General features: G+C 36.5%; 12 protein-coding genes, 1 long non-coding RNA gene and 1 pseudogene across 25 annotated transcripts; 8 read left to right on the top strand and 6 right to left on the bottom strand.

Annotated features, from left to right (window-relative positions):
- Positions 1-983: 983 nt before the first annotated feature.
- Positions 984-2,924, top strand: mRpS18C (mitochondrial ribosomal protein S18C). Its single transcript, XM_046617558.2, has 4 exons — positions 984-1,128; positions 1,220-1,308; positions 1,436-1,646; positions 2,725-2,924. Exons 1-4 carry the CDS (start codon positions 1,056-1,058, stop codon positions 2,814-2,816), a joined length of 465 nt encoding a protein of 154 aa, XP_046473514.1. The 5' UTR covers positions 984-1,055; the 3' UTR covers positions 2,817-2,924.
- LOC124214851 (uncharacterized) lies at positions 2,907-5,066 on the bottom strand. 4 transcript variants are annotated; one of them, XM_046617556.2, is made up of 4 exons: positions 4,593-5,066; positions 4,275-4,512; positions 3,719-3,920; positions 2,907-3,241 (listed from the first exon to the last, which is right to left on the bottom strand). In XM_046617556.2, the coding sequence occupies exons 2-4, from the start codon at positions 4,430-4,432 to the stop codon at positions 3,050-3,052; spliced, it is 552 nt and encodes a 183-aa protein (XP_046473512.1). In that variant the 5' UTR covers positions 4,433-4,512; positions 4,593-5,066; the 3' UTR covers positions 2,907-3,049. The 4 variants fall into 4 exon arrangements, with proteins under 4 accessions (XP_046473512.1, XP_046473511.1, XP_068990516.1 ...); XM_046617555.2 differs by having other exon boundaries at positions 4,275-4,452; XM_069134415.1 differs by having other exon boundaries at positions 4,620-5,066.
- A 5,591-nt stretch (positions 5,067-10,657) lies between these two features.
- Positions 10,658-15,920, top strand: LOC124214846 (solute carrier family 25 member 16). 2 transcript variants are annotated; one of them, XM_046617549.2, is made up of 7 exons: positions 10,658-11,006; positions 11,564-11,656; positions 11,794-11,927; positions 12,398-12,583; positions 12,950-13,106; positions 13,255-13,396; positions 13,586-15,920. In XM_046617549.2, exons 1-7 carry the CDS (start codon positions 10,940-10,942, stop codon positions 13,758-13,760), a joined length of 954 nt encoding a protein of 317 aa, XP_046473505.1. In that variant the 5' UTR covers positions 10,658-10,939; the 3' UTR covers positions 13,761-15,920. The 2 variants fall into 2 exon arrangements, with proteins under 2 accessions (XP_046473505.1, XP_046473506.1); XM_046617550.2 differs by lacking the exon at positions 10,658-11,006 and adding an exon at positions 11,081-11,129.
- mts (protein phosphatase 2 catalytic subunit mts) lies at positions 15,737-23,697 on the bottom strand. The gene is made up of 6 exons (XM_046617551.2): positions 23,423-23,697; positions 20,174-20,383; positions 19,402-19,665; positions 19,132-19,304; positions 18,293-18,400; positions 15,737-17,994 (listed from the first exon to the last, which is right to left on the bottom strand). The coding sequence occupies exons 1-6, from the start codon at positions 23,528-23,530 to the stop codon at positions 17,922-17,924; spliced, it is 936 nt and encodes a 311-aa protein (XP_046473507.1). The 5' UTR covers positions 23,531-23,697; the 3' UTR covers positions 15,737-17,921.
- LOC138190703 (uncharacterized) lies at positions 22,795-23,561 on the top strand. Its single transcript, XR_011176758.1, has 2 exons — positions 22,795-23,146; positions 23,296-23,561. It is a non-coding gene; the product is annotated as an uncharacterized lncRNA (long non-coding RNA).
- Positions 23,698-26,692: 2,995 nt separating the features above from the next.
- Rack1 (Receptor of activated protein kinase C 1) lies at positions 26,693-29,408 on the top strand. The gene is made up of 5 exons (XM_046617547.2): positions 26,693-26,898; positions 27,313-27,521; positions 27,955-28,161; positions 28,706-28,816; positions 29,040-29,408. The coding sequence occupies exons 1-5, from the start codon at positions 26,790-26,792 to the stop codon at positions 29,355-29,357; spliced, it is 954 nt and encodes a 317-aa protein (XP_046473503.1). The 5' UTR covers positions 26,693-26,789; the 3' UTR covers positions 29,358-29,408.
- A 543-nt stretch (positions 29,409-29,951) lies between these two features.
- On the bottom strand, positions 29,952-32,041 carry LOC124214848 (NFU1 iron-sulfur cluster scaffold homolog, mitochondrial). Its single transcript, XM_046617552.2, has 4 exons — positions 31,706-32,041; positions 31,024-31,442; positions 30,825-30,928; positions 29,952-30,728 (listed from the first exon to the last, which is right to left on the bottom strand). Exons 1-4 carry the CDS (start codon positions 31,774-31,776, stop codon positions 30,504-30,506), a joined length of 819 nt encoding a protein of 272 aa, XP_046473508.1. The 5' UTR covers positions 31,777-32,041; the 3' UTR covers positions 29,952-30,503.
- On the top strand, positions 31,893-38,510 carry LOC124214844 (uncharacterized). Of its 3 annotated transcripts, none has more exons than XM_046617544.2 (10): positions 31,893-32,118; positions 32,432-32,775; positions 32,870-33,083; positions 33,658-33,817; positions 34,041-34,153; positions 34,288-34,419; positions 34,635-34,842; positions 34,938-35,082; positions 35,237-35,351; positions 35,619-38,510. In XM_046617544.2, the coding sequence occupies exons 2-10, from the start codon at positions 32,756-32,758 to the stop codon at positions 35,772-35,774; spliced, it is 1,263 nt and encodes a 420-aa protein (XP_046473500.1). In that variant the 5' UTR covers positions 31,893-32,118; positions 32,432-32,755; the 3' UTR covers positions 35,775-38,510. The 3 variants fall into 3 exon arrangements, with proteins under 3 accessions (XP_046473500.1, XP_046473501.1, XP_046473502.1); XM_046617545.2 differs by having other exon boundaries at positions 31,893-32,200; XM_046617546.2 differs by having other exon boundaries at positions 31,893-32,768.
- Positions 38,511-43,865: 5,355 nt separating this feature from the next.
- LOC124214555 (transmembrane protein 53) lies at positions 43,866-47,561 on the bottom strand. The gene is made up of 5 exons (XM_046616944.2): positions 47,215-47,561; positions 46,323-46,530; positions 46,101-46,253; positions 45,406-45,531; positions 43,866-45,280 (listed from the first exon to the last, which is right to left on the bottom strand). Exons 1-5 carry the CDS (start codon positions 47,430-47,432, stop codon positions 45,017-45,019), a joined length of 969 nt encoding a protein of 322 aa, XP_046472900.1. The 5' UTR covers positions 47,433-47,561; the 3' UTR covers positions 43,866-45,016.
- A 10,815-nt stretch (positions 47,562-58,376) lies between these two features.
- On the top strand, positions 58,377-64,381 carry LOC124213773 (thioredoxin-2). The gene is made up of 4 exons (XM_046615397.2): positions 58,377-58,566; positions 63,512-63,628; positions 63,727-63,840; positions 63,959-64,381. The coding sequence occupies exons 1-4, from the start codon at positions 58,543-58,545 to the stop codon at positions 64,019-64,021; spliced, it is 318 nt and encodes a 105-aa protein (XP_046471353.1). The 5' UTR covers positions 58,377-58,542; the 3' UTR covers positions 64,022-64,381.
- On the bottom strand, positions 63,958-74,777 carry RpI1 (RNA polymerase I subunit RpI1). Of its 4 annotated transcripts, none has more exons than XM_046615393.1 (13): positions 74,666-74,777; positions 72,637-72,824; positions 71,890-72,460; positions 71,241-71,586; positions 70,787-71,151; positions 69,968-70,326; positions 69,769-69,883; positions 69,322-69,685; positions 69,082-69,240; positions 66,576-68,609; positions 66,346-66,501; positions 65,646-65,949; positions 63,958-65,311 (listed from the first exon to the last, which is right to left on the bottom strand). In XM_046615393.1, exons 2-13 carry the CDS (start codon positions 72,818-72,820, stop codon positions 65,193-65,195), a joined length of 5,076 nt encoding a protein of 1,691 aa, XP_046471349.1. In that variant the 5' UTR covers positions 72,821-72,824; positions 74,666-74,777; the 3' UTR covers positions 63,958-65,192. The 4 variants fall into 4 exon arrangements, with proteins under 4 accessions (XP_046471349.1, XP_046471347.1, XP_046471345.1 ...); XM_046615391.2 differs by lacking the exon at positions 74,666-74,777 and adding an exon at positions 73,983-74,071; XM_046615389.2 differs by lacking the exon at positions 74,666-74,777 and adding an exon at positions 73,505-73,673.
- Positions 74,039-76,601, top strand: LOC124213772 (uncharacterized). 4 transcript variants are annotated; one of them, XM_046615396.2, is made up of 6 exons: positions 74,039-74,413; positions 74,498-74,922; positions 75,020-75,101; positions 75,318-75,560; positions 75,628-75,803; positions 76,346-76,601. In XM_046615396.2, the coding sequence occupies exons 2-6, from the start codon at positions 74,790-74,792 to the stop codon at positions 76,354-76,356; spliced, it is 645 nt and encodes a 214-aa protein (XP_046471352.1). In that variant the 5' UTR covers positions 74,039-74,413; positions 74,498-74,789; the 3' UTR covers positions 76,357-76,601. The 4 variants fall into 4 exon arrangements, 3 of the variants coding, with proteins under 3 accessions (XP_046471352.1, XP_068990172.1, XP_068990173.1); XM_069134071.1 differs by having other exon boundaries at positions 74,058-74,413; positions 76,007-76,589; XM_069134072.1 differs by lacking the exons at positions 74,039-74,413; positions 74,498-74,922 and having other exon boundaries at positions 74,929-75,101; positions 76,007-76,589.
- Positions 76,602-87,831: 11,230 nt separating this feature from the next.
- LOC138190519 (uncharacterized) lies at positions 87,832-88,746 on the top strand. The gene has a single exon (XM_069134028.1). It carries the CDS (start codon positions 87,832-87,834, stop codon positions 88,744-88,746), a length of 915 nt encoding a protein of 304 aa, XP_068990129.1.
- Positions 88,747-102,046: 13,300 nt separating this feature from the next.
- Positions 102,047-110,215, bottom strand: LOC124213521 (uncharacterized; annotated as a pseudogene).
- Between the last annotated feature and the right edge of the window lie 11,681 nt (positions 110,216-121,896).

Genomic DNA, 121,896 nt, shown 5'->3' with positions numbered 1-121,896 from the left:
CCTCGCATTATTGAAAAATCGGGTGTCAATGATGAATTTCAAACTAGTGGAAAAATTATGTTGCAAAGACACAAAAAATGTTCGGAAAGCATAATTCAGATTGATTGAATGACTAATTATGAACCCTAACGGCATATCAATCATCTAAAATCTCTAGTTTTATGCATACATCGATGGTTGGAAGTGTTTTATAACATTAAATCTCAAATCCGCTGATTTATTTGGAGATTTATTTTTATTTTCACTCGTAGATGTGTGATTCGTAGTATTGTATAACTGGGCATTCGCTTATTTTCACACACACGAGTGTGCGTCCGTGGGTGTGCGGCCGGCAGCGTGTACCGTGGCAACAATACCGAGGTCAGCGCCCGAGAAGGGGTACAGCAGGGAGAGAGGGGAGGTGCCGATATTTAATTTGTAAACGAATAATAATAATTCACCCAGCGAACAAAACAGCGATTTCCGTGGCGGCAAATCCAGATGAAATGGTGCACTCTGATTGGCCTAGCGCTATCGCTTGTAATTCAAAAACTATGCGTCGGACGAGCTTCCGGTAAAGAAATTCTCGCTTGGATTTCAGTCAGGTATCACAGTGGGTATCACGCTGGCTGGTCGGTATCCCCCAATTTAGGGACATCCTGTATAGCCGGGTATGTCGATTTCTTAGTAGAGAATATCCAATAAAAAGCCGAGGTTATGTTTCTATGTATCACTTTAAATCATTTTTTAGATCTGCAACAATGAACGACGGCAGAAAAAAAAGGAAGGTTTTCGATAATGATGAAACCCTTTTCTTATTGGAGTCGATTATTCCGATATCTATCGATATTTAAGTACAGCGTGTAGACGCAACAAAGTATATGGTTTCGCATGTATACATTATACAGAAAATACGACGGAGGAGTGAGAGAAAATGACCCGTTATAATCTATCTCCCTCGCTCTACACCTGGTTGGCCAGCCTCGTGTTGATCTAGATTGCACACAGTTTATGTCCGGCCATGAGCGCCTCTTGCTATTCCTCCGCAAGATTTGTGAAAATTTGTTAAATGTTATATGTTTTTTTGTAAACATCAAACACACAAAATGTCTAGTTACGTCCTAACAAGAAGTTTCGTTGGTGCGGCAAGTACGTTGTTTAAATGTTGGACAGAAAATATTTACTTTTGAGAATATTTGTTAATAGAATATAACCTACACACAGAAATTTTATTTTATAGAAAAAATATTGTGGCGTACTTTGCATCGACCGATACACGAAGCTGCTGAAAGTCATCAGATTTCAAACGAGGAAATACAGGCAGATCTTGTAAGTTGTCTCAATCACTATCTTCGTATTCAATGTACCCTAATATTTTGTTCAGTTTAGAAAAATTAGAGATCAGAAAAAACAAGAACAAATTTTTTTTGTATACTAACATGGTCTCTTTTTATAGCCAGTGCAGTTGGAAAAAAATCCGTATGAGAAGCCGCGAGTCAAATGCATTTTGTGCAAATACAATATAGAGCCAGATTATAAAAACGTAAGACTGCTTTCCCAGTTCCAGAGCCGTTACACAGGACGAATTTATGGACGCCACATAACTGGCTTGTGCAAGAGTAAACAGGCAAAAGTTGAACATGAGATTCTAAAAGCACAAAATGCTGGTTAGTACCATATATTGAAATACCTCATATCATTATGCAAGATTATTAGCGTCTTAAATGCTGAGGATTAAATAGTTTGTCTTTCTCAGATCCCTCAAAAACCAAATTCCAATTTTTCTAGATTTTCTGATATAAAAATTAAACATGAACTGTAAAATATATCAAAAACTATTAAGTTCCAAAATGTTGAAATCTAATACTCCCATTTATTCGTATTGTTCATACTAATGAAAATTGACAAAAGCATGATACAGATCGTGATATAACACTTGGCAAAGGATATATATTCCCTAATGTTTCAGAGTTCTCCAGAATTAGTTTAGCTTGAATAACCACCTTGCATTATACGAGACTGAAGTTAGTAACATTAACATAACGAATCATCAGGGAGAAATTCATTATTGTGCAATTTTAGAATGACTTTTAAGAAGCTAGCTTTTCCAAATATAAATATGTTTTGTTTATTATGATTTGCTAAACTTCAGACACTCCTAAAGGTTTGAAGCAATGATTTTTCCTAAACATGCATCGTTACAGTAACCTTACTTACTTCAACCTGTTTGAATTATTAAAAACCCAATCGATTACTTGTGTATGGTAATATCCTTCCACATAAAATTCTTTTTTGTAACTATGTCAACAGTTCCTATGGAAATGAACATATTTTGGTGGGCCAGATCGCACAGACATATCTCAAAAGATGGTACAGCAAGTGTATACAGAGCTCTATACACAATTCGTAGCATCTTTTGAGATATGTCCGTTCTAAATTAGCTGGCGAAATACATTCTATCTATCCAGCCCGCCAAAATACGTCTTTTTCTGTAGGACGCATTGATGTATTCAGCAACATAGGCTCAAGTCTATTATTTTGATTAGCAATGCCTTATTTTTGCAATAATTTGATTAATATGTTGATGGCTAGCTTGACATTATATACTGTTAATGAATATATCATAGTAATTTATATTAAGGGTACTTTGTGGTCCATCTCTGGTTGAATTACATATCATCTATTTCGATTATCTCTCCAATTTTACTTCAGTCAATGAATATAATTCTATACGTTAAAATATAGGTTTCATGGCTTACTACTTCAAGGATGTGACGTACGTGAAAGACCCCCAGCTCTTTGATCCGGATCATCCATTTAGGCCCCATAATTATTGAGTAATACTTGACTTAACTTTAAGAAACTGATGAACAAAGTTTGTCAGTTTGTACGAAAATATGTAAATAAATAATGTTTTTGTAGCACAATATGCTGCTGCACAAGAACTCAATACAGTCGACAGATTAAATTAATGATATATAGTTGGTTATCGCTTGAATATATTGTTCACAAATGTTCTCATCCTGACCATTTTATGGATACAAAGAATCTCAACAATCAATGTCTGTCTTTACACCACAAAGTCGCAATCTTCAACTGAATATTGTACCAATTTTGGCGGAATCCCTAACTGCGCCAAAAGCTCTGGCATGCTTACAGCAGTTCCGCTGTGGCAGCTAATATCTTTCTGGAATTGCATAAGCGCTTCTTGACACCCTCGCAGCCATCTTTCCGTAAGATCATTTAAATCATGTGCCTCGTGCTAAAAACAAAATATGCTTTTATGTCTGTACACATATTATTTACCTAATTCAATTAATTATACTTCGGAATATGTACTTCAAGTTTGGATCATTTCAAAAAAGTAACCAAACGAATTGCCTTAGAAATGAAAGGATATAATAAACTTGCAACTATTACAATATTACGTTATTCAAATTATTTGGTAATGTGACTTATTCCAGATAAGCTTTCTTTCAAATAGTGAAAATTTCTAAAATTCCAAGACATATTTTTAGAATCGCAAACACGGACAAATTTTTTTTGGTTCTATTAGCTACAGTTGACCTTTTGCAACTAGTATAGTATATGTGTACAGTGTCTGCTTGTCTGCGATTAAACCAACCCAAAGAATTAAGAATATCAACGGGGAAACACTTGAATACTGCCAAAGACAGCATGAAAATCTTTTTCAATAGTATCTCTTTTTCAACAAAGTAATAGGATTCCAAAATCTGACCTTTTTTTTGTACAACAACTGACGTTTCACACTTTCTAATTGTTGTTTCTTTACGCAGATTCTATCTTTGATTTGTTTAAGATCATCCTCAGTAATCGATCTTTCTTTGTCGCATTCTGATGGTGCGTATTCATTTTCTAAGCAAATTTTTTTGCCCATTAAACACGGCTGATGACTAGTCCTCTTCTTTGGGGTCCATGAACTTGAATTGTAATAATGAAAATGTTTTAAATTAGGGTTGACAGTGACAGGGTTGACAGTGACAGGTAACCACAATGTTAACTCTTAAATGTCATACAGATCTAAATTTGAAGAAATTGTATTTTAAAAATAAGATACGTATGTACGCATCACAAAGATACACGTATACCATGAACTGTGTTATCCAATTATATGATATTAATTATCGGAATTTTTATCATTACTATTATATGAAACAGTTGAAAAGATGAAATTTGTCAATTGATCCAAATTACATTTATGCATTTAGAAAGTTGCAATTCAAGTGCAACATTCAATGATTATTTGCGATGTATAACATCGACAAAAAACTTACGGAGAAGATCTAACGTTTGAAACCTTGACACGCTTTCCGTTGAGATTGACTTTATCACATGGGCTGAGAATAGTATGAAAGGGTGATCGAAAGGGTCGATTCGCAGCCGTGCTATTTCTCAACGGAGAAGGCGTATTTAATCCGTGCCGCCTGTCCATAATAACTAATCGTTACTTTCCTACAAATCACATTAATTAAGAGTAATAAAATATTGTCTTCCCCTTCTATAGTAAACCCACTGCAACAATAAAAACAACAAATTGCAATAAGACTTCACAAACTAGACAGTCAAGACAATACATCGGCAAGTCTATATACCGAATTCCGTTCGATTTCGCAGCTGACTGTTTTTTGTATGTTGCCCGTGATCCACGATGTGACAATAATGATCAAAACACTTCTACCACGTGGGAAGTAGGTTTGTGCGAATTGCGTGCATGTGCCTGCACGTGTCGAAATTTCAAGCGTGATACTTTTTAATCTTTATTCTTCGTAGTTCGTGGATCAAGAAAAGTGTGCGAGGCCGTTGCGAGGCGCACTCGGTTCGAAATACATTCCGAAATACAAGGCTGACTTGGTAACGTCAACAAAACTAAACACCAGGGAAATCATCATTATTGCGCAATTTTATAATGACTTGCAAGGAGTCGTCTTTTGAAAATGAGAGTATGTTTTGTTTATCATGGTTTACTAAGTTACAAACACTCCTAAAAGTGAGAAGTGAGCGATTTTCCCACTGATCTCTATATACGCGATTTTCCCTAATATACATCGTTACAGTAACCGTCGACTGAAGGCATATAAAGACTGATAGTCTTATGGGACTTTTCGTAATGGAAAATGGACGAGATAAATTCTTCGTCAAGCAGCGCCCTCTGCGTTCTTCCTCACATGCGCAACTCAAGTCGGCAAGCGGTCGGTACGTAGAGGCGACAAGAACTGATGTTACCATCGCTCACCGCGTGTACCCAGATAATACAGAGTCGAATATTATTATGCCTATGGAATGACGAACGGAAGCAGACTGAAATTTTCATATAACTCCGTGTGAACGCCGTATGCTTTTCAATTACGCAAATTCATTTGGGCCAAATTCAGCAACGTCAATATAACTCCATCGGATCGACAAAAATAATACTATCTAAATAGATTTGCAATAAACGTGCACCTGGTTTACTGTTAACAGAGCTCGAAACCTTTTCTTGATGCAAAGAATGGAAGATGTAGTCGAAAAAGTTAATCAAAGGATGAAGATATACAGTTGATCCTGTATGCACCGTATGTAATTTCTGTGCATATGTTTAATACTTAACTCGTACCGTTAGCCGAAGATAATAATATGCATCTTGAGTCAACACTCATATCTTCATTTCTAAAAAAGATGCAGTTGACGTGTAAAAATAATTTCTGACCTGACGTTAAATTTCCGTGGTTTTTAAAAAATACAGTTTGCTTGCAGCGAAAAACCTAGACCTATTTACACGAAAATACTACTTGGAGATATTTTTTGGAAATTAGGTAAGACTCGATTGTTACTAATGTTTGAGTCCATGCTGTAACAAACCGCGATAAATCTCAGAGAACCGTTTTCACAAAAGTGATTTTAAAAAAATTTGAGGACGATCAAGGTTCCTCTTTTCAACTTCTACTCACATTACCTGGTTAAATTGCGACTCTGTCCGCTAACCCCCTAACATAAGATTGTTCAGAAAATTATTATCAAGTGGCTCAGAATATAACTACTCATATCTGTCCGCTTCATTATACATCTATGGCAATGCCCGCGTTGATTGTGAGGAATTTCGAGTTTAGGAATACGTATTCCCGACAAAATCGATACTATTTTATCCGAAATTTCAGCATTTTTCCGGTAACTCCTAATAATGATATTACCCACAGGACCCAATTGTGTAATAATACAATATATAGGATATCAGAAACTAACGACTGATATCACCTAGAAATAGATTTTTCGGATTCTTTATAATCAATTTCTCATCAATTATCTACGATATCTCGGTCAAGAAAAATACAGATGAAAGGTTTTGCAGACTTAGGTTATAGAAGAAGAATTTCACGAAGTGAAGAGGAGACAATGGTATAACGTTAATGAGTTACATTATATATGTTAAAATTACAAGATACTTGTTAGGAATTCATGTAATCATCCAAGAAATATGCATCGTTAATGAGTTATTGGAACGGCATCGGGTTCCGGTGGTGGACTGATTGTCCGTTTTGGAGAAATATGTAGGTCCGTTAAATTCCAAGCGATACTCTTCCTGCGAAGATCACCATCCAACGATGCCTGTACTAGTCTTTGGAATTAGTGACGAAGCAGCCAACTTATGCATAGACCGTTCAGATATTGATGCATCATTTGTTTCGCGTTTTACGAATTTATCGTCTGAAAGTCCGACCTTCCGTTCTGTCGAAAGTAATATGATTTTATGTGTTTAATGTGACAAAAAATTTCGTAAAGTGAAAATTTGAGCAATAGGTAAATGCCAAATGGATAGCAGCCAGAAGTTGGAGAACACTGTCGCTTTGAGCGAATAAACATTTTTTCATCTCAAAAACCAGTTCAAATTCACTAGTGGTCAACAAGAGCAAGAAAATAATTCCGCTCATTGATCATACTTTTTTTCAAAACTATAAGAGAGCAACTGACAGAATTAGTAAATGATTGGGAACCCAGGAGAGATTGGAAGCGTTGATTAAAGAATATAGACAGTTGCCCTTATAAGCTTTGGTGTGACAACCGAAAATCGTCGTGCGCTTGCGCTCCTTGAGATGTTCCAATGCCAGAGTGGAGAACTTATTGCAGAACATCAGAGAGTCACCGATTTCGACATGATGCTGGCTGCATTAACCTTCCGAGTAACACAGTCTTCGCAATGGTAAGCCCAAGCCAGCACTTAGCCTGTGTGTACACTTACCGACTTGTCGGCGATACAAGAAATTAATAATGAGAATAAATTTCGTCCAAAATTTGTAGCAAAACAGTGATTTAATTAAAGTATAGGTACCCAAGAAAAGAATGTACACATAGTTCATAAATAACAATAGATCAGATTTAATAATGATACAGAGACCTAAAAGTATATGTGTATATGCGGTCCATGTACGATATTAACATATATGATCCATTTACGATTAATACGTGATGCATACTATAAATTTTATAATTTTCCAGGAGACAAACTGGATTATCTACAAGAATACGGCTATAATATGAAAATTGAAGAATTATTCATTTCGAAATGGGATTCTATTCGACACGCGCTCGATGTATTCCATAACATTAACATTCAAAATAATCCCAACAACTTTTCATTTGCTCTCTTGATCTTGAATTTTCGTAGACATAGAATCGAAACGCTGTTTTAGCTAGTCGCAAGCGAAGTATCTACGCTGGGTAAAGAAGCACAATTGTTTTTCGAAAAATGGTCGTACGGAAAAAAATTCAGACTAACTGTAACAGATCACGGATGCGCTAATTTTTATCAGGATGAAATGGGATGCTCCGTATATGAGACAGTATTTAACGTAGTGTCCTGATTTAACGGCCTAAAAAAGTGATTGTCGGTGATTTTTTTTTTGATCGGGAGGGAAAGAACGAAACTTCTTAAAACTTCGAGTGTATTTTAACACACATTTGAAAAGTACGAGCAAAAATTTATATCATCCAACTGTCTCAGAACGGCAGCGTTGTTAGCTGACCCTGAACTGAAGAATATATCTTTAGTCAACGGCTGGCTATCGAAGGGCCTAGCCGATTGAGTTTGGAATCGGCAGGAATGATAAAGTGCGTATTTCTTGTCTGAAATCTAAAAACTAAAATCATCGTACATCGTAGATAGTATTAAAGTTCGAAACCAAATTTTGCATGTTCGGATGTTCGGATGTTCAGAAAATGATGTCACCCAAAATTTTTTTTCTCTTGACGTCATCGATTTATAGTAATCGTCGATGATCAAAATCAGCTAGCCGAATTCCTCAGTCCAGAAACAACCGCGCAGTAGAGAGGACGTACGAGAATCGCGCTCCGCAGATTTCGAGTACCGGGTTCTTTACCTCCTGGTTCCTGCGCTTCAGGTCCGTTACCTGGTGAAACTCGACTTCCAGGACAAGCGCTCCGTGGTTTTGGCTGTCCAGGTCCTTGACCTGGTGACTTTTGACTTTCCGGACTAATTTTCAAGTTTACAAGTTTGATTTTTGAGAACGTGGGTTTTGTATAATCAAACCAATATGCATGCTTCAGATAACATTTTGAATCCGAAAAAAAACCGAACGACCAGGATCAACAAATTGCAATTGGTGAATAGTAGGCATAGTATACACAGGAATACATGACAATAACGTCGTTCAATTAGAGCTAAAATTGCTGTGCGTTGTGTTTAAAATCTGCTAGCACTTAGCTGATTGTTTTATGGTATTTTTTTACGAAATTCGTTGTCATAAAATCACGATACGTTATACTTACATGCATGTGTAAACGTGATTTGTAGCATTACATAGAAAAAATCTTACGGGCAGATTCGGTTTCGATCACATGCACAAAGACAGTGTTCGTTTCGTTTTAAACCTAGTTATTTTTAATTCATGTACCATATTATTATCGGCGCACCAAAATAACCCAAACAACCGTGATATCATATCAACCCTTTCGGCCCGATCGGTGACCATAGTCACTCAACGCCCGACGCTCGCTCTGAACGAGCGGTGACTATAGTCACCCAACGCCTGACGCTCGCTCTGTGCATCAAAACATTTCATCCACCGCACCGTTTCATCACACGTGGCTTGAGGAGAAATGCTGCATCCCCGACCAGAAAAAAAAGCACTTCAATGTCTGTCCCAGGGAAGAAATTTGACGGAAGAACTTGTGGAGATTTTTCTGCCAGGCGTTTTCCATCTCTGAAATCATAAAAATACCACCATCGCTTTGCGATTCTTCCACTCCAATATCGATGATGGTGAAATTGTAGTTAGCATCGCAAACAGCCAGCGGATGATATTGAACGTTTTTTTGTAATTGAAAAAATAAATACTTTGATACGCTTCCGGAGCATAGATTCGAAAATGCTTCCCATCGATGGCTCCACACAGTGCGGAAATGCCATTGGTTCCAAAAGCCACTCGCAATATTTCGCCAATTTTCTTCGGACAACTGTGGTACCAAGTAGAATGGCTTCAACACCGTAATCAAAACTCGAGTAGTTTTGCTCAATATACATGATATGCTACTTTGGCCACACCGGTAAGCGAAACTTAGCGTATCCTGGCTGTCTGTAGCGGCAAGAAATCTGAAAGGCAGTTCGTTTTTTTTTCATGTTTATGTACAAATGCCCAGCAAAACGCAAATTGAACATTAAATAATTATCTCGTACCACTGGCATTTTGATATCACGAGCAATGTCACGAGTAAAACAAAACGTCACTCATGACCACTGTCATTTAAAACACCTGCGCCGTCGCAACTTTTTGAAAATCCCGCTTCACTACTGCCATACTATTCTAGTTCCATTCCGTTCCTTTCCGTTACGTATCATTACGTTCCGTGCCATTAAGTTCATAGTGCTCCGGGCTTGATAACTCCTATACCTATATAACTCCTATACCTATATAAGAAGAAAATTCCTATACCGAAGCTCCCTGCTTCAGCCCTTGCCTAGTTTCAAAAAGCCCCATTCAACTGGCTGTTTTTAGTAATTATTAGGCAATGCAAGAAAGCTAATGTTTTCAGCGTGATATCGAGCATTTCAAATCACCCAAAAACCCTCCAGAAGGGTATGTAACAATAATCAGATGATGCTATAGTCAGTGTTAAGCGACATCGATGAATGTCACTCATTTGGATAATATTATCAGGTAAAACTCGCAACTGGCGCACTTTCATATGCAAAGCTGACTACAATTAATGTCTAACAACATTTGGTCTTACAAAACATTAATATGAGAAAATATATTTCTGTAATTCTATTGCGACTTGTTTCTGGAATAAGTTTTCTATCGTTATTCTCGTATGAAACAAAAACGTTCGCTAATATTTTAGCTCGGCACTGTACATAATTTGGCTTTGAAAATAAGTAATATCTTACTCAGTCGGTAACTACCGACTATAGCATATTCTTTCAATTTGACTCGTTTGGAGAGCTAGTTCCACCACCTGATACACGATAAACACGAGTTCTTTTCACTCGCCCCTCTCTTCCTTCCTGCACTTGCCATACGTCATATATCTCCATGATTGGAACTCGTAATATCTAGATAATGCTAAATCAAGGAGTGGGGTCATCTTTCATACGCAACGTTCAACCCATGCGTTCAACTCAAATGGGTTCAACATACTGCTTCCTGCTGGAAAATATTATATGCTTGTCGCGCGGCAAGGGGGGGGGGGGCTGTTCGTGTGGTTAACGGTGTGTTTGCCTAAATAGATGAATACGCGGCACACGTAGCCGTGTGCGTGGAGAAAACTCGAATACCGAAGCCTGCTACTTGACATTTCTCGTCCGCACGAGTAACACTTACCCGCTTTCTAAACATTCCAACATACGTTACAGCAAGTTCATGTACATACATTCAATTTTTTTTTATTTATATTTTAAGAAGTAGTAAATCTGTTCGGTTGCCGGCAAGCGAACAGGAAACAAGGGACAATGTCTTTTGCAACAAAAAGTGAGAAAAAGAACGCCGAGTTCGTTTTTAAAAGCCTTGTTTCCGGCGGTAAGTCCTTGCAACTGTCAGATATTGACTGATGAATATTTGAAAATACATCGTACGTAACTGAATAATCATCATACGAACTTCAGTCTAGAACGTTACAAATGATTATCGTGTATAATCTTTGTACGTATGTAATAATCATCTTGAGGATCACTACTTGTCTGTAGTAGCAGTCTTGTTTTTAAATTTACAATTTATTTGCCAACAGTAGATTTCTACAGCAAAATGGATTTTTTTTAACGTAAAAAAATAAACAGTCTGTTGGGGTTCTTGAGATCTCCACAGTTGCATCTTTGTATCATAACTTTGGTTCAGAATTTCTAAGAAAATTTGCATTATAATTCAAAAAATCCTTCCAAAGAGAGAATATGTATACCTATGTATTTCCACAATATTTGACTCAGCCCCTTTCGAAACTAACTTGATGTGAACTTAAATTAATATGTATCATGTCAGCTTTGCTGATCATGACAAAGATTGATGTTACACTGAATTTTGTATTTTCACAATTTGCTTTTTTTCCACATTGCTCTTTATGTAATTTTTCAAGTCCACAGGTGTCGCAGGTATGTGTTCGAAAACTGCGGTTGCACCATTAGACAGAATAAAAATATTGTTACAAGCACACAGTCAACATTACAAGCATTTAGGTAAAGTATTCGCCAAGTTCAATTACAGAGAATCGATTTTGTGTAACAAAGTACTTATATGTCAAATATTTAACGATAAAATAACAATTCCCTATGTGTATTACGTTTCAAAAAAAATTAGAAACTTTGTTTGGCAGGCGTTTTTGCTGGACTAAAAGAAATAGTTCAACGTGAGGCTTTTTTTGCCTTATATAAAGGAAATGGTGCACAAATGGTCAGAATTTTTCCTTATGCTGCAACACAATTTACTGCCTTTGAGATATACAAAAAGGTAATGTCTAATATAAATCTATGAATTCTCGACAATTTTTTTTACATCCCATTGTAATTTTCACTGTCCAGTACCTATTATTTTCATCTGCATAAAGTGAAATGATGTATGAAATGTTGAAAATAACCAGGTTTGCAAATAAAATTTCTTTGAATAAAACCTCATACATTCTATACATTCCATTTAATTGGAAAAAAGGTTGTTGAATTAAGTAGGAAAAGATTCTTTGAAAAAAAATATTTTCACTTTCGGATTTTTTACCATTTTCGAACAAACTATTTGAAGAGCATGGTTAAATTAGTTGGAAAGAAATGAAACAAAATTCTTTAAAAAAAAATTGAGGAAAATGCTGCAGTGAACTCTGTAACAAATCTTTATCAATATTCTTCACAATATATGACATTTGAAACGAACGAAATAAACGTTTGAATTATGTAACATGATGCGCACGGAATAACAACTCTTGACAGTATTTAGGAGGATTACTGGGTAGTCGCACCCAATTAGATAAATTCCTGGCTGGTTCAGGAGCTGGAGTAACCGCTGTAACTTTGACGTATCCACTCGATACCATAAGAGCACGTTTGGCATTTCAAGTCACCGGAGAACATGTTTACACTGGAATAGCACATACGGCTGCTAGTATTTTCAAGCAGGTAATGAGGAGACTTCTACATTAATTAGTTTACAAGATAGGTGGCAAAAAATCAGTTTTCTTTACAGAAGAGGTCTAAGATTTTCGCAATTCTTCACCATTGTAAAGTTCTAGTTGCTATGTCTATCATTCCAAACTGCCGTTAGTAGAATAAAAGTTGAATGTCTTAATTACGATCTAAATTGATGCTTCGATGCATCAAAGTTTGTCGAGGTTTTTTTAAAAAAAAGAAGTGTGCAGCTTAATTTTTCCCAAGTGTCCCTATAAATTACAGTACTTTAATTTTGATGACAAGGAAATATGTTTAAGTTCAAGTTTTTCAATGAACTTCTAATCTGCATGCAACTATAAATAAATTTAATTTTAGGAAGGTGGAATCAAAGCCTTATACAGAGGATTTATGCCTACAATATGCGGAATGGTTCCATACGCAGGCTTGTCATTCTACTCTTTCGAAAAGTTCAAGTTCTTCTGTATGAAGTACGCACCAAATTATTTGTGCAACAAATGCAACAGAAATACTGGTAAATGTTTCATTTCAAGGTCTCAAACTATTGAATTCCTCTGTCTTCATTAATCAATATAATTCCATTGTTCCATAATTATTGATTTCCTATACAAATTTGCACAAGTTTATGCAAAATTAATGCAATCATTTTCTCATTATTAAAGGTGGATTAGTCCTAACATTGCCAGCCAAGCTGCTGTGTGGTGGCTTTGCAGGGGCAGTTGCTCAAAGTGTTTCCTATCCCTTAGATGTAACTAGACGGCGAATGCAATTAGCTATGATGAATCCGGCTACCCATAAATTTGGGTAAATATATTTTATAATCGATACAATGAGAGTTTTCAAAGATAAAGTTAGCAAAAAAAATCAAACAGTGGCGTATAAAACATTACCAATTGATAATATACACGAACAAATATTATATTTAAGAAAAATAAAAATTGCGATCTATGTGATATCGTATGTACTTAGTAGGTTATTTACATTTTATTGCAGGTCGGGAATGGTTGCAACAATGAAGCTTATTTACCTAGAAAATGGGATCATCAAAGGACTTTACCGTGGAATGAGTATAAACTATCTTAGAGCTGTCCCCATGGTAGCTGTAAGTTTTGCCACGTATGAATTAATGAAGCAATTGCTCGATCTAGATACAGGTATGAAATTATAAATAAAAAGTGTTAATTAGGGAGACTGTAGAATAACTGATTATTGTTGTTGAAGTATATTTTTATATTCTGTATATTACAAAAATGGATGATACATCTGTGAATAAGTACATCCACGAAGAGTAGACCGATATAAATGAATGTTAATGTGAAAAGCACAATCGTTGACGTAAATTTACTGATTTGCTTACAAAAAGAATGATACAGCAAAATGAATAATATCTAAAGAGTCACGTGCGTGAAATGTATCAAATCTAGATTTATGGGTCTGAAAAGATTGTTGATGAATGTGAATATAGTAATAGGAAGCAAAAACTTACTGAACGAAAATATTCAAGCTCTCTTTTCATGTGACAACTTTTCTGATATGTCAGACTAAATTTTTTCAACTACATTATTCAATAAGGTTTTACGTAACTATCAAGTCAGTAATGCTGCACAAGTAATGGGGTTTTACGACTAAGATTCCACAGTTGTGATTTGGGCAATATTATGAGCGAATTGTTATTTGAGTTGTAACTCAATAACAAAACGTTACTTCAACATTGCCAGAATAAATAATGTACCTGTTTAGTTATGCAGGAATTCTATGCTAAGATGAATTTGACAGCAATGAAAATGGGCATTAATTGTTGTCAAGTTAAATAAATAATCATACATTACCTAAATCGCAAATTGACGATTTTTCTGTAAGCGTTAGAATTAAATCTTTATAGAATAATGGATTAGTATTAATGAAGGAACATATGCTGCTTGACCTTATGTCAAACGTCTGTCAAGCGGGTGTTTCAATATGTCAATAATTTATTGAAATAGGATTATAAGTAAGATACAAAATCGAATTCCCAAGTTCTTGCCCAACCTGAAGAGGTGAATAATCATGACAAATTTCGAGGTCTTGTTCCACTTGTTATTGTACTTATCATGTGGAATTGCCACAATAATAAAACTGACTCAGATATTGCTGAATTATTATACCATAGACGAAGATAAAAATTATACAAACATCTATTTGATGTATCCAAATTCATGTTGAAAAAAAAAATTTTAAAAACGGTTGGTAATTACAAAAATTAGTATGTAGATAAATTATTGTATGCTATTTGTATTTGCCGATCACTTATATTATACGGAATCTTTTTTATTCATATACATGTATATATTCTTTTCGATCCCTTTTCATTCCTCTTCTACTTATTGCCGGAGACTGAAAATATGTGTATAAATATAAAATTTTTCGAGTGCAACATCTATGCATTTTACGAGAGCCATATGTAACGAAAAACAAAAAAATTGTGAATTTTTCACGTAAATACCTAAATCTATTGTAAAATTTCACCAGCTATGCCACTTTGCTAATAGGTTATATAAATATAATAAAAAATAAATCGAATCTTTTGAACGGCTACGTCAGTACAAAAAGTAATTATAGTTGACAAGGGATTGTGATATTATAAGAGACTCCATTCATTTTGTACGCTTTTTTTATTCATTTCCTAAATTAAGAATAAACATGTAAAGATTAATGAGAATGAAAAGTAAAAATGTGAAGGATGACACGCTAACATCAGGTCCAAATACAAGTTTCAAATTTTCATCATATCGATAGCGCGTAACAGTCAGGTATTAGTATAGCTACAAGTATGTGTGGCATTTTTAGTATGCCCGAAAATAATTAGGAGCGGAGGTTGTTGTTTCACTTCTTAGTTAAGCGAATAAGATGAAAATATTACTTGAAAGTGTGAATAAGTGAAAATTACTACGTAGAGAAAAGCTGATTTTCAGCAGGTTGACACTATTCGCGAAATTTCGCACGATTACTAGAACTATGTATCGGTAGTGCCAACAGCATGCTTCTCTCAAGTGCAGTCAGCTAAAATTCCTGAAATTACTTCAGTTCTTATGCCATTTACTTACATTAAGTTGCAAGTATGTTTACAACAAAAAACTGTTATAATGATTAATTCAATCAACACCGTTCAAATACTGTTGGCAACTAGTTAGCAGCGACTTCCTTTTATTTTGAATTATTTTTTTTTTTTTCTGAAAGAAAAGCTAGGCTTCGGAAGCCGTAAACAAGCGATGATTTTCACCAAGCACGTTCATGTAGTCAATTAGTCACTTTGCAAATGCATCTTGTGCAAATATCTGTAGCATACTTATCCGTTGGTCAAAAAGCAGAGTTTATTAAAGGAAGATGGAGAGAAAAAATATAAAAAAATTCACGTGCACTTGTCGCGATACTTTAGACGTTGTACTAAGTTGTTTACAGAGATGTATGCAGATTAAGAGATCGAATCATTGTTCAACTTTACAAGTACACTGTATGTTATCTAATTGGGAAGTGAGTGAAAAATGTATCTACTGACTCGTATTCCAAGTAGATTTCAAAACCATTTTAAATTCAATAAAAATTCATACTCTCAGCGTCTGTGTAAATCCCTTAATAATATTGCTAGCAGTACCCTTCATGTAGTAATTTTAGCAAAAAATGTATGATTGATGAAAAATGAAGAATACAGTGTCGTCTAGCAGCCACAATTCGTTCTTATCGTACATACGTACTTATATGTATATGCCATTTTGCTAATCATTTGATGATACTATTGGATTCTAACATCTACTATTTCATTCAACTGCAAATAACTGTTGTATTATTATCATTTATTGAATGTGTTTTGAATATAAAACGAGAAAAAAAATGCTTATTCTGATGTACAGAGAATTGAGTTATTGGACTCAGGTCTTAACGGGGCATGAGAAGAATCGTGTGCTACGTCTCATCTCTTGCTCTTGGTTGAACTATTTACCAAATGTCTTGACAAATGACTAAAAAGTGCGTATTCTAAAGACTTCACGTTTACTTGATCATTGTATAATAATAATAATAATTATAATATGAAAGCCACCACTCTAGGAGCACTACTATAATAATTAATTATGAAGTTATGTATACTTGCAATTTGCACGCTTATGCCTACGAATGAATATATCTGCGTGTGTTTTCTTTCAAAGTTGTGTGTGATTCACCGATAAATTTCGTCAAACCGTACAGATTTTTGTCAAATAATCTGGTGTGGCTCGTAGCTGGCGCGTACATACTTTTATTATGTGGCATGTGGCTGTGTTTTAATTGATCGACGGTTAACACGATACATACCTAGCTATTTATTCAATTCTTTGACTATGTTTTCAATTATCAATTAATCAATTAATTTATCAGACATCGGAAAAGCATCGTTTCATTTGATATCATTAGTAAAAATTTCAGCGTCAACTATCTCGAATATAACGTGCCACCTGTCAATTATAACAAGGATGGCCAATACGTGCGTTTACATGCTTTATGTACACACACACACACACGTCTCTCCCACTTTCAACTTATCTTTTCGTTTCCTATTTCTATGTATAGATATTTGTTACACACCAGTCGTGACCTTGCTGGTCACCAAATACGAACAATCGTTTTTATTTATTTAGCATTAATGTGCCAGTTTCTAAATTTAAGTCAGATAGTTGTATATTCGGTGATTTGCCTGATTTATACAAGTTGCACGAATCTGTTGTAATTATTATCAGAGTGCGTATATAACATTTCTAACAACCGGCATAGAAACTGGCTACGAATTGCTTTATAATAAAATTACCCCCGTTTTCTTTTCACGTGCGTTTTGAGGATTTGTTTTTGTTTATTACAGTTTATTTCATACGTTTCTTGTCCATTTATTTTCATTTATATATAGTAAAAATACAAGCGTTACATATTGAACTTGTAAAACCGAATGTATTTATAGCTAGGTGAATCGATTTGAGATGTGTAGGATTTGTTTATTATTTAGTTATTTACTTATTTTTCTTTTTATTCATTCTTTTTTTTCTTTTCAGCTCGCATTTCGTAAGTGTGAGATACTTTGAAAAGACTGTAACATAGGTAATACGCGACATTATACATGGCATGTAAGGTTTGCTCCAAAAGCCCTACAGTCACACCGATCTTCCTATTATAAAGTTATGTTAGGGTTCTTGGCATATTTATAAAGCCAAATCCATTCTGTTCTCCTACCTTAACAACTACCTCCAGTTTGTCGTGAATTATTTCCTGCTCTATCTTTTCCATTCCTTTTTGTGTTTGGCTGTTTTTTTCTTTTTTTATAATTTCTTTAGAGGAAGTAGTCTGGCGTCCGCCTAGTAACGTGCGGCTCACCGCGTCTCGGTGCTGGATCAAACTGAAGGCTGTAACAAAGAAATTTATATTTTATTACATATTCTTTTTGCATTTCCAATATGTCAAGAGTTTACTCTTGAAGCTATCGACCCCAACTGCAAAATAAATTCTCCAGATTTTTCCATAACTTTCAATGAGAAAGTTTCTTCTTGTTATTGAAATGCTGGTAAACCTTGTATACAAGCCAATTCAATTTTTTTTAGAATCTTCCAACTAGTATGGCAACCGTAAAAAAAGTGATAATATTTTCATTCTAGAAATAAATTCTTTTACAGCAGTGTTACTTTACATAACTCTTATACTCACAATGAATATTTCAATGCATCATCCAGTTCCATAATCGCCGCTTGATTTCCGCAGCGATAGCAATAGTTGGGCGCCGAAAAAATAGTCACAACATTACGATCGTGACACCTGGAAGAAAAATTTTATAGATTATTAAATAATCACAAATTGGTTAGTAGAAATAACAAAAGTGATATTCAACAATCAGAGAAACATCTTATCAACTAAAGCAGGGTTCGTATATTTTTTGGAAATTGAAATCCCCTGACTTTTACAGGTATTCCAGCCTGAAAATCGAAATTTTCCAGCAACCTTCAAAAAATATGCCGCCGATTGCTGACAATTTTTTTTTACATTCAAACTAATACCTTCAATATTACCTAGTAACTATGTTTATCTAATAACTCTATCAATTTACACACAACAGCCGGCGAGTTTTCATAAGAAGCAAACGAAAGAAAGTTTGGTACTAAGTAATGTATGTACAATGTATAGTGATGCAAGAAAAAAAAATTTTGAGTGCAACTTTCTTTTTCTTAAGTACGATACTACTTTGTATAACAACAAGTTCATTTCTTCGACAGACTCAAAATTCCAGTGATATTTTGAAAACTCCCTGACTTTTCCCTGCTGTAAGAAATTCCCCGAGTTTTTTCGGTTTTCCCTGTGCATACGAACCCTGGAAAAATATGTGATGTATATTCATACAGTTCAGTTATTATTTAAGAATGAATTTTTTTATTGAAAGTTTCCCAACCGATGAACTGCTCTCAATTTATTATTCCATGTATAATTTGTCGAATTGCTAATGTGGTTAATGTGGAGACAGAACTTATTGTTAGCTACAAAAGGAAACTCACCAATTATATCCTTCCATTACCAGCTGATGAGCTCGCGATACAAGAGTTAGACCATTAGAGTGATTGAACGTCTCAGAAATGTCTTGGCCAAAGGTGTATCCTGCTCCACGAGGCGAGATACCCCATCCTCCTCTGTCATCGGGGTCTGACCAGAGTAGATCGCACATTGGACCCTGGAAATCATGATTTTTTTTCCATTTTTTATTACCAGAATTTGATACTGTTGTTATTATAAAAAGGCTCCAAATGGAACAGTATATCAGTACAAACCTCATGCGGAACTTCTTGAAGACGATCCAATGCTCTGATGTGATCGAGAGTATCGATGGAAGGTGATAACCCTCCATGAAGACAGAATATCTGACCATCGACCAATGCGGTGAGTGGCAGATAGTCAAACAGATCGGTAAAGAATTTCCATACATTCGCATTTCCATACTTGCGCAGACACTCGTCATAAAATCCGTAAACCTGTGTAATCTGTCTAGACTCGTGATTACCACGCAAAATCGTTATTCTTTCTCGATACCTCACCTGTTAAATGGTTTACACAATCTTGGAATTATTACTTTTCTTTTTACCATAATCACAACACAATAACAATTATAATCACAAAGATTAATCGAACAGTTTTTAAACTTTGATGTTACCTTGAAGTTACCAGATTTTCACTTCTTTAGTCTTAAGAAAGATTACTAGTGTATAAATCTCAAAAAAAAAAATCTGGCTACTTTTTAATATTGAAGTATCAAAATACTCTTTTCTGCATTTTTTACCAAGGCTTATTGCTAATTACAACTAAGCGCAAACAGAAAATATCTTCTCAAATAAATTGTTGAAGTGATTCGTTACTGTTTAACAATTTCACCTTAAATTCACACTGCTTGGATCAAAGTGCTCATGATGGAAATACTGAGTGTTGTTTGTTTTACTATGTTTTCTTTCTTTATCATATAGTTTTATGATCGAAACTGCACTCCACCATTCATTATTATGCATGTATTTCTCAAACTCGTCTAATGAATGTCTGGTGATCTCGTACCTTGAGCGCAACAAGGAGAGTAACGGTCTCAACAGAATAATATCCACGATCGACGTAATCCCCCATGAAGAGATAATTTGTATCAGGTGATTTGCCACCTATTCGGAACAGCTCCATCAGGTCGTGAAACTGTCCGTGAACATCTCCGCATACCGTCACAGGACATTTTACCTCCTGAACATTCGACTCCTTGGCCAATATTTCTTTTGCCTGAAAATTAAAAAACAGACTCAAATTATTCTCCAATGTTTACATGCTTGCATAGTCATTATTATAAACACGCTTCATTATGTCATGACTCGAGTATGTTTTAATAATATAACGTAAACTCTGGATGATAGATTTTGAATTTGCAAGAGAAAAAAAAATGTATACAAAACTGCTCCAAGTTTGAAAATACAACAGGCGAGTGGAAGTTTTCAATTTTCCCCCTTATTATGTGGAGTCTATCAATGTTCACTTCGAATAGTACATATAAAATTTCTGACTGATTTTTTTTCTGGAGTTTAAAAACAAATACTCCTGCGATAATAAAAAACTGCTGACATTGTAGAAATACTGCAACGACGGCCAAGTTGACATTATTACAAGATGCCGATCTATCACTAGCTGATCATTAACATAAAAATGTTTTAAATTCCAAAGTTCCAACAAGTTTGTTTTTGTAGCTTACGCCTATGCTTACAGTGCTGCTATAAAAAGCATAAACAGTATAGAACAACTTGCGAAGCAGCTCACATTACCGATCGAGTTTAATAATCTTCAGCCAAATAAACCCTCAAATAAGTAAGGTTTGATGTGAAACTATACTTTCAAAATTCGAGACATATTTCTACACAATATTTGGTGGAATTATTAAAAAGGCCAACAATTATTAATTGCAAAAAGTGGGAAATCACACAGTTTTACCCATGTTGTAGTTTTCTCTTAATGAAAAATTCAAATTTTATCTAACAAAGAGAGGCGTTTTTATGACCAACCAAAGCTCAGGAACTTATCATTTTACTGTTTTAACGAAACTGTTGGTTGGTTATGTTTATACACCAATCATCGTCACGAAAATGTAGTATCTTTAGAAACTAATATCAACATGATTAGATCTGGATATTTTCTCTAATTCTCAAAGTTTATTATATATTATATACCAGTCCACTGAATTCCAAGTAAAACTTGTTTTGGATGATCGTAAAACATACGTTAAATCCGGTTCTGGAATTGAACCGAGTTATAACTAAAGAGTTGAGCGATGAGAAAAATTTCTTTCTGTCATAATAGTTGAGTAACTTCTTCAAATTATCTCAACACTGCATTCTGGGCATTTGATAATCTGTTAAATACCTATCACTACAGAATTCGAAGTTATCAAAGTGGTTCAGCAAGGCCATACAACTTGTTTACTTATTTCGTGTTTGCAGGAAAAGATTCTTCATTTCACAAGATCAATTTTTAATGTACAAAGAATGATAAGGTGAAAGTTTGTAACGTTCAGATCATGATCCATTTTCCAGGAAAAATCATCATGTCACAACTTTAGATTTGTCTGAAATATAGTGAATTAAATAAATATTTTTAAAAAAAAGTAGAGATATTTTTGAAACTTCTAGCAAGAACATTGAAATTTTATAAAACTTGTCGGAGCTAGCTGAAAAGTTCGCTGGCATGATAAAAAAATGTGAACAAATCTGAATTGACCATCATTGGCATTAAATTCTTTTTAAATTTTAGGGTCATGATGTAATATTTTTCAGCATTAACTCTGTTGAATGCTGTTTGTTCTACGAACCTTAATACTATAAAATAGTTCTAATAAACCTTGAACTTGATACGAAAAACATGTTACTTAATTATGAAACAAGGTATTCAATAAGATTTGTTTCTGAAAGTTAAAAGATTTTCCTGAAATTTATAAGGACTCTAGAATGAGGATTATTAATTACATAAGACCATTTTCAACAGGTAACGATTACAAATGATTTCTATCATTCTTGTCTAATAAGAATTCTTTGATTATTCAGACTTTCGAACTAATAACCTACTGTCCCTGAGTGTTTACGAGTACAAAATTAACTAATGACTATTAGGGTTGACAAATATCGGAATTTTTCCGCAGTTAGACAATAAGAAACAGTGGAATATCTGAATTTTGTAACACAGTAAGTATCCCATGAATTTGGAAAAGGAATAATACAAATAATTGTTATTTTATTTGCTATAAAGTCTTTCGTCCTCAAGTACGTAATAATATTATTCAAAACGGCCCAATCGGTATTTAAATGATCACAGTGGAGCGTACTATGGATTTGACCTAAAATAATTGTATCCAAGGTATCAAATATCTTCTGAGCACAGCATGGGAAAACGTCAAAGTATTCGCATTTATTTTGACTGTGGTCAGCTGTGAGCAGAAGGGTTTCACAGATACCGACCTTTGAAAGATTATGTAGAATAAAATATTAGTAACAAGCGTTGATGAAATTGTATTGCAGGAATGTTCTTCGTAGATCAGCTATTCCAGAGAAAATATTGCCCGACGTACGAAATACCGAATATGTAATCCTCTACTGCTAATCTACTAATGCTAAAAATAAGTTAAACTATTGGAAGCGTGAAACGAAGTTGAATTCATTACTATTTGTTTAAAATTTATCGCGACATCGCAGAATGACGTAGCTCGATGTGTTGTTCGACAAACGAAAGATAAAAAGTGTAATAAAAAATCGTCAGTACATAAAATATACATAGAGAAATAATAAAATCGTTTAAAACAAAATTACTCGTTATTACAGTGTGCGGAATATAACATGTGATTTACAGGGCAAATGAGCAGCGAGTAAGAGGAAAAAATTCGCGGTGTGGAAGTAAATCCGATTCCGTGTAAAACAAACGGCGGCGTGGTTAATCGTTGGATAATTTTATCCGCCGTGTATTCGAGCTCGGCGAACGGGGGACGTTGGTCGTTAGCCGTAATTCAAGGTGAGTGACTATCAATTTTCGATGACATATCGGCCAATCGTATACGCCTAAGAAGACGTGGGACGATCGGTGATAGAAAGGATTTGGTGTGAAATGTATGGAGAAGCGAGGGTTGTGTACCGAATAAAATGCTGGATAAGGTTTTTTAGCCGGGAGCCGATGTCGAGGCGCGATAGGCGTGGATAGAGATGCAGATTGTCGGCAGGGAGGAAAGAAGTTAGGAAAGTCAACGAGGAAATGAAGGAACTTGGGGTGAAAAATCTCCGGCCAGCTCACCTTTTCGCATAAAGTTTTAACTTGACTTTCTGTCAGTTGTTTGCACTCGTTCAACTGTTCGATCCATTGGTCAAGCTCTTTCAGAGACGTCACTGCCTTCTCCTCCATCGTTTGGATCTAAGCAATGTTCAATACCCGGTTGACACTTAGCACATGTAACGCAACGGGAAACTATCTTATCAATAAACTAAATCCATTCGATTTCGCTCCGGTATTATTTCAACACAAATATCTCAATCAACCACACACTCACAAAATGGCCGACAAATAGTGATGATCGGGTGACGTCACGTTTAAATTCTTCCGCTCGGCATCGCTCGCCGAGATTCGGTTTGGATCGACTAGGCTGTCTCGCTCTGGCCAATCGTAAAGCATTTTTATTTCGGCCCGCCAATTGGATTCAAAGTATACTCTTGTGGCGAAACTTTGCAGTAAGTGTCACGATCATTTCTTTTGCCCTTAATTATTGTAATTAAATCGAGTGAAGTACCGATATCCGTTAACTTATGATCAGAGTCTATGAAAATTAATGAAACTACTTTTCATTTTGGTCTGTCAGCTATTGGCGGAGCTTCAACTCTGCAACGGTTCGATGGGGTGTGTCGTTTAGATACTATTATGACTACTTGTCGCGGGAGAATTTGAAATCAATTTTGACACGATATGGAATTGGACTACGAAACTGCTTCCTCGAAAATATTTAACACGTTCTCTAATGAATTACAACTGAATTTCCATCTGGTAACCTGTGTATATGATTGTATATAATTTCCTAGAAAATTATTCATTTGGTTATACACTTACCTGTAAACATGTGATGCCGGCTCGCGTCTGCATATGCTGATCGCAGTTGGTGTTGCCTCAATTGGGTATTTGCATGATTTTTATATTTCTTAACTTTTGATGTTTTTCGATTCTATAAATTTTTTTAGAATTTTTGAAAAAAAAATATTTTGTTTTTGTTTATAAATATTTAAATAATTTAACAAATAAAAGTGGTCCTAAATCACATAAAAGTCACGTGACATAAAACGGAATGTGATTGGTTTGACGTCATTGTGCTGCTACTAGCGCGTTTATTTGAATCCACAAAGAGTAATGTACAATATTTTCTAGCGCTAAAAAAATTTGAAGTAAGTTTTTTAAACTTTAAGTTTGATACATTGTATAATTAATGTCAGACTTCGGTGAAAATAATTAAAATAGAAATCAATTTTTGTGTGGTGTTTTTTTTTTTTAACTCACACGGATAATTGTGTGGAGGTTATGATCACGTCAATGTTATTATACTAAGAATGTTAAGCAAGCATTAGTTTGAGTATTTTTACAAGTTGGTACTATACACCAACAAAAATCGTTTTTTAATGACATATTAAATAATTTAATAACTTTAGTTTATAATAAACAGCACTATCAGACGTTCTTTTCATCAATCACAACACAGAGCAACAGCTGATTACACGTACGGCGTGCTTACAGGAGAACTTGGCGCTAAAAATTTCAAAAAAATTCAGCATTGTGACGTCACATACGCGAGATGGAGCTACTTATTCATTTAAATATTGCCTTTTTTTTATTTATTAAATTATTTAAATACTTATAAACAAAAACAAAATATTTTTTTTTCAAAAATTCTAAAAAAATTTATAGAATCGAAAAACATCAAAAGTTAAGAAATATAAAAATCATGCAAATACCCAATTGGTATTTTTACGTTTTTCGTAATTGAATTTAAATTTTAAGACAGTTATGTTCGATAAAACGCCACCGTCACAATTGCTTGCCCGTAGTCATAATATGGTTACTTAATGTCACGATGAACTGTACAAGTTTCAAATAATGCTACGCTTGATCTTGCCTGGGTAGCGCAGTACAAAATTTAAAAAAGTTTGATCATACTTACAGCTAAACGATTCAGAAATTTGCTTTATTTTTACATATGTATAAAACGGCTATATAAATGTTTTGACCATATAAATGTAATGTCTCATTTATTTAACATGAACAACTCTAAGAATTAAAAATTATACAGTCATATTGAATTGCAGAATTGGATATGTAGGATCGAGGATCTATGGAATGCCTACATTGCGGTACATTTTTTTCATTATTTTTTCTTATAACTCTTCATCAGTTGATTCCGTTCATCCAGAAATCATTGGCATTCTTTGACTACTTCACGAGCAATTAAAAAAAATCTGAATTGATGGCGATTGTAATCAAAGTTGGATAGATAGTTCAACAGAACATACGTTATCATAGAGAATAAAAATATCTGTTCCGAAGTTGCTACAAGCGATTATCCAATAAATGAAAAAATATTGAAAGGTATTAAAACAGATTCATATTGATGTCTACCAATCCGAAATTTTTAAAAAAACGTATTGCCTATTGAAGAAATCAATGCGAATCGACCTGTGCAAATGTTTGGAATCTTTCTTCATGGATTGACGAGGTTTGAAAAAAGAAAGAAACCAATAGAAAATTATAAAGCGCTAATCTTCGTAATCATCTTCATTTGAGGTAAATTTCAATTTGCATGTAAAATGGAATAGAAATGGATTGGCCTATGGAATTTGTATATCACATGATGGGTAAAATTAAAATTCCGTTACAATCCAATCTGAAAGAAATGGCAACAAACTAAATTGATTGATGAATTTTCAAAATAATAGTAATCGGTTTTCTTGTAAAACTCTGATTGGTTAACGTCAAAACGAACCTGTACGTTTTATTTTTCTCTCGTGTGCTAGGCGGTTTTCTTTTTTTCTGCAGTAATTATTTCGAATTAGTGGCAAGGCGATTAGTTACAGATACCGTAAAAAATTCTGAAAACCACAAATATCTTGTCCGCCAGGTATTATAGAAGCAATACGTGGGTTTATCAACCAGTTTACCGAGGCTGTAAATACCTATCCGATAAATAACCATCAGAACTGTTATTCGAACGACCAAGTTGTAAATCTCATCATGCAGTAGTGAATATTTTCAAGAATTTTCGGCTGCAGATATATTGATTACCGCAACATGGGGGAACATAAAAATTGACATCCCATGTGGAAGATTTCAGTGTAAACTCGTGAATAAACTGATTTTATTTTGGTACAGAAAGAGTTGAGATATTTGATCATCTTGTGTGTAAATATAGCTAGACAATGGAAATACGTAATAGCTAGACAATGAGTTTAATGAAAGGGCGGCTTAATTTCCCCCTCCACAGACTCCCTTCCCGCTAACTTGAGGATGCCGCGTGGTTTTGCTGCTCGTATATCCTGTTTGCCTTTTCTGTTCAACGCCGCGTTGGAGGCGGTCAGTGATATCGAATCCAAGTGATCCGTTCATCAAGGAACGTTGAAAGTACGGTAAAATGTCGGAAACTTTGCAACTCAGAGGGACCCTTCGGGGCCACAATGGATGGGTTACCCAAATTGCAACCAACCCGAAATATCCTGATATGATTCTGTCGTCTTCACGCGGTAAGTCTTGACTGCCATAATGTATCATGCCGACAATATTCTAACATCTGAGATCGTCACGCTGCAAAAACAACGTGTTAATCGTGCGACATTCCCACCTCTCTTCTATTATTATCTTTGCTTACAAATTAATTTTGCAGATTATTTAATGCAACACAAATAAATACCTGCTACTTAAGATTATTGGCTCCTGAAAAGTGTCTTCGTATGTCTTTATTTGTTGGAGTTCCACCTTTTGATGTTGTTCAGTCCGTATGTGTATGATTAAATTGCTACTTTTCATGCCTGGTGTATGTTTAGATGATTATCATGTGTGGACATCCGAATATAACTTGTCCTTAGAAAGTTTGCCACTTTAACATAGGTACAGTGGAAGTATATTTCAAATAAAATTGTATGACATCAATTTCACAGACAAAACTTTGATCGTATGGAAGTTAACACGTGATGATGCCAATTATGGTATACCACAAAAGCGTCTTTATGGTCACTCGCATTTTATCAGTGATGTCGTGCTTTCATCTGACGGTAACTACGCTTTGTCTGGATCATGGGACAAGACTCTGCGTCTTTGGGATTTGGCTGCGGGTCGCACAACCAGGAGGTTTGAAGACCATACCAAGGTGTGACTAAACCCAAATCCATCTCGAGAGGGGAACAAATATTGTGAAAAATGTACAAACCACTGAAGCTTTTTTTTTCATATTTTTTTTTTTATTACTTATGCTATGGCCGAAGAATCTTCGAGAAACAGGAATATACTGAAGCTTTTTTGTATATATTTTTTTTCATTCTTTGGTATTTAGAAGAGGTGGGATGATGTAGCTATATCTCTGCGCTGTGAGTACTAGTTGTAATTTTGAAATTGTCGATTCTGATGCGACTTGGAAAAAAGTGGATTTTAGAAAGATTTTTTTTTATTATTTTCCATCACATCTATTGTGTAGAATTTTGTGTACTGCAAACTGTATGTACATTGATTCTGAACGTAATTTTCAATCGGTTCTATCATACTTCATTTGGAACTAAATATTGGAATCTTACTTCATTCAACAGGATGTCCTCAGCGTCGCATTCTCTGTAGACAATCGGCAAATTGTTTCTGGATCTCGAGACAAGACTATCAAGTTGTGGAACACACTTGCCGAATGTAAATACACCATTCAAGATGATGGTCACAGTGATTGGGTCAGCTGCGTTCGATTCTCTCCTAACCACTCCAATCCCATCATTGTTTCTGCTGGATGGGATCGCGTTGTTAAGGTAACTATGAATTCCAACTACGACTTTTCTGCAGCAAAAATATTTCTGTTTGCAATTTTTAATTTGATAATATGAAATTCAATTGCTTCATTCAAAGTACAGCAAAGGCTCTAACTATTATTTTCTTTCCAGTCATGTCTTGTGAAATTTGCAATTCAAGTACATTATGTCGTATATTATTTTTGCATGTAATTGAGAATTTTCAATGCATCCACAGACCAAAATATTGATCAGAGTAATGTAAAATTATCGACGATAATGAGGCATTTTTTTTAAAAATTCATAGACATGGTTTGCAAATAATTTGAACAATTTTTAGTGATTTTCATTGTTGGAAAAGTTTGATAATATTTTGGTCAAAGCATTTTTATCTTGTACTTACAAATTATTGAAAATTTAAGATATTCTAAATGATGTAAATCTTTGAAAAACATGAATTCTGTGAGTGTTAGCGGATATGGGACTGATTAATTGTTCCAAAGTAAAACATTTCAAATTGTTATGCAATTTTCCCTTACAATATTTCCCTTGTTATCATACACAGGTCTGGAACTTGACGAACTGTCGTCTAAAGATCAACCATAATGGGCACACTGGGTACCTTAACACAGTAACTGTCTCTCCAGATGGTTCCCTCTGTGCTTCCGGTGGCAAGGTAAAAATTTATAATATTTACTTATATTTGATTATTCATTCTACACTACATCTTTTCTTTTTTAATCCATTTTTACCAATAAAATATGATGCAAACAACTAAATTCATGATATCCATGAGTGTTTACGGATATGGGACTGACTAAATATAAACCAATCTCTTACTGACTTTCACTATTTCCGGGATTATCACTAATACTCTTATTTGCTTACCTTTCTCATAGGATTGCAAAGCAATGCTGTGGGATTTGAATGATGGAAAGCACTTGCATACGCTGGACCACAATGACATCATCACCGCCTTATGCTTCAGCCCGAACCGTTATTGGCTCTGTGCCGCATTCGGGCCATCGATCAAGATCTGGGATCTTGAAAGCAAGGAAATGGTCGAGGAACTGAAACCCGAAGTTGTGTCTGCCACCAGCAAGGCTGAGCCCGCTCAGTGTCTTTCTTTGGCTTGGTCCACGGACGGACAAACGCTGTTTGCCGGTTACTCGGACAACACCATTCGCGTTTGGCAGGTGTCTGTGTCCAGTCGATAAATGCTTTGTACTATACTATACTGAATAAAGGAGCTGAGAAATTTTATCAAATTTTATTCATTTGATTAATTCCAAGCCTAGTCGCCAATGCCCATTATAGGATGGCCACACACCTGGAAAACCTGGAATTGCCAGTGAAATTTGATTTCCCTAATTGAAAAGTTTGAAAATATTAATATTCTTAAATTTGAATTAGAAATGATTTTGTGAAGTGACAAATTTACTTCTTTCGTAAAGAAAAAGTTGGTTCAAACTGATCTGTTTTATATTATGGTAGTTAGTGGTCCTATACATTGTCGTTTTCATCGATATCATTGCGTTTATACTTCTAACTGAACTATCATTATAACCCTCCTCCTTGTCTTTACTTGAAGGTAAGAAATTTTTTTTTCAATTCGAATTGAATTTGAACAAAATGTGAAATTTTGACTGAAATTTTTTCATTCAATTTATTTCCTAAAAATTTGTCGTCCTGTGTCATTTTTAGTCAGGACAAAACACTCCGATAGTTTGGCAAGTATTTACCAGATTTTTATGTGTTAAGATTAGATAAGACAAATATCGTCAGGCATAGAGATGAATTAAACGAAATAACTCGTTTCAGTCTTTTAATGAATTTCAACAAATATTAAACTACATAAATTCATACCTCGGTCTAATCTACTATTGTCTGCTGTTTACAGAGCATTGAAGAAATAAAACAAAAATTGAACTGGTCACTACAGTTTCTATGCGAGTAAGTAGAGGTTTTATGAAAAAAATTTCCTGCTTGCATGAAGGTATTATAAACGTAATCTGGTGATATTCCCTGATTTCCGTAAAAATGATAATTGCTAATATTAAATTACAAATATACTTTAGCATTGATAACATCACACAGTAACTCCTTCAACCTGTTGTATCTGCTTAAACTTTGTTTTAAATGAAGAACAAAAAAATATACCAGCATTATTTTTCCCTCAACTACTGAAATATGAAATAAAAACATTTAACGAAACTTCCCCATTATCACAACATATTTCAACGAATAAAAACTATTCTATTTACAAATAGCTGTTACATTTAGATATGAATATCAGTATTAAGTATATTACAAGATGCTATTCATTCTAAAAATCAATAGAAGTAATTTCAAGATCTTTTGCTCTAGTGTTCGTTACTGGTCTTGCTTGTCTGAATCTTTGTCTCTAATTTCTCAAATTCTTCCTTCGCTGCTCGATCTGATTCATCTTCGACTTGTTCGACACCCTGAACTTCAGGAATATAAAATTGCATCATATTTTGCACACCGTTTTTCAATGTCACTACGGAACTGGGGCAGCTGGTACAAGAACCTTGCATTTTTAGCTTTACTATCCCATCTACGAAACCCTGTGGCAATAAAAAGTATTTTGTAACTTCAAATTGAAAACAGTTGATGTTTGAAGTAGAAAGAAATGTTTTATATCCAATACTTCATTTACGTACCATGTACACAATGTCTCCTCCATCTTCTTGGACTGTGGGCCTGATTCTTGTGTCAAGAAGTTCTTTTATCATTTGAACAGTTTCATCGTCATCATCCTGAATCTCTAATTCAGAAACGTCAATGAATTACAATTAGGAATAGAAAACAATTGAGAGTAATTGTTATAAAAGATCACATGAAATTGTCCAATTCATTTACTTGTATCTAGCGATGGCTGTGCTTCAGTAAGAACAGGCAATCCGCTAGCAAAAAAATCCATTATAGTAGCAAATACTTCTGGCTTTATGAGCTTCCAATCGACGTCTTCGTCAACTTTAGTTACAGTGATAAAATCAGACCCAAAAAATATCGACTTCACTCCTTCAATTCTGAAAAGCATCTTTGCCAATGGCGAACAATATGCATCTGATCCTGTAGGAAAATCCATTGTTTGTCCTGGTTCGAGGACGGCAACTCCAGGTAGAAACTTCAAACTATTGGGATTTGGCGTGTCTTGAGTTTGTATAAACATATTGCGTTTATGCAATTCGTTGAATCTAGTGGTTGACTGCCAAAGGAAAGGCCTTTGCATGTAAGATTTGCTACAGTTGTGAAGACGCTTAGCATTGTTGATAGTCCTGCCATAAAAGGAGATATTTTTGAAGGGCGTTCCATACACGTATTAGAAAATTTGACTCCATGTACTAGTGATACGACAGTTTACAAAAAAAATTACACAAAATATTGCGAATTATAAGGAAAGAGAGAAAGGAAAATCTAAAGTTGCTCAACGTTTCGTAGAGTAACAAATTGTACAGGAATATCTCACGGTTACCGTACGTTAGATTAGGTTATAAACACACGTTAATTTCATCAGTAAATAACAATTTGTAATTCATACCGTAAACTTTGTCGTGCAAAAATTGACCCACAGTTTATCGAACGACTGAGAACTGTTGTTTTTGCGAACATTTTATTCCTCAGAGTTATTCTTTACTTTTGCGTATTGCAATGTCGTACTGTCAAAATCATCTGTAATTTTTTAAGACCACCGTAACAAAGCGATATGATACGTTAGTTCCGTTGGATCAAATGATTATTCGCCAGGTGGATTGATCTTTGCGGTCGAAATTCATGGAGATTTAAAAAGTGTTTCTCAAATATACGGCAAATAAATTATTCCTTCGGCGAAAAGCTTTGACGTGAAACAAGGTCCGACAATTTTAGATTCTCATTACAGAGGACAACATTGTCTTTGATCATCTTCGTCAGAAGGATTCAAACAAAGCAAAATGTCCGCTGTTACAGTCAACGGTGGGTATTTGAAATTAAAGGAGCATCTGATTAAAAACGATGGAATAACGATTTTGTTTGTCCCATTTGGTGGAATTATGTGGTAATTGTGATCTTAATAAAAAAAAATAAATAAAATCAGACCACGGTTAAAATCAATGACGACAGTGATGACGACCCTGACTTATTTTTCCAGTGTCTATCTGACTCACAACGAAACTTTTTACTTTCAAAAAAGCCGGCATAAGGCCAATTTACTATTCGTTTTCTGAACATTGACTGCGAATAATATAACATTTGTACAACGAATTATATCATTGATGAATTTTTGCAGATACTTTACTGTGCGTTATGTGGTTTGAAATCCAATTGACACGTCAATTGGATCCAGGATTTATATTACGTTACACGTCCATCAAACGTGTCAACGGTGTCAACATGATAATGAATTATTAACAGTTATACTTGACGTCTTTTCAATATTTTTCGACGACGATAAGGAGTGTTAACATTTTTTCTACGCACAACCGGTTATTCTCATTCTTTTTTATTCATCTCTCATTCATCATTTGACAAAATCGTATTTTACTCGCGTGGCCAACTCCAGCTACCCGCAATGTTTCTTTTTATGATATATATGAAAATGAAATATCGCTGAATGCAACGCAAAGGTTTGAGGTTAAATTATCTTTACTGAAAATAATAACAAATAAAGGGTTCTAACCTGAAAGTACCCACAATGTCTTACTCTGAAAACAAACACTTCACACAGTGATCAACGAGAATCATACAACATGCCGCGGCTAGCTATGCTCCCCAGGACTTCCAGAATCGTTGCATTATGTTCCGCTGCAAATTTCATCAATGCAGCTGACAGGGTAATCATGCCGATTGCCATCGTTCCTATGACCGACCAGTACAGATGGAATCTTCATTGGCAAGGCTGGATCTTGTCGGCGTTTGCATTTGGCTATTTCACAAGCCAGGTAAATCTTGACGATTTCTCTCTTATTACTTCCACTCTATCGAGCCACAGCAATCCTTAATGCTGCGATAAAATTATTCTCAAAATCCTGTTCATAATAGATACTCAAGCGCTTCATGTGTCTTCTTTGAATGGTCTTTAAATTATCCTAGTCACTTTACAAATTCAAGGAATTTCTATTGCTATTGAAACTTCTACCTAGTATCAGCAATGTTTCAAGTGGTCAGATTTCCAGAAAAAAAACAACTTAGGCTAGAGCATTTTATAATTATGGTACAAAGTTTGATCTTTATATGATATGTCGAACAATTAGCACGAATATTGTGAAATTCATATACCTAACGTTACATCTTTTTTCAATAATTGAAAAAACTCCCCAAGCATATTTTTCGGATTCCTTATACAGCTGCAGAAGCACTTAAAAATATTAAATTACGTTTCTCGGAGAAATATTACTTTCTTGAAATAACTCCCGATATGCAATATCATATAATTAAGTGGGTACAAAAAACAATTTCGATCAAGTTCGTTTTCTGTATATGTAATAAACATGATGTAGCTTGTGATGTTTTTAGGTTATCGGAGCAAGTACGGCTAATCGATTTGGTTGTAAAACTGTTTTGATGTCGGCAGTTTTGCTATGGTCAATTAGCACGGTCATCACACCTCTATTGGCCCATTCGATACCCATGCTCATCATATGTCGAGTTATTCTTGGACTCGGAGAAGGTTTAGGTATGTTGACTGTGCTCTACTTATTGCCATTTAGTATAAAAGTAAGCGGTATAATTAATAACGCAGCAGAAAGCATTAAAATATTCCAATCGAAAGTATTTTTACAACCAAGAAGAAAAGATTTGACAATGTGTAAAAATGCAAATCAAAATATAATGGAAAATGAAGTTCTCCAAACATGACAATTATTACTTATTTCTTGGCTGTTGGAATTATTTTTCAGGTCTTCCAGTTATATTTCACCTGTTTGCTCATAACGTACCAGTTGAGGAGAGATCGCGTGCATTTGGGTATCTTGTAGCTGCGGGATCCGTTGGCCAAGTGGTAGCGTCGGTTGTAAGTCAGAATATGATAACTCCAATTTTTAACTGAAAACAATTAAATCGTCGTCAAATTTAAAGATTATTTAAATTGTTTGTTATAAAATTATTATATAAAATTGATTAAACTTTGCCTGTTAATTTTTATAGATTTGTCCGCACATGTCCTGGCCAAACGGATTTTACTTGTTTGGGAGCCTCGGAATCCTTTGGACTTTATTGTGGATGTTACTTTATAGAGAGTCAAACACTCAAGACGAAATACCATTGTTTTTACCCAAAGTATGCAGACCTTTATTTCAAATAACTCTTAATTGTAGTTCGTTAATTGTTTTATCTGGGCAATTTACATTTCGGATTATACTCAGTTAAAACCCTGAAGCTGGCAAAATTTCGAAGTATCACTTACAATAAGTAAGGTACACTGTGTTACGCCGGAAATATGCTACCACTTTAAAACTAGCTAAATACGTTCTAATATTTTTTCAAATACTCAGGTGGCTCAAAATCGAAATATGCACTGGACAGAACTGATAACTCACTGGCCTCTTTGGGCATTGTATATAGCTCATTTTGCAATGAATTGGAGCAACTACATAATCATGCAATGGTTACCGACTTATTTGGCACGAAATTTATCTGCCTACAAGGAAAGCATCAGTTTAACAGCTTTGCCGTACATTGTAAACTCGCTTGTCGGTATTGGTAAGCCATTTATTTGATACGTTGCAATGAAAATTCTATCTTTGAATTAAAATCTAACAATCTGATAATCCAATAATATACTTTTCATTTTGTAGTTGCTGGTCACAGTGCGGATAATTTGATTCAAAAAAGGTGGTCAGTCTTATCTGTAAGGAGATTGATGACTAGCATCGGCTTAATCGGTCCAGGGGCATTTTTGCTCGCCTTTTGCGCCGTTGACAACTTACTTGCAGCTGTGATGTAAGCTTGAATTAAACCGATATTATATCAAGATGTATTGAAATTTTTTTAAATCCATTGAATGGAACAATGAATCTTTCACTTTTTCCTATACTTGCTTTCATATTTCGTATTTCTAACAATGTATGATTTCAAACTTGCGCACTTTATACAGATTTGTGTCAATTTCGATGGGACTTTGCGCTTGCAATTCGGCAGGTCATCTCAGCAATCACGCCGATGTAGCTCCTAATCATGCTGGCATAACTTTTGCTATATCAAACACAATAGTAAGTAAAAAATAATTTACTTTTTTTTCTTGATAATAATGTACAATGAATAATTATCATATTTAATACGTACAGTAGGCACTCATCGATTATTCATTTGGCAAATAAAAATGCAGTGATTCATCCTTGCACATGTAAGAAAGTATTTAGATCCAAAACTTTTGTTCACCAACAAAGATAATTATTACCAACTACCAGGACTTGGTATTGAATATAAACAAAAAATCAATTATAGAATGGAAATATTAACATATTTATTTATTGCAGGCTACCATACCTGGAATTCTCTGTGGTCCATTGACTGCCGAATTAGTGACAGCCTCGCAGGGTCGATGGATGCCAGTCTTCGTTCTGGCAGCTGCAGTGAATTTTACTGGTGCGATAATTTATCACACACATAGTTCTGCGCTCCAAGTGTTATAAGTACTTGGATCGTTGTATGTGGGAAAATGTGATGAATGTGATACGAGGTATGACGATAAACAATACAATTGAGTGACGATAAACCAAGGGTGTTGCAAAAACGTAAATATTATTGTATAAAATCGAAGTATTTTATCACCTTCAGGCATACCAAGGTATGTATAGATTTAATCTTAGATCAAAATTACATAAATTTATGACTTGAGATGAGAATTCGTACGATTATTACCAATTATTTCCATACGTACACGAATGTTATTACTATTTTTTTCAATTATTATTCTGAATAAAAGCATATATACTTTACGTAAATACATATATTAAGATTTTCAATCGATATGCAAAGAAATGGGTTTAAGTGCAAAAAAATTCATTTTACAAGCACTGCTGCGGCTGGCCTATATTACTTCACAAACGTTATCTAATATTTTAGAGAATCTTCTTTTATAGTCTTTTTCCGTGCTTGAAGCTTTCGTGCGATTGTTTTTCTGCTTTTCATGCTTTTCATTGTTTATATTAACACCATTCTGTACGGGACATCATTCCATGCCAATTCGACCAAATTTTGACCTCTTCATTTGTAATGTGGTTAAATTTTTTTTAGATGATTGTAGCATTTCTAAAATAAAATTTTTGTGTTCTCATATGCAACTGTTTTTAAATTATGAACACTCAAATTTTTCTCAATTTCAACTTTTTTTCACAACGCTCAAAATATTTTTTATTTTTATGTCGCCTAAGGCAACTGCGTCATTTCCAAATCACCAAAGATGGATACTTTTATATTACAAGGACGTCTCCAGATATTTAAATTGAATGGAAGGTGAAATTGACTATTAATACAATTTTTGTAAATTCGATGACAAATAGTATAAAAATTATCTTTTACTTCTACGTGATTTTAACATACTTACCATAGAGTTTGACTGAAACACAGAATTTTTTTAATATTTGTAAAACATGTATTTTTGTAGCTTAAACATTATCAGTGTCCTGAGAATAATAGAAAAAAGAGATTCCATCATGGGTCCAATCATAATATAGTTGGTTCAAAACATCAGATTTTGTTGTTTTGTTTTGTTCAAAAATTGCCAAAATGGTGGAAATAAAAAAAATTTGAGTATCATTACTCTAAAATGGTAAATTAAAAAATAAAGTTTAAAAGTTCTATTATCAGATGAAAAATTTTCAATTGCGTTAATCAAAACTGCTGAAGTTAAAACCTAGTCAAGCTTTCACGGAATGCCCAATTTATGTATGTAAGTAACACAATTCGATGATTACACAGCAGTATTATTGAAACTGAAAGCATTTACCAAAACAGCCTTCGACACCATGCAATCTGAAAATGTAATGATTTGCTCCTGATCTTATTCGTGGCTTTATCTACTGGGTTTAATAAAAACGCTCCGTAACCGTTAACGGTATATTCTGTGTAATACTCTCAAAATACTTACTAAAACATCTACAATTTTTTTGGTGGTTACGCACTTTGCAAGTCTCACAATGTGTTTCAAAACTTCGGATGTCTTCGTTGACTAGCATTTGCGAATGCATTATCTTGTTTTCATTGATTTACTCACAAACGAAATTATTTCATCTTCACCTTCATATTTCATCTTAACTAACACACTTTCGCCGTGTATTTGAATCAAACTGGCTTACACTTTTTCTAAATTTTCAGTCGTCAAGGGACTGAAATAAACCTCCATTGGCGATTAAAAAAAAAAAAAAAAATAAACAAAAAATGACAATTGTGACAGGTTTTGTGGCTTAAACTTTCTTTTGTACGTTTTTCACTGTCTCTGTACTGTGAGCCTAAGCAAATCATAGTATGTGATCTTATGCATAGTGTAGGAGATTATTCGGACTTTGAAAATTTTTTATAGTACAAAAATAGACTTTCAGAAAGTAAGAATAATGATAGTAGTAATTATAATAGTACTAATAATATCAATAATATAAGTTTTTATAGTCAGTATTTTGTAAATTTTCTTGTGTAAAGTGTTATTTAATTGGCGTAGATTTTAGCCCAGTTCACTAATTAGCAAATACATACCAAAAGGGACTGAAATGGGACTTGTATATTATGTAAACAACTATACTGTATATAAATTATGATTACCATTTAATCTTATAACATTAGATATTTTTGGGCAATGTACACTCATAAGGGGATGCTATGATGCCTGGGTCACCAATTCGATCTATCTTTAGTACACATTTAGGTCATGACCAGGAGTATAACAGGTGCAAGTAGGAAGGCACGCATCTTAACCGTTTCCGAGAAATAATAATTAAATTAATTGTCAATTAATTAATAATCAAAATAGAAAATTAAAATTAGTAATCAAAATTTCAGTGCATTCATCTGTATTCTACGTAGAGCTCTACGTCAGTTACAAAGTAGGGCTCTTTCCATCGTGCCACGTGGTCGGTAGCTTTTCGTTAATGTAGAATGTACATGAACGGAGCGAAATTTTGATGATGAAGTTTAATTTTCTATTATAATTGTTAATTATTTGACAGTTAATTTCATTATTATTTCTCGGAAAGGGTTAAGAAGCATGTCTTAGTACTTGCACCTATTATACTGCTGGTCATGACCTACACGTGTACAAAAGGTGGATCGAATCGGTGACTCATGCATTATACCGTCCCTAGTCAGATTTTCTTCGGCACCATCTCAAATTGTATACTTATATTGCATTAACTAAAGATATATACTTCGATCAACGTATATTGTGAAAAAATATCTATTATTCAGTTTGTAAGTATTCGCATGGTTTTTTTTTTTTTACACGAAGAATTGTGTTTTGCATAGATTATTATTTTGTTCCTAACGAAAAGGTCGTCCAGGATAAGTAAATAAAAAAAGAGACATATATTCACTGCTCCATAACAAGTTTCAATGGAAGCCAAAGTTTATTACTTATCATGTACATTATAGTGAAATTCAAAAAAAAAATTTACCATCATTAACGGCAATTTCATGTTTTATTCATTTTAAGCCATCAAAAATTATTTTTATAGTAACTGCTGGTTAAAAGAGATTCGGATATTTTGTATGCGCTCACAAAATGCTGCTATAATTTGTACAATATACTTTATTGTTACGCAGTTGCTAGTGAAGGTTTTGAATGATTGAAATTGTTCAATCAAATCAAATTTACGTTAATTAAAAGTGGTATGCTTATTTATTTTCATCCGTATTTAATTGAAAGAGGTAAATAGATTCGTATCGGAGTACAGAATAATTTTTTTCTCATCTAGCGAGCTCTGCCATTTGACAAATTTGGTAGACCATTTACCAAACTTGGTAAAATCGCCTGTAATCGAGGATTCTTTAATATCTCGTTTTGGACTGCTAAGAACTTTTGAACAAACGACTGTTTTTTGATGTTGACTAATTTTTTCTTATCCTTCCTGTTTTCGGCCAATTTTTTATCTATTATTACATGCAATTTTTCACAACTGTTATAAAACTTCAATTTATCCATATCCTTCAAAGGTTTTTCCTTGTTTTTTGTGGAACAATTACGAACGGTATTTGCCACGGTACGCTGTATCTTTTGCATCAGCCATTTGTCACTATTATTTTCAACACCGAATATGAATTTTTTACCAGAATTTAGAGGGTTCCTAAAATTTACAGAATCTTGATACCATTGTGTCGGATGCAATGATAACTCTTTGCTTAGAAACTTTGACTTGCGGATCTGATAGCATGAGTACTTTGGTATCTGTCTTTCTAGTGCATTCAAACCGATTTCAATAAAAGGATTGTTATATTTGACTGCAATTTTATCATTTTGATTTGTGTTGCTACTTTGTTCAACAGTAGATAACTGTTTTCGATCTTTGCTTATCATCTCTGAGTTGCGTATCGGCATTTCTGTATTATTTACTACCTCATTGCTGTTACATCGAGCGTTGTTCATATTCTCATTACATTTTGCTGACATTATCTCTTCTGGCAATTCTTCTTTCATCTTAACTGTTTTTCTACCATTTGGAAACGAGTTTAGAGTTTCGGCAATCAACAACTGCCTTGAGTTTTCACATTTTTCTGGATTCATACGAACATTTATGAATTGTTCATATCTCTCCTCGTCTATGTGGAACCCAGTGTCGTAAATATTCAATTTTTCTAACATATCAGCTACAGCCTCAGAAGTTGGACATGATACTGTCTTCTGGTTATTATCGCTCCTATCCTTATCTGAGATTAAACCGCACTTATCCAAATACTTCTCTGCTTCGGATTTTATTGCTGTAGTTCTATCGTTCTTGGAATTGGTCATCGTTTTCTTACCTTTGTTTTTATTTTCATTTCCTGTACCCGAGTAGTATGTTTTTTCAAAATTAGTATGACATATTTTAAGAATATCATTCTCCGTATTTATGCTGCGCATACATTTTAGTGATGCATTTTGAATCAAACTATTATCTTTTCTTTCAAAAAAAGTTGGTTTCAACATTTTCTGGTCCTTCATGGTTTTCTTGCTTGGATTTAATACTGAATCTGAAAACAGAGTTTCAGTTTCTTTATCGAATTTACTTCCAAATCTCGATTTCAATGTCTTACTTGTTGCTTTGTGTGGAAGATAACCAGCCTTTTTATTTCTTTCATTGGACATTTTTTCTAACGTTTGATAGAGTTTCTTCGTATGCTGATCGTTGTTGGCATTCTTTGGTTGATTCCAGTTTCTCGTTTGCTTCAGTAAATGCCAATTAGATTTAACATTCGCTATTTCTCCGTTGACATTGGCAATTGGCAATTCTGGAAAAGAAAAAAAAGCACTTTTCTAACAGTAAGTCTAATGGAAACTGTTTTTAAAAAATTGCTCGTTGTTGAAAATTGTCGGATAAATTTTTAACGATTAAATGGAAAGTGTCAAAGATTTTTTCAAAGTAAGATTTCTTTTAAAAAAACAATAAGATTTCGTAAAATTGACTGGTTCGCAGTCGAGCTACAAGAATTTTATTTTTACATCTCTTTCTAATCAACCAAAAAGAAAATATAGTGAAGCTCAATTAGTTTCTTCAATTTTAAACAAAAAATTTGTATTGCATTTGTTTAAAAAAAGATAGAACCGCATATGGTATTCACCAATTCAAACGGATTGAAATTATTGCAGGATTTCAATTGAAGAAAATTGATGAACCTGAAAATTGTTCGATGTTTTAACTTATAATTAGTGCAAATTCCGGTTTGCTCATCAGGAATGAATTAGAAATAGCTAGTTCAGATGTTTCTTTTGCAGGCTGCATGATTCAAATTTCATTTCAACTATTTCGAATTTGATTGATTTTCCATATCATTTTTATGTCAACAAAGAAATTCACCTCATTAATTATAATTTTTATAGATTCACCCTTACTATTATTGATTACATTCTTCTGCAGTTGAGTTTTTTTCGAACTTGAGTTCTTCTTTCGGGGAATATTGGGTAGTACTGCCATGCTACCATGTAAATTTTTGACTGGCGAACAATCAACATTGTCAGTTCCCAGTTTGGTATAACTTAATTTTGGCAAAAGTGTTACGGACTTCGGTGATTTGTGGCAATGCACCTTTTTTCCATCCGTTAGTTTATACTTTCGCAATCCTAAATAAGACGTAAATCTTTATTATTATTATTTTATTCTCATTTTCCCATGTTTAACATCAAATGACATTGTTACTCACTGTTATCCGTATTAGATAATACTGGACTAATGTTAGTAGCAGTATTCAGTTCTCTTCTTCCTTGAATCGATGGTACACAATGAGTTTTACTATTTTGTAAACTAGTTGCGTCCAGAGCTCCAAACTCGAAGATAAAGTTGTTCGTTGCCATTGTCCTCTCAGCTATAAACTTGATTGATGGTAAACGTTTTTCCAATTTCAGGAAACTCGAGTTTGACTATTTTGTGGTGAAAGCATTTTCACATTTTGAGATGAATGTGGTAAATGGTAATTTTCAATGTCTAATTATTTGAAGCTATTTTTCTAATTGTTTACAACAGAATCGCACCTAATTTGAAACTTCAGAGTCGAGGTTCGAAAGTACATTGTACATTAATAAGAAACCAATGAATCTAATTAACATGAAAACTAATTATTACTAATTTTTTGTGTTTTTGAACGGATCTTTTCAAACCTTGGTATTTCGTAGAAAATTTTCGCTGAAGCTATTGGCGTTCAACAATTTTTCTCCTTCTGGATAGTTTGTTTCTACAGAAGCTGCCTTCTGAATATTGTGCAACGCAATAACTGCAGCAGATATTCTTTTCTTGTCTACTCTTTCTAGACGAGTTCTAAATACATCAATCTTTCATTTCATTTGCAAATCGTCTCATCCTAATTTTCATTAACATCATCAATGGTTACCTGTTATACACGTAGACGTTTATATACTCTGTCACCACTTCTTCCGGATCAGCAAAGTGCCTGAAGTTGAAAAGTGACCTGTCTCCATTATTTGAGTACGATTGACATGATGGCGCGGTGGAATTTGCTGCGCTATTACATTGACTTTGCCTGAAAAATCAGCCGATTAACTGCAATCCGTTATCGGAACTGTTTGCTATGTAAACTGGATAAATCTAATCCAAACGTAGCCCATTTTTTTATTTTACATATTAAACTCAAGTATTAATTTATTCTGCGTCTTACTAATAGCACAAAAAATTCCGATATTTTGAATAACTAACGCCTTCTGCTTGTCTTGCTCCAACGGATCTTCAATATTTTTCTTTAGCTGTTCCGGTGCTCTAACGAAGAAGGATAGCTCCTCGTTGCGTTTGATATTAGTTTTGAAACAAGCTGTTCGAGGTTTCTTTTTATGCTTATGAAGATCGGTAAAACAGTTCGATGATCGGGAATGTATCTTAGTATCCGTAAAGCTGGAAAATCCTCTGGAAATCTTTGACTCTGTAGCCTTCAGAATTCGGTTATCGTCTTGATGATCACCGCAGCACCAATTTACTAATGATCTGTTAAAACCCATGCACAACCAGTTACGGTATAAACTTTCAACTTGATGCTACTGCTGAGATAATAATAAATTTTTTTCGTCTGTCCATTTACTGTTCAGTGATATAAATGAAAATTGTTGAATCATTTTAATTGAGGTTTGACATTACTTAGAAAATTGGCATGCGTTGCGCAGGTTCACAAAACTGTGACTAGTGCAAAGTTTAGGTCGTTGTACCAAGTCATCAACGTTTTTGTATTTTTTTATCTTATCATCTGCCATCAACTTGCGAATTGATCATTTTATTTATTTCTCTTCATCCTATCCATTGACGAGTTTTTTTTTTTTTTGTTTCTCATTCAACCAGAAGCTTGCTGATTAACTTTTCATATTTCCCAGTCCTACTTGTATCTGTGTTCGTGATTATGAGGTAGGATATACTCCTCATAATGAGAAAACAGAATATGTAGGCTGCAAAGTCAGATATTCAACGTCGTGTTGGCCTTGGTTAATTATTCAATATTAACAGATTTGTGTTATGTTAAAGCTCGCACGTATTGTCAATTTTATTCCTGCACTGATTGTTCGGGTGTTATTATATTTCTTAGGAATATCGTGATATTGTTATAACACGTGTGATACATGGGTCATAAGAAATAATCTATGGTCTAAACATTTTCAAAAATGATTACCGGAAGTCGCTAGAGTTGATGAAGATGATTATTCTTCTAATTGAAGAAGTCTACATACACTTGAATGAATTTTGTAGATATTGATGTAGAAATTGTAAAAAAAAAATCCGATTGAATATTTATGACCAGATAAATTAATACATATTTCACGTGATACTTGGGCAAGATTATTGTATCTTTGGGTTATTGTTGATGAAAATGGATGAACCCGTTGATGTTGGAGAAATAGTATTTGACGAGTGAAATATTTGTATGCCCTAGTTGAGTAAGACTATATGGAACTTTTTAGTTCTGCTATCATTCTCAAAACTTAGTATGAGAACTCGCGAAGCACGCGGGCCTGATTCTAGTTTTGTAAAAAAGGAGGATAAACACTAAAAAAATGGAAATTAGGAAATGCATTTTGAAGGCATTTATCAGTCTTTATTTATAAAACTAATCAAGAGATTAAAACATATTTTTGTGGACGCTTTAACAATTATTTATTTAACATGAAATGAATACAAATCATTAGATCACTTTATCATTTCACAAACACATCCCAATTTTTAGCGAAAGAGAGAAACAGTAGAATACTAATTACATTAATAATTATCTATCGAAGAGGATGCCAAGGCCAGCTTGATCCTCATAATTTAACAAATTATATAGTTCAAAATTTTCATCACCAAATTAGTGTCGATTACATAGCAGAAAGTGGTATCAACACTATGCTAAGAAATTAAAGTTATAAATTTATTTCTATCTAGTCAACTTATAGAGCGCTGAATATATTTAAAGTTGCGTATCGTAGCTATATTTATCCTAATCAGTTATTAACAAAGCTGATAGAAATGATCAGCTGGTTCTTCATAATTCGTCATCGAAGTGATTGTAATTCCTATGTTTTTTACATCATAATAATTTAGATTGTTTCACATGTGTTTTAGACCCCTGAAATTAATTATACTATTACATTCAATTCACTATTAATACTCAATAATTTTTTACCACGTACTAAAAATCTGTAGTTTTCCTCTACATTTGATCCATTTACCTAATCTTACTCGGTTTTCTTTCCCATTTGTCATAGGTAGCATAACAATTTCACTAAAAGTGTTAGTTTGAATATTCGTCTCCTATGTTTTATTCACTGAATTTTTGTTCGTCATTTTCATTGAAAATTGCAATTATGATTTCCAGCTTTTAGACACGTATCTTCATGTCCCTTTACATGATAATTTTTGACAAATTTCATTTCACTCGGATTTTCATACTTTCATTAAATTCAAGCGTTTCATGCACCTGAGTATCACAAACTAACAAGGATTATCGATATTATGCTTTCACACAAAGTTTAAAAGATCATTTACAAATCGTCGCTTCTAGCATTTGAAATAAATCATGTAGAGCAGTTTCAAGATTCAAATTCTTTGTACACTCATCATCAATATAATATTCTAACAATAAGTGAAAGCGTTATAATGTGCACAAGTTTTTCAGATACAGTTACCTGAAAAATATTATCATATCTATAACATACGATTATTGATGTTTACTTGGTATTAATGTTGCCGATCATTTTGCTACCCTGGTAAAATATCTCACTTTACATCAATGGTTTCGAGGCCTCACTTGGAAGTACGACTCTTTTTGTTAGTCGTGGCCTTTCGGCAGGCTCTCTATGGTGGCTAGCTTCTTTCAGATCTGACGAGTTATCGGGTATCAAACACTCGTGAATGAAGGTACAGACAATGTTGATATAGACCTCCCGATAAGCAGCGTAATGTTTGACGTGAGGCGAGTCTGTGAATCTGACCATTTGTACTCGGACTCCTCTGGCAGCGCGCCGACTGGCAAATTTTTCTACATCCTGTTCAAGTAAAATGCAACACATTTTTAAAGTGACAGAAGTCATGAACTTTGAAAATCATTTTTTGAAATAAAAAGTAGAGTAAAATTTCTGCGTCGAGGCAGTTCTCAGATAAAGTCACATACTTTGGCTGGTATGAGGTCGTCAGTATTGGAATAAAGAAACAGTTGTGGCCAAGAGTGCGTTTCTTCAGCAAGTGCTATGGGATTCGTCGGGATTGGGCAACCTTCCTTCAAAGATTGTGCGATGACCTGCAACAGCGTGGTGATGAAATGAGAATTTTGTTATGGGAAAGAACGTTTTGAGACGATATTAAGAAGATTAATCTTTCATAATCCATTGCGTAGTGATAAAAAAGACTTCTCTGAGAATAAAAGTGAAGACTAGAGTTAGATTTGGATATAGTGAAAATTGAAAAGATCTAATGTGCTCGTTCATGCCCTGTCCCATTGAAGATGTTACAGCCTAATATTCATCGTTAGTTCAGAATGATGTTACAGTCTGTGCAATAAAACACACGATCTTCTTGAAATTGGTATTGTATAGAATTTCACAGTATTATTTAGTAGAACACCGTATCACTAAAATCATTAAAAACATTGTAGGCCATTAATTTTTAACATTCTTGTCAATTGATTTTCGTCATTCATGTAACAAAATTTGAGTGAATTTCAAAGCCCTAGAACAATATATTTTCGAATATCATCAAACTATACAGAATTCCATTATGTCTCACGTTATTTTAAATGGATTTCAGAAGTAGTGTTTCTTCAATAGAATAAAAACATATACTACTCTATGAAATATCATCTGTGCATACTTCGAAAAGCCACAAGATTGAAAGGAAGATTGTGATGACGAAGGACATCGGTATGTTAGTAAAGGGATGTCCGCCAAGAATGGCACTGATTGCCCGAAACAAGGAGCTTATTCTTCGTTCGCCCGGTGCACTATCGAATATCACACCTTTCACCTGAGACAATGAGAATAAAAATTTACGAGATTTTCATACAACTGTGACGTAGCTACAATGCTTATTTACCTTCAATGGTGTTTCCAGCTGCTGCATAGCGAAGCTGACATGTTGGTAAAGAAATGCACCCCCATTACTGAACACATGGAAGAAGATTGGATGCTCGTGTAAATTCATATCCGCAATGACTTGGACGAGCCTTCTCCCTATATCCCTCATTCGATAACGCTTCCAGAACAAACATTCCACCGGTGCGGTATACCTAAGGGTTACGCAGCTGAAAAATGATGAATTACACAATTACTATAATCTGTTACTGCCAATTCACAGATTTAACAGAATAATCGTTTCAGATGTCATTGCACACACTTATGTTTAAATTTTATCATTAAACTACTACTGTTACGATGTAATATGGCTACAATCTTACAATTGAATGTATAAAAAATGCTATCGGTTATACCTGATTAAATGTTATTCTGTTTAGACGAGGTCGCTCTGAACATACATCTAAGGGCACGATCAGATCACTATGTTCATCTAGTTGTAATTTTGAATTATCTATATCTATGTTGATGGCTTAGGAGATAATGATATTATCTTTCTGAGGTACTCGCTAAGACCACTTTTGTGACGCATAAAAATTCTAAAATTTGAAATTGACATTGAGTTTCGTTTCACTTGTCAAACGCATGTCATTGTATAGATTTAGCAATAGAGATTTTGATGATACAATAATTGATCGGATAAAAATGGAAACAATTATTTTTTTCTCAATTTATTACCGAGAGTAGATTGTAGCTAGTTTGTTTCTCATTTAATCTACATTTTATTATAGCGACTATAGATGTCTTTAAATTCTAACCGTTACTAGTACTGCCCCCAGTCTTAATAAGTCTGATGCAGTATCATCAAATACATAAAAAAAATTAACCTTTTGTATTGTGTTACGAAGATGTACCTTTTTTCTTCGTAAATCGCGCTGTATTTAGCGAGATATTTGTCCTGGCAGCCGGCCCATCCTAAGAGGATGACCACTGGTAATTTGTCTTCGTCGTATACGAATACAAATTCCTCATGAGGCTCTGCGGTAGTGTTTCCGGATGAAGGGTCCTTCGGAGCCGGTGGATAAGGTGTTGGGAATTTAATATAATACTCGAGATCATCCTGTTCAGACATCGTGGGTATAATACCTCACAGCCCGGAATCCCCAGGAATCCGTTTTAAAACGGAAGTGATGGACGCTGTAGGTACGCGTGTAAAATATTCTGAGTTTGCGTTGTGGGAACCTAGTCGTTGTATTCGGGAGATGTCGGGGAAATCAATATAACGAAGCTTACGTGGGTCAGAAATAATAGTAGGGCTTGAATACCCAGAAACGGCGCCAATATGACTACGCACTACGACTTCAAACGGTGCAGAAAATTATCATTCAAATCGTCGTCATCGTCCAGTAACTTATGTTGCACGTCGATTTTGAATTTAAAAAACTAGAATGCTGATGTACAACTTATTCGTGTATTTTCGACTGCTTCGAAATATTATACTGACGTGTTTTTATATGTACGTCGGTAAAAGTACACTATTCATTTAATTTAGCTATCGGAAGTTGGATTCGCGATTTGACAATTGATCTCTTCGATATTACCGCCGTGGTTCATTGCTAATTGTTACGAATAGATTATATACCCACAGAGGTATGCGTTATATACCGTATCATGCACTCGTTTTGTATACATACATATACCTATAATGTATACTAATATGAAATTCATGCTAAATATAACACGAATAACCATACTACGTCAAATTTTACCATCTGGTATATACTTATGTATACATATTACGTACAAATAGCAGTGGATATTTTCTCTGGGTCAATGGGTCGAATGGGACGGTATAAGTGACAAAGCTATATTGTCGAATGAAAATTTTTGTCCTTGATTAGTGCAAAAGTTTTTACGGATTGCAGATGAAATAACAGCGGGAATCTAATATATTATTTGCAACATTTTTCCCGACTTACATAAGTTAGACACTGTGTTGAGAAAAGCTGTTACATGTTAAAGAAAGATCAGCTATGACGTTACGTTACTCTGCCGTACCGGGAGATTCCCATACACGAGTTTTCAGTATTATATGTTCAAATTTTTGAAACAAATGATGTAAACAATTATAACTAAGGGTTTTCAAGCATGAATTGACCCCCACACACATTCAAATATCGGCCAGAGACATCCGTAGGGTAAACAGAGAGTAAAAAAAAATGATTAGTAGTGATTAAGAACGACGAAAAGTTTGAAGAAATGCAAGCTGTTACAGACATTTGCAAGTCTTTGGAAATCATTATTGTGCATATTGTAATTCAACGGGTGTGTCATGATAGTGAAGAAAAAAAATTAATGTCGAGTTATTGAGAAACAGGAGCAGCATTACGATAATACTGTTGAAGAAAACTGGGAACAGGGTTATCGTACTTTTCCCTGTCGAATTGAAATAACATGTTTATAGCATTTTCAACTTCAGCTCGTGATCTAATTTTACTACAATCTCTCAATTTCTTCGCTACTCATTGAAAATATATGGCACAATCGTTTTTTCGTCACGGATGATGCTTTAAAACTTTGAAAGCCTCTTCCAGTTCCGCATCGTCCTTCCTATCAGACGCTGTATTGCGTTATGCTCTGGGGGAGCTGCAGCAGTCATCAATTTTTGTTCATCTACTGCCGATTATTTGTGATTAATCCCCTCCAACAAATACATTCGGCTCAACATCCAAATTTGGTTTTAAGAAATTTGGTCAGAATCAATTTCTTACTTTTCGTTACCCTTTTGAATGTTTTTATTTTTATATTTTCGTTCATATACCGTCGATTCGAACGGAGTGGCTCGCAGTTTCAGAAAAGTACGTTATATATTACTTTGAGCGAAAATGTGATAGGCGACGAAGCCATTCTCCGGTACATACCGAAAAAGCTCAGTTGAAAGAATTTTCAACTGGTAATAATGAAACGATTTAGCTACTTCCACTTCGTAACATGTCTCGAAATAAACACTAAGCGGTCAAAGAATTCGAGACAAGATCAGGAAGCATTTTTATTATAACAATGGAGCTTTGGTATGAAAAGATGAATATACCAGACTTAAAAATCAATGTCTAGTAAATAACGTTTTTGTATTTATCATAATTTAATTGCGCTTCATCATTATCCAATAAATAATGCATTCTCCTTATTTTATTTTCATGGTAAGTTTTCTTTTCTGAGAAACGAGTCATCATTGATCTTTCACCTCGAGAGTAAGCTCATTTAAAGGCGATATGTTGAGCTCTATTTCGAATTTTTTCAGTAAAAACTTTGCAATCATTGCTATTAACTTTACCTATATTCATTTACAAGTGTAGATAGACAGTTTAATCAAATTATAAGTGACTTCGTTACAATGCAATGTTAATTACTCATTGTAGCGGTGGTTTGACGCCATATAACGCTATCTGGTGATCTATTCTGATCAAACAATTAGGTATAATGATAAACTTAACGATTTTCTAGGAATCCATCGCGAGCCACTCCTCGCAATCGCACCCTTTCTATAGTATTCAATATAATGAATATAACGCAAATTCTGTGCAAGAGGACTTTCATATTAATTAAGATATGGAAATTCGAAGACAATTCCATACGTACAACTGTAACCAGGTTAATTCAACAATGATTTAGTTGCAACGGTTATACTTTATCCTTTTTTGAAAGAACCTTTGTAGTTATGCACTGCAACAAATTGGTTGGAAACTGTTTTTATTTAATAATAAAATAGTGAATATGAATAGTAGTTTGTACTGGAGTTTAATAATGATAGGTAATATCAAACTTATCAGGTATGAATACAATAAAATCAGTAGTAGTATAATCATATTGATAGTATTTTCTAGTAATAGTAGTCAAATGTTCTGTATATAGAAGAATAGTCTTTGAATACTAATTTGTGCTGAAGCTTGATTATAGATAATATAAACCTTATCAATTAGGTCCGAGTACAATGAAATTAGTAACAGGGTAATCATGTTAGTAGTATTTTATAGTCATGATACTCAAATGTTTAGTTGAAGAACAATTTCACGATGCTGTTGACTGAATCGCGATTATCTGAAACTATAAGATCATGACATCATAACAACGAAGATTTTGAATTAAAATAATAGATTAATGTTATAATTCACTTAAGGAAGGAAGTGAAATGTCCTTCCTTCCAATTCGATGCAACGGTTCGCACGGCGAATCAAGTTTCGTCGCGCATTCTCCAACATTTCGGGCTTCACTGTTTTAATCGCTTCCTCAATCTTGGTTTGCAATTCTTCAGCCGTCTGTATGGTGTCATCGTAAATGTGGTTATTCAGGTGAACCCAGAGAAAATAATCTACTGGATTCAAATCCGGGGACCTCATTGGCCATCCCACGGTACCGCCGTAACCGATCCATCCGCCGGGGAATTTTTTATGCAAGAGGGCTCGCACCCGTTTCGTCTGATGTGCCGGGGAGTCGTCATGCTGAAACCACATCGCTTTGCGAACGGACAGCGGTAGATCTTCGAGATGTTCGTGCAGCTGGTCAGAAAGGAAAGACTCGTAGTTCTCATCGTCTAGTTCGTCCTCCAACACAACTGGGCCTATCTGAAAGCCAATTGATTGAAGTATTATTTTATACCGAATATACATAATTGGCGGAATTTACATAATCTTGAAAGTAAGAATCGCGTGATTCTCTTCTGTTTTTCTTTCAGTCACGTTTTTCAACTCAATATTTTCGTCTGAATTTTGTTATTCGGAGGTTTTTTGGGTCACTGATTACGAATCTGAAGTCAGAATATGATAATTTCGATATCCAATATGGCGGATGTAAGATCGAAAAAACTATCAAAATTCGATGATTCTGGAAGACAATTGTCACTCGGGGGGTTTTGAGGTTATACGAAGAAACAGAGATCATTTGAAGTTGTAAATAAATTGTGATAAGGCTAGAGAATGGAAATTTTTGAGGTGGGACGCTGAGCATCCCACTGCGACTGTAAGGGTTAAAATGTATCAGTAGTTGAACCCTATATTTCTAGCATCACGTTGAGAATTTGGAATCACCCACGAACAGTTAAACCAAATAAGCTAATTGTACTCGGTTGATTTTTTCTTCAATGAAAATTAAAGAGAAAATGCATTTCAAGTTCATACCAGAACATCGCCAATGATCCCTGCCCATAGCCGTTTCACTCCAACCGGAACCCTCGGAAGCACAGGTTCGTTAGGGTAAATGTTGTGAGCATGGTAGCTGCTTGGGCCCCTCCGGTCAAAGTCGCATTCGCTCGTAAAAAAAATATTTTTCGTAAAATTTGGGTCCGCTTTGTGCTGGCGCACCAACCAACGGCAGAAATTGCGACGCCGCGGGTAGTCTCCAGGGACAAGCGCCCTTTCCATTCGAATGTATTCATTCGTGCTGATAATCTGCTCGCCCGGTTTAGCGAATCGCCTCGATCTTGTAATGATACCTTCCGTCCCGTCGCAAGGTGGAACCGTCTTCCCAGTCTTCAACGCTCGCGTTGTCAAAGCCGTAATATCGTCGGCATCAGGATGACGCCGCTTTGGATACCGGGCAGCGTATTCTTCGGCGGCACGGACTGCGTCTCGTCCAGCTGCTCCGTAACATATTAACATGTCGCAATAATCGTTTCTTGAATATTCCATATTGATGATCAATTAGACTACGTGAAGGCGTCCGTGAATCACGGGCAACCAGAAATAATAGGTAAAATGCAACGCAAGATACTGAGCACACGAGGAAGCGACGCGCGACGTTTCACTGTTCAGTAAACAAAACATAATCGTCGATAATCGATTGCGATGATCGAGTTCTCATTGTATGTCGTATTTTGATTCCCCGTGATTTGTTTATAACCTCGAGCGTGCATTGTGCCGGCGATGCGGTGCTTCTTATAAATATAATACTGCAAAAACCGTACCGAGACACAATTGAATATATGTAAAGCTTACACATCATGCACAATACATGCGACGATTTCTCACCGCAAAAATTTCCCGGATTTATCATGTTTCGTTACTTGATCATTTTTTATAAGAACTTTTATATCGGAGTCAGAAAGTGACGTCACAGCAGAAGTAACATTCCTACTCTTAATTAAGCTATTTTATATTCTGGCAATTACAGTAGCCATAGCTAAGAGACTTTCCAAGATTTGATCTAAGCAAGTAATGGGAAGTGAAATGATGTATCATAGCACTATTTTCATGAAATATTCAAGTAATTAAACTACGATTTACATTTACAGGACTGTTATCTTTCACGCTATATTGTTTAAAATGTTATCAGGTGTCTCATTTATTACATGGGAAGACAGAATTCAATACCCAGTTACCACGGTTTTCGGGATCAACGTTATGTGAAGACGTCGACCGTAGACGTCTGATAAAGTTCTAACTCACACGTATGAAAAACGTTTTTTTTTTTTACGTCTTTCGATCAACGTTATTTTTATAAAAGTCGGTATGACGCTATAAATTAGACGTATTGTTACAACGTTTTTTTGCCAAAGTCGATTCGACCTTGAATCTGAAAATCGTTTAAAATAGCACCAGAAAATATATTCCTACGGAATTAGTGCAGGTGATTCAATTATAGCAACACATTTTCTGGAATAATTGTTACGTAATATAATTCTTTATTAACTTACCGTTTCTCTGCCTTCAGAGCAAAAAAAATATTTATTGTAATCGCCCCGAAAGTTAAAAGTTGAGATATCACTATAGATCTCGACGTTTCAAGATCTAGAGAATCACCTCCGACCATTTTCTGCTGGAAATCTGTATGTACGTATGTATGTATGAATGTGTGTGATCAATTTTTTATCCGAAGATATCTCCGGAACGAGTTATCGGATTTCAGCAATTTTGGTCTCAATTGACGTGGCTTTTTCAAACTTAGAACAGATTAGTATTTGGCTTTGATTGGTTCAGTACTGTTTGAATCATTTAAATAACAACATTCCAAAAATAGAATAAAGATGATGATACTTTGAGATTGGATTCGAATGAAAATTGGTAACGTAAGGTTTTTGGGGTTGTTGATCACGAATCTAAAATTAGATTCGTGAAATACAAAATGGAGAATCTGACATTGTAGAAAAAAAATCTGAAAACATTCGGATTTTGTTAGTAATTAGTAGCTGGAGGATTTTTGGGTTACCGATAACGAATCCAAGGTCAGATTTCAAAAATTGATGTCACAGTGGATCCATTGCATTGGTTCAAAATAAAATCGTAATATTTTCATGTAACATGGTATCCGAGGGCCTTTCAATCTCTAATCACGGATTTGAATTTGTAGTTTGAAATTCGAATTTGATATCAATATTTTTTTGCTTTGTGAACATGGAACCTACGCTGTGAAAACCGGTAGTTCGAAGGCTGGCTTACGTTCAGTCTAAAGCCGCACGTTTTTTTTTTTTTATTTTAATATTTGTGTTCGACATTGCATGTATAAAATTGCTGTGATTATAGTTTATACTGTCACATCAACGATGTGTAGACTTTGATAATAGGAAGAAATTTTCTTGACTGTGGTTCAGTGATATAGGAAGGATAAAAAATCTTACTTATCCTTCCTATATTTGATAATAAGTATCGCAAGTCCTTTCATTTCATTACATAGTTTATTGGATCGTTGCATGATAGAATACAAACAAGTCACTCTGTATGATGATCTCAGTTACAGTTATCTATAGATATGTTTGGTGTGCATCTTTCGGTGGGCGTTTTGTGCAATTCTGACACGGCTTCGTCGCGTGTTCAGTAACCTTTGTGGATATCATACTGTTAATATTACCAAATGCATATTCTGACGTGTACCCCTCTACTACACGATGCTATTACGTATATTACGTGAGTGATTTTGAACAAATCAAATGACCTCAGACGTAAAGAATCTTTTATTATGCATGTAACAATGATAAGGGAAAACTACAAATCATTTTTACGTTTCAGACACAAAATTTTTCATTTACTGTCGAGTAAACTTTGCAATAAATGTAAAATTTATTCTTTTGTATCTGTGTAATCTGTGGATATAATTGTTATATATTGAGAACAATACACAAACTTTAATCTGATTTCTGCACTACCTCCGTCAACGACTCGACTACTTTTTAGTTTTTGAGTACTAGTGCGTTAAAGTCGACTTTTACGCACTAGTGCTTTAATAAAAACTACAAAGTAGTCGAGTCGTTGACGGAAGTAGCACAGAAAATAGTATTTGTGGCATGTGCGCATATACACCGAGAAAAGAAGTTATCGAACCAAACAACTAACTTTGTTGATCTACAGTTTATTTGGTTCGAAAGATTTCTCACTCAGAACAACTACTTTTTAGTTGAAACAAAAATATTGATGCATTGATTTGAATGCTATATATATGCTTTCGAGTTTAATGTATTTCAACCAATTACATATTTATTACATTGAATTAAACTAAAAATTGCGGAACGACAACTTTGCTTGAATCAACAAACCTTATTTACTTCGTGAAAGAATAGTACTTTCACCGCTGAACACATCGATTCAAAAGTATCGAGAGATTAGAAACAATAATCCCACGCTTACTGATATATTAACGTTATTGCCAGATAGTATATTTGACTCAATGTAATATCTGTCCGACATAATCAATGATAACTAGAATCAAAGAAATGTACAATATGTTGAAACAAAAATTTGTTTCACAAGACAAGTTTTAATATTCATTTAAGAATATTATTTTGTTCATCAAGTTATATATATAGCAACTTCAAATAAAAAAAATCATTCAAGTAAATGAGGATATGTTTGAGTGGAACCAAGAAAGAGTTCTTGAGTTGCTATATGTACCACATTTAATTCAAGTTATCGACTAATACAATGAAATATAACTTTTCTCAGTTTGAAACAATCACATGTAGTTGAAATCTGCAAATATATACTTTAAATTGATTTCAAGAACTCTCGATACTTGCATACGCGCTCGAAACTAATGAATCATTGTTTCTACGAAATTAACATTATTTCACTGAAATAAAATTTTTGTTGAGTTGATAGTCTTCTGATTCTTTGTGTGCATGTTTCGTGTTTTTCAACCGAAATGATAAATTCATTCGAAGTGGTACCAATTTCGGTCAGTAGTCAGCAAGCTGTCCCGCTTGATAAGTAGCTTCAAAGTTTTTCATATACCCGAATCCTTCGCATTACGAATCTGCCAACCATATGTGATGCGATCTATCGGGCTATGGTTTTGATCCAATCATGTTTTCCAAACACTACTTAACTTTGGAGTGACGCTACTACAACTTGTTTGGTGGCAGTCAATGACAATAGTATATCGTATGAAGAAAATTTTTTTATTCATGTCACCCAGCAGCTAATTAACACTACATTTACATATATATCCTAGAGCACTGCATTACGTGTTCGCAGAACTGGTATAACACTCAAATACTGAAGGAATCATTGAATCAATTAAATATATTATTAATCCAAATATGGGGTTAGTCGTTGTGATTTCAGTTTTTTCTATACGATGCCACTTCTTCTTTGAACGGAAGAATATCCCATTGGTCCTTGTAAACATCATTTGAGTAGAGCATGCAGCACTTGGACAAAAATATCAAACCTAAAGAGGAACTCTGTGCGTTATGTCGCTTAATCTCTACTTAATTCATTTAAATTATTTTTTATTGATTCTAAATACGTATTTTTTAAATTAAAAACTACATGAATTGTGTCGCTTTGAATAAATGTGCTCTAAGTACTTTACAAACTCATGCATTATCTGTATCAATTAATATTTATTAAATCCAATAACGTTTTTTTTTAGTCTATGGATTTCTTGACTCGTATGAGTTTCGCACTTGCCTTTGGCTTGTGCGGAACTTGACACTCTTCAAAGAATCTCTATTTATGCGCACTTGCCACGAAAATAACTAATTTAGTTCAGTTGCGTTCACGCGCGATTCCTTTTAATTCTGACCGTCGGAATTTTCTAGAGGAAGAAATAAAATTAGCCTCGGCGACCTTCAACATAGTACTCGCCCCAGCTTATTCCTGACCCGCTGAAACATTTAAGGGCGGGGTCAGAATCGACCGTATTGTACGTCTCTGATGTACAATACACACCTATTTGGAATAGGTAGGAATATATGTATAATGCTCGGTCTTGGTATCGCAATCGCATGGCTGACTGGTGGGTTCCTAAATCTGTGATGATGCCGAGTTTAAACCGTGGCGGCTAGACATGATGCGTCAGAATGACGTGTCTAGTATCTCTCACGCAATAATCGTAATCGAACATGTCGTCATGGTGTGCAATAGAAAAAATCAACATTAAATACAATAGCTGGATGCTCACATAGTTCCAAGAGGGATGATATTGTTTTATAAACAAGTGAATTTTTACAAAAGTGCACAACATGAAAAACATCCGCGTTCGAAAGTATACGGCAATAAAATTTATCAAAGGATGGAATAATTGCTAAATTAATTCATATTTTATTAACAATATGGTTATACTGTTGTCTAATCAGCCTTATGCTTGCGATATTCGATATCGTTTTTCCACTGTACCCAAGCTAGGTAATCGTATGCGGTGCGATCATTGATGAATGTTATAACGTTGTCATTCTTACACATAAACACATTACATGAAGAACGCACGCATGAACATTATTTTTCGCATACACGCACATTCGTATGCTTCTGAAACCGGAACCTTACTATACACGTCTTACAATTAAGTCATACTTGTAGATAGCTCTATATAGCGCTGGCGGTGGGTATCCTTGAGACTTCCCACCATGCTTGAGGCTGCGGTCTCATGACGAGAAATGAGCATAACGTGGTCAAATTATACAGCCAATCATTTACAGTCTTTTACACTGAGGAATAATTGGCAATTGGTTACTATTCATTCCTTTGCATGATACAACGAATCCTCACAAACAAAAGCTTCCGAGTTACCGAAAATGTGAGAGTCAAAAAAAAATTTATTTTCCCAATATGTGTTTTCTCCTTATTTTCAGGAATCTTGCAATGCAATTAGAGAAACTAATAAATATGTTCTATTGCTAATTCGTTTATCAGAAACATCGACATATTCAAATTCTTGATCAATTACGGGGGTATAACTGTGGAGATTTTGTGATGCGTAAGATATCAAAGTCCAAAAGTTTATATAAATTTATGTAAATGAGAAATATTTCTTTTGAATGATACTTGTAAAAAATTTTAATGATATAAAGTAACGGTATTTTCAAGATCATACATGCTGTGTACGTGAGGAACAATTATTAACAATTCCTGTATGATACAAAAAATAACTAGCAGTCTTAGCTGAATTCGAAGAATGTTTGAAGGAATAGAAAAATTCGACAATACTTTCGTCGCGCGACAAAAATTCAACAATACTTTCGTCGCGCGACAAAAATTCAACAATGTGAAATTCAAAATTTCTGAACAATATCGCAGAGCAATCACACAAAATGCTCTGTTCCAAGTTCACAATAATCCGGAAAGATCGATCCATTCCAGATTCTATGGCAAAGAATTATACAAATCCTAAGAAATGAAAATATTGCATTATTATTCGGAAATTCTTTTATTCTTTTCAGTTTGATTGTTCCATCTTTCCTGTAGATGTACAGTCTGCATTATTCGGAATTCTAAGTTCCGAATAATCGGTTAACTTGAAGGGAAATTTTTTCCGGAAGATATTGCAACAATTCGGTCCCTCGGTCATTATATGATTCACAATGACGTTCCCGCTTCCACATATGAAAAATAATAATCAAACGAAAGTGTATTGAGAGTGTGAAGGAAAGGCACTGCAGGTTCAATCCCAAATAATGAAGCCGGAAGTGACACCGTATGAAATAGTGATCAGGAATCGCTGAATGTTTCACGAATGTATTGTACATCGATTTTGTACTGATAACAATCCATTTATCGGTTCGGGTTTCTTCGGGAATTTCCGGAGCCACCTTCCACTACCACGTCGTATCCGCGACAGTGGCGTCACCGATACTGTGGCGGTATTCGTCGTTTGATCATTGGTCTCCACTCCCCAAGTTTTGCGTTCACTTTTTAACTGGGCAGTTCAGGTACAGCCTTCCAGTGCTTGTATATCGCGAGTTAGTACGAAGTTACCAAATCGAGTGACCGCATCGCGAAGTACGCCGCAGGAAAGCAACTCGTTCATCGTTAAAAATGGTTCTCCAAATTACTAGCTCGGTAAGTCCACTCCCTTTAACAATAAGTCAAAAATCGGAAGAACGCGAGAGAGTGAGAAACAAAATGAATACAAGTGACATGTTGAACGAGAACACTAACCAGATGAACAAGTTTAACCTAAAGATTATTACGCTGGTGAAGAAATAGGCGGGCGGATAACCTTGATAAGAAATAGAGAAGGAAATAATTGCTGCGTGGCGTGTTAGTTGTAGCTGGCAGAGTGACCGATGGACGTATGTCTTATTCCCGAAGTTAACCAAGTCCAGGGTTATAACCGTTATATCTTTAAGACTGTGCCGATTTGTAAAGAATATCACACTCGGTTGAACGCGTTCGTAGAGTGTGCTCTCAGTGCACACAGGTAGAAACTTTAAAGCCTAAGTACGCATTAGTACAGCACGTTTACACATCCGAATTGTTTATCTGTTGATAATTGACCAACTATCTGAGCGATATCATTTGATAAAATGTCGGCACTCCTCTTCGCACTATTGCCTCATCAGGCTCACATACAACTTCGGCATTTTTGCCGCCTCTTTTATCCTTCTCTTCGACTTTCGCTCCTCGAGCGAAATAATTACGAATCCGAGAAATGTGATTCTCATTATGCAACACTATGCTCGGACACTCGTTTTTGTCTTAGAGTACGTAGTTTATGCAGTACACTCTACGCAATCTGCAATTCGTCGGCGTAAGTACATGTAGGTTTATCGACTATGTAGTACGCAATGCTCGATGCAATGTGCCGGAAATACTTTATTGATAACCGGCAAACAACCGTCGCTGCGATTACGAATGAAAACCGGCGTGATTCTCTATTTAACTGAACTGGATGCGTCGCTGATTTATCATGTTGAAGTTGGTAACGTTATCGTAACGATTTATGCGATTCATGCGAAGGAAAAACCGTCATAAAACAAAACATAATCATACTTCATGACATTGTAAAAATAAGAAAATAGTGATTTTTTCCCTAATGTTTCCTTAGGAACTTCAACCTTGTGATAATCTTGATTTTTACGAACATAATCTAGCTCTTCGATGATATAACTTGGAATGTAGGTAGATTAGGAGTCATATTCGCTTACGTAACAAATGACGATGAAAATAAATTCAAATACTTTCTTTATCACCGCAATGACGAAATCTATGTTAGATATATGTGCAGACGGATTGCAAAAAAGCGGAAAGACGATTGTGTGCGTTAGCTAATTTTCGCCCAGATATACTATTGTAACTATTTGCTATTTACCGAATTTTCGATATTTCGGTATCGGTATTGACAGAAGGTTCCCATACCGATACATTTCGAGCAAGGAGATGCCGAAAAAAATTCGGTATACCGAAATACCGCGCACCCCTAATTGTAACATGAATTGGCTCACGGATTTGTTTGGTTCTTTACTTTTCTCGTGACCCGGTGATTTGATGCACCTTTTAAGGACGTGCCCTTTAGTCGATTTCGACGTTGTCGTATATATCTCCAAATATCGAAGTCCACGTGTTTCAAACGCGAAAAAGAGCTTAACAGCCCAATTCTATACACCATTCTGAACAAAAACACTCGAATACATTTCACAATACAAATGGCACGGGTTTTACAAAATCGAAGAAATCGTAGAAATCATACCATTCCTTTATTTTTATGTTAAATGAAAATATTTTAGAATGGTTTTATTCAGAACTGTATGTAGAATGGGGCTGTTATGCCCTTTTTCGCGTTTGAGATACGTGGATTTGGATAATTTGAGATGTATACGATAATGTCGAAATAGACTAGGGAACTTCCTTAATTAAGGAGATGTAGGAGTTAAGAAACAACGATTGAAACGATTACAGCGTCACCGTATTCTGTTACACCGATTTTGTATCCATATTCTACATACAGTAAGTATCGAACATCTCTTAATTAATAGCGGGCACATCTTTATAACAGATGTTCTTAAAAAAATTTCCAGCAAAATGTAATAGTAATAGAACGGAAATTCTTCCGAATAGCAGATGTTGTCATCAGCGGACAATACTTTCATCCCCAAATAGGTTTCCGCTATCAGGAAGTTTCACTGTTTAATTCGTGTTTTAAATCATGGTTTAAAAATGTACTCAAAAATAAAAAGACCTATTGAATTTACGGCAACAAATCCTTTCTCCGTGTAGTATACGATGGAAACGTAATAATTACTTGATATTCTCCGCCTGTCTTACGGATCATGTCAATCGGTTATTTTGGGCAAGGAAAGTTGAATTGTATAAATACTTTGTTCACGAAAAATTGCATTTTCTTGACTACGTGGTAATATAATCTGTATCTCATGGAATACAATTCAATACTATTCATATTACGTCAGGTAAGGAGAATGTACTGCGGGGAACTAAATGTTTTCGACACCGCAAGAATGACTTGTTGGAATAGCGTTAATCAAAGTACAGGTCAACGAGATAGTTTGTTGTCATCTGTTTGAGCTATATATAGAGCATGCGTGTAAAATGTTATATACATCTCAATTAAGAGTAATACATTCCGCGGTCTATTGAATCTTTTTCACAAACTACGACACTTCGCGCAATTCACAAAACCATGACCGCGCTATATTCCTTGGGGGGGGGGGGGGGGGGGGGGTATATATATATGTGTGTGATGTAATTCGGTTGGCATAATCGTCAAATATCTTGATAAGGATTTGGAGCAGTTTTGCCAAATTTTCGAGTATGAAATTTGCCAGATCTCTTGGAGATGTTGTACAATTTTATCTGAAATTTTGAAGAGACTTATTACATTTTAGCGAAACCTTACAAGAGTACGCAACAAAATCTTGTACAGTTTACCGAAATTTTTTAAATCTACGAATAGAATTGTTTCATTGAAACTCAGTAACATTTTGCACAGTTTCGTGATATCGTATCCTATTGAAGGTTGGCTGAAAGTTTTATCGAATTTTACGTTATCTTAAAAAATTACATGAAATCTGACTTCGTATCACGTAATCTTGTCATGTATTCAGGTAATATCCAAACTTGAGATAAAGTTTGAAAAATCATATGAACTTTCAGTAATCCTGCAATCGAATGAAATTTTATGATGGTCTACGCAATTGGTCCAAGTTTTAATGTGTAACACTAGGAAGGTCGACCCCTTCGATTTTGATCTAGTTCATATATGTTGTTGTTGTGCACCAGAAACTGAGAGACTCATATATTTTTTTATCTGCTAATAAACGGTTTAGAGGGATACAAACAACTCCCAAAGATGGGCACCTAACGGGGTGATTTTTGATGCGCTTGATGGATTTGAATGAAACCAGCGGTGAAATGTTTTATTAAGGAATCGAAACATTTCAGCATTGGTTTCATTTAAATCCATCAAACGCATCAAGAAATCACACCCATTGGGTGCCCAATTTTTCTAACGTGTCCATGACTTGCAATAACGATGTTTAGTTTTCAAAAGTCTGCAATTCTGATTATTCAAACCTGTTAATATTACAAAACATTTTTGAGAACATAGATAAACAATATTTGATTGATGAATAAGGACATCACTAAGGCAATTGTCAATTGTTGGACTTTAAACACATTAGCAAGTGTCTAGTATCTAAAAAAGAACGATAACACATACTTTTTATTTGTATTGCCAGACAGAAGTATCTGGGTTGTCAAAACTATGACATGAAATCAATCGATTCTAATGACTGTGAGATACTGTTATATATTTATGTGCGATAGAATTTAGCAGGTACTGAAAAGTTGAGAGGTATAAACTATTTATAGGTTTTGTACACTAAGCCGTGGTTTTAGAGTCTGACAAAATGAATGTATTACATGCACAATTATATTACTGATAAAACTGGAATAATTTGTGAGAGGAAATTCAATACCTATACATACCTATTTATACAAATTGAGACGCCACGTTATACCCTCATAAATTATTCCAGAACTCTGGCATAATAAATTGTTTCGTGCAGAAGCGTGTTTTCACGTAATATACTAAGTCTAAATTACCTGGAATATTTATACTAAACATGTCATTTTTTGCCATTTAGTAACAAAATCGATATTATGATTGAGCTATCTTCAACGTTCTATAATACTATTAATAGGACTACAAACCTTGATTAACATACCCCACGACAGAGTAGGACTTGGCCTTGTTTTTCCTGGTTGCCGTGACAACATTTTGTACATATAAAAATTTCCTTGAAGAGAAACAATGGTCATGTTAGTTCTTCACTGTTGAATCAGCATATTGTCAAAGGTGAATTCTATGACCCATAGTTGATATACCACAATATTTAGTACGCAATTCATTTAATTGTCGTCTTCTGAGCTCATCTTACTTTCCCAATTTTTTTAATACACTCGACTTGCATTCTTTAGTTGAAATTAACTGGCAGTTTTATTAGGATTATGTATTAATATTCGCTTGCACGTTTGTATACACGTGTTTAAAGTCCGCACAATTAGCTAATTTAATGTTTGTACGACTTTGCCTGCTTAAATTAATTACAACTTGGGATAAAGGAACATTTGAAAAACAGTGGTTTACTTTCGTCGAGTACAATTGTTTCGAGAAATTTATCATGTTGAAGTTAGTAACCTTATCCTAATGATTCATGCTAAGGAAAAACCACCATTTCGCAATTTTGTTATTGTTTTCAATTCAACGAATCATAATAAAACATAACAGACTCATATTTCAATATCTTAGTGCCTTCAAAGTCATTGTAAAAATAAGAAAAGAGTGATTTTTTCCTCAATGTTTCGTTTCTATAACATTATTAACTTCAACCTCGTGAAATTGAATATTGTTCACGTGTTAATATAGTATAGCGAGACGACTCTTTACAGTTCAGTTATCGTGGTGTTCTGTTCATGAAAATAATTCATTTCTTATCGAGCACTTTTTTCTTAATAAACTAAATCAATTTCTCTGCTCTATTTTTAGGCTGATCTCAAGGCCAAATTGAGTGAGGCTGGAAATACGCTGGTCGTCATAGATTTCTTTGCTACTTGGTGCGGACCATGCAAAATGATTGCACCAAAGCTCGAGGAATTGTCCAAGGTAAAAACAAAATGCTAATTGCAGATGGACATTGAATTTTTATACAATTCCATTTCAATGTGAACTTGTGCAAATTTATTTTCCTGTTTCCTCTCCAGGAACTCAATGACGTTATCATCCTCAAAGTTGATGTCGACGAGTGCGAGGATATTGCCTTCGAGTATGAAATATCCAGCATGCCCACCTTCGTTTTTATAAAAAATTCTGCTGTGGTAAGAAGTTTCTCACATTATTTTTTTCTACTCTGAATATTTTCTACTTCCGTTTGCGCCGCAAATTATATGCTGCGTGAAATATTTGTTAATTAAATATCGCAAATTATTGTTTCAGCTGGAGTCATTTGCCGGTGCTAATTTTGACAAACTAAAAAACACCATTCAGAAACACAAGTGAAAATCTGTGAAAAGAAATCTATTCCATTATTTTTAATTGTAAACAATGCTAAACACAAATAATTACATACATATATATGTATACGTATGAGTATATACAAATATATATATGTATATATATATATATATACGTATGTATATGTATATAGAAATCAGAAATTGAAATATTCCGCTCATTTTTAAGCTTATTGTCAGTGCGTCATTTGTCGACGAAAAAATCCAGTTAAAAACTGTTCTGCTGTGCCGTCGCACAGATATATTATTATTACATACCAATCTGTATACAATAAACAGTTTAATGTTCAGTTTTGTTATTACTGAAGTAGAATGAAAATAAAGGAAAGGAAACATTGGAATTTAATCATTGATGCTGTAATTATGCACTTGTATCATATAATCATACTCATCAAGTATTATGATTATACAATCATCAGTAATTTTTCAGCCAAATCATTTTCATTCGCTTTATATCGGCCTTCTTATAAAATTCATTGCAGTACATAACACTTCGATTTAAGTTGCTATCGAATATCTGTCCGATTTGTCTACAAAAAGCAATTGTATTTTATGATAGAATACAATACAGACGGTAGGATATATTGGTAATATAAAATAGGTGTCAGATTTAGTTGATTAGTTATGACCGCGATAATGCTAGTTAAAATATTTTCTGTCATTGTGTTGATGTAAGGTAACAAACCAAGGAGAATCCATTTTAGAACGAGTTCAATCCATCCGTTTGTTTTCAGTAATTTAGTAAAGTTTTCTTAAAAAAAAAAAAAAAATTGATAAATATGTGATTATAAAAGTTACAGAAAGTGTATTATCTGTTTTTTAGTATATTGTACTTAGTTGACAATACGCGTTGATTAATACGAATCACAAGCTCCAGATACAAAAATGAATTGACAGATAAATGAAAAAAAGAACACTGTTATCGCAGCATATGATATAATTTATAAATATGATGAAAAAACTCCATGTAAATCATGTCGACTGCGGTTAAAAATGACACACAAACGAATTCGTAATAACCTGTTTATTTTTTAATTGTTCAGGTCTGAAGAATATTTGGACCCAATTTTACTTTGATTAAGTAATTTATTTCATGAATTTCTGCTCTTAGTGGGCACATGTTTGTGATTGTGTAAATATAACTTCTACTCTATTGGTCACTGACCCAGAATGTACCTTTCCATTCTATGCATCAAATCAAATGATCCTGTTCCGGATTTGCAAGGTTGACCGATGATCAAGCGACTGGATGGTGAAACAAGGTCATCTCGTTTGTCTGGAATGAATAATTGTAGTTAAAAAAAACAGTGAAAGTTCGACTTCACTGTGAATGAAGAAACAATCTTTATGGAAATTTGAAACGACTTTCATTTCATTATATACCGTATTGTTCCGAATATAAGTAGAGACCGTTGAGAGCACCGACCAAAATGGTCGTTGTCTTATTCGCGGGCCAGTCTCATTTCTAGTAACTAAGGGAAACACCCTGAAATATTGTCTCAGAATTGGGGGTCTTCTTATCTGCGGGGCCCGCTTATATTCTGAACAATACGGTATTCACTTTCCGATTTTCGAAGGATTGAAACACATTTAATAATACGACTGCTTACTATGGAGCGTAGCATTTTTCAGGAAGGTGAGTGAACTCTCAAAACTAATTTGCTGGAGGGGAGATGCAGAGTTCTCCATTCCTTTACGACTTAGCGGTTGGAAAGTTCCGTCAAAAGTCATGTAGTCGGCGATCAGAAGTAAATGTCGTGGATCAACAGTAATTCCGTACATTTTAAACACATCCTTCACTTCCTTTACTATAACTCTATTCGCTGCTTCGATGCCGTAGGTTTGCGAAATCCCGTATATGTCATTAGAGTATAATCTGTTGAGATCCAGGATTTCATTGTACTTGAACATTTCCTGAGGAAGAAATAGAACGAGTTAATATTTTCAAACCAAAAGTAGTAACAATTAGATTAGATAATGGTCTATACAATACAAGGTAGGCTGTTTTAGCAAAAATATAGAACAAGTAGCTTACCAAACGTTTTGCTACGAGTATTTTTTTTAATTTTATAAAGAGAATGCCAACGATCCGAATCTTTTCATAATGTCGAAAATGTAGCGATTTGAAAGCTGAATTTTGAAAAAAATTCTCTACTGTTAAAGCTGTTGTGAACATGAAAAGTAGGAAATTTCAAGAATCTAATTGGAAAACCATAATGGAGACTTCAGTTTTACTTCATGTACTTTTTTCAGTGAGTGCTTTACACAATATCAATGACAATTGAAATAAAATGACGATTGTATACTTACCACAATGTTTAATCCATCAGTTTTCAGAATAGTTTCATTGTTCAGATTTTGGAATGTAAATGCTCGCTTTATCTGAGGCGTTTCCCATAGTACGACCTTTTCTGCGACTGATCTAATGATCGTAGATAAGTCCAGTTTTGACATTTTCAAAGGTAGCTGCAAAATGAATTTTTATAATAGCATTTATATTGGTATGATTATTATTAACTTTTTCTCACGATGATACTTACCCAGAACCTTAATTCGCATGATAAATATTTCTTGTCATCAAAATCGTACTCAATAGCATGGGGGTACATGTCGACAATTAGTTTTTTCCTTTTCTCTGCAAGCAGATTTTCGAACTCACTCTTCTCTGTCTTTTCAGCTCTGTTTGATTCAGTTGCCATAGTTTTGTCATCTCGCATTTTCTCGTCTTCGTTTTCGTCGGAGTCATCACTCGTTTCGTCAGGGTCGTCATATTCCTGATTTTCTTGGTGTCTAGAAAGTGACCTAGCTGCGGTCGCATCTGCGTCTTCGGCAGCTTCATCTTCATCAGAAGATTCATGCATTTCTCCGAAATCTAATCTCCCTTTAGTCTGACTGCTAGGCGCACTTTCAGGGTCATCTGCGTCTAGTTGATCGTCGTTTGCTGGTTCCTTGTTCTCCTCAGTGTACAGCAATGCTCCGGGTACTTGAGCTGCCTTTTTTATTTCCTTAAACAGTTCTCTGAAGAAGAAATATTCCGTTGCCTGTAAAACGTACTTGCGTTTCACACAGTATTCTCGTTTGTAGCTTTTGTGAGGTAAGAATTTTATCGTCAGCTTATAAGTCATCCTTCTCTGAGGTTCGATTTCTAATCTTCCATCTACATCAATGCTTCTTAAGACGTTTGACAAAGTGCATCTGGTTAACTTTAATCTTAATTTGTTCGATTGTTTTTCTAGATTTTCAAGATTCGGCCTAAACGGAATTTCCATTGAGGGTGTCTTTATATTCTTCGAGGCCATCATAAGGATTTCTCGTAATCTTGGAATTCCGAGGGTTACGTTCATTTCACCACGTCCCGCAAAATGGAAAGTATTCAACGTCATCTGCGTTGACGGCTCGCCAATTGATTGCGCTGCTAGTAATCCTACGGGCTCTCCTGGCTGGCAAAGGGTTTTCATTACTTTGAATGATAAGAGGTCTCTGAGTTCATCTTCGGATATATCTGCGGAGTTTTCGACTTTTCTTTTTGAGATATAATCGTTTATCAAGCCTTCTATTCTTTCCGTTAGAACTCCATAGTTAGAGTCCTGTTTGTATTTTGAAAATACAGGGTCAGGGCATCGTGAGCACTTGTAACTTTCCTTAGTTTCTTCGTCAGTATTTACCCATTCTCTCATCAAACGTAGTGCACCCTTGCTTCTGCCGCAAACTTGATTGATCTTATTATACTTGGGATCACTTAGTCGATTTTTTTCGGAAAATTTGGTAAATTCGCTATTGCGCCGCTTTCGTAAAGGATCACCATGTTTCTTTATCCACCTTTGCATTTTCCGCCCTGATTTCAAGATGTGCTCAGTGCTCAAATCCTCTTTGAGACGGCTTAGCAATTCCTTTTCAACAATCGCGTTTCTATTATGGACCAAAAAATCCAGTTGTTCTTTTTTCAGAAATTGAGAACTCGGTACATCGAGCCCATCTTCTCCGTAATATAACTGAACTAAACTGCCGTCAGAATCGCGAACGGTTGAGTCGTAACTGACTGTTAAGCCTTCCAAATGCTTAATTAAACACCTCTGCAAGTATCCAGATCTACTGGTTTTCACCGCAGTATCAATCAGCCCTTCTCTGCCTGCCATGCAATGGAAGAAGAACTCTTGGGGTTGGATTCCTGTCATAAAACGACCGTCAATAAAGCCGCCTGCTCTTGGCATTGGATCATAAGCAGCGAAAGAGGGAAGACTTTTGCCACTGATCATAAGCGGCGGTCTCTTTCCTTCCAATTCGATTTGCCCAAGTAGACAAGAAATCTGCATGGTGTTAACAGTCGAACCTTTTGCTCCGGACTGAACCATAAGTTGCAAATTATTATCCGGAAATTTTTTGAGCAGTCCAGCTGGCAGGCATGTTTTGTTTATGTCATTCGTATAGACATCCAGAGCAGTTTTGTATTTACGATCGATTTGCGCTTGGAACTTGGAATTTATCAAATAGGATTCTTGTATTTTTGATTTGACTTCTGTCATCGGTGTGTCTTCAGGCAACTCAAGCACTGATTTCTGGGTGCTTTCACCTATCTGAAATATGACAATACAGGAAGAACATATTGTCAATCTGGTGTGAATTATGTGCTGAGTAAAAATTCAGTACATAGGTCAAACAAGCTTATAACTTAACACTTATTTTGGTAGATCTGCTACTTAGAATACAAAGTACGCAAGTACACACAACCCAGACGACAAGAGTATGCATATTCTAAAACCGTCTCAAACGATCATAATTATCTTTGAACGATGACGGAAGTCTCAAAAAACTATCTGGCGTTCCATTATATTCTACAGTCCTAAGAGCATTTATTTAAGGATTGGATTTCGTCTTCCCGCTGGATTGAGAATTTTCTGCAATCGCACAACATATTTCAAAAGCAGACTTTCATTAAGATTTCTGTAAAACTAGACAAGGTTCCATCGAAGTTACGAATTGTACTTGTATTTTGAATTTCAAATAGATCAGTTCCCCATATCTTATGATGCAAAGTATCATTGTTACCTTTCTACATGACTTGATGAATTTCGTACGTTCTTCATCAGCGTTTGAAAGAATTAAGATATCTTCTATTCCCAAAGTAAAGCCATCTCTCTGAAGAAATGCTTGGAATAATTTTCCAAACGCACTCAGCATCCTGCTTGAGTATGTACCACCGTAAAGCTGTTTCAGAGATTTACATCAAGCACGTTGAAAAAATTACACATTCAGTTGCAATGAATTACAAACTCTAAAAATACAAACCTCGTATACGCAATGTATCAAGCCATAAGGTGTAGCACCGTAATGAATCTTGTCGAGAACACCGGTTAGCAGTTCGCCATTACGTATAACTACTTCAGCTTCTGACATTGTTTTTGGATCACTGAATTCGGTGCCACATTTCCAACGTCGCGGCTTCCTAGCTTCCCATGCTTTTGGGCCAATTTTTGCGCTAGCTGCAAGATTAATCTTCGCTTTGCCACGTGGTGTAACATTAATTATGACTGTTGATAACAATTGTTTGCCTGACCACAATAACTTTGGTTTGATAATGGCAGGTGGTAATAGCGTTATATCACCCTGAATATCTGATAATGCGCAGTAAACTAACTGCATGTAGTCTTCTCTGTAGAGAAAGGTGTTGTTAATGTCAAACAACAGTTAATTCTTAGGTTTTACTTTATTATTAAACAGTTTTGTAGTAATCACCTTGAAAAGAATTTTCCTCTGAGAGTCAAACGTACTCCAGAAACCATGTGATCTTGAATCAAACCGCTTAATGGTGTACCATCTTTCGGGACAAGGTACTGGTTAGAAACGTTGGCTAAGAAAATTTATGAAATGGTGGGTTATTAGTCTAGTCGAATTTTATACTGGCAAAAAATTTTGCAGAGATTCCTAGGTTTACCTATATTGTATCCTTCACTTCGAGCAAGTTCGTTTTGTGGAAAATGCGCATTCATTTCATCTCCGTCAAAGTCAGCGTTGTAAGCTTTACAATTGGCATAGTGAAGGCGCAACGTTTTCTCCCCTTTCAATATCCTGGCTTTATGGGCCATGATACTTGGCTTATGCAAAGTAGGTTGACGATTCAAAAGCAAGATATCTCCATTGTGCAAATGACGGTGAACTATCTTTACGCCATTAAAAAATTTGGTCGCTTTGACGCTTGTAGTCAAAAGTCGTTTTGCAATTGATTCTCTTTGCACAGCTGCACTCGCGCTTATACGAGTTGTTGAGCCATCTTCACCCTCCACCAAAACTGCCCTGGAATTTAAATAAGTGGTATAAAGGAGTAGAAAATTTTTACGTATATTTTTTATAAGTTTTTCCACTAACGAATGCTTGTCTTTGATTCAGTATGCTTGTTCCCAATGCAATGAATTCACAAAATTATGTTTTAGCTTCAATACGGAGTTTAATGTTTAAGATCATCAAAAATATTAACAATAAAAAACCCTGTTATAAGTATTTTCTGAGATTCGATTTACCAACTGGATGAAAAAAACTATGGAATCGATAAATATCCCTTTAGAAATTAGTTACTTATTTGAAAAATTAATTAATAATGCTCTTGGAATATTACTATACGTTCATTTCGAGGATAAAAAAAAACGAAAAAAAAAAAAAACATTGCTGCGGAAAAGTTTGTTTCAGTGTCTGTATCGATTCAATTGTTTTAAAATAATACACAGATGTGAAAAGAGTGCATGTAGAAATAAATTACCCTGGATGTACGTTTGGTCCGTTAATTATCATTTGTCGTAATTCGGCAACATTCCAAGGTGTTACCGGAACTGGGTAAGTCAGCTTCAAAGCAAAAGCTTCGGGGATACCAATTTCGTCGATGTTTAAATTAGGATCTGGAGTGATGACTGATCTTGCTGCAAAATTCACCCGTTTCCCCATCATGTGCATGCGAATGACACCCTCTTTCTTCTCAATCACCTGTTTCAGCCCCTGGCAGTTTGCTGATTCCGTCGTTTTATTTACATCACGATCCATCAGATGATCGACATTTGCTTGGAGCTGCTGCCAAGCATTATGAAGTTTTTCCGACGGCGAATTTCCCCTTATTTGTTCAAAAACAATCTATAAAATTTGAAGAAAATTTGTAAAGTAAACTTTTACCGATGAAATGGAACGAAAATACTCTGGCAAATTATAATTTCTTCATTTACTCGGCCTTCTTCTGGAAGTTTTGAAGTGTCTCCATCTTGAATTGTTTGTATAATGTTCCTGAGCACCAAGCAATCCTGTATAATAGCTTTATAGACTTGGGATTGAGGATGTTCTATCAGTTGTCCATTGACGTAGTTAACTGGCCTTACGATCGGTGGAAGTACAGGTATTATACTGAAGAACAGAATGTCTGTTGGATATTCCGTATGCACTGTACTCAAACAAGGCATTATTATTTTCAATACATCTCTTTCTGTATTCCAGAGCTCACGCAAATACTTTTGTGTCTGGTCTGGCATCATCAGAACAGTTTCCAGTCGTCTAACGATTCCTCGTTTAATTTTGCTGAAAAGGTAATCAATCTATGAGTACGTCACCTTCTTAGAATTTCTCAGGTTTCATTGAATATAATGTCATTCCACATTTCAACAAGATGGAGTTATATTGTAAATATCTATAAATTTCCAAAAATTACAGCTAAATTTGGCATACTAATATCAGTTGTACACACGAAAAATACGTCTGTGGTCATTACGAAGTTTAAAACTGATTTCTTTGCATGATATTATAATGTGGGTAGTGCAGTGGAACTTTCCCAAGTTGAGGAGAAGCATGTGAATCGTTCATATTAGCCTCCTAATGGCTTACCTTGCATCCAGCTCATCATTGGCTGATTTAGTAGTCATAATTCGGTTTCTGAACGTACTAATTTTTGGGATACTATCTTGACAATGTATGCAGATAGGTACATATTGAAATTGCCTGAGTATATTTTCGACGTGCATCCATCTTTGCATATTAACATTTCTTGCATTAGAACGATTCTCTTCAGCAAGAAGGGGCACAATGTGATTTAACCTCTGACGATTATGAAGCCTCTCTACATGAGCCTCAATAACTTCTTTAACGAATTCAACTGTTCCAGTACCATCGCCGCCGGCAGCTATAATGGATTGAACTTCTTGTTCCAAATCACTAAGCCCTGAGACAAACCCCTCGTCCAACAGTTTTATCTTAGCTACCAACAACAGTTTCATAGGCTCTGGTACTTGCAGTTTGAAACAACGCAAGCAAGTCAATTTGATGATGCTAGCCAGCTGCTTGTGGAATAACGGATTTACCACAGGCAATGGCAAGTCTATGTGTCCAAAGTGTCCCGAACATTTTGTTATATTTCCGCCACATGTTCCACAGGGATCTGACTTTTCGCTCACTGGACCTTGAAATGAATGTTTCAATATAATCAAACATGCTGATAATTAAAAAACTAACACATGGTAAGGATGACTTCAATACAGTAGATACATTTACAATTAAGAACTATTTAAATTAAGCTGAAATAGTTTTTCACACGGTTGTAAAAGTAGTCTTCCTTGGAGAAAATAGAATACTTACCTAACACCGGGTCATAGAGTCCGCCTTTCAGTGGATTGCCCAAAATGTTGAAAGACAAAGGTGTGCTGATTTTTGTAACGCTTAAGTTGCGAATATCCTCGTTAGTAAACATTGAAAATTCCAGGTTCTCTAGGACCAGATGTTTTGCAGACATTGTCATGCCTGATTTTAATTGCTTGTACATTTTTCTAAAATTGTTGAAAATTTAATTTAATTACATTACGAGTACCAATCATATGTAGTTAATGGATCGTGGACATATGAAGCAAGTTTAAGAATCTAAAATCAATTTCTCTGATTAATTCTAGTTGTACCCTTCATTAGAGGTTTATCGTAATAAACTTGAAATTAAGATTTATACTTGTTAACTGATGAGTAGGAATTCTCGACCTCGTATATAATCTATTATTGAATTATTATTGATATCACCAAGATTCAATAATAGTTTATACTTGTTAGAAGCAACGTAGTGTCTATTTGTACAATGGAGTGATTTCACTGGATGCTACATCATTAACACAACTCATCCAAGAGTCACTCCGAAAATACGCAAGGAACTGGATACTTATTATATCAACCCTCTATGAACGGATGTAACAGAGATGTCATGAGATTACTGTCAGTACTGCCAAATGCTTTCGGCACGAGACTCATAGCAGACGCTGACAGTCTTCTCAGCTGGTTTTGTCGTATGTAATATTAGGACAGTCATGGGATTCGAGAATTCCTGAAAACCTCTGTGCCGATATAACAGCCTGATTGTGAACGTAATTTAACCTCCTGTGCGAGACTGTGGCAAGAATTTATTGTGATCATTCAACCGAGTAAATAGATGTTGTGCAAAGTAAAATAACTCAAAAACCACTACCTATGGCAATACATACAGTTTCAAATTCGAAGCTTCAGGTTTTTTTAGCAATTCAAAACTCTAAAATTTCGTGACATTAATTTAGGTAAATGTATCTGTGGACGCACATGGCCGGTGATGGCACGTGGTACACTTTGGAACAGATCGTGTAAACTGGTGTAAACTAAAGATAGAGATGGTAAAGCATGGATTTATGGACTGAGCCTCACCAAGCGGGGCTGAAGCGAAAGACGGAAGGGGAATCAGCGCCGTCAGCCATATTGATGAGCTAAATAGATATAGGTATACATATACAGCTAAATAGATATACATGTAAGTTTCTGTTGTAGAAACTTAACAATAATGATTGTTGGGCAGGTTGAGATAACCAACACGTGTTGTTGCAGTGAATAATCGCTATAATTAAAGGAATATTCAGTACAATATATATATATATATATATAAATATGACTAACTTATACCACTATACGGATCTTACCTAAATCAACACAAATTGTTGGTATTCTATAAGTTAGAAATGAGTACGACTATGACGCAGCATAGTTTATCCACGACTGCTCCTTTCGAGTCCAGTCGTTCGTAACGCCCACGCTAAGCCGATCGGTCCTAGGACTCACGCATGTAAACAACCAACAATAAGTTTGGAGGCCGTCAAACTTACATACATATGAATACCACGGATATTCATAAGCGTTTACGGCTTGCACTTTGACGGATCGTTGTTGTTATTGTATAGATTAGATCAGAAGGTAGCCAATAATTTTCCACAGCGATATTTTTAATTGAATAGTGAGTGAGAACAATATACAACATGCCTTATTGTGTAGCTCCTAACTGCAAAAACAGATCCTTTTCAAAACTTAAAAATCAATGTGAGATCGAAGTAGAGAATAAGACTACATTTCACCTGTAAGTATAAGTAACGCTTCTGGAACTGTAAATAATGTCAGTGCTGTGATACCAAGTAATGTATTTGTATCTATATTTATTCAGGTTTGGTTTTTTCTTTGTATACATTTATACTGAGTATTATTCTGGTTCTATGTGAGGTGCTTTGCACCTCTATAGAATGTACGCCGGAATTAAAATTGGATTGAAAAAAAATGTGCTTACCTGAACAGTTTCGTATACAAAAAGAATTGAACCTGTGTTCGTACATACCTATACAGTTCGAGGAAATAGTTTATGACAACGATCTGTCCGAAAAACTAATACTGCCTAAAGTGAATCGTTTAAACGTGGCGCCCGAAAACTTAGCTCATCAATATGGCCGACGTGCTACCACATGTACCACGGTCTTACCCAGCCCCGTGACACTCACCACTGCTCGTATACTAAAAAATTGTACGCGCTTGTCGCACTGATATATATATACACTGGATTGGATTTAAGCGTGGTGCCGTCACGCCAATTGAACGGTAGCCATTTTGTACAGATTCTTGTCACTTCAGATATATATAAATATATACGTGATATATGTATGTGTATATAATCGATTGTGTTGGAAAATTACAGTAACAATTATTGAGGTAACAATGAGTACCTGCGTTTTTTGCAAAACAAAGCAATCAAAATATTGTGGGCGATCATTTCACAAGTGAGTATACAACGCTGAAGCGTTCTGCAAATGATAACTTGCAGAGGTTATGTCAGCATACGAAGTATTTACTAATTATATTTAACGAGTATTATAACGTACGAATCGTGTCAGTAAAAATTCACAATATTTGAATTATGAACCGATCTTATTATAATTGAAATTGAAAACTCGGGTATTATTGACTCAGGGATTAAATTATAATTCGATATGTAGATTTCCCGTGAAAGATGTGTTGCACCTTCAGCAGTGGTTAAAAGAAATGAAGAGGAAGGACTGGAAGCCAAACCGAAATAGCACATTGTGTTCGGCTCATTTTACAAACGACTGCTTCGATAGGACAGGATTCCTAATTACATTGAAAAAGAACAGTGTACCAACTATATTTGACAACCCAAAATCAGAGTGTTCATCTTGTCACCGATTAAGGGAATATGGACGTGGCTATTCATTCTTCAAGTAAGTACCGTTACTCAATGCAACATAACGTGTGAATTAATAAATTTAAACTTTGCTTGTTATGTAGGTTCCCATTGGATGAACCTGATATTATGAAGCAGTGGATTGCAAATATAAACATTGGTCCGTGGTCTCCATCAAGTGATAGCTTTCTGTGTTCCGACCACTTTGAACTCTCTTGCTTTCAGAAGAAAAGTAAAAATTACATAACTTTACGAAAAGGCAGTATCCCAACGTTATTTGGTAAGATCTGAAACTATTAATCCCTTTTAGGTCAGAGAAAACTCAGTGTGCATAAAGACACGTTGATGTGATGCACTATTGCGTCAATGTCGTCGAAGCGGTTAATTACCTACAGATTATAAAGTGCTCTGTTACAGAAAAATCGTGTGTGACACATTTCTGTGTATTTCCATTGTCGTTATTTATTAGTAACTTATCTGTAGGTGAAAACTTGCAGCAGACCGAATTTCAGGATGAATCCGATCGGCCCACCACAGTGAATGTAACCAAATTACATGAGCACCTACACATTTGTACCTGATTTGCATGCTCAGATATGTACATCTTTTTTATTTTCTTTTGATTGTGCTTGTAACTTTTTCTTCATGTGAATGGATTGTGGATTGATACTACTAATTATATTGTTGTGGTTTATCGCACGCAACTCAATAAAAATTCCTTAACGTTTGCAAGGAATGTTTTATTCTCCATATTTTTGAATAAAGTTTTTACTCACCCAATTCGATATAGTTTAATTCAAAACTTTTTTTACATGTCTTAAGCTCCACTTTGATGATCAATGGATGGTAAATGGATTCCCTAACGGTTGAATTAGTGTTATACAAATTTTTGAATAATCCGTATGAAATTCAGCCCACCAAAGGATAAAGGATAATGGACGGAAACTTCTTAGAATTGAGGACTTCTTTTGAACATAAAGAAAAATCACGCTTAAATACAAGTTTTTCGTCATATTATTTAATGATCTTTTACATCATATAATTGTAAATAATAATATACCTTCGAAAAAATGATTTGTTCTTCATTTAATGTATCAAACATTATTTTACTCGTCAAAAACTTTTTTGTGTGACGAATATATCGTTAGATTTAAATAGCATATTTTACGCAGTTCAAACCTAGCGCGCATTCTGTGACAACTTTCTGTACAAGATGGCGGAAATTCAAGTGTTCAATTGGACACACGAGCTTACACGTAGAGTATACGGTAATATCCAATCCAGTGTATATATATATCAGTGGCTTGTCGGCGCCGGGGGGGGGGGGGGGGGGGGGCTGTCCCTGACACACGCTGCTAAAAGTGGTTTGCAAAATGTTCCTCGATTCTGCCGCCAATTTCCATCACTAGTGGCGCTAGTAGTTACCTGACGAGCTTGCGCGCGGTCAGCGAGGGCAGCGAGCGTGTCAGAAGTCTACTAGCGCCACGTAGAGGAACTAAAAAACAGGGACAAGACGCGTACAATTTTTTAGTATACGAGCAGTCGTGAGTGTCAGGGGGCTGACCATGGACTTATCATAGACCATAGTGTGGCAAAGCGTAGTGCTCATTTCCACCACTTGGAGCAGTGCAACCACAGGGTAAGCCAATTAAATTAGAATAGGGAGAGTCAGGAGGTAGCTTTGAACAGCCGTGCTATGACAGAAGGTAAAAGATATTTTGAATCAATCAAAAATAAGTGCAGTGCTCATTAAAACCTAATATTTCTCTTTACGAACGAAAGACGCGTAGGGTTATAATGATTATTTATTTGATATATGTATACGATCTTTTGCAGTAATAAATATCATAACATTTTCAGATGTAACCATCTTTTTACCGCTCAATCTGTGGAAAGAATAGTTATTTTTTATCGTCAAAAGAAGTTAAGCTGATTAATTGCCAGACAAACTGTGAATCCTAAGCTGGAGCACACGACATTTGAGACACTGTTCGATACATCAACTTATAGGTATAGTATTGACTATTAGTGCAGTGGAAGAGTGCTTGCATGTCTCGTACGTGGTCGACGCAGGTAAAATCCTATTACCGTTTTTTAAAAGTACTGTTAAATTTTCTGGTCTAATGTTTCGTTTGTAAATTTGTATTTTTAAAAAATTGTTTTATTGTGAGAATTTACAGTACACACGAACACGAGGCTCTACGAGGTTACCGCGAATGTATATTTATAGCTACAATACCCTAGTACGACAGCGCAGCTAGTGGACAAACGAGGAACACAGTTTGGTCACACTGTAACGTCCGGCCGGAACGTCCGTACGTTTTATCGATTATTATTATTATATGTCACTTTTATCAACTAACCGAACTCGCAAGTACGAGAATCTTGTAACCAGAAGGTATCAAACAACTGTCTAACTATTCGAAATATCCCTACATGGAAATAACTGTAAAATTCATTAACCAGGGCCTAAAACTATGTTACGAGATCCTCGGACTACAAAGAGCCATGATATCATTATACATTATTATATATTATTACTATATTGACATCATAATTAACTAACACTATTATATCCAATTATTATATAACACTCAACAATGCCATTTGCGCATCCGGAGCTGAGAGCTGCACTATAAGCAACTTACGCTGTACCATATAGCCTGGAGATAAGGGCTGTAAAATCATATAATGTAAAACTAGATGCACTGCTGCAATGATTCATAAAACCAGTGACTGCGAAACCTTCAACACCGTAAATACCAATTATCTAGTATGAATTATAGATTTTTCTCAGTAACGCCGTATTGTAGGCAACGCGGATAAACATTTGGGGGTAATGCAGATCTCCCATGTGAAGTCATACAGAACACCTGGAGAACATATTGACGAAGCTTAATGACAAAACAATTGTAGGTAAATCAACTCACGGGATGATTCTGTAAGGCGAAACAACCTGACAAACATTTATATTCCAAACAGAATTACAATTAATGTATGAAAACAATAACAATTAACCCTTTAAGGTGAACAAAGCTTATACCAGTTGTGAGATGAAACGTAAGAAAACATATCCCTAGCTTCTCACAAGTATTGCACGATCACCAAGGATTAGACTTAAAAATGTATACGTGGCAACGCCCAGTAATAGGCGACCAACAAACAAGAACAACTCTCCAATAATTTTTAAGCCGATCTATATCAATATAGGAATTAACAATTACCGAAGAGAATTATAAGAAAGCACATACGTAAACCTACTCCAAAACTTTGAACTATCAAAATTCTTAAATACCCTAGCTCTGTTAAGATTGTTACAACACGAACACCTAAGAATATTCACAGCAGCGCAATCCTAGTATTAGCTTAATATTACATAAATAACAACTGTGTTCCATAAATAATCACTATTGTACTCCAGGCGTTGACTGAGGATATATAAGGTGAATAATGATGGTAATTAATTATAACATATATGCAATTCTATATATTTACACGCTGTCAAACTAACCAAATAATGAGTAACCGATATAATACTTTTAATATATAGACCTTGTAAGGAACAGGATAGTGAGAATACTTAAGAAGTAAACTACGACTAGAACTCAGCGGATCGTGACCTCGAGAGTGCACACGGCACTAACGTCCGCGACATATGACACCACCACGAAACATGGGTCACCTCAAGCGCACATACACTGTGATAACCATATTATGAAATAGCAGCTAAAATCGGCCCACGTCCTAACCTCTGCAAAAAAGGGGGAGGAAGCACGGTAGCCAAGGAGGACTTGCTGCCCGCGGCACCAAAGCTCACACGGATAGGAAGCTAATGGCGCAACGGCTCTATACTTACACTACCACACCAACGCGGTGTTACACCAAATATAAAAAAGCTCGCAATATAGTAATAGCTAAGAGCAAAGATCGCGGGTGAACATGGCACGAGGATATCGTACTCTAGTTTTAATTCCAAGAATAAGGGGGAAGGTGCGCAGTAGTTTGACAATGAATTGAAGAGGGGGATTATTTTGCGCAGCAACCGATCCCCATAAAAACAGCTACTGATCATCGGATCGTCCTCTTGGTTTCTACCGCTAGATTTGTTATCTTGTCCTCGGTACAATCTCGTGGTAAAATCGTTTTGCCTTTTGCATTAAAACTTTTCCTACGAAGTTACTCTGTCTAAACTCCAGCGAGCTTCCCCGTTCCATTTTGTTATATTAATTTAGAATCTAACACTAGTAACCCCGTTGTTTGCGACTTGAAATCTGACACTACAAAATAAATCCAAGTTAATCAAAGTATCCAAATATATCCAAATCAGTCATTCCTTTAAACCCTCTCACTAATCTGCGCTGCAATTCATCATGTCCAGATCACTTTCCAAAGGTAAGTCAATTTAAATCTTTTATCTAACAATTATTCCTTCCTCAGTTCGTTTGATTAGAGCGATAGAATAACCGTTGTCCGGTGTATTTCAATACTTTATCGGTAATTGATGACCCAAACTACTGACGTGAGTCTAACCGTAACTGCGTGATCGATTCCAGTGTCTAACATCTGGAAATTTTCACGAGGTACCGTACCGACATCACATATAAAACAACATATAAAAAATTTCGGGTGCATCGGCTGGGAAACCAAACGTTATACTAGTGAAAAACTTTTGTGACGCGAGTAGCGACCGACGGATAGCGGAAACTTTACGTGCTACCGATACAAACCGAAAATCATGCTAATCCCGCTTGATTTAATAAAATAGTTGAACAAACCTAATTTTAAATACGCAGTAACTCGCCAATACCCGTAAAATATCAATGAGTAAGTCAAGGATCTTTCCACTCGTTCCGAAAGTTTGCGTTTAAATATTTCTTTAACATTGCGCCTACTGAGATGTTATATCGCTGATTACTTTGTGTCGCTTGCTGTGGTGTTGTAATCGGAGATTCCTCCTTCGTAACAAAGCACCTTGTCAAACCAAGATTCCAGTCCTTAATTGAAACCCCTGGCAAATAATCTTTATTTCCATAACGAATGCTCTTAAACCGCCGCCGTTTCATCAAGGACTTTTCAAAAATCGCCAAACCTATATCAAATCTATTGGCGAAAGACAATCTTCTTATGATGAACAGAACAACAACAGGCTTTTGAAAAATAAAAGGTTTACTGTGCGAACAACCTATATTACAATATCCAGATTTTACGCGACCATTTGTAGTAACCACCGACGCTTTTTATTTCGCCATCTGAGAAATACTAACTATAAGTCAAGGAGATATCGGAAAAGTTTTACCCACCTTATACATCTCCAGAGTTCTCAACGGAGAAGAATTGAATTATTCAACGATCGAAAAGGAGCTGCTCGTAACAGTATACAGCGTACAATGTTTTCGACCTTATTTGTACGGGAGGAAACTTACGTTGGTTACTGATCACAAACCATTGCTCTGGCTGCACTTGGTGAGAGATACAACTTCACGATTATTAAAATGGAAAATCAAGCTTGCTGAATAAGAATATACAGTCGTCTATTAAGCCGATAAATCCAACCTCAACGCAGACGCCCTATCTAAGATCCCTGTCGCCTCACAACTACTTGCAATAAAAAAGTACGCACTGCAGCCAGGCGATTCGAGTGAGGACGAATTCGTTACAATCACTACGCAGGCCGACATAGACCAGGGCTCACCACTAGCTCACAATTCCGAAGAATTCGAAACGACCGACGACGGCAGCTTTAGCGAACCCTGAGAAGAAGCGGAAAGCGAAGATGAGTACGAGCAACTTGAAATGCTAGAGGACTGGTTAAAAGCAGACGACCACCCTCATGCAACCGAATTCGAGGACACTATCAGAAACATCGCTAACAAAAGGGCAGACAACGAAGCAAAAAACAAAGAACTAACTAACACTAGAAACAAACCCAGAAACGAGAATATACCCCAGGAGGCGTGTAACAGAACGAAACATATCAAGCCTGACAGTAATGACGGTTCGAGAGAACCGAGTGGAAACAAAACAGACAGCAGCAATCAATTTCACGAACTTGAGACGTTAGAAGACAGGCTAGAACCCGACGACGACGCTGGAAAAATTGAAATATTATCACACGACGAAAATTTAACCGAACGAAAGGGAGGAAAACAAGTCGTAAAGTTTAACCCTGTCATAATCGAAGAACTCCGGATCCGCTCTGATGTAATTATCATTCGAGACAACATAGTAACGAAAAAGAGAGCAATTATTTGGTTTGCAAACGAGCATGGAGAACCCATAGATTCAGGAGGAAAATCACTCGTAGCCTGCGGCAAGGCCATAGAACTAAAAAATATTGACGCAAAGGGAGGAGAAACATGGTTTAGGAAAGGGAAATCAAGAAAACAATTTATAATGATTCTGTCAGAAGAAGGAGTTATAGGCGAACAATTGAAATCGGCTATCCGCGAACTTAAGACTCTTATCACACAACTTAAAATTACACCACTATTCATATCAGAAACTAAAGAAGGAATCTATGAAATCCCCTAGGTTTATATTAGTAGATAAGCAAGGGGGGTTCTGGATAGAAACACCTTCTTTACCGACCAAGCCGACCAGTCCGCCTATAGTTTGCCTCAGGCGAAAAATAATATTTTCCACCTACTTCGAATACATAACCAGGTGACGTAACCATGTGACGTTACCGGCTGATGTGCCCACGGCAGTCATTTTGAAAATAGCGGTCATTTCGACGGCAGCCATTTTGATTTTTTTGATGGCGGCCATTTTGATTTTTTCGATGGCGGCAATTTTGATTTTGTGATGGCGGCCATTTTGACGGCGGCCATTTTTTGATGGCGTCAATTTTGATTTTGTGATGGCGGCAAATTTGATTTTTTGATGGCGGCCATTTTGACGGCGGCCATTTTGACGACGGCCATTTTTGATGGCGGTAATTTTGATTTTGTGATGGCGGCCATTTTTGATGGCGGCAATTTTGATTTTGCGATGGCGGCCATTTTGACGGCGGCCATGATTTTTTTTTGATATATAGCCAATAGTTTGCCCCAGGCGAAAAATAATATTTTCCACGTGCTTCGAATACATTCTTTTACGTTAATCGACCGGATGGCGACATCGCAATTAGATTTCGCGCTAATAGTTTGCCTCAGGCGAAAAATAATATTTTCCACGTACTTCGAATACATTCTTTTACGTTAATCGACCGGATGGTGACATCGCAATTAGATAGACAGGGAATGCCGATGACGATCCGTAAACTTTCACGCTAATAGTTTACCCCAGAGCGAAATCGGAATCGTCCGACGAAAACAATACTCGGGAATCGTTCGACGAGTTTCGACTTGACGGCGAGCGGCCTGCGGACAACGGATTGCGGTGCGACGTTGAATTCTGGAAGGTTCTGAAATAAACTCTTAACTAGCGGGACAGAGGTTCTGAATAAACGGTTGTTATTGGCAATGCAAAATATTTTATTGAAGAAAACAACTCAAGATTACAGTTTTACATGAAATTCGTAATGCTAATGTATGAGTGTTCTTACTCAACGGTATCGCACCCATGCTTTAGACAATGAGAATGAATAACTGTTCGAGGAGATACCGATTGTCTTTTGTGTTTGAGTAAAAAATTTCGCAGTAACAATACGTTTTGGGCTGCACAGTTTGGACGTAATATAGCGTGATGTGTACAGTTTGAATTCGTGACCGACATTTCATTCAACTTCTGCAACGACGGACAACTCAAATCCATCATTTCAACGACTTCAACTTTTTCACCCAGAAGTTTCTGCAGCCAACTTTTCTTCTCCAAACCTTTTACGTAAACTGTTGAAGCCTCACGCAGCGGCGTACATTCGATGGTGAAGTCGAGCTTCTCGAAAGGTAAATCACCACCTTCCCAGGATAGTCCATGATAATTCCGTGACAGCCACAAATTGTCGCTTTTGAACGGAGCACGTAAACAATTCCAATCGTACGGAGGTTCGAAGAGAAAAATTGACGGGTTGGCCTCTTCGTCGAGTGACACAACTGCCAACTCTTTTGGTGTAAAACCGGAACCCTGTCTTCTGAATCCTTGTACGTCGACTATGAACTCCATCGTGAAAAAATACTGAATCGATTGTCACAACGTTCAAGGTTTTTATACCAATTTTCACACCCCACCACTCAGCGGGTTATATTCAATTATACGATCATGTAAAATCAAGCAGTAGGCAGATGTACCGGTAGGAAAGTTATTCTTCGCCTCAAATTCGATACGAATATCTACCGGTCCAGATTTCAGAGCCTCGTTTTATTTCGAACAGTCGATGAAAATCAAAGGTTCGTACTGTAGAAATTCGCTCTTCGTCAACAGAGGCTCGGGTTCTTTGCCGTAATAGGTGGCTTGAAAGTTTGCGTACATCTCGTACAGTAATGCAAAGCGATTGTGACTCGTGTCCAAGTTCAGGTTACCGTACGGATAATACTCGGAATTCAAGAAGAGCTTGACGTCAGTAATGTTACAGTGATCAAGATGACTGGCATTTTTGCCGGCTTTGTTTTTTCGATTCGTTTGAAAACCGAGCATGACAAATCGCGGTTTTTCCAAATGGGTGGACGTTTTCACAGTCCAAACGTGTTTCGTGGTTGCCGGTAGCAAAGGATATTCGTACAACTCCCAACTGCGGAAGCTCATGGAGACTGGTGTATCTTTCTCAATGAAATTCAACAGTGCGATTTTTCGTTGATCCGAGAGCTTCACGTAGGGTACTAACCATTCCACCTGATCGATCACGATTCTAAAGTCTTCGACTTGATTTTGAACGATGGCATTCAAATCACTTTTTGATCTTGTAAGAATCAGCTCGTGTTTCGCGTTAACGACGATCTTGCGATAGTCTTCAGCGAAGCCCAATATCATGCTCAAGGGAATAACTACGTCAAAGTTACCATCGGCATCAGTTAATTTTTTCGTTTCCTGAACATCGAGCCATCCAGCATTTTCCATAAGCCAACTTTGACCAGGGTTGAGCGAAGCGAAACCTTTCAGCAAGCTGGTCAGACCAACAAACGTTTTTACATTTATCAATCTCTACGGCGTTGAGTTCGTACCGTACATCTTCGAACAAATGGCAGATGGCGTTATTGACCAAAGTTGTGATCGCTGCTGCGGTGCCGTCCGATTTGAGCAATTTTCCAGAGATATGCAGCGAACTCTTGCTCGGTAATACGCATAAATCCTGATGCTGAACGGTGATTCGAATCTCATCGCTGTTGTTGAAAGTTGACGATGCGTACGGTTTGTGTGCGTGTATTTCTTGGTGTGCGATTGATTCGTCAAAGACGACAGGTGTTTGAATGCTCAAGATTTCCTCCTCCATGGTACGTAGCATACAACGAAACAGCAGAATCGCAGTTTTATTTGTCGGAAATTCCTTTTCCAAAAGGTGTCAGCTTTAGACCCAGAGCTATCAGGAACTCTACGTTTCGACGTGTTAGCGGTTCGGGAATCGATCGATGACTGACTTGATCGGGACATGCTGACTTACTGATATAACTCTTTTTGGTCAATCTGTTATATACAATACCCATCTTTTATTGCGATTTGATGTGCAGTCTCACAGTTATAACTTCTCCGCGAAAATTAACCAGATCTCCGTCTTGATGGACTAACCGAAGCTGTACGTGATCTATGGTCTTGACGGTGATCGGAAGGTAAATGACGTGCGACGGTACTTCCACGATCTTATATCCCGGTGGAACGATAGGGAAAAATTCGTGAATAGTATGCACTTTATGTCCATTGACGTAGGCACCCGTTGTAATGCTGCATTCGACTTGCAACGTGTTGACCTTGAGAATAGTTACAGGCATATCCGAATGGTGAGTTTGGTTAGCTGCCAATACGCGCGGTGTAAATCCGAGAAGCTGACCAATAGAATCCTCAGGTTCCAAATCTACGATATGGTTACATTTGATTTCACTGCGTAACGTATTATTGTTAGGCTTTATGCTGATTTCAATGTCGGTATTTTTTAACGCGTCTTGAACATACTTTTCAATATCCTCAATTTCGTAGCTGCCAGTGGATATAGTGACTACCTTGTCGGCTACGTAAATTTTATTGCGACCGACATCGACGTTGGGAATGGAATTGAAGGTTAACAGTTCAACGAGACCGAGAACATAATTTTTGTTCAGAGCAAGTTCGACCGGAGGAAAATATTGCGCTTCGAGAATCGACGACGTTCCCGATATCGTTAATGTAAACGAATCATCCATGACTGCGAGTGCTCGACTGACGTTATTAAATTACGTGTCATGTTTATATAGCTTATCGCTTAGAAATTTCAGACACAAGTGTCCGCAATCGAATGTACCGTAATCTTGATACCTTTCGTCGTTGTACTTAACGCTACCAACACCGAGATATTTCACGAGGTCTAACGGCGGTTGAAGATGACCGAAACTGTCGAAGTAAACTACATCGCTGCCGCGTTTCTTATACGCAACCCAGTGTGTCCCAGGACCATCTTTATTGTCGAGATTGACTACAGCTGTTTCGTTTTTACGCGGCCCGGTTTTGGGCATTTCGTTGCGCATAAAGACACCTCGGAAGTATGGAATTTTCATGATTTTTGCATACTTCAGCAAATCCCAGTTGGTCAACGCTCGGCGTGGTAGCTTGACATTTAGTTTTTTGAAAGATGAAGACTGAGACCCTTTTTGTAAGGTTTGAGATGGAGACCTTTACCTAAGGCGATCGCTTCCATCGTTTTGTTATGCCGTTTGCTTTCCTCCAATTCTCGTTTAGCCGCGCTCGCATCGTTTACAGCCTTTGCTATACCCGCAGCACCTCCCGCTAACGCACCCGTAGCGCTGAGACTGGCAAAAATAGGTATGAGAAAAGGTAGAAATCCTCCAACTTTTGAGGGTACCGGTAGAACGCGCGGTGATCGAACTTTATGTTTACCACCTTCTTTTTTCACAGCTTCTCGAGCACCTTTGAGTGCAGACTTGATGCTCGTTTTCGCGTCATAGCTTGGAATCATAGACTGTTTTGCCGCTCGTATGATTTTGTTCAAGAAAACGTTCTTAGGTTTTCGACACCCCATGCCTAACTTTGTTTTCACCTTCATCATGTTAGCTACAGCCCAAGCGGCTGCCTTCTCACCCAAATTTGCGTCCGTTGCGAGAATCCGTTTCCAGGCTTTTTCGGCTAATATTTTATCCGCAACGCTTCTAGCTTCAAGGTTCTCACGATTTTTCGAATACGCTATATCGTGTTCCTTACACGCTGCATCGAGAGGATTGATACCGGAATTGCCTCTCGCGAGTCTTTTCGACAACTTGGTGCCAGGACCGCAGTACTGGTAACCGGGAACATGCAACTCGATCGGAAGTTTGTTGATAATGCTATTTACCAAACCTTTCCCACTTGATCGCTTTTTTGACGATCGCTTACGATCACGTGTGTGCACAATCATGTCCGCTCCGCGACTGAGAGCAAGTTGTTATAAACGATGCAGTTATGGAAAAATCCAGCCAGTCACGTTTGAGATGAGGTTCGAGACACAATCGGCCAAGCTGCCCGTGATGAATTTTGACAAATTTACGCAGCAGAGTACAAAACGGAAAAAACGTAATGGCGAATTGTTGCCGAGTAGTGTACGTGCGGTATTCTGCGGACCATCCAAATGTGGCAAAACCAACGCATTATTTGCGCTTATAACGCATCCGAACGGCTTGAGATTCGAAAACCTGTACGTTTACTCAAAATCTCTCAATCAGCCGAAATACAAGTTTCTGAGTCAAGTGCTCGAAAATGTCGACGGTGTTGAGTATTACCCCTTTAACGAGCATGAGCACGTCATTGCACCGAACGAGACGCAACCTAACTCGATCATGATATTCGATGACGTAGCGTGCGAGAAGCAGGATAACATACGCGCGTACTTTTGTATGGGTAGACATCACGACGTAGACTGTTTCTATCTTTGTCAGACGTACGCTCGAATCCCTAAGCATCTCGTGCGCGACAACACCAACTTGCTGGTCTTATTCAAACAAGACGAGATGAATCTGAGACATGTGTACAACGATCATGTAAACACCGATATGTCGTACGTAGAGTTTAAAGACTTGTGTGCGGCGTGCTGGAACGGTGACAAATATGGCTTCGTAGTGATCGACAAGGATAGAGAGCTCGGTAATGGTCGGTATAGGAGAGGTTTTGACAATTTCATAAACATGACAAAAGAATAAAATACACGATCTTCGAAGACGACGGAACAGTAGCTTTCCAGAACTAGTTGTGTCAACATGCAGGAAATTCGTAAGGAAAAAGAAGTCTTGCATCGTATCTCTCAAGCGAGTAATGCGATTCGTCGTAAGCACAGAATCCTCAAGACGGGAAAAGAGTCGCTGCAGGAAACAATGAAGGATGTCTTCAAACCTGTGGTAACCCCGCTGCAGGAATTAGTCAATGTTTCTCGAGGCACGAAACTTGTCAAGGAAGAGGTGAAGGAAGAACTCAAAACTGAAACGAAGGATGAGCCGAAGAACGAAATGGAAGATTCTTTTGCAACTGCAGAGGAAGAGGATCAAACCGTCACGGAATCGTCGGTGAGATCAAAGGATGAATATCTTGAGATGCTCAACGATAAACAAAGACAGCAGGAGTTGGATACCGTGTGCGGGGTACGGAGTCTTTCTACTGCCGGGCTGATGGTTGGTGATTCATCGATAAGCTTCGAGCGCGATTCCGTTCGCATAGGCAACACGCTCTATCCGAAAACTCAAGGACTGCTGGAGCTACTGTTTAAAAAGATGCCCAACAGCGCTCACGTTACCCGCAACGACAGGGAGAATTACAGAAATATCCTTCTCGCAACAAATGCTCACAGAAAGTACTATAGCGCCACCGAGCCTATCCGAAACGCTCAGAGCGTCAAATTCAAACATTTAATTGCTGAGCTGCTGAATATTTCTACGTCAGGCAAAGACGTATCACCGTTGTCACAGATGTCGAAGCGTACGGGCAAAGGTGTTCTGCTACCTCAGGCTTGGGTTACTCGACAAGGTGTTAAAACAGATTATATTTTCTGGGACGACGCTAACGAGCTGGTGGAACGTCTTCGTTTACTCCTGGCATCTCAAGCAGCTGGGAATACAAGTCACAACAATGAAATTATGTCGATTCTGGAAGAATTGCGGGAAGACGGAATCATTTATTAGCCAATTCTCGTCGACTCTGCAATCATTTACGAGATGAGCATCGACGTGTTTGGACGTCAGCTGAATAAAAACACAGCTGCGAGCACTCGCGGTCCTCCGGGTGTCGGGTTTCAAATAACAGCGGATGGGCATTACGATATACGGAACAAGAGACTGTGCAACGTCGCAGAACCCACAGCACCGAACAGTGCTGTAACTTTAAAAATCTTGAGAAGAAAATTCAGCGTGCTGCAAAAACAAATCGACAACCTCGATCAAATGATCAAAACTTTGGAGATCACCACGGAGAAAGCCTTGGATACCTTCTACACAGACTTTAAAACAGACAGAGACTTGTCGACTCGAAACGCGGAAATCATTTCCAAATTGGACACCAGACTAATAGCGTTGGAATATGAACGAGAAAAAGCAAGCACTGGTGACGGAACTGCATAAACCTGCACGCCGGAATTACCCACGTCGACGTGTAGACGTGCGCGGCATCGACGAGACCTGGCAGGCGGATCTTGTTGATATGACGTCGTACGCGGGACAAAACAAAGGTTACAAGTACATGCTCACAGTCATTGATATCTTTTCAAAGTATGCGTGGACTGTACCGATAAAGAGCAAGTCTGGAGATGATGTTACGAAGGCAATGGAATCTGTGCTTGTCGAAGGACGGGTGCCGAAAAATTTACACGTCGACAAAGGAACGGAATTTTACAACTCGAAATTCGAATCGCTTATGACACGCTACGGAATCAAACTTTACTCCACGTACAGTAATTTGAAGGCTTCGATCTGTGAACGTTTCAATCGCACGCTGAAAGGTAAAATGTGGACACGGTTCAGCATGCAAGGAAGCTTCAAGTGGCTCGATATCTTATCTGATTTGGTTTCGGCTTACAACAACACCAAACACCGAACCATAAGAATGAAACCGTCGGATGTCACCGTTGCAAACGAGAGGCTGTTATTACGTCAGGCGTACGGAGGGCTTCGAGCGATACCTACCATATCGGCAAAATTCAAATCTGGCGACAAAGTTCGAATCAGCAAATTCAGAAATGTCTTCGAGAAAGGTTACACTCCCAATTGGACGACTGAAATATTCACGATAAGTCGAGTGGAAAATACTCATCCTGTGACGTACAAGCTCAAAGACTACCGAGATCAACCCATCGCTGGTGGTTTCTACGAACAAGAGCTCCTCAAGGTTAAGCATCCGGATATCTATCTGGTGGAGAAGGTGCTCAAGAAGCGTGGAAGAAAAATATACGTTAAATGGTTAGGTTTTGACAATACACACAACAGTTGGATAAACGAATCGGACATGTAACTTTTGAATAAATGAATTTTTTTGTAAAAACGTGTGTGTCTCTTTATTTTATACCCGACACATGACAAGTATGCATCTTTGTTTTTTTAGACAATCAACAGACATATGCATCGTTGTACAAATTTTTTTATACTTCGGAGCGTTCTTATTAACCATCCTACATAATAATATTTTATACATCATGGTACAGTTGAAAAAATTAAGCTCTACATAATAATAATAATAATACATCATGGTACAGTTATAAATTAAGTCCTACACAGATTACGGTAATTTATAAAGCTACGGTGCAGGCTTGTAACCCCACGGAAGCGTATCGGTCGTGTTTTGAAACACGATCCGCTTGTCGTCATTCCAGCTCAGTGCTACTTTCTGCTGTTCTACGGTATATACCTCATGCTTTCGACTCATGATCAAATGCTGATTTGAGGATAGATTTTCACGTTTCAACGCACAGTCCAAATAATCGTTGAAGGTTATTTTTCTTAACGCTGATCCTCTAACACCTTTGGCACGTTTGTTGTCTTTTTCATCTCCCAAGACTCGGAATGCGTACAATTTAGCTCGTAACCCTACAAATTCCGACATGATTTTCCCGTTATTCTCGTCTTTCATCAAGCCGAGAACTTTTTTGTTTGCTCGAGGTATTCCGTAAACGTTGTCAAGAGGATAATCCGACGTGTCGAATTTGTGCAAGTCCTCCTTCATGTGTTCGTATATGTCGGGGACGGTAAAATTGTAAATCAAACTGTCGGTATCCGTGTACATTAATTTTGCTCGGTTGCCAAATTTCTGCTTAATGTAATTGTAATGAAAATCATAGATGTATGTTTTAGATAGATCCAGGATGGAGAAACCTGCATACAATGGTTTATTCAATTTGACTTTCGTCTTATTCATTTCGACGATAACCATCTCTTTGTCGAAAACGGTGCAGCTGTGAAAATTAGGCTTGGCTATGGTAGCTCTCGCACCGTACCGTCCATCCCATTCGGTGATCAATCGAACATCTCTGTACTTTCGCACGTTTTCCATAGTTTTGCCAAAAACTGCGTTGTTCATTAGCTTGTAAAAATTTTTCTCAAATTCGTTGTCAGATTTTTTTCGCAAATCGGTATTCAAATCTATATATTTTTTGAGCCACGGGGTTTACCTGAATTTGAGAACTCTGTGAATTCGAAGTAATTTTAAGCCTAATTGTAAGCATTGTTTCAAAACGCTGTAGTGAACAACGTAGTTTTTCTTGGAAAATAGCGTGGGCGTCAATTTTGGCTGTTTATTGGTCGAAATCGGAGGTACATAGTGCTCCGGACACAATGGTAAATCCTTATGAGTTTCATGCAGTTCCGCAGGATATCCCAAATCTACCTCCAGCACGTAACCAAACTCTGCATCGTCCGAGATGGTAAGAACGTCGCATTGTCTGAAGTCTGATATCCATTCGAAGGAACTGTATGGCAGAGCAAAGCTCATAGCTGCACCGTACAAATTATTAACGTCAAAGTACATGAGATAAGATTCTTCGATCTCAGGATCGAATTCCTCTCCCATGTACCTGTTGTTGGCCTTTGCATATCTGTTCGAACACTGTGATACACCACCACGAATACCTTTTTCGATAAACATAACCATGTCTATGTCGGTGAGAAGCTCGAGTTCGATGCCAGTACATTTTAACATTGCATCAATCGACAGACCGGGCGCTGTGTAGTAATGTAACGGGTCCAGTTTGTACGTCGTCCAACAATTCTGTCGAAAATTTTGAAAAACGTCAGCCAGTAAAAACACGTCCGTCTGTAAATACAAGTCCGAATACTCTCCCAAAGTTTGGACGTTAAAAGTTTGCCATACGTCGCACGCGTGTGCGTAATCGTCGTCTGATATATTCCGGTCGTTCAATTTTGAATAAAACTGTTCTTTGGCTGGTAAATGTTTCTCCTCGAGCTTCTCCCAACTGTCTATGTATTCGTACGGGAAGACACCTTTCCTAGTCAATAACCGAAATTTGTTCAAGCTACTGCAGAATTTACGTGTTATTGTTTTTCGGCAATCGTCCAGATACGATGATAATTTATCGAGGCTGCTAGGCATGAAACGGTACGAATCTATGAAACGGAACGTTACATCCGTTCCCTTAACGAATTTAGTGAAGGAAATGTACTTTTCTTTGTTGACAGGTAATAGTTTAACAGTACCTTCGAATGACGTACCCAGAGCTTTGATCAGAAAATGCGAATCGTAACCCGAAAGATTGTGGAATATCACTGGGATGGTGTGCGAATTTTGGTAATTTAGATTACAGCTGCGGTGAGCAGCACCACGGTACTTTCCCGTGAAATGACAGTGATCCCGATGTTTCACGTCTGTGGGCGTAAACGGTTTTTCACAAATATGACAGACCGCCGACAAATCAAATTCGTTGATCTGATTGAAATTTAGTGGTTCCATCGGTACAACAGTCTTGTAATATCCCTCTAACGAAAGTGCCAATTCCTTTAACTCGTTCACAAACCATTGGATGCAAGTTTCTCCGCGATCAATTTTGAATTTTGAAAGCGAATCGTCAAACGCACAATGCAGATAGTAAGCTATACTATGCGGAAGATGCTTCTGATAAATTGTTCTATTTTCCCCAAAACTTTCATGTATGGGCTGCAGTAAACATTCTAGATCTGCGTAAACGCAGAACGGAACGGTTTCTTTGTGCTTGAAATTTTTAAATTTGAGAATCTTGTCCTCTTCTGTTGGTAAGATAACTTTGGTTTTATTCAAATTCATGCAATCTACATTGTGCTTGATCAAACACCTTTCAGATTGGAAGTGTGATAGACACCTATCGCACAACCATGTACGACATTTATGTTTAGAAATTTGGGAACGTGTCAGCCGTGATAAATTCCGAATCCATGCAAAATGATGTGTTACATTCTTTTCAATATTTTCCATACTATCATCGTCATCGTCGTCGTTTTCAGACTCTATTACTAAAAGATGGATTGTAGGCTTATCAGACTTGTTTCGACTCAAATAAATGGGTATAATTTCACTACGCTTTTGTTTTTCCGCACTATCTATACCGTAAACGTTAATTGAGAGTTTGTTAAGTTTCTCAAATTTTGGAATCTGGTCTAAAGACATTGGAAAATGCAAACCTCCGTATTGTAGCACTGAGCTGAAATGTGGATACGAAGTGATTTCGCTGGGATTGTTGTTGGCTGGAAAGAGGGCTGCGGTGACCGACCAGAGAAAGCAATACGCGTCTCCGTTGCGGATGTTGACGACAGCCTTCTTATCTTGAATATCTTTGGGTAGTGGTGTGTATGTGAACACACCGCCTCGCAGTGGCACGTACTTGTTGATATTTACAGTCAAATTGATTATTTCGGTCAGCGACCAACCAGAGTCTCTCTCTTGAAAATCTTCCACCTTGGCCAACACTTTTTGCTTTACGTTCTCTTCGAACCACCCGTGTATGTCAGCTGGCTGGAGGATGATTTGGTTTCTGGTGTTAAAATATTTCATTTCCTCAACATGTTCAGCGTTTTTCGTTATATTGAATTTACAACACAAGACACAGTTTGCCTTTAAACTTCCCACTTTTCGTAGCATTTTCTTCAGTCTTGCAACGACGAGGTGTTTCGCATCTTCCAAAAACCTGTTCAAATCTTTATGCCGCAGATTGATAATGGCTCCCGTTCGAATTCGACTCTCGAAAGCTGTCTCCAAATCTTCCCACCGTACTCGATCGCTTCTTCGTCGGCTTCGTAATCCGTCACCCACTTTTTGAAATTGTTGAAATTTGACTGTCAACGATTTCAGAATTCCAATTGTAGTCAAAATTCTTGTCTTCTCCCCGATCGTTGAGGCGTTGTTGCGTAAGATTTTATTCAAAAGCCTGGTATTTTGGGTTCCGAATCGAATCCATTTTGCAATTTCTGCCGGTGACGATTTTTCAGATAAAATCTTGAGCGCCGTTTCCATAATTTGTATTAATTTCAAACACTTTTCGGAATCCATGTTTCTTCTTCTTTCGATCACACACACTTGACAAAGATAGAGTTGCGAAGCTTCCTCTAGAATGATCGCTCTACGCTGACCCGGTCTCTTTTATGGGTACTAATTTTAAGTAAAGCTGGGGATGTTGATGGCGATTCGTAAAACTTTCACGCTAATAGTTTGCTCTAGGCGATTGGAATGTGAAATTTTCGCTCTGGGGGTAAACTATTAGCGTGAAAGTTTACGGATCGTCATCGGCATTCCCTGTCTATCTAATTGCGATGTCACCATCCGGTCGATTAACGTAAAAGAATGTATTCGAAGTACGTGGAAAATATTATTTTTCGCCTGGGGCAAACTATTGGCTATATATCAAAAAAAAATCATGGCCGCCGTCAAAATGGCCGCCATCACAAAATCAAAATGGCTGCCGTCGAAATGACCGCTATTTTCAAAATGACCGCCGTGGGCACATCAGCCGGTAACGTCACATGGTTACGTCACCTGGTTATGTATTCGAAGTAGGTGGAAAATATTATTTTTCGCCTGGGGCAAACTATAGGCGGACTGGTCGGCTTGGTTGGTAAAGAAGGTGTTTCTATCCAGAACCCCCCTTGCTTATCTACTTATATTATTCATTTATTCGGAATAACATTCACCACCGATCCCGTGAAAATTCTAGTTTGCACGAACAAAATTATTCTACCAGCTCGCTCGGAACGATTGACTATTATCGAAGAGGCTCATGCTTCAGCAATAGGTGGACTCAAAGGTGTTACAAAAACATACAATCGAATAAAATAAAACTGTTATTGGGAAAATTTAAAGGAAGAAATTTATCATGCAATGCATAAGCTGCCAGAAAAAGAAATTAGTCCGAGTAAAAACTATACAACCAATGGTCATAACCGACACATCTTCAACCGCGTTCGACAAAATATCATTGGACATAGTAGGGCCACTTTCGACGTCGAAAAACGGATACTCATTGTTATCAATGTTACATCCGGCGTATTGCTTGGGCGTACCTTTTTCGAAATCACGATATAACTAGGACTCTCAATACGTGAAGTATTTTTCAAAATTCACTTTCAACGTTGTAACAAAAGCTACAGCCATAGATAACATTAAAATATGGTATTGCCAAGTCCGGCGAGTTCCACCCCTCCTGGCAAAAGTCACGTAGAGACCAGTAACGATCTCTAGTATAATGTTCAACTTTGTTTCTTATAACTGGTACCAAGAACTGAGACAAGATACTGCTGAATTAGCATCACTAGCGCTCAGCTTGGAAATATCTCTCTTTTTAAGTCAAAATTATCATTAATAATTAGGATAAACCACTACCTTTGGAATCACCAAATTAAAATAGATTATCTGTTAAGATGTGTGGATGAATGCGTGAGAATTATCTTAAGATACTTTTTGTCAACATCTTACACGTGTAAGCGACTAGATTGAGAATCGTCGGAACACCGTCGAAGAACGCGAAGTAACGCTGACCGTATAGATTTGGGCACCAGGAGGTCGCCCTCGCACTTCATTGGCTAATTACCGTTGTAACTTATTGCAACTGCAGCTCCTTGGACCCTCAGGCCCAAGAAGCCATGTCTTACGTCTGTCAATTCGCGAAGTGCGTGGACGTCTTTTTTTCCGGATTAGTCCTCTAGAGCAAGAGTAGCGTAATATTAAGTGCTTATAATAATAACCACCTACATTATCATTTTTAATTAATAATCGTTAGAATCATTTTCAATATATATATATATATATATATCAATCGCGAGTGAACCAAATTGACTCTTTTAAACAATAGCTTTCGATAGTAGTGTACCGTTCTAAATTCACAAAGCTCAGTGCCCGACGTTCATCATCGTTCGGATTCAGCAATCGTTCCGATCTCGAGGCGAGGCTCTGCTCCAGAATTCTAAGGACACCGACCTACACGACCGACGGCTCTCAATCTCGCCGAACTTCGCAACTAAAGATAATTAAGTTAATTCGAGTAGTCTTCTTCAACATCATTCCAAACTTTGAATAACGTCTTATTAAACAAAAACGAGTGGCAAGCTTCACGAGCCACTGTCGAACATTCAGTATTGTTTTCTGAGAATATCAATATAGGTTTTCTCATAACAGTTCCATAGCAAAATACAGCAGGATAGAATTGGCGCCAAGCTGTAGATAATAACCTTGGCTATTCAGAGAGACACTCTCCTGTCTACAGCTTGGCCCCCAAATCATATTTTTGCAAGCTCAAATCAGAGCTAAGTAACGCATATAATTCTACAGATCGACTGATCCGTAGCGTAGGATTGGACTATTAACATAAGTTACATTTAATCTAAAAAGAGAGATACCATATAATAATAACCGACCAGAAGTAGAAATAATAGTCGTTCAGGATAGATGTTTTTGACGAGCATTATGTTTAGTTATATATTATTTGTATATTATTAAAATAACCCTGCGTTTCGGAAGAAGCGTAAACGATCGAATTCAACTAGTTCTACAGCTTCTCTGTATTTGAATATCAATTCGTCCGTCGACGTTGTCTATCTTTAAATTCGGACATTTTACGATTATTTGGCTTTTCTTTTATATCATTGATTCATTTCATAATTAATCGTTTGAAGAATATACGTTATCTTCTACCAATCAAAATCGTATTCAACTATTTATTTTGAACGATACCCTATCCCATTTCATTATAAATTGGCCTCAACCATTTAAACAACTCTCACAGACCTGTATAGGACTAGGCAACAACGTACCCACATTACCGGCTTATCGAGAGGTAAGTTTTTCTTAGTTTTAATTTTAATTCGTTGTCGTTACGTAGGAGCATCTTTGATTATTCATTAATCATTAACTACCACCGCTCAGTACACTCTCACCCCCACGTAACATCAACAATGCAGGATAATCTAACGAAATATTCATTAGCCGTACTCCTGAAGAGAGCAACGGCACCGGAAATTGGCGAAGCCTGCGTAAAGAAATTTATTTGCCAATTCGGTGCACCAAGAGCCGTACTGACCGATCAAGGACAAGCATTCGTAGGAACTCTACTCAAATCAATAGGCAAATATTTTAAAATTCAACAATTTAAAACTACAGCGTTCCACCCGCAATTGAACGGTTCGCTAGAAAGATCTCACCACATGTTAATAGTATACCTAAAGTACTTCATAAAAGATAAACAAGACTGGGACAGCTGGATCGAGCTCGCTATGTTCTCATACAACACAAGCACGCACGAAGCTACGAAATACCCTACGAATTGGCATATGAGCGCATAGCACGCGCGCCATCGAGTCGAGTGCCTGCCGACGGAGAATTAAAACTATACAGCGAATATATATTCGACCTGTTAGACACGTTCCATAGTATCCAAACCGACGCGAGAGAAAATACGGAAAAAGTCAAAGTCAGGTACAAAGAATATTACGATCGTAAGCTGAACCTGCAAGAAGTCAAAGTCGGGCAAAAGGTGGTCGTAATGAAGGATAAGGAGGGAGAATTCGGAGACCATTATACAGGTCCTTATGAAGTTTTAGAAGTATTGAGTAAGGAAAATATTAAAATTCAAATGGAAAACGGTAAGACAAAAGTCATACATTCAAACCGCATGAAGATAGCCCGCACCCCGGAAGAATCACACGAAGCCCCTCGAGAAAAAACAGTAGAGAGACACGTTCGTTTTGGACCTCAAATTAGTGAATTTCCCGGCGACATCCTTTCATCGCCTAAAGGAACGACATTGGTAACAACAATATCTAGTGACCTTGATATGACTACGGGCCTATGTAAAAAGATTAAAGAGAAATTCTGACTATTATTGTTGTACAATAAACCGATAAAATCAGGGGAGCTAATAACCTTAGTCACAAATAAAAACAGGATACATATTCTTTTTAATAGCTAAAGAGAAACCCGATTCAAAACCAACGTACAAAATGCTAGAAGATACTTTAACCAAGCTCAACGAAACGAGTAAAAATTATAACCTAACAACTCTGGCAATGCCTCCACCAGATTGCGAATGAGGAAATCTGGAGTAGAGTAGAGTACGCGAATTGTTAAACCAAAGTTTTACGGAGGAATTCAATGTACATATTTATCACGACTCGCCAGCAACTACTATGAACCTGTTAGTAGCATTCGATGATTACAACATTTCGCCAACAATGAGATTTCTGATCTTCGGAAGTATCATTTACGCATTAATCGGCACTGGGGCCCAGTGTAGTTTGATCGACCATGCCGCTGTACTTTAGCTAAATCAACTGCAAGAACAAAATTCCGAAGTAGGTGACGCACTCACATTACGATGGGGATGACGCTTGATATTCTATTTAATAACCAAAAGAAAACCTACGTACGACGACTTGAAAGATGACTTGAAAACCCTTTATCATAAATGCTCCGTACTCAGAATTAATAAGATAGCAATGTCAAGAATAAGCTGCGGATTGAATCGACTAGATTGGAACACTGTAAAGCACGTGATCAAACAAGTATTCTCAAACGAGTTTCAAATAAAAATCCACAATATCAGAAAAATGAAACATGCCACTACGCAATTGCCAAAACCACCGGAATTCGTAGGGAAGTCGTAAAAACTTCCGATCACCCGTTCACCCGTCAAAACGCGCCATTATAAAAGTACATGTATATATCGCCATGGCGAATCCAAATTCGACTATAAGTATACCCTAACCGGGCAAGACCGCGGTCGTTAACCTTTCTTCCCTCAGGCGTAAAAATACAACCAACGAATAGCAGGTCCCGTGACTAAACTCCACTCATACAAGGTCCACCTACCTCGAACCTGGACAGCCCTACGCGTGAGACTACATCGATGTATGTATATATTCTAAAAGAATATAGCCACTCCACGGGGCCAGCTAAGCCCGCCAACCGAGACGAAAAAAATACATACGTAACACCCAAAAAGAGCGAATCCCCCACGAGGTCTTCGTGACCCATTCCACAAATGCAACCACTTGAAAACAGGGTCAGTAAAGCGACTGGCTAAACATACAAAATCACCGACTACAGCGAAACAATACGAAAAGAAAATCGAACGGATGAAATCATAATATAAATAAAAAAGGGGGGCAACTTTCTTTATCAAGACTCAAATTAAAGGATTAAGGGAACATCAAACTTTGACGGCACCTACGAAGGCATACGATACTTCGATGAATATGGAACATGGAGTAACGTGACAGTCCAAGGATACGTAAGAATCAGTCTAACCGAGTATATTTCACAGGTAAACTTCAATTCAAACAAAATTATACTTCGATCTGAAACAACATGTGACTTCAGCAATGGTAACTGCATAGACAATGAAGGAGGAAGCACATTTTGGGAAACCTTGCCAAATGATTCCTGTCAACTGGACCGATACGACATCTTGTATGAAGGTGGAGCTATGAAAATCAAAAACAGGGACGAGATCTATGACGAAATGTATAGTTACCACTCAGGACATAATCCTCGCTTTTTCGAAGAAAAGACGTCAACAACTATGCGGGTTCGAGATGATTCGAACCGAACACCCAAAACTACTCATTATTGAGAAACCGACTAAAAACGCGTTCACTCACAAAAAAACCATGGCGACCCTTAATCTGGACATTTTTATCTATGTAAATTCAAAGTTCGTATACGTGGAAAGACACATGAGAATTCAAATGTCAGCCTTATACCGAGACGTACTCTTGAAGAAGTGTAAACTGGAACAACAAGTCTTACGGAACTTATTGACAACCGCAGCCCTAACGCCCGCCGACTTTGCACATCAACCAATGAAAGGATCTGGTTACATGGCAACAACAGCAGGAAAAGTCATCCACGTGATGAAATATATACAATTCGACCTAAAAGTAACGAAGACCAAGAACTGTTACTAAGAATTACCGGTACTCAAAGGAAACGCCAGTATGTTTGTATCAGCCAAAGAACCGCATGTTGTTAAAAACCGGAGCACAAATAGAATGTAACCCTTCATCCGAATAACGTTCAACCTCGATAAAAAAATGGTGTAACCTACTACCAGAGTTGATCGAATCAATGCAACCAGGTACAATCGAACCTTTGACTACGTCAAATTGGAAATACAATAACCCCAATAACCTAGCCACCAGCGGAATCTACTCCCCAGAAGATCTGGAACGACTAAGAGATCACATCATGGTCCCAGCAGAAAGATCTGGAATATTAAACGACATGGCAAGAGGAATATCACTTATCAGGATAAACCATAGCCAACCAACAATTATCCATTATGCAATTTATGACCGCAGAAGCAATGCAACAAATAGCAAAGAACACATGGACAAAAATGTGGGGCTGGTTCGTAAGCTTCGGCATTCTCACCGCAAGAGGAATCGGAATTTGGGCAACCCTCCAAATGACCAAATTCTTCCTCGACATAATAATTCATGGATATACTCTGAAAAACGCCTACGAGTGTAGCTTTCACATGCTTGGAGCTGTATGGAACTCCCTGACAAACCTGCTCCAAAAACTAGCCAGACAGAAACAGGAGAAAAATACGGGACCCAAGGGACCACCTAACACAGTTATTTTTTATGATGTTCAGGTCAGAACCTGTATCTAACATGAAAGTACTCGGATTTTGTAACTCGCTCGCTTCTAATTTGATCGTAGGGATTATGTTCCCGAAAATGAGATTTGATTCTCTCGCGGTATTTGATTTAATATATCATTTTGCTGTTTGATTGGGCATTCGCCGACCAACTGACTGTAGTTCGGAAAATATCGGCAACATTCGCGTGGTTGTTCTCTCTGGTATTCGTTAGGTCGGTTCGAGTTGTAGGTTTCACAATTTTGTTGCGGAGTGTAACGTGTTTGTCTAATCATTTGATTATCGTCGTACTGATTCGAACGTTGATTTCTCTGTCTAAAATTTTTTTGTAGCCTCTGCGGGCTCGGGTTCCTTGGATAAGTGCTTTCACGGTATGAATTATTCGTGGGATTTCCGCGTTTCCGCAGTATTTATTGTTTCCTTGATAGCAATTTTCGCGATATTGATTATTTCTAGGATAGCGTTGTGGATTAGGAGAGTTCGACCTTGGGTTACTGTAACTGTCTTGATTGCCAAAATTCGGAGGTCCCTGTTGTCGATTTGGATGTTTTTCTCTTGAGTCGAAATCGGGTTGCGGTTGGTGATTTATTTGACGATTTTGATGGTTCGGAAATTTATTTCTTAAGTTAGTATTGTTTTACGGTTGGTAGGTGTTCGAGTTACGTCAAGGATATGAATAGGCATTTCTTGAGTTATAATTATTCCGATTGTCTGCTTGATTACCTTGGATAACATAAGTTTAATTCCGAGGCTCACGGTGAACGTGATAGCTTTTGTCTGAATCACATTGGAAATCGTACCTGTGGTCGTTTGCTCCACATACGATGCAATTAGATGGTTGGAACATCGCGTAATTTATCGCAGCTTCTTGAGTTGTGCTTGGTTGGTCTCCTCGTCTAACAAGGAATTGTTAGTGGAATTTTGATTTTCTCCTGTTTTTCTACTTTCATCGCCACGTCGATCAGTTCTTTTAGAGTACCGGGTACTGTGAGGATTTTTCCACCGATTTCAGGTATTAGCCCGTGCAGAAAAGTAGCTTTACCGTTCGCTTCTGTATTTCGCGTAAAAACTTCGGAGTCGTCTTTACGTTATTCTTGCAACAACTTCCTGTCTTATATTTTCCAGCGCTTCACGTACCCTTGATGCGTACGTCACGACATCTTCATTTTGCCTTTAAAAATTTTTTCCTAGCTCACCCTGACACGGATCGACGGATTTGGCTGGTCCATAAAGTTCATTTATTCGCGCGGTTAATTCATCTACGGTATCGAACCGTTTGTTCTCGATCACACGTCGAGCTGCTCCCTTGATATAATTACGTATTATTCGCGCGAGACTCAAGTCGACTTGAGGCGGGAAATTCAAATCTTGATGGTAAGGTGGTACGGATGAGACGGTTGCGCCTGCACTTGTAGCAGGGTTCCTTTATCACCGAGAGACTTTTTCTGTCAAAAATCAATAAAAATATATCAAAGTTTAGTATGCTAACGTTTAGAAGTAGAGAAGTCCTGGGTTACTTGTCAGAATTCATAATGTGCATACTACCGAGTAAAATTCATATTCTTCTTTCAATGAATGAAAAAAATATATCATTACTTAATACAAAACACAGTAATATTTGAAACGCACCATGTCAATGTTAGCAACTCGACAAGCACGATTTGAACAGTGAATGTGACAGATTGAAATATTCGTTTCAAAAGACGTCACGAAGAATATCAGTTTTTAATATGGACCATACGAAAAACTATGACTCACCGCTGCAAAAAGAAAGAAGTAGAGGCAGCGAAGACTTCACAAACACACTGACACTGATACACGTTGCTAGATACATATATGTTCACAAAGACACCTTACGCAACTTTATCACACAATACACTTATAAATTAAACCGGGACCTAAACCTAATACATTTACAATATACAAATATACAATACAATTACATATCGGAATCTTTAGGAAACTTGTATATATGCTAAGTTTAGAACGACCCACCGCTTGTGAGAAAGGATTCCAAGAGTTTTTTTAATTTTATTTACATTTTCCGTTTGCGAAGAAATAAGCTACTACTGGACGGGTAATCCCAACCAAAAGTTAGTCTCAATGAGAATATTGAACATTTTGTGATGAGATAAAAATCTAACAAAAACCAATGTAGAAAGGACTTTATTTATTCCGCTTCCACTAATTAGGGTACGATTTAAATTGTATCGAATATGAAGAGATTTCGGCTTAATCCGTCTCGTGTTCTAGCTAGCAGTCGAATGCTGCCATGACCACCTTGCTCCGAGAGCATTCCTCAGTAATCCTCAGGGTTCTCCCAGTTTGTGTTCCGTAGCGTAAACAGCCGATAACCGATCCTGCATGGTTTTCGGCTAATTGTGAGCCAGTCCTCTTCCGAGAATGTAAATATTTACTTTACCAATCATAACCAAGTTGATAAGATAATTCGTTTTGAATAATGATGATGACAAAAGGTTCTTAATAAATTGTTTAAACAAAAAAATGTCTAAAAAATCTTTAGTGAATTTTTTTTTATTTCATATAAAATGATTTCATTGAATTGTATGAATACCTACGAATATTTTTGGAATTTTCGGTGATTTTGAAAAATTTGTATTCCAAAATTATCTTACGCTTGTATTTGTGAAACTATTCGTTCCATGCCTCTAAAACTTCTTCAGTGTAACGTATAACCATTCGACGAAAACCGATCGAAATTTCAGGACATCTGATCCATTTTTCAAAATTGAAAAAATTTTGGAAAACGGGTTTTTTAAAACCGCGAAAATTCAAAAAAAAATCATAGGTATTCAAAAAAATCAATGAATTCATTTTATATGGTATAAAAAAAAATTTCACTACAGATTTGTTAAACAAATTTTTGTTTAAACATTTTACTAACAACCTCTTGGCATTATTATTGCTCGAAACGCGTACTAACGCGAATTTGCGGGATATTTTCGCTACCTGATACAGATGAAGGAAAAGTCCCAAAAGTACTCGGAACAATTCACGGCCTCGTGTGTTCTCGACGAAGATTGTAACCACTCGTGGCCAATCGGGAAACATTTTGATAAGCAGCATACGAAAAATCGAGACGTCCCGTTTCAATTTCTACTATTCTTTTCAGTTTCACGGCTAGTTAATACAGACCATGTCAGTTTTTTGAATATTCGTCCAAGTTTATAACATTCACTGCACTGATTATTGAAATACTTTCGTACACAATTTATTACGAGGAATATCAATTTTTCTTACGGTCAATTCTGATATACAGTATCATAATATTTCATATCCACCATACTAAGTTTACGTATTATTTTGTCAAAGACAGCTTTGGCAATGTCAAACTTCGATATGACACTACGAATAATTACTAATTAGTTTTGCACTCTCTTCCCTACTTTCTACTGCGGGTAACAAATTAAACTTTGATATAGTTTTACCGATTTTTCATACAAAAAGTCTCTCAGTGTAATTTTCTCGGTTTCTGGATCGATAATCGATACGGGTTTGATGACTGGATTCGATTTTGTAATAACAGGGCTTGTTTTAACTTTGGGATTGTCTACTACGCGATTATGACCAAGGGTTGGTTCGTCTTCTGATAAAGATTCCGTGTCGGAGGAAGAGGAGGTGGAAATAGGTAGAAGTTTGAACGGGAAGTATTCAGCGATATTCTTTAGCTTTTTCCTAATTTTCGCGTCTTCTTTGCTAATCGTTTTGGGTGGTGTTAGGGGCTCGAACAGCTTATTTCTTTCTTTTGTTTTTTTCCCGTGTCTCCTGTGTAGTAGTAAATAGGTATGGGTATGGTTAGAATTCTGCGGTCTATCGAGATAAGGCTTCTTCACAGAGTCGGGCATTTCGCGCGGATCGTTTAGTACAATCGGCTGAATATGTTGTTCCCAAAGTTTCACTATCTTTCTGCGTTTTCCTCCGTTTCCTTTGCTTGATTTTGGGAGCATTCGTTATGGGAATAAAGGGTATTTGCCAGGGGTTTCAATTAAGGACTGGAATCTTGGTTTGACAGGGCGTTTCGTTAGGAAGGAGGAATCTCTGATTACGACACAGCAGCAAGCGAGACGAAGTAATCAGCAATTCTATAATATCTCAGTAGGTGCAATGCTAAAAAAATTTTTTTTTATACGAGTATGTGGCGTAGGTACGGTACCTCGCAAAACTTTCCAGATGTAAGATACTAGAAGCGATCACGTAAGTACAGTCAGACTCACGTCGGTAATTTGGGTCACCAATTACCGATAAAGTATTGAAATACACCGGACAACGGTTATTCTATCGCCCTAATCATACGAACCGAGGAAGGAGTAATTGTTAGATAAAAGATTTAAATTGGCTTACCTTTGGAAAGTGATCTGGTTATGATGAGTGCAGCGTAGATTGATGAGAGCGTTTAACGGAATAACTGATTTAAATATATTTGGATACTTTGATTAATTTGGATTTATTTTGTGGTTCAGATTTCAAGTCACAAACAACGGGGTTACTAGTGTTAGATTCTAAATTAATATAACAAAATGGAACGGGGAAGCTCGCTGGAGTTTAGACAGAGTAACTTCGCAGAAAATGTTCGAATGCAAAAGGCAAAAGGATTTTACGGCGAGATTGTATTGAGAACAAGATAACGAATCTGGTGGTAGAAACCAAGAGGACGATCCAATGATCGGTCGCCGTGTTTATGGTGATCGATTGCTGCGCAAAACGATCCCCCTTTCTAATTTTCCGTCGAACTACTGCGCACCTTCCCCCTTATTCTTGGAATTAAAACTAGGGTAACATCCTCGTGGCATGTTCACCCGCGATCTTTGCTCTTACCTATTACTATATTGCGAGCTTTTTATATTTGGCATAACACTGCGTTGGTGTGGTAGTGTAAGTATAGAGCCGTTGCGCCATTAGCTTCCTATCCGTGTGAGCTTTGGTGCCGGGGGCAGCAAGTCCTCCTTGGCTACCGTGCTTCCTCCCCCTTTTTCGCAGAGGTTAGGACGTGGGCCGATTTTAGCTGCTATTTCATAATATGGTTATCACAGTGTATGTGCGCTTGAGGTGACCCATGTTTCGTGGTGGTGTCATATGTCGCGGACGTTAGTGCCGTGTGCACTCTCGAGGTCACGACCCGCTGAGTTCTAGTCGTAGTTTACTTCTTAAGTATTCTCACTATCCTGTTCCTTACAAGGTCTATATATTAAAAGTATTATATCGGTTACTCATTATTTGGTTAGTTTGACAGCGGGTAAATATATAGAATTGCATATATGTTATAAATAACTACTATCATTATTCACCTTATATATCCTCAGTCAACGCCTGGAGTACAATAGTGATTATTTATGAAACATAGTTGTTATTTATGTAATATTAAGCTAATACTAGGATTGCGCTGCTGTGAATATTCTTAGGTGTTCGTGTTCTAACAATCTTAACAGAGTAAAGGTATTTAAGGATTTGATAGTTCGTAGTTTTGGAATAGGTTTACGTTTGTGCTTCCGTATAATTCTCTTCGATAGTCGTTAATTCCTATATTGATATAGATCGGCTCGAGGGGTATTGGAGCGTGCTTTTATACTTGTTGGTTGCCTGTTACTGGGTGTTGCCACGTATATAGTTTTGAGTCTATTCCTTGCTGATCGTGCAATACTCGTACATCTCTGTAATGTTAGCAGAACCATGTTGGAAAAATCGATCATTACAGGTACCATAATTAGGTGCTCTTTAGGTTCTAATTAGGCACCCTATTCAAAAATTAAGTGCTGGATTCCGTTACCGATAAAAAAGAATTTTCACTCTGAGCTGCTGATGCAATGTCATGCTGGCAGCGCATAGTTTAAAAATGCCGAATATTGGCTACGGAAAAAGTTACTTTGCGCAAGAATTTTATGCTCTTTAGATGCTAATTAGGTGCCCTATTCAAAAATTGAGTGCTCGAGTTCATTGTCTCAAGAAAAGTACTTCCACTTCGAAAAATCGTCAATTAATGGCGTTAGAAAAAAATTGATTTACTCAGGAATTGGGTGCTCTTTTTAGGTGCTCCATTTCCTATCGTCCGCAATTGATTTTTACGTACGGTAGCTGTGTCACATCCTCGATGCCCCCTGCCCCTACCGATTAGTTTTATTTTTGATTACCTTTCAATTTATCATTGAATACATTTATATTTTCTATTTTTTTTATTTGAGTCTCCGTACGCATTGCATGCATACGGCTCTCTTTATTACTTTTTATTACTTCGGGGAATGAACACCCTAAGCTATCAATAACCTTACTGTTTCGATAATTCTTCGAGACAATCCTTACCCAAACAGACTCGTATATACAAACTCCCTAAGAGGAACCAAATGACCTAACACGTGCAACGGATAGATCCGTATGGGTCTATCTCAAGTGTCTGTTTGGGCAGTATTGTCCCGAACATAAAATAAGGGTATCTTTATTATATACAAAACACAGCACGGAAATTCGTACCCGCACGTGTGGAAAAGGCGAGATAGTTCATGATAAATTCTCATGGTACACCGTACCCGAAGTGCGGGGGTAGTCTAGACAAATGAAAAGACTCAAAATTTTATCAGGACCTCCTGATTGGTCCAGCATCCCTTAAGGATACTGGGAACCAATCAGGAAGTAGTTTAGACAACAGCACGCGAATCTTTAAAAAGCATTGCTTTTCGTCAGTCGTAAGAGAGTAGTCGTGAGAGGGCAGTCGTCAGACAGTCGTCATTCATTTTCGTCATTCAGTCTTTAACAAGAAATAATTCTCTCAGTTTTAGATAATCCAATCACATCAAGCTCTAAGTGTATTCCGTGTTCTTTTACTTAAATATAAACTTTTTTCCACCATTATATATAACTAAAACCGTGTTAACCATTTTCATAAACCTAAATTGAATAAACGAATAGTTGTGTTTTAAAACTTATATCATGAGTAAACCAATCAATTACCTTTAATGCATTCATTCAATTAATCCATCTAGTATAATTATTTATCCTTTCTTTTGAAACCCCACATGTAAAGTTGTACAGTTTACAAGCTAATAAAAGCTAAATAATCAGTCAATTAATACCGTATCCAGTCCTCGCCGAGCACGCAGAGCCGCCTCACAGAGCCCGAATCAACGGTTAACAACAAAAGGTAAGTGACCATTTTTATACCAAAGCCAGTTCAATTAAGAGGGAAAACGGTGTCAAAATTCCAGTAATTCATATCCGGGAAAATTAGTCTGAACTAAGCGTTATATTTATGGAGTGGTTTGGTCATCAACCAACCCAGCCCATAACGGCTGACGCAAAGTGTCGTCATGCTTAAGGAGCGAGTCACCCGGCTGGTGATTTTTTTCTTAGGGTGACTTTTTACAGAAAAAACTGGGGTGAAAAATATAAAATTTTTGGACAGCTTTGAGTTATTTAATTGCGAAATAATAAAGGTATCTCAATATTCATATTATTAGTTCTTTCGAGTGTCATTTGAAGCTTAAGTAAAAAGTTGCAAATCTTAAACTCAGTTTACACAAATTTCAAACGTTTATTGACAGATTAAAGTGCGTTTTAGACCAGTCATCGAAGCAGCTTCTAACTAATGATTTTTCCAAATCAGAGAACACATCTTTTTTTTGTTGAATATTTCACAAAAAATATAGCATTTCAGAATATCGTTGTGCGCCGTTGGGCTGAATCCGACGGCAAGTTATTAAATAAATTCCATTAGTGCAAAATTGTAGTCTTCTTATCAATTTAATTGAAATAATTCCGAAATCAAGGCTCTAAAGCATAAAAATGTACAAGACGTTTTTTTTTTGCTATAAAATTTCCGACAAAATGAAATTGTTTCCAAATTTTTAATTAAAAATTGGAGATGAACAATTGTTTTTTCAACTGCTTTGAAACAATACTCAGTCTAAACAGATGGTTTCGCAAATCGAAGATTGAGTGGTTCCTTCCATCCCTAATCTATTTTCAAACTCCCGTCCTCGTGCGTTTATTAGATTGTGCAAAATCGGTGTTTGAACAAAAAAATGCAATTTGTTCAATCCGAGATGCAGCATGAACGGGAACCTCCATATAGGTGCTGTTTTCTTGACGCAGATTAAAAAATTCAAATTTTCATAAACCGCTATGAAAATGAATTTTTTTTAAATTGATATTAACTTTTTTGAGTTTTTGAAATTTTTTTTTGCGAAACCGTGAATATTTCAGTTGCCTTTGGGAGTACAGAAATTTGACGGTCAGATATAAACAGAGCTCGGAGTCCCGCTTATTTTAGGAACAATTGAAAGATTATACATTGCGTGACCTTTGCTCACGTCAGTGTCAAAATTTCCAGGTTTTTTCTGCAACGGGTATTTAACCCATTACGATGAAGTTTGAACGGATGGAAAGATAAGTTTAAGTACTTCAACCGTATTTCTTATCAAAAATAGGAAAGAATGATTTCTAGGAGATAAAAAACGAAAACGTCAACGGAACTTGGCGCCTCCGCGCGCTTAAAAACGAATCGGCTGTAAAAAATAGACTTTTCTCGGGAACTACGACATCTTTTGTACCCAAAGCAAGGAATTCCGACAAATTTTTGCGTAAAAAATATCATTTTCTTTGGTCCGAAAAATAATGTCCACAACAATTTTAGATGTCACGTATATAAACAATGATTTCTTGGAGATAATAATTTCATAGAAGTAGGCATCATTTTTATTGGTGTTTACTAGGATGTTTCAAAATTACATTTAAATAAATAAATAAAAGGGTTTTTGTAAACAAAAACAGTAAAAAATCGTATTAGATAGGTTTTGAATCTAGGTTATCGACTTTCTTCTCTCAGAAAAGTCCATAAGGGCCTAAAAGGATTATTTGATGTACGTCACACAGAAAATACTGATGTGAAAGGATGGTGATAATAAAAAAAAAATTTTGTTGTAAATATTCTGATCCAGAATGAAGAAGAATGTTTTTCACAGTAATTTATAGAAGTAAGCGTTTTACCGACCGTTTTAAAGTGTACTTTTCCGGAAAATGAACGGAACAGTAATTTATTCAAAGCTCTGAAATTTTCTTTAAAAATAAGAATAATCGCTATGAAAACGAAGCATGTTGTAAATGACAATTTTAGGACGTCGAACCAAGCCCAAGCATTCGTTTGTTATAAGAATTTCTTATAAAGCGTCAGCAAGTATTGATCCGTCGAAAACATTATAATGTAACGTAAATTTAAAAATTCTTATCGAAACACCATATATTTCACTTTGTTTAAATCATTTTCAATCAAACGTATGTTCAAATTTTTTGCCAAATTTTCTATCTTATTCGAAAGAATCGAAAATCCTATTCAAGCTTTTATGACGAAAGTTAAGAGTAACCCATGAACTAACAACTCTGCAGTATTAAAAAGTTGATGCAAGAGAATCCATTGCAATGGTTAATTTCGTGTCTCGAGGTAAACGAAGATTAACTCTACAGCTGATAATTCACAAAAAACACATTGTATATAAAGATATTATATTCCAGCATGACTGTTCCATCTTCGTTTCTCGTAAATAGTCTGAAGTAATTCTCATCACTATTACTGTATCACATGGGGCCATCCATAAATTAAGTAACGCACTTTTTGGCCGATTTTGACCCCCTCCCCACTTGTAACGCTCTGTAACGCTAAGCGTATGTCAATAATAACAATACAATAAATATAATTCTAGTTTCAAGTAGAAACTGGGTATTTAGGTAGGTACTATATAATAAAAATACGCACAAATATTTGAACTTGGTTTCATCCATATTTGTTGAAAAACAAGTATGGCGACCATAGAAGATGTGAAAAACAAATCAAAACTTGATTGAAAATTTGTAGGTCGGATTTGCGTACAGGATTTGCTGGAATACTTGAAATGTTTTTTATTTTTCATTCGCTTTATGTTACGTGAAACAAACCAAATATTTTGTAGCTCGGAATTACCACGATCTTTATATCGCATGATAAGCGTGATATTATAGTAATTTTTTCCCGTCATAGCAGAAGATTTAGTTACCTGAAAGTTGTGTTTTAAATTAGTCTATAATTGGTACATTTTTCCGTGATATAAACAAAAATATTGAATCTTATGTTCGTTGATTATAAAATTCTAATGAGATTCTTGGGTCAAGGTTCATTTTATTCCATCGTTCACTTATACTTTGTTATAGTGAGAAGGTGTGCAGGAAAGTCCGGCGGGATTTATCTCAGAATGTGAGAGTGGAAAAAGCAGTGGTTGGAAAAATAGAAAAATCATTTTGAAGCTAATTATCACACTTATTTCACAATGTGAAAAAATCGTATTTTTTAAATATCGCAATGAAATGGTGAATAGTCCTATTATTTAAATATAATAAATATATAATAAAATCTATTCAGAATGTAGAGAAATAGAGCACCTCTTCCTGCTTAGCGCAATTTTTGCTGGCGCCATTACTTGGCGATTTTTTTTTTAACACGGCAGTACAATGCGTTGGCAGCTGGAATTCGACATCAATTTTACACGTAAAAAAAAATGGGGCATCCGATTTTTAAGTGGCAAGCTCGATCAGCATCTGAAGCGCACCTAATTCACAACTTCAATAAACATGGTTCAGAAAGCGAAAGTCAAGGAGACAATTCATAATGATCTTCTCGGCAGAAGGAAATGTGATGAATTGAAATCAAGCTCAAAATTCTTACCGCGAAATTCGAGATTACAGCACTTTTCATATCAAAAGCCAAGGAAGGAATAAATGAAATACCCTGAAAACACGTAATCAATCTACTTATTGTTAGACTAACATTCCTCAATAATCCCGTAAAAGTTCTAGATTCCACTAACAAAATTGTGTTGCCATAGGAATCGGAACGATTAATTATTATCGAAGAGGCCCACGCATCGGTAATATAGGAGGGCACAAAGATGTAACAAAAATATATAATCCAATAAAACAAAACTGTGACCGAGAGAACCTAAAAGAAGAAATTTATCAATGGTAGTACATAACTGGCATATCTTCCACTTCGTTGCATAAAATATATTTGGATATAGTAGGGCCACTTCCAACAACGTGTCCTTTATTAACCCTAAGATGGAGTAATTTTAACGACAATCTTAACCCAAACAGGCTATGTGCACGTGCTCACCAAAAAAATTTTGTCAGATAATGGGTGGTGTCCTTTTGGTACTTCAGGTCAAGGGAAAATATATTTTATAATACCTCTCGCCACTTTAGACATTATTCTCATGCATTTTGAACGAAATCTGTTTAGAGTTAGGCAACAGTTTGTTAAAATAAACCGAAAATCCGAAAATATATTATGAAACTTTTCGTCCTTCAGGTAGGTTGTTGTTGTTTTTTTTTTTTTTTTTTTTGAAACGACGACCTCACGCTTATTACTATACATAAGACGAAGATGGAATTTCATAGGGCACCCTTTGGATATGTCGGAGTGGGCGTAACTATCACTCTGCCCTGGGCCCAGGAGGCAAGGGTAAGAAGGGCGAATAAGAAAGCTCGATATACTTTCTACGCATATGAATCTTCCTCGTTGGGCAGGATTATATTAAATTGGAAAGAACCAAACAGGAAGTTCGTTAGAAATTGGAAACTAAAGAACGGATGGTAGGAGAAGTGTTGCTCAGTTTGAATCTTGGTAGTTCAATAACAAGTTCCTTTAACAAGTCTCTTCCAGTAGAAGTTTTAAATCTTAACCTTTCAGCAAGATATACGTACTTAAAAATTCTTAGAGAACAAATCTCAAAGTGTAATGTTCGTGAATGAAATAAAGTAAGATTAGTGGTTTGAAAACTTTGTCTTTCGTCAAATAATCCCATTTTTTAATAACTACGTTTACTTTTATCTTAAATCAATTATTTTTAATTAACTTTTTTTTATTGTGTTTAATTTAAATTGTGAGTCGAATCAGTTAACACAGTTTTAATCATCACTCAATACTTTAACAGTGATTTGTTATAAACTGCGAGCCAATTATTTTCGTTACTATCGAGGCCCCACGTTGGGCGCCATTTTGTAACACGATAAAATTTCTCGCGAGGGTTAAACGAAGAAATGAGACAATTGGTCACCCTACGGCGCAGTCACTAACCTGAATAATTAGACATAGAAAGAGATACGATAAGAGAAAGATATGATTGTTGGGCGCCAGACGCACATGCCTCAAAAATAGATAATTAGAGAAAAAGATAAAGGTAAAGATAGAGATAAAGATACTAGGCAAAGGTAAGGTCAGGTTCTACGACGGTTTTGCACAGCTTGCTCAGTATAGGCAAGATAATGGTAGAGGGGAGGGGTCGAATCCAATAGACAAAATAAGAAACAGGTGAAGCAAAAATAGTATCGAATATATTGATTAAGAAGCGATAAATTTTAATAACAAGCAAACAACTGCAGAGATTGAGATACCATTAAAATAGATGCGATAATTAACAATCTTTACAGCCAGAGAAAAGTTAAGCGAGAGATTTAACAAATAACGGAACGTTTTCCGAATAAGCGGGAAATAGGCGTAAGCTCGCGATACTATGATTCGAGGTAATAACTAATACGGTTTTCTAATGAGTATGCAGAACAGAAGAAGATATACGGTACTTAAATTAAGCATTAAGCAAGTAAACCATAAAATATGAGAAGCGATAATAAAACACATGCGAAATACAGAAATTGCAATAGTTATCACATTACCAGAATTATCAGAAATATGCAGAGACAAGGAATTATGAATTACAAGGTAAATTCAAGGCAACAGGTCAAGTAGAAAATTATTATAAAATATAGGTACTAACAGATAATACGTAGTCTCTAGTTTGCGGTAAGTGCGAGAGAAAGAGAGATAATATTCGGTACGATAAAAGGTAATTTAAGATAAGACAAACAATATTCAAGATACTCAATATGCAACGTACGGCAAACCAAAGAGGCTACGGACAACTACGATCAGCGATATTAGCGAAGAAAATAATGAAAAAGATGTTATGCGATACGGCGCAATACTCCAATGTGAAGTGAACGACGAGCGGGACCGCGCAGCGATGTAGGATCGCTCCCGCGGTACACTCACTAAGATACGATAATCAACGGTAATAGGTAAAGAGACAGATATGAGCTAATCAGAGAAAATATAGCGGAATAGCAATGCTCAATAGCTAAGATAACAATTGATCATTTAACAGAACGCGCTGCTATACAGCGATATTAGACATTTAGATATTCTAGAAGAGAAAGATAACAAAATAAAGCAATAGTCACTAACAATGCGTAAGTAATAGTTAACCAGTCGCGAGGCTACTTGCAATAAGAGAAAGGGACAAGATAAGAGATAAGAGAGAATAAGGTACGAGCCCAGGTGGCTCAAGCAGACCAACTGCAAGATAAAGAGAAAGAGAGATAAAGGTAAAGGTACGATATATTGCAAGTAATCTCGTGGCTTCACAAAATAGAAAAGGAACCTCACTTACGTAAAAGAAGATCTAACAGGTGCTAGAGAATGCGATACGATAGCGGTACGACGACTTGCGTAGCGATAACAAGAACACGTTTGCAATTAACGAAAGCTGAAGGTAGAGTTAACAAAAGCACATCTGCTATTAACGAAACTGAAAGTAGAGTTAACGAAAAGCACGTCTGCTATTAGCGATAACTGAACGTAGAGTGTCGAGACGAGCGATGATCCTGATCCTCGTCGCGCTGCTGTCACGTGATTTTTCCTCAAATTTGCGGTATTCTAATTGGTCAGCAGGTCGCGTAGGTCTGGTCTACGGATAGGCGGCGATAATCCCTCGCCGCTAGTTTTTCTTCTTCCGCGACGACAGGTATCGAGGTATCGGGACGTCGGAAGGTGGACGGAGATGTTTTCCCTCAGCTGTGCGGTATCGTTGGTGAGAGGGGAGGTCGTACTGCCCATGTGTTGCGATATTGAGGTGTGCGGCAATAGTACGTCACCGGTCCTTTGGACTTGCGATCGACTGTAACTCACTCCTTGCTTTACTGGTACTCCCCGTTGTAGCTATTTCGTCGGCGCTGCATCCCGGCCCTCGCTCATTGAAGCCCTCATGCCGGAACGATCTGGTGGTGATGGCCCTCAACCCGGATCCCCACACTAGATCCACCAGATCCACGTGGTCAGCATATCATTAGCCTATTCCACGCCGCAGTCCTTCGATAGGACGGTTCGTGAAGAGAAAACCGTCCTCTATTTGATAGACAACGACTTAGTAGGTGTTAGGGTCGGTTCAGCTCCAGGCTTATAAGTATCGTCGACGGGAGGCTTTGTTGTGTTTTTGACGCACAGCCCTGTACGCCGCCTGACGATGCATCCGAGCGGTAGAAGCATTCGTTCGTGGTTCGGCTCCTGGCCGATAAGTCTTAAATAGTCGGAGGTACTGTTTGTGCATCACGCACGACCCTGTTCGACAACTAGATAGGCATCCATCGGGAGTGGTTTCAGCGGTATTCGTTCGTCTGTAGTCGGTGGTGGTCGATGTTGAGCTGGTACGTGACCCCTGTTAGGCAGTGTCCAGGTATCTTGACGCGAAGGTCTCGTAGATGTTTCTCGTAGAGCATTACAGAATTAGAAAATGAGATGAAATTAGCTTAATAAAGAGAATTCAACTTAAAGATAATTAGTCGTTCATTTTTGGAGTATTGGCCTCAGACGTGCTTTCGTTATTTTTAACGATATTTGTACCTAGGGGAGTGCGATAGTTAAACAAAGTGACGGGGTACGAAATACCATGTCACAAAACATAGGTAGTTCATCTCATATTCAGTCGCCGCTGATCACGCAGAGCCGCGCACAGCCCGAAATATTAAAGTAAGTGACAAACTTTATTCCATAAATTCATTCCCACTCGGAATAAATAGTAAATTCGAAAATTTTCAAGAGAGGAAAATTCATCATTGACTTAAGGTAGGTCGTGTTTGTGGATCCCTCTCAGAACTTACAATTAGCGTTAAATTGTGTGGCGAGTTGGTTTTTCTTCACATTACCAATGCATCCAATCCATCCATCCAATCCAACACCCTAAGCAAGATAATTTGACGAAGTATTCATTAGCCGTACTCTTGAGAAAAGCAACAGCGCGGCGCAAGAAATTACTGAAACCTTCGTCGATCAAGGTCAAGCTTTCATTGGGACTCTCATTAAATTAATAACGAATTGTATTAAAAATTGAACAATTTAAGACTACAGTGTTCCACCCACAATCGAATGGATTGCTGATGGAATATTTAAAACACATAAAGATATTCTCAAAATTCCTACTCACAATATAATTTTGAATGAATTTACGAACCCAGTAACTGACCAAATTTAGTCAATTTTCAGAATGTTTCAGTAAATTTACGGTGTAGTTGTCACAAATTTTAAATTCAATTACTGATTCCAAAATTTACATGGTAATTTTTTGGACATTGCTCAAATCTGATACTGTTAGGGATATCGTATAAAATTTATATCTGCACAAGTTGAGTGGATTCCGAAGAAAATTCCGTAATTTCCAAAAACTGTTACGAAATGATTCAAATACATTACGTTCAACATTTTAGTAATCAGTTTTAGGAAATTCGAAATCAGACTAATTGCAGAGCAAAATAATAGAGATGTACATTGATTCCTTTAACCACAATATCTCATGAAATATATACAGATAAACAGGTATTTTGGAATTAAAAGTAGAATTGAAATTGTCAAATATTTCTAAGTAATATGCAGCATACAACCGGACGGATTTTCGGGAGGGGCGAAGAAATATGGCACGCAAATGTTAACTGCAATCCTTCAAAGTAATTCAGAAGGTACAACAGAAAAATTGACTAGAGTACGTCCCTTTACCTAGATTTCCATAAAGTCGAACTTTAAATTCGAAAATATAAACGTAGCGTTGATTGTTTTTCTGTCGCAGACAACACAGGAAGAAAAATCGTTCAAGTTTCCATGTAGCTTATTTTTATACAAATATCTGATAAAACTGAAATGACATGGGAAAAACTTTTTCTCACAGTGTATATTTTATTGTAAGAGTAATAACGTTCCAAAAAAATCTGTAACTCCGATGCCTTAGTGGGCATTAGTGCTACTATTTGAAAAAATACACAACATCACACCAGACAATCTCGACGGATTGCACACCCTCGAAATCTGACTTGTTTTTTATTTAGAGGAAGTGTAATTCGTCTAGATTGCTTGGTACGATGACGTGTATTTTTTCAGATAGTAGCACTAATGCCCACTAGAACCTCGCAGTTACAGATTTTTTGGAACATTATTACTCTTACAAAAATATATATACTGAGAAAAAAAAATTTTTCCCATGTTATTTCCATATGAAACTTCGATCACAAAGCGTACAATCTTAGAGCTGAGGCAAAACTCGGCAAAAATTATGCAATTGTTTTTGAATTATTTGAAGTTGATTCGGGGAGTGGGGCGAAAAAAATTCGTCAACACCTTAAATAAGGACCACCCTATGTGTTCGCGTATTGTGCTCTCTCTTTCTAATTACGGCTTTAGCTCGGTGCCCAAACCGCCTAGCTTATCTCTGTAAGTCTATGGTTACACCAGTCACAACGCCGAGGAGCTCTCTTTACTAGGGATGGAAACATGAGCTGAAGAATCGATTCTCGATTCCGATTCTTTTTTCCGAGATTTCGATTCTCAGAATCGATTAATCAATTTCAAGAATCGATTCTTTTAAAGAATCGATTCTGAGTAAGATTTTTCTTTTTTTTAATTAAAATTTTATAAATTTTTTTTTTTTACAAATAAAACTTGTAAAATAAGGTTAAAGGTACAATAAAATGTAAATTTATAAAATATTATATTTTATTAAAAAAGTAACATTTGAAAACATTAATAAGACTAGTATTTTTTCATTCAATATTGATGCTATAGTGTCATTACTCCGGTTTTAAAATAAATTATAGAATCGATCGCTAAGAATCGATTCTAGATCGATTCTGATAACTGGGAATCGAATCTAAGGAATCGAGTTTTTTGACCACAGAATCGATTCTCGGGTAGAATCGGAATCGATTTTACCATCCCTACTCTTTACTTGACGTTCAGCTTGCTTCGCCTGCGGACGAATTTCGCCTGTCTCCCGTGTTTCTTTCCGTTATTAACGTGTATATTGTAATATCGATTATAGTTGTGGTTTTGTGCGAACCTTTTCTTGGATTACCATATTATTGTTGTTGATTAGTAAGTGAACTTTTTATTACTGTTCGGCTGTCCCGAAGTTGTAATCTTTTTTTCTTTGTTGAGTTCTTGTGCCTCACGTTACACGGCCCTCCCCCCTTCTTCTTGTGTGTAGCGTCTTCTCATTATTCCCTCTGTTTCCCCTGTAAATATTGTATTGCTTAGTTTGTAATTACGTCCAGTCGCATTAAACTTAGGATTTTAGTCTTTGATCGCGGTTGTTCGCCATTATTTGTCACAAGTAACTCGTTTTCTTTGTTATAAAATTCGGTTGTACGTTAATAGTACTGGCGGCCATATTGGTGGCGTCCCGTGTGATCGAACGCAGCCTCGGATCGATATATCGATCCTTCAAATGTGAGTCGAATGCAGCCCCCTGACACTCACCACTGCTCGTATACTAAAAAATTGTACGCGTCTTGTCCCAGTTTTTTAGTTCCTCTACGTGGCGCTAGTAGACATTTGACACGCTCGCTGACCGCGCGCAAGCTCTTCAGACAACTACTAGCGCCACTAGTGGTGGAGATTGGCGGTAGAATCGAGGGACATTTTGCGAACGACTTTTAGCAGCGTGCGTCAGGGGGCTGGTCGAATATCTCGAACACGTCTGACAGCCGCCATTTCACTCTTGTGATCGATATCAGTCGACCTGTCCGGTCGATTTACCGTGTGTTCCCCATATTCCCTATGTAATATCGATTCTTATCGTAAAACTTTGTTTTGTATTTAGCTAGGTGTGAGGTTTATTCTCATGCAACATGTGTTCGTGTTATTAGGTCATAATTTATGTTGAGTTAGGGATAAGATTGATTTCCGTATAGTTCCCATTATTATTATTGTCGCGTCTCGGTTACCTTCATTTAAATGTAGGGTCAATTCGAGCGTGATATTCCGTTAAGTATAGTGTATTTTGTTCTACATCGAGACTCATGTAGAGTACATTCCCGTATAATGTTGCGCTGTATTATTATTTCGTTTTGATTTATCTTTCGTTACCGTTAATGATTCTTATTTCGTGAGATTGTACCGTAAGTTCAGAGTTTAGTTTGTTCTTGAGTTTGTTTTAGAATAATTTTCCGTATGCTCCTGAATTCCGTTATTATTGTTGATTTTATATCAAGTGAATCATGTTTTTATTCCCATGCTGTATTAATCTGGTGAATACCCTGTTGAAAATTATTCTATGAAAATTTCTATCAAATTCTATGAAAGTTCTTACGAATTTCTACGAATTTTTATGGAAATTTCTATGAACAAGTGTAGGATTAGGGTCATTTTATAGTTTTCAATTTCACCAACTTATTATTAGATTTCGTAACAATTCGTAGGTTTTCGTAGATTATAATTATAATACTTAAGATTATAATCTACAAAAAATTACGGATTGTTACGAAACCTAAGTTGAAAAACTGCGAATCAAATCCTATACTTTTGCATAGAAATTTCCGTAAAAATATGTAGAAAATTTCATATAAAGTCATAGAATTAGTTTCACCAGGGTTTTTGGTTTAGTAGAATAACAAATGTTGGCTTTTTCATAAGACACGCCCATTGAGATAATCCAGTTCAAAAATATACAAAAGATTCTCTAAATTCGTTTAGATCATACTTACAATCAGAAAAGGAGAAGATGCGGACCTTCTAGTTCCGTGGACCTAGTCTCGAATTTCGCTTATAGGAACTAATTAGATTATCTGCAGTATGATTTCCTTGTGAAAGAGAAGCGATATCTAGCGATGGTTCAGAAATAGTATTTCATACTTTCTCATACATATTCGTAATCTTATCGATCTAAATTGAATTCTCAAATTGCCGATCATCACTTTTTTGCGTAAAAATTTTTACTATTTTATGATAATTCATGAATCAATTACGAACAGTTATACTTTTCAACACTTCGAATTCAAAGCTTAGAATTTCGTAGATCGTGTTAGTTTTGTTCTGCTTAACCATCAGAAACTATTATATTTGATTACGGTGAAAGTTTTTCCGTAGATTTTCATATTTCCAAATTCAGGCTCATCGTCAGATTTTTGTACATCGTCGTAGTTTTGATCTGCTTCGAAAGAAACTATTCCGTTCAGCTACGGTCGTAGTTTTTCATAGATTTTTTCTTTCATTTTTTCGAAATGTACGCGAAACTATTTCTCATAATTTAAATTGTAGATCTTCGTAGGTATTCATACTTTAGATCCAAAATCCACGCAAAACTATTACTTATAAATTTTTTAAATGCTCTGTTTCATTTTTACCAGTTACTACTATATCGTCAAGAAAGTTTAGTACTCCTTCTGCTTCTTGGTGAAGTTTTTCTACAATCTTTTGAAAAATAGCACACACTGGTTTGGTACCAAATGGCATTTCTTGAGTATATATATTCCCTGATGCGTACTCCATGCTAAAAGCTTACCAGTCTTGTCAGTAACTTGTAATTGGTCGTATGCGGTTGTAAAATCTATAAGCCTAGTGAATAGTTCTCCACCACTCAGCGCTGCAAAAAATTCTTCAATTTTAGGTAGTGGATACTAACCATCCTGAATTACGTTCTTCACTGTAGTATTATAATTCCAACAAATACGGATTTTTCCGTTTTCTCTTACCATGGGTACTACAGGCGATCCCCAACTGTTATCGTCTGTTAATTTAATAACCCCTTTCTTCTCCACGTCATCAAGCTGCTCACGGGTACGGGTATAGGTTTTGCATCTTTATTAGCTGTAAGGTCTTTTTCTTTTCTTGTTTATAACGCCCCAGTTTCCCATCAAAGAGGCTCACGTACTCGTCTAACAAAACTTGTGACCCTTTTTGATTTTGAATCGAGTTTAGAGATATTATGTGGAACCCTAATATTTTCATTAGATCTCTCCCAATTAACGGATTACCGCCTTGTTTAACTACAACAAATGACCCTTCATACCACCTCTTTCCATACTCAATACTCACTTCTATTTGTCCTTCCGGCACAATAATTGTTCCATCGTAAATTCTTAGTCTTCCGTTTGTACTTACTAATCTGCAGTCTTCAAATTTCTCTGAATATTTGTTCAATCATTACCGATCTAGCTGCTCCAGAATCTACTTCAGCTCGCAAAGGCTTTTCTCCTACAATTAAATCAACCATTACTGGTTCTGTGTCTTCGCTAACAAGGCCAAACATGTCAATAAAATCGAGACGTTTCTCGAACATCTCGCTACTTTTCTCGCCTACGTCTAAAAAATTTGTTCCTAATACTGTACTTATGCTAGCTTTGCATGCTTTCCTTATGCGTCCTACTTTTTGACAATTAGAACACGTACAGTCTTTAAATTTACATTTTGCGAAATTGTGTCGTGATTACACTTTTTGACTTTTGTTGTCCCTGATTTCTCGGTTTCTGGTCCACTGCCTGCGTTGATCCCGTGTACTTCAGTATATTGCATCCTCGATACTATAGCTTTAGACAAGATGTCAACGATCATACGTTACATTATCACCTTTCAGCTGAACGCGTCATTATCAATTAAACTTGGCCGCAAATACAGCGATCGGTATTACTGAGGCGACTGAGGCAATCAGAGGCCATGAAGTTCGCGCAGTCAGAACTAGTACTGTACGATTAATCGATCAATCGGCAGCATTGATTAATCGTTGTTTCGATTAATCGATTAATCGAGTTTTTTGATTAATCGACGGTTTCGATGAATCGTTTTTTCGATCAATGGATTAATCGGAGTTGCCTCATTTATAAAAAAACGATTAATCGATTAATCGAAACCGTTTCTTATTCGATTAATCTGGAAAACGATTAATCGAAGCTGCCGAATTAATCGATTAATCGCACAGCATTAGTCAGAATAGCAGCATAGTTCAGACACGGTTCTGAACATTTGTAAAAATGTACGGATAGCTTACGATTAAACTGAATTGAGAATTTAGGTTCCAAGATTAGAAAATTTGATTAAACTCAGCATCCGTTAAACTGAGATCGCTTTGACACTCGCAATTCGGAAACT

The sequence above is a fragment of the Neodiprion pinetum genome, chromosome 3 (assembly GCF_021155775.2).
Source record: "Neodiprion pinetum isolate iyNeoPine1 chromosome 3, iyNeoPine1.2, whole genome shotgun sequence".
Taxonomy (NCBI): Eukaryota; Metazoa; Arthropoda; class Insecta; order Hymenoptera; family Diprionidae; genus Neodiprion; species Neodiprion pinetum.
This window is presented reverse-complemented; position numbering and strand designations above follow the sequence as displayed.

Bases quoted from the DNA above. Each gene is read 5' to 3' on its own strand.
- mRpS18C (XM_046617558.2), top strand. From the start codon at position 1,056: ATGTTTTTTTGTAAACATCAAACACACAAAATGTCTAGTTACGTCCTA. The intron at 1,129-1,219 runs GTACGTTGTTTA...TTTATTTTATAG, and splicing joins AAGTTTCGTTGGTGCGGCAA to AAAAAATATTGTGGCGTACT. The intron at 1,647-2,724 runs GTTAGTACCATA...GTTAAAATATAG, and splicing joins TCTAAAAGCACAAAATGCTG to GTTTCATGGCTTACTACTTC.
- LOC124214851 (XM_046617556.2), bottom strand. From the start codon at position 4,432: ATGGACAGGCGGCACGGATTAAATACGCCTTCTCCGTTGAGAAATAGC. The intron at 3,921-4,274 runs GTAAGTTTTTTG...TTACAATTCAAG, and splicing joins TCAAACGTTAGATCTTCTCC to TTCATGGACCCCAAAGAAGA. The intron at 3,242-3,718 runs GTCAGATTTTGG...TTTTGTTTTTAG, and splicing joins AGTTGTTGTACAAAAAAAAG to CACGAGGCACATGATTTAAA.
- LOC124214846 (XM_046617549.2), top strand. From the start codon at position 10,940: ATGTCTTTTGCAACAAAAAGTGAGAAAAAGAACGCCGAGTTCGTTTTT. The intron at 11,928-12,397 runs GTAATGTCTAAT...AACTCTTGACAG, and splicing joins CCTTTGAGATATACAAAAAG to TATTTAGGAGGATTACTGGG. The intron at 13,397-13,585 runs GTAAATATATTT...ATTTTATTGCAG, and splicing joins CCGGCTACCCATAAATTTGG to GTCGGGAATGGTTGCAACAA.
- mts (XM_046617551.2), bottom strand. From the start codon at position 23,530: ATGGAGGAGAAGGCAGTGACGTCTCTGAAAGAGCTTGACCAATGGATC. The intron at 19,666-20,173 runs GTACGAGATCAC...ACCATTTAACAG, and splicing joins CTCTCCTTGTTGCGCTCAAG to GTGAGGTATCGAGAAAGAAT. The intron at 17,995-18,292 runs GTGAGTATAAGA...TCTTTGTTACAG, and splicing joins GATGCATTGAAATATTCATT to CCTTCAGTTTGATCCAGCAC.
- Rack1 (XM_046617547.2), top strand. From the start codon at position 26,790: ATGTCGGAAACTTTGCAACTCAGAGGGACCCTTCGGGGCCACAATGGA. The intron at 26,899-27,312 runs GTAAGTCTTGAC...TCAATTTCACAG, and splicing joins GATTCTGTCGTCTTCACGCG to ACAAAACTTTGATCGTATGG. The intron at 27,522-27,954 runs GTGTGACTAAAC...TTCATTCAACAG, and splicing joins GGTTTGAAGACCATACCAAG to GATGTCCTCAGCGTCGCATT.
- LOC124214848 (XM_046617552.2), bottom strand. From the start codon at position 31,776: ATGTTCGCAAAAACAACAGTTCTCAGTCGTTCGATAAACTGTGGGTCA. The intron at 30,929-31,023 runs GTAAATGAATTG...TTTCTGAATTAG, and splicing joins ACAGCCATCGCTAGATACAA to AGATTCAGGATGATGACGAT. The intron at 30,729-30,824 runs GTACGTAAATGA...TTATTGCCACAG, and splicing joins GAGGAGACATTGTGTACATG to GGTTTCGTAGATGGGATAGT.
- LOC124214844 (XM_046617544.2), top strand. From the start codon at position 32,756: ATGCAACGCAAAGGTTTGAG. The intron at 32,776-32,869 runs GTTAAATTATCT...CACTTCACACAG, and splicing joins ATGCAACGCAAAGGTTTGAG to TGATCAACGAGAATCATACA. The intron at 34,843-34,937 runs GTAAGCCATTTA...TTCATTTTGTAG, and splicing joins AAACTCGCTTGTCGGTATTG to TTGCTGGTCACAGTGCGGAT.
- LOC124214555 (XM_046616944.2), bottom strand. From the start codon at position 47,432: ATGTCTGAACAGGATGATCTCGAGTATTATATTAAATTCCCAACACCT. The intron at 46,531-47,214 runs GTACATCTTCGT...ATCATTTTTCAG, and splicing joins GCGATTTACGAAGAAAAAAG to CTGCGTAACCCTTAGGTATA. The intron at 45,281-45,405 runs GTATGTGACTTT...TTACTTGAACAG, and splicing joins ACGACCTCATACCAGCCAAA to GATGTAGAAAAATTTGCCAG.
- LOC124213773 (XM_046615397.2), top strand. From the start codon at position 58,543: ATGGTTCTCCAAATTACTAGCTCG. The intron at 63,629-63,726 runs GTAAAAACAAAA...TTTCCTCTCCAG, and splicing joins AGCTCGAGGAATTGTCCAAG to GAACTCAATGACGTTATCAT. The intron at 63,841-63,958 runs GTAAGAAGTTTC...TTATTGTTTCAG, and splicing joins TTATAAAAAATTCTGCTGTG to CTGGAGTCATTTGCCGGTGC.
- RpI1 (XM_046615389.2), bottom strand. The intron at 69,884-69,967 runs GTAAACCTAGGA...AAATTTTCTTAG, and splicing joins AAGTGAAGGATACAATATAG to CCAACGTTTCTAACCAGTAC. The intron at 66,502-66,575 runs GTAAGTATCATC...TTCATTTTGCAG, and splicing joins CATGCGAATTAAGGTTCTGG to CTACCTTTGAAAATGTCAAA.
- LOC124213772 (XM_069134071.1), top strand. From the start codon at position 74,790: ATGTACCACGGTCTTACCCAGCCCCGTGACACTCACCACTGCTCGTAT. The intron at 75,561-75,627 runs GTAAGTACCGTT...CTTGTTATGTAG, and splicing joins CGTGGCTATTCATTCTTCAA to GTTCCCATTGGATGAACCTG. The intron at 75,804-76,006 runs GTAAGATCTGAA...ACTTATCTGTAG, and splicing joins CAGTATCCCAACGTTATTTG to GTGAAAACTTGCAGCAGACC.
- LOC138190519 (XM_069134028.1), top strand. From the start codon at position 87,832: ATGCAGGAAATTCGTAAGGAAAAAGAAGTCTTGCATCGTATCTCTCAA.